The sequence below is a fragment of the Punica granatum genome, chromosome 2 (assembly GCF_007655135.1).
Source record: "Punica granatum isolate Tunisia-2019 chromosome 2, ASM765513v2, whole genome shotgun sequence".
NCBI classification, from domain to species: domain Eukaryota; kingdom Viridiplantae; phylum Streptophyta; class Magnoliopsida; order Myrtales; family Lythraceae; genus Punica; species Punica granatum.
This window is the reverse complement of record NC_045128.1, coordinates 15,092,005-15,236,183: the sequence shown is the minus strand read 5'-3', so window position 1 is coordinate 15,236,183 and position 144,179 is coordinate 15,092,005. Positions and strand designations below refer to the sequence as shown.

The window sequence follows — 144,179 nt, the reverse complement described above, 5'->3', positions numbered from 1 at the left end:
AATTGTAACACTAGAAACCAAAGAAAGGCAGCAAATAATTAATGCAACGTTAAATTCATCCAAAAAGAAGAGAAGGAAAAGAAAAAAGACAGAATAAAGCTTTAAGGTAGAGCAGGAAGGTTCCAGAGGATTCTTCTAAATGATCATTGGCTGGTGAACTAAGATGATGGGTGTTTCCCATAAACTAAAAGGAGAGCCAGGCTCTATCAAGAATGTACACGAAAGGGCAAGATAGGAGGCTGCTGCAGCACCCTGCCAAGATCTCCACCTTTAGTGTTGACGTGGGAGGTTTGAGAGTAAGAGAGTTCCGGAAAAGTGTGAGTAATTAATCATTGCTCCAGTAATTCACAGAACAGTCGAGCAACAACCCCAACTATCCAACAAAAAAAAAAAAAGCATCTACCCTACAAATATATATTCTGTCAACACGTTGATGGAGAGTTAACAAAACTTCATCTACATCAGTCATCAACAAAAATAGCGAATAGCTGGATCCTCACCTGAGTACACCCAAAAACTCTCAGTTCTCTAAGGCATGAGCAGCTATCAACAATCAAACCCAAGGCTTCATCTGCCATATTCCGGCACCAAGATAGATCGAGGCTCCGCAACTTCCTAGCTCCTTTGGCTATTGATATTGCTGTGTTAGGGCCAACCTAGAGAAATAGCAGTATACAACCCAATCAAGAAACATAGTACTCCTAGACAAACTAAGTACAGAGAGATCTAATCTTAAATGCTCTACCAAATTACCATCTCAACCTCATATAGAACTGAACTGAAATGTTTCTGAAGGCAAATGAGACATGCCATACCTTCTTAATATTATTGAGCGAAAGTTCTTGCAGATGTTCTCCAGAAGTTTCCAAGAATGCAGCAATCGCTTCATCACTTGATGAATATAAGCAAAAGAAAACGATTAGAAATAGCATGTTCAGACAGTTAGGACAGGAACTTCATGTGGTTCTGCAAAAATTACAACGATTGACTTGACCACCAAGAGCACAAACTGGACATTAACAAAGCTTTAAACAAAATCAACACAGTTATGCTGCATTTGGTTTCAAAGTAGGATTTTAAAATCAGATTTTGATTTTAAAAAAGAGTGGTATAAATGGGACCCACCCTTTTATTTTGTTTTGTTGTGGGTAGAATTAAGTTAAAGTACGATTTTAAAATCCTACTTTGAAACCAAACAAGCCATAATCCAAGAAGCAGTGGAATAAAACTACTATATTCAAGAACTAGAACTTTGTGATTGGAATAACATAGCAGAACTTCTAGCATGTCTATGCCAATCACCAATGCAGAAGCAGAAGGCAACAAGCCAATAAGAAATTAATCGAAAAACAATCAACAATCAACTTGATATTAACACGCAGAAAACTAATTCGTTCCTTTTATTTCTTTTCTATCAGCTAATCACAAATTAGAAAACAAATATATTAGCTAATTATTCTTTTGACCCTGTTATGTTTAGGGAACACAAATAAACTAATGCGACATGCTAAAGCTTCAGATCATGAAACTAAGACTTCTAAACAGATCATTCAGAGATCACAAAACTAATTTCTCATCATACTTCATATAGACAACGAAAGAAAAAATAGACAGCACAAAGAATTAGCATCCAAATCCAGAGCTAGAAAATTCTAGACTAACATATCCAAAATTCCAGTTGAAGACCATACAGAAGTATACCAGAATATAGAAGCTGCCAAATTGGCAGTGCAACAAACGCTCGGTACAATCATCAACATACCATCACACATATCATCAAACAAGGCATCCCTTGAAAGACCAAATGCTCCAAACCATGCAGGCAGGAGTATCACAAGAAGTTCCCATGCTTAAGATAGGAAAAGAACTCGAAATTCCCTTGAGAATGAATTCAACTATCAGAAACCTCACTCGTGAAGAAAGACACAGTGTGCAAAATCATATTTTGACAAGTGGACAAACAAGAGGAGCTGCCCAGACGCAGACACAACATCAGGATAAGAGTTAAGGAATCATCAGCAGCCCTGAGATTAAAAGAAAATCCTTTTAACATTCCTCTCAGATACTTCTAAAAAAATAGGTGGTTCAATTAAAGCAGAGAAGGAGAATAAGACGCCATTGTTCCCAATTCTGGTTCCTTCTTCGGATGCGATGTACAGGGGCAGCTCTTCGACACATTAGAGTGGCACCTTCGTAAACAGTCTACTAAGTATGCATCCAGGTCGGACTCAATAAGAAGACTTGAACATGGTGGGTCTTGGACCAGAAAAAGTTAAGAAACCTTTCTCTCAGTCTAATTCAGAAGAGGCCAGACAAACAAATGAAAGAGAAAGGACCAGACTCCCTCCCAAACAAAGCAGGCTTCATGAATGAGGACGGGTTGGACACAACAGACCTAGGGAAAAGGAGAGACTTGGCTTTGGAACATGTTCCAGTGCTATATGAGTTGATCATTAGATGAATGCATGCAAGTAAGGATAATTAACCTATTTAATTGGGTATTCAATTGATTTTACAACAAATAAAACGGGATGGAGAGCACAAATCATTGGACTCATAAGCAAAAGTTCAACTAGTACCTGAAGTTATTGCGGCAAAGTATCAGTTTTTCAATTGCCTGACAGCCATTGGCAAGATATCCAACAGTAGAATCTGTCAAATTGGTCAGGTTGACAAGGTTAAGAGCGAGTAACCCAGGACATGTGTCTGCGATGGCTTTCACGGAAGCATCAGTCAAGTTCCTGAACCGATACAGGTAAATAAAGAATAGTAAGATGCATAACAGAGGATATAGTACTTGTGCAATTTGTAAATAGAGAGACATGAAATGGAAGAGAAGTTTTATGAAAATCCATCACAAAAAGGAGCATTATATTTATACAGAGAAACTCACGTGCAATCACTCAAAACAAGTTCCCTGATGCCATGACCTCGTAGAGCAATGAATTCTCTGACAAAGTCATCAGAAAGAGATGAAATTCCGCCCACCGACAACACCTGCAGATGTTCAAGCTTCTTCAAAGCAGGAAGCATGAGCATTGCATCAATGCTCTGGCAGTCATTTAAATACAATTCCCTCAGAGATGATCCCAGGTGATTTGCCAAAGTTTCAATGCTGCCGTTAGTGAGAAGGGAGCACTGACTGAGATTAATGGACCTAAGTGCCGGAGCAGATGAAATAAGTGTAGTTAATCCACCATCAGTGAGACGGCAAGCCCCTGTAATTGATACGGTAGACAGGACAGGACAGCAATTGGCTGACCGAGAAATGGAAGAAGATATAATGTAGTCAGGCAGACAGCGTCCACACTGGTCAAGTTGTAGCACCTGAGGCAAAAAGAAGGAACTCAAAAAACTCAAGGATAAACAACAATGCCAGAGAAGTCCCCTGGACAAAACTTTATTGCTAGGGAGCCATTCATATTGGTAAGAAGGGAAAAAAAATAAAAAATTCAACTGACAAGATAATTACTTGCAGATTTTCGAATATTACATGATAGGCACACAGCAATCGGTGTTTAAGAACCTACAGATATCACCATCTCTTACTTGACTCATCAAGCTTGACTTGCCAAGTTGCCATCAGATGGGACAAAGCATTGGATGGAGTCCTTCATAATTAGAAGAAACAAATATTGTGAAAAAATTTAGCGCAAAAGCTATTAAGCGAGTTAAGTTCTGATGACATCCTAGATACAGGTCATTGCAGTTCAGCTTTATACTCAGATTGATAACCCCAACAAAGGAAAGCACCCAACCTCATATTTCGCGTTGAACTTTTTCGTGAACTATTATTGGCAAGCTAGAATTGTAAGATAAGATGCTCTACATGGCTTTTCCTATAGCAAGACAATAAAAAGCTCAACACTGAAACAGCACTTGTTCAGACTATGACAACACAGACTAAGAAAGAAAGTTACACGATGTATGCTGTAGCAAAATATGAAAAAATTCAATTAAACCTTTTCTACTCTGAATTCATGATCTACTAAAATAAGCAAAAGATAAATAAATATAAAAACCTACTGATAATCGAATATTAAATTATATAAAAGAATATACACATACGAGTCAAACTTGAAATAACCAGTATACCGTTAAATTAGTCGCATCACATTGCCTAAAAGAATCAGTCAGGTCTTCCTCGGTAAGCCATGAGCTATCTTTCACGCGTATCTCAGTAGGGGATCCACCAACAAGAAGGTCAAAGAATTGCTTGTTCATTTTGCGGGAATCACATAACAGCTGACTAAGTTTGTGCCTTTGCAAATCAGGCACCCCATCAAGTGAAGTGATCGCATCAGCGTTAGCTGCTAGAACCTTCAAGCATAGTTCCAGCAGAGAAGGAACAAAGCGCTTCGTTCGAGTACGCCCTTCCCCATTTGGAACCCATGTGATGGCTGATTTGCTTTTATTCAAGGTAGAGCTGCTCTGCTGAGAGGACATTTTTGCTGCTCGGTCTCTAATAATCTTCATGGCAGTGGAGAACGGACCAGGCCAATTTTCAGGCTCTGGGGTTGCTTCTCTCGGTACCTCATTCACGTTTCTTGCTGCCTCAGCCGGCAAGTCATTGGCCACCTCATCATCTGGATGAAAATGTGCAAACCTCGACGCATTTTGCCTAGCGATATCTCTGAATCTTCCCCTAATATCCACTGAACTCGACTCACCTACTTTCTCTCTAGCCCTCTTACTCCGCGTCTGAACCTGTTTTGCGGCATTATCCGTTGCACGGGTAGAATCATCAGAACGCATATTCTCCAATTCCCTACCATAACTCTCCAATTTCTGACCCAATTGCTTCAACCCCAATTCCAAATCTATAATATCAATATTATCAGATCGCATATTATCATCCTTTACCATCTTTCCTTTCCCTTTCTCTACTGCACTATACTTCACTTTACCCCTAGTGCTACCACTTTCAGCACCAGAAGCTCTGGGAACTAAATCAATAATCTTGTGTTCGTCTGCCTTACCCTTCCCTTTCTCTGCACTCCTCAAAGTCATCCTACTACCCGGCGAACCGACCAAAGGAGAACCCGAGCCTTTCTCTTTATTCTCCACTTTACTGGCGGCCTCTCCAACGACCCGACCCAACACTACAGCATCGTTTCCTCCCACTTCAAAGGCAATAACCGAACTCTCAGCGAAACCACGGGCAGCCCCGGAGTCCCCCACTCTCTTAGCATCACTCTTCCCGGACCTCAAACTCATAAGCCCAGGAGAATCAACCAAAGTAGCATCAACCCCCGGTTTCTTCTTACCTCTCCCACTGCGACCGCTCCATCCTACGCCCAGTTTCATCGCCTTCGCATCCTCAGCGGTCAACGAGCCTTCCCCTGCACCTTCGTCCTTCGACGGACAGGACCCGTAAGGAGCAGGAGGCGGCGGCAGCGGCCCCTCGAAGGCTCCTCCACTCCGCGCTCCAGAAGCGAGTCGGAGGCTCCGCCGCGGCAGTGGAAGCGAGGGGCCGGAGCGGGGGGCGCGGGCATCCGGGGAAGGCGCCAGGCTTGGAGACGGGGGAGTGCCCACCACTTCATCCGGGGCGGACGGGGGCGTGGAGGGGTCGATTTCGGCCGATCTTTTGGGTTTCTTGGGAGAGGGCTCGGCGGCCACCGGAGGTATGACTCGTGACCGGAGAACCGTCATAGTCAAGACGGCGGCAAGGAGACGAGAAAGGGAGGAGGGGAAGTTCGAAGGTTTCGGAAACGGGGGAGAGAGAGAGTGGGGAACGGGGAGTGAGGGTAGAGAGAAGGGGGGAAGATTGAGAGAGAAAATCCGTTCTGATCAGCGTCTATATTTGTGCATTTTATTATTTATATACTTATTATTAGGGTTTTTTTAATTATTAATTAATTATTTAATTGGAGGGAGTGAGGCTTCCGCTGGAAGCAGAGGGGGGCCGGGGGAAGTGGTGGGGCCTTTTGGATTTTCCCGCCAATTCGAGAAGGGCATGCTCAACGCATACCATGTAGGGGTTAGTTCTCCAAAATAAATTACTTTCCCTTCCTTTTTTTTTTTTGCCCTTTTCACCTCGAATTTAATTACTTCCCATGCTCCTAACGAATTTTTTTCTGGTCATAACGGACGTAGTATAGAGATAGGAAATACAATGACATAAAAGAGTATACGAAATCCTTATCTCTAATAATTGATATTATAACTCTTTATTCTGAGTTAGTGTTTTATGCTATTGCATTAAACTCTTCAATCATTTTCATGTTTTCTTTCGCCAACTATTAAAAAGTAATAGCTTTAAAATTTATTTGATGTTTTTTAGTGTGTACTCTTGTATTTGATAACGCACTGAGATTCAACTAATTTGGTTTGAGCTGAATCGATAAAACTTTTTCAGCTTTTCAAGATCTTAAGTAAGGGAACAATCAACGAACATTTGAATCAATCCATATTAATTTATGTATTTCGTATCTTGAATTAAATATGGATAGTTTGGAAGTTACAGGCCAAATTATTCAATGCCAATGATTACGGAAGACTTGCATGGCAACTACAGCTAGCGGTTGGCCCTCAACTGTGCGAGCGTTAGTTTAAAATGTGGATGAAAGACCACGCGTAATAGTATTTTGATTCGTACGCTGTACGGATTTCTTTTAACAATATTATTCATAATTTTTAAAGTAAATTTACTTTTCAAGTATAATAATAATTGAATGTTTTGAACTACAAACCTAATGTATTAGACTAATTTTACATAGTTTAGTGCATCTTAGCTACTTGTTCTCCAATTTAAATTGTATTGTATATTTATTTAATCATTAACATTATTCAAATTCATTACAAATATGAAGTGCAAGTGTACAAATTTGATTTTGCATTTTTTTAGAATAATAATTGTCAAACACTTTTTTCATTAATTAAATCTTTTACATTTTATGTGATCCTCATTCATAGAATTATAATGATGTGTTAATTTCTTTTGGGGATCGAGCATATAGTGAACTAAGTATTTTACTCAAAACATGTTGACTATTGTTAATATAATACAAATATATATTGAAGATATCACATTTAGATATATAAATTTATTTTGCACATTTTTTAAAATATTGTAATCAAAATCCTTATTATTACATAATAATTATTATTTCTTAATATGCTAGTAAATTTATTAATTAGTGTCCTTGTGATAATTTGTACATATGATTAACTAATTATTTTTTAATATAAAATATTCTGTATTAACTTTAATATTTATGTATTTATTAAATTATTTATTGTTCAAAAATTAAGTACAATTGTTACATTTATTGAATAAAGAAGTCAATTATATATATATGACTAGTCTTCCATCCCATGCATTGCCTAGGTTCATTATTGCATACATATTATTATTTTTATATGGGATTTATTCACATTTTTGACAAAATAATTCTTATTAATAAAAACAATGATTAATTTGAATTTAAAACAAATGATTCTCAATAATATTGACTAAATATAAATAATCCAATAATTAAAACAATATTTCTTATTATCATTTGCATGTGACTTACTCACATTTTAACAACAACATTTCTTATTAATAAAAATAATTAATTAATTTGAAACTCAAAACAATAATCTTCAACAACATTAGATTAAGCATAAATAATTCAATAATAATTTTGGAACTGATTGTCCTATTCAATATGAATCATATATTTATTTAATCATTTTATTGTACAAATATTTATCAGAATATTCAATTCTTGCATTTATTAATTTACAGATTTGTTATTGCTCTAAAATTATTGTTTTGTAAGCTTATAATTTTCAAATTTCAGCTTTATTTTTTCTTTATGAATCATAAGTTCATAAATTAGCCGGTAATGATTAATTTTAAACTTTTCAAATAATCTTAATTTCATTAAATTAATGTCTCGCAATAATCTTTTTTAATTACAGAAAATTCAATTAGACTTTTCATTTAGTGTTCTATTTGTTGCAATGAACTGGTTCATCACAAAGTTATATAATTTATTCATATTTTTTGCAAAATAAACTTGCTTAAGATTCTTTTAATTAATTAATTAATAATTATTTTGATAATTTGAACGATATTAATTTAAATTTGTTACAATTATGTAATTATGCATTTTAATTTATATAAAAAATTTAGCTGAGTTATATGTATATATTCATTTGCATATTGGACTGAATTCTATCGAGAAAGCAATTTCTACATTTATCAGTTCTTAATTAATAATTTTCTAGATTAGATTAGTATGACAATTTAAATTTGTTATACTTATGACATTATGCGTTGTCATTTATATAAAAAAATAGTTGAATTATACATATATATATATACATACATTATATTGGATTCCATCTAGAAAGCGATTTTTGCATATATTATCACTTATTGTTAACAAATTTCTAGATTTTATTAACTTGAAGGAGTTTGCTCTTATATACTTTAAATAGTGTATTTTACTATATATATAGAGTATGGATATATGCATTCGACAATTAAAATATGATTTTGTAATTATATAAATAATTTCGAATTATACTCTATTCGAACCTTTACTAAAGAAATTAAATATAGTAATAGAAATAGAAAAAAAAAATCCTTTTTGTATTTCTTTTCAAATTTTAAAATAATATAAGATACATTATTAATAGATGAAGCAAATTGAAAATTTTAGCCCTATCAACTATAACCCTATTAAATGTTCGTGGGAGTCAATTTTACTTATATATATGGATGGATATATGGATGATGATAATTATGATATATCTCTAAGTAGTATATTAATTTCAGAAATTAAAAATTATTTTTTCTATTTTTCACTTGCATTAAGTCAAGAGCATTTATTGAGTAGCATTTGTTGCTACTGAGGTAAATTTTACCTAAATATAGATAGACTAGTTGATTTTCGTGGGTTGCGCAGTAACTTTTGACTTTTATATAAAAATAGATAATAAACACCTATATCTTGCAAATGAATATAGATAAAAAAAAGGCAGTCAAATAAGTAAAATCATGATGACAATAAACAAGACATATAAAGCAAACAACATACTTATGGAGAGATCATAATTCTATATTATGTATAAGTACATATGAAAAGTGGAGATATCATGTGGAGATGTAGAAAAAAAAACATAGTGAATAGAAGGACAATGAATAAAATGAATTTTGTCAAGTATTTATAAAAAATTTAGTACACTGAACTTGAAAAATATCACGTAGTTCGAGCAATTCTTTTCCATTATTGAGGAAATTTTCAATTTTTTAATTAAATATTGCTACATGCAAATTATTTAGACATATTCTTAATATACGTTGAATATAATACCAATATATGCAAATGCATATATTTCGGTCAAAGGTGATCAGAAAAACTTATTAGATCCGCCAGCTATAGATTTTAACTTATAAAATATAATGTTTATTTAGTACGTTGAAATTGAACTTTATATATGGATTTTAAATCATATCATACGTGTATATAATAAGGCAATAATGTAATAATAGTCTCAACAAATAACTCAAACCTATTAGAAAATCACTTGAACATAATTAACCTCAATAACTACCTTCCATTCATCAAAATAGTGCAAAATCGAAAAATAAAATTATAACAATAATAATGGAACAGTACATTGTCTCCATAAAAAGCATTCGAGTTGAGCAATAGAAAAAAATAGATTTTACAATGAAACCCGAACTTGTATTCAATGATGAAATATTAATTGTAACAATTAGATCTTATCAACTTTTGATCTTATCCGTTCATTATTTATATATTTTCCCCTAGTATTTCTAGTCTTTTATATTGTCATTTCACAATTTTCGCTACATACTGTACCGGTGTTCTCGAATCTTTCCACCATCCAATCACATTCCGCCACATCACTCACCATTGCCACGTCATTGAACCAGACAATACAAATCAATTTTTAAAGACAACCAGTCTAATATAAGCCGAACACATTATTGACACTTTATCAACATGTAAACGGATTTTAATTTATATACACGTCAATAACACGCCATCGACACATAAGCAATCTTCCAATTTTATTATACTTTACATACGGCTCGATGAATTTGTAACGCCATTGAAAGATCTATGGGCCAAAATGTTGTCTTTAACATTAAAAGTACTAAAAAAAACTAGCATTCCACCATGAAACATAATTTGATGTTCCATTATAGAATTTGCCATAGAGAAATTCACAACTAACAAAATAAGGAGAACAAATCAAAAAGTCATTACCTTAAAGTTATGCAGCATTTAGTTCCCACCATATCATTTTTTATAGAAATGTTTAGTGCTATCTAACAACTATAGTCCACACTTACGAAGCCTATTTCTTTTAAGCATATCCTTCACGCTTTTTAAGTCTATAATTTAGAGAGAATCTATCATCATCTAATAGTCATAAAAAAATACACATCCTATATATATGCACATCTATCTATACATTAAGTTAAAGGAGAGTTCCAAAGGGGAGCTCTCCTTTAATCATGTGTCACTTAAAAATAATTTCTAATAAAATATAAAAACTCACACTCTTTTATTTCTTCATCACAACTAAAGATGGGTATTATATATATACAATAAAATATAGATTATGTTGTGAGGCCTTTGAGAAGGAGATGTCCTTATTCTTTACATATTTATATTATATTTGTATCAATAAATATATTATATTCACAATAATACAAATCCTTGAATATCCTTCAAGAATTTTAATACTTTTTCCATTAAAATTGAGATTTCCAAAAAATTATATATTATCATTATATATGTTTTTTAAAGATCATATATAAAAATATATAAATTAATTTTCCTAATTTATCTAGATTGTTCTTTATTTTTAATTTTCTAAACTTCAGAATCTTCCATCTTTCATAAGATCCTATTATATAGAATTATCGTAAATTTATTATATACATATTTACTAAATCAAATGCATAAACGAGTGTATATACTCTCTTTTTTATAATATGAATATATATTCTCATTAACTGCTTATTTTTTAGAGAATAACAATATATTATTAAAATTTGATGTAACTTTTTATCATATAACTGTTGGGAATTGGTGTATGCCCTAGAGGCAATCTATAATCAGTTCTGTAATATGATATATATTTCATTATATTACGAGGCATATCTGTTATTGTGTAGATTGCGCTAAATATGATTTTACACAATAATGTCCTTGGAATAGTAGGTTCAATAGGCATCAAGTGTGACTTGATTGTGAGATCCTATAATTACCGAACATTATTCCTAAATGTCCATAGTCAAAGTATTATCGTTAATTAGGACAACGATAATACGGTTAGACTAGTGTGGGTGTTGATTGATGACCAAGTCTCACAGGTCATGGATATAGAGATATCAAATCACACCACATGTATACATTAAGAGTAATGTATATTGGACTGACCCGCCATGAGATTGCTACATGGTTTGTTACGTGATTGTCATTAGCATATCTCAAAGTGACTATAGTGTAATGGTCCTTTGACTTGAGGTCACCATGGATTCCTACATGTAATGTCATATACTTTGATACTGTCAAACGCTACCGTAACAAGCTGGTTATAAACACAGTTATTGGGTATATCACAGAGCATGGAGAGGAATGTGAGTAACCAAGATAGGATTTGTCCCTCCTACGAAACGGGAGCGATATCTCATGGCCACTTGGTGGTTAAGTCTAAAAGTGTATGCATACCCAAATGAGTCGATATAGCGATATCGAACTCATTTGTTCTGATGGACTTACCCAGTAAACCAAGAAATAGAGATATTGAGCCATACAAGGATGTCATCGACCATGCCTTGGGCTCAATAGAGATATAGAGGACAATGGATTATATTACACGGTAATATAGGTCACGAGGTTTGTCGAGAAATTGACTTTCCGATTACTTGAGTAACAGTGATGCATTGCTAGATGCCGCTCACTGTTTATAATATTGAAATAGGGATTTCGATATTACTGTCAACGTAATTGGGAACCTACAGGGTCACACACTACGACTAAATTGACGAGATATTTTGAAACAATAAAATCGTCTAATTGAGATTAGATGATTTATGGTGTGACCGATTAATCAGATATTTAATGAGATTAAATTTGTCGATTAATTAGACTCGATTTTTTAGATTAAATGGACCAAATTGATACACGATTAATATGGTGACACATGGCTTTTATTTGGATGGACATGTGTATGAACACATGTCACTTGGGGACATTAATTCCCCTCATCCCACATCGGCAATTCAAAGGGAAAGCATTTCCCAAATTGCTTATAAATAGCACTAACAGGAATGCTTTATATAAATAATGTGTATGCATATATATATATGTGCAGGCTTATTTATATACATATATGATATGTGTATGCATATAAGTTTATATTAATATAATTTGGGTTGAATTGTTCAAACTCAAATTGGTCCATTAGTATAAAAATTTCGGGTGTCGCATCGGTGTTTCTTTCGAGTGTTGGCCGCTAGCACCGCCGATCTCGAAGACTCGTCGACAAAGTCGGTGTGGATACCGGTAGAGGCGTCACGCGTGGGACGCTCGGTCGACAATTTTAAATATTCCAGGTACGGTTTTATTTACTCTTATTCTTCTAGTAGGTCTTGGGATTAGTTTCACGGGTAGGAAATTTTGAATTTCTGTTTCTTTTTCGCTTCCGTTAGCCCCGTGGAACTAGCAATTGGTATCAGAGCCTAGCTAGTTAGAATCTGAGTAGATAATAGCATAAAATATGATTTTATGCTTGGTACTGGTGTGATTATGTTTGATATTTGCGGTGCATGACTGTTAGACATGGACAATGTCCTAGTTGTGTTAGTATAATAGTTATGCGTTTGGACTATTATGTAATTGTTACATAATAGTGTATGGTGAGATCGATTAAATGTTAATAAAATCCCTCAAAATATTAAGTCCATATTCTTCCACCGTGTAACGCTCGTCAAGACCAAGATCGATGAGTGTGTAGACCTTGCCTTCGCAGGATGTTCTCATCTATCCTAGTAAGACGTGGTGTTTACCAATGGGTCGGACTTAACTGAGCAAGCCTAATAGGATTAGGAGTTCAGAGGCATGTAGTTGGGCATCGATCTACAAGATAGATTTGAATAAGGAGTTATTCACCCAACTAATCAAGAGTTGCATGTGATGCAATTGGGAAAGTGAGTTCCCTACCTAAATAGCCAGTTTTGGGTGAATCAGCCCTCGCTGACTCAGAGCTTGGTGAGATATGGATCTTGAATTACTATGAGAATGATATTCTCTCAATCAATGTTCAGGGTCATTGATTTGATATAAATAGTGGGAGCAATATTTAATAAAGTCCTCATTAAATATTGTAGTGTCATAATACTTATTTTGCATATTTTTTTGTGGTAGTTACCATGGCTGGGAGCACCTCTAGTACTTTCTGTTTGCGATCCGTCCTTGATAAGGAAAAACTGTCAGGGAATAATTTCCTTGGTTGGTATCGAAACTTGAGAATTGTTCTCACCCAAGAAAAGAAACTATATGTCTTAGAGCAATCTCTTCTTGCGCCACCACCTGACGATGCCCCCCAAGCTGAGAAAGATGCTTATAGTAAGCATCATGATGATGCCGTAAACGTCGGATGTCTCATGTTAGTCACCATGGACTCGGAGCTTCAGAAGCAACACGAGAACATGAAGGCGTACGATATGATCGTGCATCTCAGGCAGCTCTATCAAGAGCAGGCCCGACATGAGATATTCGAGATCTCTAAAGCACTTTTTCAGGCAAGGTTGACTGAGGGTAGCCCGGTGGGTCTTCATGTACTCAAGATGATTGGGTACATCGAGACTCTAGGACGACTGGGATTTCCCCTGGGTCAAGAGTTGGCCACAGATTTAGTCCTACAGTCGCTGCCCAGCAGTTATAGTCAGTTCATCATGAGCTATAATATGAATGACTACAATAAACCATTGCCTGAACTGCTTAACATGTTGAGAACAGCTGAGCATGATATCAGCAAGGGGACGTCTGTTCTAATGGTCCAGGGGACCAAAAGAAAGGGCAAGAGCAAGAGTAAAGGCAAGAAGGCTAAAGGTGCATCCAAGTATGACTTGGATGCGTTGAAGCCTAAAGCCAAGGTGGCGAAGAATGATTACTGCTTCCATTGTGGCAACACTGGACATTGGAAGCGGAATTGTAAGGTATACCTGGAGGAGTTGAAGAAGAAGAAGGGAAGTGAGACTTCCACTTCATGTATCCATGTTATAGAGATCAATGTATCTACTACTTCTACATCTTGGGTATTAGATACCGGGTGTGGTGCTCATATTTGTGGAAATATGCAGGACCTAAAGGACAGTAGATCGTTGGCAAAGGGCGAAGTGGACCTACGAGTTGGAAATGGAGCAAGAGTTGCTACATTAACTGTAGGGACTTATCACCTAGTTTTGCCTACTGGGCTAGTATTAGATCTTAACGACTGTTATTATGTACCTGCTATTAGTAGAAACATAATATATGTTTCTTGTTTGGACAAGAAGGGATTTTGTTTCACTATCAAGAACAAGTGTTGTTCTATGTACATGAATGATGTATATTATGGCAGTGCATATTAAATAATGGTCTGTATGTTCTTGATCTAGATACGCCTATTTATAATGTGGAAACCAAACGGCTCAAATCTAATGATTCGAACCCGACTTACCTCTGGCATTGTCGTTTAGGCCATATTAGCGAGAATCGCATCTCTAGACTCCATAAGGATGGATTACTGGACTCGTTTGATTTAGAATCGATCGAGACATGCGAACCTTGCTTAATGGGGAAAATGACTAAGGCCCCTTTTACCGGAAAAGGTGAGCGAGCTAGTGATCATCTGGCTCTCATACATACTGATGTATGTGGACCAGTGAACAAGCTTGCTAGAGGTGGGTATCTCTACTTCATTACATTTACTGATGATTTCAGTAGATTTGGATATGTGTATTTGATGAAACACAAATCTGAATCCTTTGAAAAGTTCAAAGAATTTAAAAATGAAGTGGAGAATCAGTTGGGTAAGAGCATTAAAGTTCTTCGATCAGATCGAGGAGGTGAATATTTGAGCTATGAGTTTGCTGACTATCTTAAACAGTGTGGGATTTTATCTCAACTGACTCCACCTGGAACACCACAGTGGAATGGTGCAGCTGAGAGGAGGAATCGAACTTTATTAGATATGGTTCGATTTTTGATGAGTCATGCAAACTTACCTGACTCCTTCTAGGGATATGCTCTACAGACAGCTGCTCTCATATTAAACAATGCTCCGTCGAAATCAGTTAAAAGGACACCATATGAGATGTGGTATGGGAAGCGTCCCAAGATGTCTTTTCTAAAGATATGGGGTTGCGAAGCTTATGTGAAAAGATTGTCTTCGGATAAGCTTGGCCCTAAATCGGACAAACGTTATTTTGTGGGGTATCCTAAGGAAATTCGAGGATACTATTTCTATAATCCCATCGAGGGCAAAGTGTTTGTCGCTCGAACTGCGGTATTCCTTGAGAAAGAGTTTCTCTCCAAAGGAACTAGCGGGAGGAAATTAGAACTTGGGGAAGTTCTACCACAAAATGACATTGACCAATCGATGGGCGATGTTGCAGAACAAGTACCACAAGTTGTTGTGGCACAATCTTCTACACAGGTGACACAGGAGCCTCGTAGGTCAGTAGGATACGTCATGAGCCCGAGAGATATGGATTTCTCGTGACTCAAGACAATGACGTATTGCTCATAGATAATGATGAGCCTACAACCTATGCGGAAGCCGTAATAGGCCCTGACTTTGAAAAATGGCTGGAGGCCATGAGATCTGAGATGGAGTCCATGTACACTAACCAAGTATGGACTTTGGTTGATCCACCTGAAGGGGCAAAACCCATTGGGTGTAAGTGGGTCTTCAAGAAGAAGACTGATATGGACGGTAATGTGATTACCTTTAAGGGCCGACTTGTGGCAAAAGGTTTCAGACAAGTTCATGGTGTTGACTATGACGAAACTTTTTCCCCGGTGGCTATGCTTAAATCCATAAGGATCTTGCTTGCAATTGCAGCTTATTATGATTATGAGATCTGGCAAATGGATGTCAAAACTGCTTTCCTGAACGGGAATCTCCTCGAGGATGTGTATATGACGCAACCTAAGGGTTTTGTCGATCCACATAGTGCCGAAAAGGTTTGTAAGTTACAACGGTCTATTTATAGGCTGAAGCAAGCTTCTAGGAGCTGGAATCTTCGTTATGATGATGCAATCAAAGAGTTTGGTTTCATTAAGAATGAAGATGAACCATGTGTTTACAAGAAGGTTAGTGGGAGCGTGGTGATCTTCCTGGTGTTGTATGTAGACGACATACTTCTGATCGGGAATGACATTCCTTCCTTACAGTCTGTGAAGACTTGGTTGGGAAGGTGTTTCTCTATGAAGGACTTAGGCGAAGCTACCTATGTGCTAGGTATCAAGATCTATAGAGATAGATCCAGGAGACTGCTTGGCCTAAGTCAGAGTGCATACATAGATAAAGTGCTTCGGCGTTTTAGCATGCATGATTCTAAGAAAGGGTCGCTGCCTATGTTACATGGCATAAGCCTTTTGAAGGCTCAGAGTCCTTCTACTCGAGAGGAGAGGGACCGCATGAATAGGATTCCATATGCGTCAGCTATTGGATCCATCATGTATGCTATGTTATGCACTCGATCAGATGTCTCGTATGCTTTGAGTATGACGAGTCGATACCAATCAGATCCAGGTGAAAGACACTGGATTGTAGTAAAGAACATCCTTAAGTACTTACGAAGGACTAAGGAGATGTTTTTGGTATATGGAGGCGAAGAAGACCTCGTTGTAAGAGGTTACACCGATGCTAGCTTCCAGACCGATAAGGACGACAGTAGATCGCAGTCAGGGTATGTGTTCTGCCTGAATGAAGGTGCTGTGAGTTGGAAGAGTTCCAAACAGGAGACAGTAGCCGATTCTACCACAGAGGCCGAGTATATTGCTGCCTCTAACGCTGCAAAAGAGGCCGTTTGGATCAAGAAGTTCGTGACAGAACTTGTTGTGGTTCCTAGCATCGCAGACCCAGTGGATCTCTATTGTGACAACAATGGAGCCATTGCGCAAGCTAAGGAACCCAGGTCTCACCAGCGATCCAAACATATACTCAGGCGCTTCCATCTCATTCGCGAGATCATCGACAGAGGAGATGTGAAGATATGCAGAATACCAACAGATGAGAATCTCGCAGATCCACTTACAAAGCCTCTTGTGCAGCGCAAGCACGAGGCTCGCACTAGATCTATTGGCATTAGACAGATGCCAGATTGGCTCTAGTGCAAGTGGGAGATTGTTGGGAATTGGTGTATGCCCTAGAGGCAATCTATAATCAGTTCTGTAATATGATATCTATTTCATTATATTACAAGGCATATCTGTTATTGTGTAGATTGCGCTAAATATGATTTTACACAATAATGTCCTTGGAATAGTAGGTTCAATAGGCATCAAGTGTGACTTGATTGTGAGATCCTATAATTACCGAACATTATTCCTAAATGTCCATAGTCAAAGTATTATCGTTAATTAGGACAACGATAATACGGTTAGACTAGTGTGGGTGTTGATTGATGACCAAGTCTCACAGGTCATGAATATAGAGATATCAAATCACACCACATGTATACATTAAGAGTAATGTATATTGGACTGACCCGCCATGAGATTGCTACATGGTTTGTTACGTGATTGTCATTAGCATATCTCAAAGTGACTATAGTGTAATGGTCCTTTGACTTGAGGTCACCATGGATTCCTACATGTAATGTCATATACTTTGATACTGTCAAACGCTACCGTAACAGGCTGGTTATAAAGACAGTTATTGGGTATATCACAGAGCATGGAGAGGAATGTGAGTAACCAAGATAGGATTTGTCCCTCCTACGAAACGGGAGCGATATCTCATGGCCACTTGGTGGTTAAGTCTAAAAGTGTATGCATACCCAAATGAGTCGATATAGCGATATCGAACTCATTTGTTCTGATGGACTTACCCAGTAAACCAAGAAATAGAGATATTGAGCCATACAAGGATGTCATCGACCATGCCTTGGGCTCAATAGAGATATAGAGGACAATGGATTATATTACACGGTAATATAGGTCACGAGGTTCGTCGAGAAATTGACTTTCCGATTACTTGAGTAACAGTGATGCATTGCTAGATGCCGCTCACTGTTTATAATATTGAAATAGAGATTTCGATATTACTGTCAACGTAATTGGGAACCTATAGGGTCACACACTACGACTAAATTGACGAGATATTTTGAAACAATAAAATCGTCTAATTGAGATTAGATGATTTATGGTGTGACCGATTAATCAGATATTTAATGAGATTAAATTTGTCGATTAATTAGACTCGATTTTTTAGATTAAATGGACCAAATTGATACACGATTAATATGGTGACACATGGCTTTTATTTGGATGGACATGTGTATGAACACATGTCACTTGGGGACATTAATTCCCCTCATCCCACATCGGCAATTCAAAGGGAAAGCATTTCCCAAATTGCTTATAAATAGCACTAACAGGAATGCTTTATATATATAATGTGTATGCATATATATATATGTGCAGGCTTATTTATATACATATATGATATGTGTATGCATATAAGTTTATATTAATATAATTTGGGTTGAATTGTTCAAACTCAAATTGGTCCATTAGTATAAAAATTTCGGGTGTCGCATCGGTGTTTCTTTCGAGTGTTGGCCGCTAGCACCGCCGATCTCGAAGACTCGTCGACAAAGTCGGTGTGGATACCGGTAGAGGCGTCACGCGTGGGACGCTCGGTCGACAATTTTAAATATTCCAGGTACGCTTTTATTTACTCTTATTCTTCTAGTAGGTCTTGGGATTAGTTTCGCGGGTAGGAAATTTTGAATTTCTGTTTCTTTTTCGCTTCCGTTAGCCCCGTGGAACTAGCAATAACATGAATAAAAACAAATAAAGAAAATTATTGCTTCAAGATTTTGGACATGTGCATCGCACGAGTGAGTCAATCTAGTACATATAATTTTAGACCTTAGTGAGTTGGAGGATGTTGTATATATATGTGTTAATGTGTGCGTATTGAACTTTTGGACTTCCATATGAGTTAAGAATTTTTCGATTTTCGTGCTTTCATGACCTTTTATGACTTCTGTAATTAAGTTAAGGAACTTATGAAATTTCATGAATGACTAGTTTTCTTGACCCGTGCATTGCATGTGACTTTTATTACAAATATAATGGTATTTACCTATTCAAAATTTAATTATTTTTAGTTAAATTTCAAAAAATTAATAACGAATTATTTTTTTCTATAGTATCTAATTTTTAATAATTTTATCAAAATATCTTAAGGAATTGCGATTAATTCGTATATTAGAGAAAGAATATTGATGTAACTTTTTCAAAGATTATCATCTCTCCAATTCAAAATTAGTATGTCAAATTCTGAGGATATATTAAAATTAAATTATTTCACATCCAAACATATTTATGCATATTTTATTGGGCAAATTAAAAAAAAAACCTAAATTTTGTAAAACGTCTATGTTTTGCTCTAAATTTTACTTTGTAAAAACAAAATCACATGTTTTGATAATCGTCTCAGATTTGACCTCTATTACTATTCCGTTAATATTTCCATCTATTTTCCTACGTGGACTTTATGGAACCCACCAAATTTGCACATCATTTGATCATCTTCGCTTTTTCTTTACAAAAATAAGCTGAGTTTTCATAAAGGTTTCAGTTTTGCTCTAGATTTTGATTTGTAATTTTAAAAAATTACAAGTCAGTATCCAGTTTTGGTCCATCGGCTCTAGGAGAGAACTTCAATAGTATTCCTGACTACAACCCGGAAATTATTACAGAAGACGACCCAACAAAACCTCGGGTCACTATTCACAGCCAGGTTACTTCCCATCAATGGATGACAGAAATGACGATTTTGCCCCACATCCTTGTGATCATGCTAAGTTGATAATTTCCAATTTTCCTCGTGTTGCGATCCTCCATGCATCACTCCCGGGGCCGTCCAGTTGACATGGCTGACCCTACTGTGAATAGTAACTCAAGATTTGCTAGGTCTTCTTCTGTAATTGTTTCCAGGTAGTAGTTAGGAATGCTATTGATGTTCTCTCCTAGAGCCGGTGGACCAAAACGGAGTGCTGACGTGTATTTTTAAAAAATTACAAATCAAAATGTAAAGCAAAACTATGACTTTTATGAAAACCTAAATTATTTTTGTAAAAAAAAGAGAAGATGATCAAATGATGTGCAAATTTGGTAGGTCCCATAAAGTCCACGTAGGCAAATAGACGGAAATTTTAATGGAATAGTAACTGTACGGACCCGAATGTGCTATCGTCAGGGCCTGCATGCGCGTGACCGAATCGCCCGACTTGGGGGTATCCACCCGGGGATGCGTGACGGACACGCGTGAGAAGGAGTCGCCACTTACCATTTTTAGGACATGCTAAGTTGTTAATTTCGAATTTTCCTCGTGTTGCGATCCTCCATGCATCACTCCCGGGGCCGTCCGGTTGACATGGCTGACCCTACTGTGAATAGTAACCCAAGATTTGCTAGGTCTTCTTCTGTAATTGTTTCCGGGTAGTAGTTAGGAATGCTGTTGATGTTCTCTCCTAGAGTCGGTGAACCAAAACGGAGTGCTGACATGTATTTTTAAAAAATTACAAATCAAAATGTAAAGCAAAACTATGACTTTTATGAAAACCTAAATTATTTTTGTAAAAAAAAGAGAAGATGATCAAATGATGTGCAAATTTGGTAGGTCCCATAAAGTCCACGTAGGCAAATAGACGGAAATTTTAATGGAATAGTAACTGTACGGACCCGAATGTGCTATCGTCAGGGCCTACATGCGCATGACCGAATCGCCCGGCTTGGGGGTATCCACCTTCCTGGGGATGCGTGACGGACACGCGTGAGAAGGAGTCACCACTTACCATTTTTACGACCCGAATGTCGAGGGCTGGTAAGTTACCTGGGTCTAAGGGTAGTGATACACCTAATTATGCTAAGGTATTAGTCTGTGCGGAACCAGAAAGTCCGAATTCGAGGGTTCACGTTACGTGGGGGCCTATATCTCGTACGCCCTTTTAGTACTCTAACTTGCTAGACTTGCAATTTCATTTCATTTTCCGCGTGAATTAAGTTGCACTTGGCTTACACGTTTTGACACCGAAAATTCGGTGAACTAAACGATGTCAGTTGAGTAGCCGAGAAAGAAATAAACCCGTATGTCGGGGAATCGGTTCACTATCTTGCATTATAGTTCATCAAACCATGATGGTTGAATTCTTGCGTGAACCAGAACCACGAGAACTCGGGATTACTCTTGTTAGGGCAGACATTGGACCGATTCGATTAGTTCGACTCTCGAACCGTTCTCTCACTAATCGAAATTCTTACAAAATGAATGTACAAAGTAAAATCCTTGCAATGCTCTCTAAACAATAAATACAAATTAGAAATGATTGAATCCTAGTAAGTTAGCATTCGGTTATTATTCCACTCTGACTCGCCGTAAGTTCATGGAAAAACCAAAAACTGAAATTCAAATGCGCTTCCAGTGAATGAGGCGTTGGACCCCGTAACTGATGGTTAAGGCGTGGAACCCTAAATGCAATGTTTCCTATGGGTCGGGCTCGACTCACATGGATAAACAAGAGCAGAAAAATAACAAATAGCATGCAGATTGCAGACAATGTGTTTATTATTGCCGAGTGTACATGGATTAACAAATTATTAACCTAGGGGTATTTTTGCAAGCAAATGCCATATGTTAAACAAGCAAATGTGTGCAAAGTATTTTGCATTCAACTTTGTTTCAAGGACCTAACAGACATGATATCTGTAGTCAAGTCCTTTGTGTGTGGATTGCTTTTAAAGTTGTTCGGTATTGTAACACTGAAATTCCACTGAATTCGCCAAACTCGTATTTTGACTCTAAATTTGGAACCTAAATTTTCATCAAACCATTATCTAGTGTTTTGTTAAGTCAAGTGAGTGATTAATCAGGATATTGCATATTTTGTGACAGAGATAACCGTTCTAATTACCCGAGTCTACGATAGGATGACAAAAACTCATCAGTTGGATAAGAAATGGCTATGCAGATGAACCTGCAACTGAACAGGTAGTCTACTTTTATCCTGATACCGTAGTGTTTCTGTCAAGCTAACCCTAGGGGTGTCGCTAAATTGTGAAAAGACGATTTTACCCTTGACTTGAAAATAATTTTCAGAAAAGGGAAACAACGTAGTGCGGGCTACCTCGGCCTGTAGCAGGTGTCGACCAATTCCTTGGATATTCCAGGGTTATGCAAGAACCCCGAAAAAGCCAAAGAACATATCGATCTAACCGGAAGTGATCTAGAAAGATATTTTGTATCCTGACCTGAGTTACCTGAAATCATGTAAAAACTCAAGTTGAGACACACAAGTCTTTTCTAGACGTCCGTGCTACATTGGATTTGTGCGTTTCGGGTTTTGAAATAAATAAGTTTTGGAAAGGGCAATAACGTCATTTGACAACTCATCGACGCGAGTTATCAGTTAATTGCCAATTCTTGCAAACTTATCAGTGCTAAGTGGATTTAATCGTGTGAACGTCCTGATTAACCCCTTTTTTGAATTTATGACTTGTAAATTATTGTCAAATGCAGTGAATACAGTAAATGTGCGGGTTACAAACAATCAGACGGATTATGAATTGATCCACTGAATGAAGTCTGAATACCCAAAAAGTTTAATTTAATGAAAACAATTTATGACACGACGACCAAGACGGGTCTAGGAAGGTCGAGGATAATTTGGTCAAAATGACCAAGTACCCTCGGAACCCAAATGGCCCCGAAAGAGTCATCGATACATGAATCCATGCATTTTGTTTGGAAAACGACATTCTAAAAGGACTTTAAACGCGGGATTTGCGATGATGTTGAAATTGTGATTTGCACAAAATCCGAGAAATGGATTTCACTGAGGTAAAGAGGTCGTTCTTGACCCGAATGAGGTCAAGGAACTCTCGACTCTTTCTTCTTGGGGATAACCATGAGCTCCCTTGACTCGTTTCAGGTTTCAAGCGGTCTCTTTAATCCAATTTCGACTATGTCTCGCATGCTTAAATGTTAAACACGATGAATAACACTTATTTAACAAAACCGGTATCGTTATGATTTTGGAAAACGCATTTAAACATGTCAACATGCACAAACATGTTATTTATGGAATCGATAAAACAATACCGGCTTCATGGATGTGAGAAAAACATAAAAACTCGGGAAACAACCTAAATCGGGGCAATGAATCCATTCTTGACCCGAAAAGATTAAGAACACCCTCGGTTACCTCTCCAAGAGGTTAATCCGAGAGGTATCTCGACTTTTCCAAGTCAAGATGATTTCCTCAACTTCGATTTAAACATTTCCCGACATGCTAACACGTATTATGATGATAAACATGCATGATATAACATGGAAATGCATAAAAGATGTGATCTTGGAAGTAAATTTGTCTAGGATCGCCTAATAACCCCACAAACGCAAAGAAAATGTAAAAGTTCTAACTCCTCTAAGTCGGAAATGATTATACCTAGCCCCAGGATGCGGGATGAGATACTGGAAGTTGGGTCTGGTGGATAAGAGTCGGGTTGAGGTTGGATTTGGGCTGGTTTTGTTGTACAGATCGAATGGAGCTGGACAGACCCGACCGGGCGCTGGCAGACCCGACTGGCACCCAAGATAAAACAAGTTGGTTCGGGCGACTCGGGTGGCTTCTCGGAGAGTGCTCGGATGTTCCAGAAAACTAAGAGGATGCTTAACGTCCCTGCAATGGTTTCGGGAGGAGAGCACGTGTAGATTTTCTGAAAATCACGAGCAAAGTCGAGTTAGCAAAAAAAAACATACCGGATTGGGTCAAAACAAACCCAACTAGTAGTTAGGAAAGAAACGGCTCTCCCGGAGGCTCCAAGTGGAATTTGATGCAAGGTCGGTGGTTCCCGACTCCTAAGAGACTCCCAGAGGTGGCTGTGGTGGTCATTTGGTTCCAGAGTTGTCGGGTTGACCTGTATAACCTTGCAAAGATCACGAAAAATAGAGCACGTCGGGAACAGACCCGATTGGACAGTTCTTGGGTCGGACATCACCACGGGGGCTCCCGATGGAATTTTGATTCAAGGTCGGTGGCTCCCGACTCCTAAGAGACCCCCGTAGGTGACCGTGATGGGCGTTTGACGAAAAGAGTCTCGGATCAACCCGATTAACAAGGAAAACCATAGGTGAGACAGAAAATCCGACCCGACTAAGGCAGTCGGGCTGTTTCTTCTTGCTGGGTTAAAACCAACGGGTTTTCTTGGGATCTCTCGACTCCTAGACACCCTTAGGTCATGTGGGGAAGTGTTTGATGGGTTTTGGCAGCTCAAACCGACCCATAAGGCTAGGAAACCTGAGTTGGAAAATCTTACTCGAAATGGACTAAAACTGAGTTCAGTTCTGTACTGAGCTGATTTTATGGCTTAGAGGTTTCAAACTTAAAATATAACTTCGGAAATGGATTTAGGGTTTCGGAAACATGTGGGATATAAGGTTTGGCGAAGTTTGAATTTAAGTCGGGATGATGAACACCATGATTCCGACTTAAGTTCTTAAGGGTTTTGCTTGGTTTTTGCTTGCTGGAGCTTGCTGCGGTTTTGCTATGGTTTAGAGCATTTATTTGAGTGAGAAATGCTAAAGATATGATGCTTGAAGGTTGTCCTTAAAGTGTCTTGCAATTAGGCACTTATAGGATGCCTTAATGAGCCAAATTAGTGAATTTAAGTGCACTTAAGTGGGGACGCTTAAAGGATCCGAATTTTTAAGAGAATTAGGGTGGGGTTTTGATTGAAGAAGATAAGAAGGCATTAATGTAAAGATGTTGATGGAAGAGTGTTTGAATGGAAGACTTAAGATATTTTTGGAGGAAGACAAAGGCAAGTGGTCTTCTTGGCTTGATGAAGAAGATGACAAGCGAGGGGGTGGTTTTGGGTAAGGTGTGGCTGCCCATGACCAACCGTGAGTCCCACGGGTTGTGAGGGAGAGTCGGGATGAAGTTCGGGTCTCGATTGATCGCGTGTTCGAGGCTCGTGGCTCAAACGAATGCCGAATTGTCAATGTGCGCGCGAAAACGGTTCAAACGAACCCAAGTTTGCCCATTTTGCATAAGAAAATGTTCGGGTGATTTTGGGGCTCGAATGCTAGTTTTGCTCATTTCAAGCGATCAGAGCAAAGTTAGCTGTTTCTTAATACGTATCTTGTGTCTGCATTCCGCGTTGATCATTTTGACGTGCATTGTCAATCAGACTGAATAATTGACCAATAAGCCGGTTTTGTAAATGTGAAGCCGGAGACGTCCTAAGAGTCCGTGGCCGAATTTCTCAGATTGCTTTCTGAGTTACTTGGATGATCCGGAAATCGCTACGATTTCTGTTTGTTGAGAACATACCTCGAAGGATTGAAAAACAGCATCTAAGACCCAAATAGCATTGTTCTGGGGGCCTAGATAGATTGTGCAACTTTGTCTGAGGATTTCACACTGAGCCTTGGGATGGCTAGCACTGTGTAGGACAGTTGTCCAGCATCAAGTTTCTGCAAAAATGACCTCCGGTTATAGATTTCCCTTGAAGACGGTCTTTTCTGCTCTTCGGAGGTCATTCGGAAAACTGAAAGGGATTATGCAATCTGATTTGTCCAATTGCGTCTGTCCGCTGTAGTTTTTGGGGCAATGCATGGCTAACTTCGTTTGCCGATGTTTCTTCAAATCAGTCTCCGGTTATGCGTTTCCGATGAAAGGTACGCTTGGTCTGCCTCTCGGGAGTCATTCGAGGAGTCTGTGTGACTTCCGAGGAGCAATCTGAAGCGATGCTTGTGATTTGTAGAATTGCAGGATATGACTGTATCTGACATCGAGTATTAACTTTTATTGGATGAACCAGTGTTTTTGGACTTCCACTGAAAAGTTGTCTGTATTTAGAAAATTGCTCTGTATAGAGCATATGATCTGCAAAATTTGTTTGAAGACACTTTCTATCTGTTTGGCATCGCAAGGGATTTTTGGAGTCCAATATTGACTATCTTTTGATGGTCGAGCGAACCAGCAGAAAATAGCACTGTCGGTGCTGTATTCTGAAAATGTCGGTTTGGAAGCTGTTTGGGCTCTATGTTTGCTCTGTATGTCGTTGGATGATTCTGTAAGTTCTTCTGTCATATGGTTAAATCATCTGCTCGTCTCTGTTGACTTGAGGATAAATAGCAATTTGCTGCTCTGTCGAGCCCTCTTCTGTATCGATGCTTAAGTCATGGCCTGAATTGTTGTTGATACGTATTGCTTGAACTAGTGAGCCAAAATGGGGTGCTGAGAGTATCGAATGTCAAATCTGAGACAATTATCAAAACATGTGATTTTTTTTGTTACAAAGTAAAATTTAGGACAAAACTTAAACATTTTACTTTAGGTTTTTTTTTGTAATTTACCCTATTTTATAAAATTTATTAAGTATTTTTATTGATAAACTCTTAATTTTTATTCATTTATTATTAATTTAGTCATAATGAATCCTAATTATATATATTTCACATATATATATATATATGCAAATTTGACCACAAAACAATAAATAAGGTCATAAAGGTAAATATTGTAATACCATAGGGTTTAAAATGTAAATCTCTATCTAAACACTTGATTATGTATCTACAAAAATGGGTCAATATATCGATGAGAGATTTTACTTAATAAAATTTTATGAGGCTAATATTGATTTTTATAATTAATTAAATAAAGTTTAATATAATTTTTAATATTTCATAATTCCTTAAAATTATGAAAATTTATTCATTAATGAAATGACAATGAGTAATTGAAGCCCTTCATTAATATTTCGTTGTATATATTTTCTTTAATTACAATAATGATAATAATTTTATTATTTATTTTCTATACAACAGACTAATTTATTGAGAAATTTACAATAATGAGAATACCTTTTGAAATTTACTAATATTTCAAAGTCCTTGCAACACACGGGTTCAATAACATTGTATATTAAAATTATTATGTATTTTTATTTATAATCTCTTAACCTTTATGCAATTATTATTAGTTTAGTCATATTTAATCCTAATTATATATTTACAATTATGCAACTATTTATTACATTATATTCAACTTAATATATGTAGATATAGTTATAAAAATAGATTAACATTTCTATCCTTATGATATTACAACATTACCTTTATGAACCTATCAATTGTCTTCTAGTCAAGTTTATATACATGCTACTTATTTGCCTATGCTTTGCACTGGTTAATTAGATAAAATTTGTCATGCAAGGCCAAATTAATAGGCTTTTTACTAACACAAGTTGATTTTAAGTAATTTGGTGCTTAATCCCTTTAAGTAAGGTAGTGGATGCTAGTCTTATGATTTGCAAAAATCATGATGGAGAGAGCTTTATCATTTAGTGGGTTGATATTTTGCACACCTAAATATACTGGATATGTTGGACTTTAGGATATCAGATGTACATAACCAATAAAAATTTGTATACTTAAATTAAATAAAAGTAAAAAAAATTAAAAATTAGAAAAGATAGGGAAGGATCGGGGCCTATGAATGGGGAAAATCATTCTAGTCTTCTTCATAGACTGATGGAGTAATTTTCATTGTCCAGAGTATAACTAAAATCATGGTTGTTAGAATCGCGATTCGAATCGTAGAATCTTACGATTCTACGATTTAAGGGGTGGTTACCGATTCCAATTCCATGGCATGAATCGGGAAGGTAGAATCGTGACTGAATCACGATTCGAATCGCAGAATCGTAGAATAAGACCGATTCTACGATTCTAGTTTCAACCCAAAGTCATATGCCTCCTCCCCCCTCATTTCTCTCATTATGCAACAGTATTACTTATCGGTTCTCTTATTTTATGAAAAGTTTGAAACTTGTCTCCCGACTGTAAGTGATAGGGACTTGGAAAGTTTCTGGAATTGCTTCGAATTGAGTTCCGGCCAATTCCTAATTGCCGTATGGTTTGAGATGATTTAGACTGAAATTTTTTCGACTTTTTTAGGTGCAAAGATGACTCCAAGAAGGAATGACCAAGAAGAAGTTAGGGAGAAAAAGCAACTTCGCCTATAGAATCCGTGACCACGGTACTATATCAATTTTCATTTGAGGTTTATCACCGAAAAAAAAAATTCATTTGAGGTTGTTATAGTGAGAACGCTCTCTTGTGAAAACTAAGCACCATTTGATTTTGACGAACGAAATAGGAAGCAACAAGATTTATCATTTGATGTTTACTTCTACTATTTCTGACATGGGATTTGGTGTGTGTGTGTATATATATATGCTATTTTTTTAATTATAGGTAGAATCTTACGATTCACGATTCGATTCTACGATTCACAATTCCACGACCCTCGATCGATTCTAGGTAGAATCACGATTCTGACAACCTTGACTAAAATTAATAAAAAACTATTTATGGGTAAAAATTACGAGTTCCCCACTAATAGGAGATAATTTAGGCTTGGTTTGGGAGTGTGTTGATGATGAAGAAGTACTGAAACAAAATTATTGAAAAATAAATGTTGATTCCAGAATAAGTTAAAGTGTTTGAAATAAACTAATTTAAAATTACTGAAAGTAATAAAGACAATTATTTAATAAGCAGAAGCAAATTTCATAAGCACATATTAACCTGTTTGAAAAAAAATCACATTTGTAATAACAATTTTGACTTAAACTGTGGTTTCAAAACTCTCATCAAATACCAAATCTGCTTAAAATTATAAGGAAAAGTGATTATGCAACTTCTTATCGCACTCCTAAACGAACTCTTAGATTTTTCAAAAAATTGTTTCAATTAATTTTCATTTGCTATAAAAGCAAACATTTCTTAATTTGAACTTTTAATATTTGTTATTAGAAAATCATTATCGCAATATAATAGGCCTTAAATGGCCCACTAATTTTAGCATATGAATTTTACTTATAGTAGGGTTTGAAGTTCACTAAAAACATCTTCTCTTCATAGCCAAGTGTACCCAAGCGTGAATCGATCTCACTCTATAGAATGGTACAACCTTGTGTTTCGCCGAAAAATAAAGACATTTCTAACGTCATAAATAAGAAGAAACAACTTAAGTTGGTGACAAGTTGAAATAGGCTTTCTCCTAATGTGGGTTGGTTTATGGTAATTTGGCGCTAGATTTCTTTAAATAAGGTCTCGCGGGCTAGTTTTGTGATTATGAAAAATCACAATGGAAGTTTTATCATTTAGTGGGATGACCTCGCATGTACCTAGATTAATAAGATTTGTCCTTGGGATATTAAGTGTGCATAACCTAAAAAAGAGTTTGTACACCTTAATTAAATAAATTAGAAAAGTTAAGAGAAAAAAAGAGGAGGGTGGACCCGACGAGTGAGGAAAACCACCTACTCTCCCTCATAGAAAAAAGAAAAAGAAAGAAATGGGGGGCTCCACGAGGGGTAAAAGCACCCTATGGACCAATTTTAATTGTTTATATATATATATAATTAATATAATATAATAATTATATATTATGTAATTTTTCTGTATTAATCTCATGTGCCTTGTCTGTATCAAAAAAAGGAAGGATTAAAAAAAATAATCAATTCTATAGGAAAAAGCATAAAAAATAAAAAGCGGAAGGACCAAAAAATGAAAGTTGTCATCGTCACAGACCTATTTTAATGTTTTACTATAAATTTTCAATCGGAAACTAATTATGAAATATCATCGATCATTGATACAAACATGTACAGCAGAATAAGAAAAAGGGATAGAATCATCCGACACAAAAATTATGAAATGAATTAATTTATTTCTTTTTATATTCGAAAATAGACCGATCGTATTTATCTGAAAATACGAGGACTAGGAAAAGATATTCGATCGTTTTTTTTTTCTGGATAACTCAAGTGAATTCCATTAAGAAATGAACATTAGCTATATGGAGATCTAAAGTTCCCAAGCGGATACATATGGAGGAGGTAACAGAGAAACAAGATGAAGAGCATAATAGAACAAAAACGGGAAAAGAGATGAAAACTATATCCAAGCTATAAATTCTTGAGCTCCGCTAATTCCAGATTTAGCAAGCCAGTCCGAGGTTGAATTTCCTTCTCTAAGAGAATATTGATACCTGACGGAGCTGAAAGATGGATGTTTGTGAAAATTTCCTTGTATTTCCAAGAAAAGTCAGCGCTCTTGTTAATTCATCAAATTACATTCAGTGAATCAGAACCAAATAAATTTGAATTATCGGCAGTTAGTTGGAGAGCTTTTCTTACTGCAAGCAACTTAGCAAGATTGGACTCGATGATACATATAATGAAGAGCATATGGAGGAAGTAATAGAGAAACAAGATGAAGAGCCTAATAGAATAGAAAAGGGAAAAGAGATGAAAACTACATCCAAGCTATAAATTCTTGGGGTTCGCTGATTCAGATTTAGCAAGTCAGTCCACTGTTGAATTTCCATCTCAAGGAGAATATTGATACCTAACGAAACTGAGAGATGGATGTCTGTGAAATTTTCCTTTTATTTTCAAGAAAAGCCAGCGCTCTTGTTAATCTATCAAATTACACCCAGTGAATCATATTCAATAATTAGATTGGAACCAAATAAATTTGGATTACCGGTAGGTAGTTGGAGAGCTTTTCTTACTGCAAGCAACTCAGCAAGATTGGACTCGATGATACTAGATGGAGTAGCAAAGAGATAGATAAAGTTACCCGCTGGATCGCGAAGAAAAGTTCCCATTCTTGAGGGTCCCGGCTTCCTGAGTAATGAGCCATAGCGTTCCATTTTAGCCACCTCGAAGGAGGAGCTGTCCAAGAGATTGGGGGTCTAGATCTTCTTGAATTCGTCTATTTATGAATACCATTAGAAGAACGAAACAAATCCACTGCAGAGTACGGAAAGTCTTCATATATGGCCTTCATCCAAGTTGATAATCGAAGGAAAATGACTTCAATTAAATCATCAAGAGGGAACTTTGCCGCTGAAGATCGACTCATTTCTTGCCAACCAAATTGACCAAATTACTGCAAAGAACAAAATGTGCTAGAATTTCTTCTAAAACTTCCCTGTAACTAAAAGTGATCACTGATGAAAGAAAGCCAAGAGATCGCTCGGAACACACCAAGAACTACCCCACCAAGGCAACAACCAGCCTAATACATTCTATGAAAATTCACAGAACAAAAATAAATGATTAACATCTTCAGAAGGGTGATCGCAAAAGGAGCAACCAACCTAATCCGAGGCAAGAATACCTTTTTTCAATGAAACCTCTTTTGTGTTGATTTTCCCTTGAAAAGCCAACCACACAAAGAACTCGACTTTTGGAGGAGCTAAACCTTGCAAACAACTGAATAAGAAGCCTCAGGGCAACAACAGATGTAATATCCAAGGTTCTTCGAGCAGATTTTACAGAAAACGCCATCTGAATAGGCTTTCAGATCAGCTTGTCCGACAAAATTTCTTTGTAACTTGCTGAAAGAAAGGACAACTAATAAATTTATGAGCGAATCCTCTTCCAAGCTAGAGAGCGATCTTCTCCAATAAAAGCTCCAATTCCAGTTTATATCCTCCCAAAAACCCATCTCTCGAATGAAAGCATCCTTGTGAAGATTGTTGGAGTAGAGCCTTGGAAATTTGGAAGAGAGTGGTTCATTCCCGACCAAAATATCGTGCCAAAACCTGGTTTTAGCAGCATCCCCAGCCGAGATAAAGAAACTTGAGAGGAGAATTTTTTTACCAGACTGTCGACAAAACATACTTTGAAGTAGGGGCGGAGCCAAAATTTTCATTCAGGGAGGGCAAACTCATACTTTTGAGGCAAAATTTAAAAAATTCAAAGTTCAGGAGGGGCAAAATACTAATTTTACATAAAAGCTCATAATTGTGGGGTAAAATTTAAAAAATTCAAAGGTCAGAGGGATAATTGCCCCCCTAACAGTACATTGTCTCCGCCCCTGCTTTGAAGGTCCAGCTAATTCATTAACGCTTGCAAATAGAATCCAGGAAGAGAGAGAGAGGTTATGAATATTACAACCAACATGCTTCCACATAGAGTTTTCCTCATTTCCAAATCTCCATATCCATTTGGACAATAGAGCCTTATTTTTATTTGCAATCGAGCTGAGCCCAACACCCCCCAAATCTTTTGGGAGTTGAGTTCTATCCCATTTAATAAGGCACATTTTCCTCGTATCCAAACTGCCACTCCAAAAAAGAATCCTGAAGACACTTTCGAGTTTCTTCGGTACAGTTGATCGATGTTCTTCAGTAGGGTTAACCCGTTTGCATTTATATAATAAAGTTCAATATTAAGATAAGTTGTGGCGGTCATAAAATAAAATTTTCTTTAAAAATAATAGTATAAGATCTGCACTTAGAATCGTCTTATTAGAATTTCTTGCTGTCATCTTTCTCTTTACATGCGAATGGTTGTTCGAAGGCTCTTCGATGGGACAAACTCATCGGAATCTTTGCTCGATTGACTTGGGATTTGGTGGCAATCTTAAATAAGACAATTCCAAGACATATTCGTTTTCCACATATAAATCCGAAGAGACACAGAAGAGACATTAAACCAATTCTTCTTGATTCAATTGTTTGGCGTTTATTTTTTTTTAAATAATATTTTGAATTAAAGTATTATGAATGATGAAAATTCATACCGGAAGAGATTTATTTTTTAGTGAGTAGACTTGACTTGATTTTAAATTAATCGAGTTTGTTGAATTTTTGAACATCAGATCATGCACTTAAGGGAAAATAACACCACAAAATATGAAATTTTACTGTGTTTTACTCTGCAATGAAAAATAAAATAATTTTATGATACAACACGATTTTTTACTGCACAGTATGATGTCAATATTCCCAAAAAAATGGACGAAATATTGATATGATAACTTTTTGAGGATACTTTTACAAAAAAGGCAACTTGAGGGAACTAAAATAAATTAAATAATATAAAATTATTAACAAAAAAAAAAGGCTAGGCAAGGTTGGCTCGGGAAGGGGCTTAGGGGCCCTCCTATTGACCACCCACCCCTCGATTAGAGTTGTGTCGGCCGACCACTCCAATTAGGAGGTGGGTGGTCAATGGGGGAGCCTCCCTTTCGGAGCCAGCCTTGCCGTGCGTTTTCTTTTTTTCTTTTTAAATAAATTTATATTACTTAATTTATTTTAGGTCCATCAAGTTGCCTTTTCAGTAAAAATACTCCTGAGCCGGCATTCAATCTTTTTTTTTTATGGAATACTGACTATGTGTTATGTGATGAAAAAAATTTGATGTTGTGTTGTGTAATTATTTCATTTTATCCTATAATGTGAAATACAATAAAATTTCGTGTTGTTTGGCATTATTTTTTTTTTTTTAAAAAAACAGAGACCCGGGAGACGATGCTCTATCCAAGTCAACATTTGCGGGCTCAGCGAAAGAATGACGCCATATTATAGAAAGTGACGATGACCGCCAAAAGCATGCAGCTGCTTTCAATCTGTTTTTAGTCATCATGATGCCCAATTGATCATGCTGAACGCAACACGCACGCTAGGTCAATCACAACCGAAGACAATGTTACGATATTTAAAGTAAGATCTAATAATTATGCCGGTGACTCGGAAAACTTCGATTTCTGTGGGAACTAAATATGATTGTATACTTCACACAGATGCTGTGAAAACTTTGAATTACACTGTATCCGATAATATTATTATTAATTTTACATGGTATCGAATCGTATGTTCAAAATATGACGTACACCTTACGCCTCTCATTTTATAAATTTCATGCGACGGGCCTTTGAGATCATTTTAGTCCATGCACGATGGAGAGATACAACATCGAAAAGTTTATAAATTTTTGAATTGGATTTGAACAAATCACTTAGTGGGATCACCTTTCTCTTTCCTTTTTTTAAAATTTTTTTTTTTACAATTGCACAATTTTTATTTAATTCAAGTAGAATTATTTTATTTCGGTGTGCACCATACGATATCTGGGCATCCAATAGGTCGAATTAATCTAAATTCGAGCAAGGCGACTCATTAAGAGATAAAACTCACTCGATCGTGATTTTTTTTCAATTACAAGACATGCACTTCGGACCTTGCTTAATTGAGTAGAGATATCCAAAAGTCTAATAGGTCTAATTAGTCTAGGTTCGAGCAAGGTTAGCCCACTAAATGATAAAACTCTCCCGATCGACTTTTTTTTTTTTTTTTTTTCTATTTACAATACTCGTACTCGAGACTTTGTATAATTGGGATCAAGCGCTCATCACCTAAAATCAATCCATGTTGGTAAAAAACCAATTTCAATTTATCACTAATTTAAGTATTTTTTTTAATTGTGACGTTATATGGGTCCTTATTTTTTGGTGAAATACAATGTTATACTACCCTACACCAACCTATTGACTGAGATTGATTGTCGTTTGGATATACTTGGTTGTGACCACAAGAAACTTTTAATAAATTTTGAACCTTTGTTGTAAGTAAAATTTGTCTACTTAAAAATCAGCGGGTTATTTAAGACCTATCATAAATTTTTAATTTGAAATATTAAAAATTGAACTTAAGATTAATTTGGAGAAATATTGACTTTTATACCATATGAGAATTAATTAGTGCAATCTTTTGGAAAATTTGAACAAATAATAAATAATTTATAAATTTTATGGATGAGTGATTTTATAATTAGTTTCAGTTATATGTTGGTTATTATACAGTCTATTATGATGAATAAAAAATTTAAAGAAAATTTTTTCCAACCAGCCGCATCATGCGGGGTACACCCTAGTATATCATTAAGGCTTCGTCAGCATGACAATAATCGTAGTTCAAATTCTCCGATAAAACAACATCTTGAATAATATAACAACAAGAGAATTTATCACTATAATTGACTAAAAATAACACAATTGTAATTCTCAATGTTAAATAAGAGAATTTATTTGGATTACAAGAAATATTCATGGGCCTTGTTCAAGGAAAGTTAAACAAGAGATTTTTTGTCAGTTACAATAGAGATATATAAATTTAATATAATAAAATAGAAATTGTAATAATTGATAAAGAAGCACAAATAATCTCAAAAGTATCTAACTTAATATCCCTTAATTACGAGACAAAGCGTGCGCATTATATCCTCTTTGATTATTACTAAGTGAAATACTTATATATATATATATATATATATATATATAGTATTAGAAAAGGAGAAGGGACTCCTTTGTCTAGTTTTTTATTTCTCATTTTACTCTTATAGTTTATATTATATTATTAAGGGACCATTAAATTAAAAGACAATCGTAAATTGATACAAAAAGTTACCCACTTTTTCACTTTTGTCTTTACCTCCCTCCTCTATTATTCTATCTCCTCACCAAATGAATCAACCGTGGCTGTGGTCTATTTTTTTCATTTTAATACTAGTCATAAGTCCGCGCATTTTACAAACTTTTGCAAATTAAATTTTTGAATTTCTACATAAAATATGCTATTAGACTTTTGTCATAAAATTCCATTAAAATTATGAAAGTATCTCATAATAATTATTTTCCTTATAAATGTGATGTAATAAACGTAACTTATGCTTTAAAAACGTTCAATCATCTTTCGAGAGTGGTAGGTCCAGAAGTTTCAAATTGTGCGTGCTTTCATGTAATTCATATAAATGTTTTTCTTTTTTTGGATAGGCATGAATAATAATAATAATAATAATAATAATAATAACAATAATAATAATAGTACATATTTAATATAGAGACTCAGATGTGTTTGGTTTTAGAGTTAAGTAGAGCTGAGTTTTAATTTTAATTGGGTTGTAATGATTATGTTGTTGAATTATGAGAAAAAATATAAAAAAGTAATGAATATTCGAGAGAATTTAATATTAAAAATTGAATTGAATGATTAAAAAATTGAAAAAAAATAAAAAAATAATAATTATGTTGTTAATTTTTATTGTGTAATGAATAAAATTAGAATTAAAATTTTAAAAATTAACAAAAAAAATCAAACGCGTTGAAAAAGACTTTTAATCTTACGTTGAGGATTTTCCTAGAAGGATTATGTGGCTAATCCTCACCCTCGATTCCCCTCCATCCAAACAAAGTCGTAACCGTGTCCCGACGAATACTATGGTTTCTCTTATTAAAGTAGGCCCTTGTAAGTTACAGTTTTTCCCCAGTTGACTAATCAAACAATTTTGAATAAAAAGTGAGCACCGTGCATTGACTCGATCATCCTCCAAGATCAACCCAAACAAATCTCCCAATAAAAATAAAAAGACAAACCGGGACACAGGCAGGCAGAGGCAGTGGCACACGGAGCAATACAGATGAGCAAGTGACCAACCGACAGCAGCTGCGAAGCCAGCCATTAGCCAATCTCTCTCTCTCTCTCTCTGGGCACTCACCCCAAAACGCCGTCCTCTCAGTCATCTCTCACTGTCCCCTGCTTCCAAGTCCAATAATCTGCATCCCTCCATTCATCTCTTACCCCATCAAATCCCAATCTGACAGTGTGTGTGTGTGTGAGACACACATGGGACACCACAGCAACAGCAGCGGCAACGGCAACGGCAACGCCTCCACTGATGGGGTCGTCAACAGCCCGCGTTTCAAGGGCCCAATGACCCGCCGGGCACACTCCTTCAAGCGGGACTCAAACACTGCCACCAACGGTAATGCCGCCTCCGGCGGCTTACTGGGTACCCACCACGAGATCGATCTCCAGATCAACTCCCCGAGGTCCGAGGCCGGCCACCACGGTACTATTAGGGAGAGAGTTGGGGTGAAGGCCTTGCTGAGGAAGCCCGCGATCGGATCCGCGGTGGTGGATTTGGGGCTTGCTGGGCTCAGGGAGCGGAAGAGGCAGCTGGGTCAGTGGATGTTCTTCTTCTTCTGCGGGGTCTGCTTGTTCCTCGGCGTTCTCAAGTTCTGTGCTTATGGGTGGTTCGGATCCGCCATCGAAAGCGCTCACTCGGTTCAGGTGTGTTGTCTGCTAGTCTAGTTTGTGTCTGGTTCAAGCTCAATCCAGTTATGCTGAATGTCGATGGAGTAATGTTGGCTGATCTTGTTTTGTCTTGTCTTTATGCCGTCTTCGGTATCAACGAGTGCACCGTTTTACCTGGGATTGATCAGATTGACAATGACCTCTTGCCCACTTTCTTCTTTGGGTAGATTAGATTCTCCGGAAAAGTGACGTTGGTTGAGTTTGTATTGAACAACGGATAGCATATTCAAACTTAGGCAAGTCGGGCTTAGTACAGCGGGTTTAGTCCAGCTTGTAGAAGGCGTATGATCCGGTGCTGTTTCGTCAATTTTTATGATATTAGAAGTTCCAGCAATATCGGGTGAGATGTCGTCGCCGTGGTGTTATCAGCATTTTCGTGTTTGAAGTAGTTATCTTTGGTGCAAGATTTTGGTGTATAAAGGGATTGGAAATTTAGCATTAAGGTGGGACTCGATTCTGATGGGTCGACTTTGTGAATTTGCCCAAGATAGAAAAATCATGTTTTTTCTGTTTAGCTGTCTATTATGCTGTTGCATTATAATAATTGTAACTGAAATTATTCTGTTGTTTTCCCTCTTAGGGTCTATCAAAATCATCCCTCCATCATGTACATCAGATTGGCCAAAGCTCACGTCATGATGGGATCAGGGAAGGAGAAGACGAAGTCGAAAGGACCTTGATTATGGTATCATCAGGTGTTGTTGGTCATGAAAATAGCGTCGTTGAAGTAAGTATTTAGCTCTCTTTGCATGCTTCTTCCCAAATAATAACATCAAAAACTGAGAACGTTTCGTTACGCATATCAAGGAGAAAGTCTTTATTGTTCAACCTTGGATTCGTTTCCTGATCAAATTCAGACATGCGTGCACGTGATGATTGGATTGTTTGTTTTCTTGATGTGAAATTTACTTCATGTTCAGTATTCAGGCATCTGGTCCAAGCCGAACAGTGATAATTTCAGCCAATGCATCAATCGCCCGAGAAGTCACAAGAGTACGAGAATCCGACAGATTTAGTTGAGATTCTGTTTAGCTATGGAAAGCTGGGGAAAATGTTTTTTTGTGGTTCTCCAATTTGTCCATTTCAAGCATAGAAAATGAGATTTGAGTTTGATGGCAGAGCTTGTCAGATTTCTGTTTTCTTGTTAAAAGACGTAGAAAATAAGCAAAAACAAGTGCAATTGTAAAACTCTCCCAGTATTCCAGAAACCAAATGGACCCTTTGGTCTCCTTCTTGTGCTTGTTATATTATGATAAAGATCTCTTTCATGTCTCATGTCCTTTACCTCTTGCTTTCTTTGGCAGAGCTCGATGCCAAGACAAATGGCTACATCCTTATTAATGCAAATGGTGGCTTGAATCAGATGAGATTTGGGGTCCGACTGTCGTGTAACTCATCTTTTCTATGGGCTCTTCTCATTTTCATACCAGCAAAATCATCTGATTTTTTATACTGGTTAGAGTGCAGATCTGCGACATGGTCGCCATTGCTAAGGTCATGAAGGCAACACTAGTTCTTCCTGAGCTGGATCACACCTCTTATTGGGCCGATGATAGGTAGGTCTGCTAATCCTTTCCTTAAATCTGAAAGTTAAGGGTTCTAGGAATCTCGTAAAATGCACCATTTTGAACTTAATTTGACTCTTTCTTTTTTCTTCTTTTTGTCTGTTCTGCAGTGCCTTTAAAGATCTTTTTGATTGGCGACATTTCATCGAGGCTCTGAAGGATGACGTCCACATAGTTGAGGCTCTACCTTCTGACTTTGCTGAAATTGAACCTTTCAATAAAACGCCAATATCCTGGTCAAAGGTTAGACTGCCCTTTTTCCCCCCTTTTTCTTCTCTTTTAGTTTTAATGGATGGAGGTTTTCGCAACTAAATATGCTTCGAGTTGACTGAAGTTTTCTGTAGTTTAATTTGGAGAAAATGGTGCATTTGGGAGAGACGGATCGCACCATCTATTAAATTCTAGAACTTCATATGAAATGTTGTTCCAAAAAGAAAATCTTCATAGGAAATAGTTTAGGGTGCTTGTTATATGATTTAAAGAGAACTGTTAGTGTTCGTGGTTTAATCTGGCAAAATTAGATCAATTCTGGTCTAGTTTCATCTGGTATATCATATGCCGATTTAGTGCCAGATTGTGTTTCATGATGGCCTTTTTTTTTTCCCTTGGCATGATATGGTAATGGTAACATGTTAAAAATGTAAGGAAGTAATTGCAAGGAGGGCTAGTAATCATGAAAATATATTACATAGTACTGGGAGATTTATGCTCATTGAGGATATGATCGAGATTTATGCTAGGAGGTTTATATATCTTGATTTCGTAATCCCTTGACTCATCGCATTTTTCAGGTCAGTTACTACAAGATTGAGGTGCTGCCACTCTTAAAGCAGCATAAGGTGCTATATTTCACTCATGCTGATTCTCGGCTTGCTAATAATGGCATCCCCCCTTCTATACAAAAGTTGAGGTGTCGTGCGAATTATCAAGCACTGAGATATGCCACTCCAATTGAAGAACTGGCGAACACCTTGGTTTCTCGGATGAGGCATAATGGAAGCCCTTATCTCGCTCTCCACTTAAGGCAAGTCATATTTCCGATTTTTCATCACTTCTATAATTTGATAATTGCCCACGCTCTTTTCCTCCCTTTTCCTTGTTTCTTACATAAAATGAGGAAGAAAAATCTTCCGTATTGAGTGTGATCCATAATAAATAGTTTCGATAACCAGACTGAACTCACTGCCCACAAGTTTCGGATAAAACACTTTGACGAAGCAAATTGGTGACGAGAGGACACCAATAATGTGGAATATCCTCAAGAGTACGGAGGGAAAAACTACAGGGGACAATGACAAGGATCAACTACGTAGATAGTAGACACTGTATAGACACGTCTCTGAGTATACTGACTGTAATTTGAACACTAAACTATCTCTATAGGAACTCACATTTTGTCTCACAACCATTATCTGATTTATTAAAATCAACATGCCAAAAGAAACGTACAACCAATTGCTGAATGCTTCTGTCCTTCATACTCTGCGGAGCATAAATCTTTTCTCATAAACAAATTCCTCCCAGCCCTCACTAAATCCCACACATACACACTCTGAGGACTCTCATTCTCCCTGGTGTGGTGTTTATATAGGTTATCTGAAGCTTCTCTAGCTTTATTTAATTGAAGAATGTGCAAATTAGTAGACCCCATGCCCTGAGCCCTTATCCCCTGCCAATTTTAGTGAAGGAGATAAGGTTGACGCCGTTTTTTTCCCCATCAATCACGCAAGTGGGTGGGATTAGAGTATATGGTCTCTCGGTCTCCCATGCCAAAAATCTCGCCCCTCTGGCCACACTGGAGGAGATTCTTCACTAGCCTCCTCAACTGGAGTCAGTTACATCCTATTCTCCAATCACTGCTATTATCAGTGATATCTTCTGTGTGTTTCGTCTTCCATGGTACTTGATGTCCTCGCTCAAGTTCATTGCACACTGACTGTAGCAAAAATACCCTATATTCCTCACTCTTGTAGTCATTCTTGAAGAATTCTCTTTAACCGTGAATAGTTAAGCCTTCCCTTGCTACCCAAACTGCTTGATAACTCCCCCTACCATGAGTGGCACCCCCTGCAAAAGCAAATTAATACCCTGAAGTAGCTTATTGTCAAGATCACTTACCATAACCACATTAATAGATCCTTCAGGAATTGGCTTTCTGCCTTTAAAATGCAAATGCCTCCTCAAGAGCCTCTCATGACACTCACATCGAGTGTCACTTTCAATTTTCTATTGAAATAAACTGCAAGCAAGCCTCCATTTATAGACCACGAACAAAATCTCCTATCCATGATGCTCCACAACTTAAGCTTCCAAGCTCTGTTAATTTTCCCATTCTTTAATCAAACAATGTTTCCTTCTTGAAGCATTGCACGACTTCTATAAATAAAGGTGTTCTTGCTGTCTGCCAGTAGACCAAAACATACAGAGAACAATAAGCAGCAGCTCCATTAATGGGGTGAGAGAGTTTGTGAGAATTTATACTCCACAGAAAGTACTAAATAGTTCTGCAATGATTGAGGATATTTTTGGGGGCGTGCTGTATATTATTCACTTCGAATAATATACCAGGTCTCTAAGCAGAGCGAGTGATCAGTCCCTACCGTTCAATCACTGTTGGTCCGTAATGAGATCAGTATCTGTGTAACTATACGATTACACGGTGCCGAGTGGACCACGTTGTATTTCTCTCAGCACTCCGACGGTTTTCTGCATTAAATCTTAGTGTGTTCTCTCATAATCATTTTATTCCAGCAATATCAGGAATTCCAAGAATTCTTTTTATATGCTCTTTCCAATTCTCAACTCTTGTAATCTTGTGGGTGGTGTCTGGGGCCCAACACAGTTTTTAAAAAAGGATTGGGTACTAAATCAGTGTGATAGTTGTAGTCTGATAGGCATTCAAATTCTAGCTAGTATCACGTCAAAGCTCATGGAGAATATTTCAAACCATAAATTTGATCAAGCTTAGGAAAATTTCTAAGGTGTGAAAATCGATCTGCTGCAGAATTAGCTGGTTAAATGGGTTTCATTTGCGTATTTCTTTTCTCCAAGAACTATAGACATGTGAGACCCACTAAATTTTGACTTTGACAGTATGTTATCATTTTAATTTTAATTTTGTTGTCTTGCAGGTATGAGAAGGATATGCTCGCATTCACAGGCTGCAGTCATGGATTGTCGGCTGAGGAAGATGAAGAATTAAAAGGAATGAGGTATGAGGTAGCTCACTGGAAGGAGAAGGAGATCAATGCAACCGAGAGAAGGTTACTTGGTGGGTGCCCACTGACCCCTAGAGAGACTTCTCTTTTACTCAAAGGTCTTGGCTTCCCGTCGGACACAAAAATTTATTTAGTGGCAGGTGAAGCATATGGCAATGGAAGTATGCAATATTTGAGGGACAATTTCCCGAGCATTTTCTCTCATTCCACTCTGTCAAGTGAGGAGGAGCTCGCGCCTTTTAGGAATCACCAAAACATGCTCGCTGGTATAGACTACACTGTGGCCCTTCAAAGTACTGTCTTTCTCTACACCTATGATGGCAACATGGCAAAGGCAGTTCAGGGTCATCGGCGGTTTGAGAATTTCAAGAAAACCATCAATCCTGACAGGTATATATGTGGTTCACGCCCTTACATATTGCAGATACTTTGCATGGATTGATTTAGTTACTTAGTTGGGTCAGACAACTACACCATTGCCCGGTAAACTTACTTTAGGACAAATTGCCCCCTAAAGTGTTGATAAGCCTCGTCAGCTTCAGCACGTTTTTCTTTTTCGGTTATAATGGAGGTCCATGGGCCTAGTAGGCGACGGAGGAAAGCAAATAAAGGGGCACGGGTGTCCTACTAGCGAAGGTCAAACCTGGGACCTCTTGGTTCCAAGTTGATTACTTGTGCCACTGCACTAAGTTCTCTTCCTCCCCTATAATACCATTTTATCAATATTGATGTTCCTAAAGCCATCACTTAAATCCCCATTTACATCTTTCAGAAAATGCTCTCATCTTGACCAGATTTGCTATCTCTAATGACACGAGCAAGGTGGAGCCTAGCCTCCCAGAAGCTTTCTAATGTCCCTCTCAGGCTTGCCAAGCTGGATTTTGGCTTGTCAAGGCCAAGAATGGGACTGGCATGGCCAAGAGGGGTCTTTACAGGGCAAATCCGGCCTTGCGAGTCTGAGCTCAGCCTCATTGAGTGTAGAGATCTTTGTAGGATCGTTGTAGAGGTCCAAATCTGGTCTAGCTATGGTTGGTGTCAGGTCAGGGGTTGAGAGTAAGGATAATTCAGAAGGCATATAAGAAGTTGAAGAAATTCTTCCGGAATAACCATTAGGCCTGTTTTTTTATGAAGAAAATTAGATGGGAGGAGAGGTCATCCGTTACTGAAGTTTCGAGGATGATTTGCTTCGAACGAAAGTTTTGGAGGCAAACCATGCTGCCGACATCTAATTATTGGTTTACCTTTTAGATTTTCATATGTTAACATGTACTTTAATTTGTAATGCAGGATGAACTTTGTTAAACTTGTGGACGACTTTGATGAAGGTAAGATCTCATGGAAGAAGTTCAGTTCCAAGGTGAAGAAGCTCCACAGTGACCGAATGGGGGGGCCATACATGAGGGAGCCTGGAGAGTTTCCAAAGCTTGAGGAGAGTTTCTATGCCAATCCACTGCCAGGATGCATCTGCGAAGCAAGTAGGAGAAAATAGAGGCTGAAAAGAAAGAGCCCGAGTTCCTATTTTCTATGCGTGGCCCTGAGAGGAAAGATCAACTTGCAGCTGCAGTTGTCTTGGTTCAGTGTTCAGGCCAGGGCACATAACTAACAGCAGGAAGAAGAGTTTCCACATGGCGTGGTCGGAACATTGCAAAGTAGACGGTGATAATGGCAAGACAGTCACACAGCTTCATAAATATTCATATTGATTCGAAGACACGTGAAATGATTATTTGTTACCAAAAGAAAAGAGTTAAAATAGGGCTTCAATTATTTTGGAGGAGGGGCAATTGTACTCCATGCCCTTGGACATGGATAAAAGAATGTCATTTGTTCTGTATCAACCAATACAATGTAATGTAAACACATATTTATGTATAACAGAAGTTCGACATTTTTGATGGGATCAAAATGTTTTCTGATCTATGGAACCTTGCGATGTTTCTGGACCTACAAATACCATCTTCAAGCTCTCTCTACGCAGACTATAAAGTCTCACTTGCAGATCCAATAAGCTTCTATACCCGATATGTCCAGACAACTTCGAAGGTTGATCTTGGTGGTTAGCAGGACCCACCATCTAATACACTGATATGCAAAAATCTGACTTTAATGTCACATTAGATACGAAGAAATGAAAGCGAATTATGGGAAGTGGAAAGTATTACGCAGGATGGTTGAATTTTGCATGTCAACATAAATCAGCCTTTGGGAGTGCTGATAAGCAAGCCAAGTTGCTGCCTATTTAATAGCAAAGAAAGACGAAGTGATTCGGTTCGATTCGATTGTACACCTAGAATCTGTAAATGAAGTGCAGGAAGAACTACAATAATGAATGATATAATTCTGTGGATTTACACTTGAGTTAATCAGAAGAGCGAAACTAAATTGCACCCAGAGAAATAATTTTTATGCCCACGAAGATCAACCCCAGAAAAAAGAAAAAAAAAAAAGCAAGAAATGAGAGGAGAAGAAAGCAGAACGGGCAAACTGAAGTTCACAAAAATGGCAATCTATTATGTTCAGATCAGGAAACAAAAGGCAGAAAAGCGAAACACAAAACTATGGGAAACCGGGAATTCCCCAGAACTACAACTGCAAAATAGATTCGACGAGATCATAAAGAGGTGCTAGCTCCTCCTTGTTGATCAAACGGAATTCCTGCATAAAAATAGAATCATGGCGTGTAAGTTTTTGCTTTGGAAATCTTCCAGGAGCTCACATAAAAGACACAGATAAATGGGATAGAAGAAAGATAATAAACTGTGAAAGTACATTCTAAGAGCCCGGAAAGGGAAGCAACAAAGCTACCTCCTATTCCTATTCCATAACAAAATGTGAAGTTTCGGCATTTTTTGCTGTCTAAGAAGTTGATCATTAAAAAACTGGTTTCCAAAATCAGTATATAAAACGTCTTTAAAACTCGTCTGTAAAGTCTTTGGCGGGAGGAAGGCATTTTCTGCTCACTGGAAAAGATTTCCTGATTTTCCTTTTTTTGGGTCTTCTTGAAAGCTGGGAAAATTAGGATCAAAATGCCTTAAATATCACTTTACATGACATGTTGGATAGTGAAACTCTAGTTTAAATCTAGCATAACTTTCTTGTCATTGTGTTTCACCGTTTCTTCAAGAAAAGAAAAACGGAACAATATTTGCAGCTTATTATGTTCGACTTCTGATGGAAATTCTGGTTTTTACTTAGAAAAATGAGAGCAACGTCAAAAGTAGATGATATTCTTCTCCCCGATGAAGATCGCTCAACACTTGAAACTCAAAAGTATGACAAGAAGATTTTCTTACCCAAGTGAAGAGAACGAAATGCTTGAAGCAAGTGTTTAGATGAGCTTCCTCTTTGAGACTCACAATCTTCTGGAAATGAGAGTGATATATGTGAGCATACACTCGGAACAACCGCTTAAAGATCGTCTTCACAACATCCTTGAAATTGCTTGGGAATGGTGCTCCTGGAATTATCATGCAACATTTGATGAGTACTTGAATATTTCTCATTAGAAAAGATCAACAATGATAAATACCACTTTGAGGAATGATAATGATTTATTTTCTTTTCACCTAATTTTTGAGGGAAAACTGACTCATCATCTAGTTGTGCTTCGATCCAGTCCATCAAGTATTCGACATATTTTGGGGCAGACACCTCTATTGGTTTCTTAATTGTAACTCCATCAGCCCATCTGTACTCGTATCTGCATCGATCAATTCAGGAGTCAGTTTATGAATTCTACCTGCGATAAAGCACGTGTTTGGGTCATCAAAGATAATAGGAGGATGCAACAGCTGTGCTCCTTTTCCCCCTTAACTTCATAGTTCTCCGAGAAATGCAAAATAGAAAACTGAAACATTTTTAAGTCAAAGGTTGTATCCAATTGAAGTAAATCATGATTCTGCTGTGGGTATTTATGGCTGTACGAACGTTTAGGACCCATTTGTTTCTTTGCTCAAACATGTCTGAGCTCGATGAATCAAAGCCAAAATGGGGGTCGACAACAGGAGGAGGAAAATTTCTTACTTTGCTCCAGCGGACATCGTAGGACAATTAGTTGGGGTGCAAAATTCCGTCAGAGTTCCATACAAGATGTTGACTTGATTGAAGAAATCCACGGCTGTGACAAAAGAACATGAACAAGTAAGAAATACCTCTAAACATGAACATCATATTCCACATCTCATGCTTTTTGTGTATTAGTTCTGTTCGAGAGAGGCGCTTCATCGGGGATTTGAAGTTAATAGAGTTATGGGGAAGTGTAAAATCTCTTACTGTTTACGGCCAACCACTCATTAATATCTTCTCCCGGAGGGAGTCGTACGGCTTCTCTGAGGTTTCCGCTGCCCAGTGTGGCATCAATGTGTTTTTGAAGTTGAGCGCCCTGCAATTTTAAACGCCAATAAATAAAAATAAGATGCGAAGTTCCCCTGGGGACATATTGAGAGCCTTAGATGACAACACCGACCTTACTTCCGGAGGGAGCACTCTTTTTAGGCCGAAATGTCTTCTGGTTTCTGTAGAAGTTTCAATTGTTTGGAATGTAAGAGACAGAAATAAAGGTTTGCACTGTGGAGACATCGATAATGATCACACGAGGCAAGATTTATTCGTCTGATCACTTAATAAATCAACAAGCTTGCGACGAATTTGTGGCCAAACTGTTCGTACAACACTTTATCAAGACCATACATATGTGACAATAAGGCATTGAATTATTTCATTGGGATGCTCGACTTGACCTTATCAATATGAATTTCACATCGCGCCCAAGAGCACCTATCGTAACTTTACACGCAAGTCACCTGCATAATTTAAAATCGCGCATCCAGCTGATAGAAAGAGCTCCGTCCAATGATTCTAGCGCCACTAAAGCTCTATGGGAATCAACTGTTACTGATCAAAGTTGTCCAAACATATCAAAAGACAGGAATCTACCCCCTCGTGTATTAATAAAGCCCTGGTAGCTAGCTAGTCATTATGGTTCCGAACATAGACACGCAAAACCAAAAGCCATAACATAGAAAAGGTAAATCAATCCAGAGCTCTAACGAACGTCGACGTATAATCAAGAATCATGATTGCATACCGAAACAGAGATAACCCAGGAGAAATAAACAGGGGAATTGGAACAGAGCCGAAGAATTCGTCAGAACATACGACTGAAACAATGATCATACGAGAAACAAATGGGGGGGGCAAAAAGGGTACCTGCTTCCAAGACCGAACAGACTCATGATGGTATAGGAAGATCAGTCGGGAGGGAATGAGGGAAGGAATCTCAGAGCGCACGATATCGAAGGAGAGGAGGAAGAAGAAGAAGAAGAAAGAACAGAGAAGACCCAACAAAAAGGAAATAAAAAAACTTTTTTTTTTTTTGGGAAATGAAACCAAATTGGAATATATACCCCAAAAAGACCAGACAGAGGGAGGAAGGATTGATTCATGAATTTTCATATGACAGGCTGTCATGGCATGAGATTGAGAGTGGTCAGAGTGAGAGAGAGAGAAATCCTCTCTCTGTTTTCCCTCTTGGCCACAGCCAAGCCAGCACCACCCCCAGCTATTTTTCAATCCTTTTTCTCCTTTTATTTATTTATTTACTTATTTTTTCCCGGGTGTTAGTCCTTTTTCCCATATATAAATGAATGAACATGCACATGCATATTTTACACACACACACACACACATATATATATATATTATATATCCCTCCTACCTGCTGAACTGGCTTCATCCTGTACATCATATATAAGTTCACACCATATCAAACATATGTGTACACATATGGAATATTAAATAGGGCCTACAATTGGAAATAGGTAAGTGCCACTCTTATCCAGTTATCGCTATCGAAACCCGCACATTACGTCCCGGCGTCCTCGACAATCACGTGCTAGCTAGAACATTTAGGATCTCTTATACCCCTCATGCATTTATTCCGGCCTGATCCATTAACTCTCCCCAGCTTGCAGTAGCCAGCAAAATATCCAGTTGGGTTCTGATGTCCTCATGTCACCATTAGGTTCGCTTTGTGCTATAGTATTGCACATTACGCAAAAATAGTTCGCCGGGACACTATTAGCAGATGCAGAAATTATGCGTTCTGGGTGAAAATTGCGAAGATCAATATTGTTAGCACTGATCTGACCCATTGTATACCGAGATCTTGATGTCATGTGCAATTTTAGTATTAATGCTTTTTCAACATCCAGAAATACCTATAATTCATTCAAATTCTGTTGCATAAAATAGATCAATTCACCAATTGCACCGTCCTATAATTGCACTGTATGTTCTTTTTTCTCCTGAATCTCTCTTTTACCCCGGCCGGGATGATTCAACAATTTCTTGGGCGTGCATTGTTTCCCAAGGGACGAGTGGGCATTCCTTAGGATGATACTGGTGAAACCGATTGCAGCATCCGTGGCACGGTAGTAAACTTCAAATATCTTCTCATTTTTTGCTATAAACACTTTTCAATGTGTAATATCGGGTGTCTAGAAACTTAACTCGCCTAATATATTCTAAGATTTCGCTGTGATATCTTTCATAGCGAATTATATGGTATTTAAAAATTCGACAAGTCTCGATTAATTTAGATTCAAGTGAAATCGGCCAAATAAGCAACACACTCTTCAAATCGTGAATTTCCTCGATTCTCATTATTCCAATAAAATAAAAAAAGAAACATCGAACCCCTCAACCGGCCTGGCTTGATTTTTGATTGTGACATCGCAACTCCTATTCATTATGTTCATGCTTATGTGAAACTGATTCATGATGCCCAGAGTGGAGTCCCATGCCAAGTGGCAATGACCAAGTGGGGAGAGAGGAGGAAGGCTGGCTAGCCAGGCAAGAGTCAACAGTGAGCCAGAGGGTCTGACAGAGGGAATATAGAATTAGGAAATTTCTAGAAACAGAGGTCAACATAAAAAAAAAAAAAATATATATATATATATATATCATATAAGTTCATATAGATGAGAAATGATGAGCTGTATATTTCTTTGTCTTTGGATTTTAATCATTGGGGATTTGGGGATAAGACAAAAGAAAGTGTTGTTGGCATTGGAAAGGGGAGTTTTTACCCAAACAAGACTTAATTATTTTTCGCAATAGATTTTTTTAAAAATTATTTTTCATAATGGATTTATATTATTCTTTTAATTATTCTTCTAGTCCTACAACTTTTGATTTGTTTAATCTAAATCCATTTTAAAAAACCTATTTTATTATTATGACTCTTTCTCAAATAAATTTTTTTTTGGTAATTATTTTACAAATAATTTTTTTAATAGATTTCTCTCATCAATTTAAATTTTATAAGAAATTGCTAAAGATTTCTCTTAAAACTTTTAAGAGTTATGTTAAGCGGAGTATGTGAGCTATAAAATATATATGATTAATAGGAATATTGGAAAAATTCTAATTATAAATTCTTTAAAATGCCATTAAGATTTTCACTTAGAGAACTCAATATTTTAAAAATAATTTCAAAACTATAGGAATAAAGCAATAGAGAATAGTTTTAGTTAGTACATGCATGACTTAGAACATATTTATTGTAAATTTGGTGTATTTTTCACTATGTATAACGATTATGTGAAGATTGTACATCTCAATTATGATAATTTTATATATTGTTATGACTCTTTTTAAGGGAAGAAATTTTAATTCTGGAGCATCTCTTAGGTTTACTATAATTAGACTTCCTATCAACTACTTTGCAATTGTCAATATATATTCCCGTAAATTCAGAAAAAATATATTCTAGTAATTCATTTTACTCTACATAAAGACATTTTGACTACCTAGTTTCCTATACTTTTAATTTAATAAATCTTTAATAAAATTCTAACATGTATTTTTTAATTTCATCCATAAGCCTTTTATTTTAAGGTATTTTGAAAGTAAATCTGTAAATAATTCATTCACGATAATAATTAAATTAGGCTTTTTGTAAATGAATTTAAAAGAAACGAATCAATAAATTATAGGGACTAAAAAAATAATAAAGAAATTGATATAAATCTATTTTGAAAAATAATTTTTGAGGAAGTCTACTAATCAGCAAAAACTCTGGGAAAAAGAGATGGAGACGTATTCTTCTTCTTCTCCCTTAAGGAAATGCACAGTTGGCACCTGTGGATTGATGATAATGAAAGATAGGAGAGTCTAGAGTGTGGGCCCATATATTGCACGCATTCTGACTTCTGTAGCTGTATGTATTAATTAATCACTATAAATAAACAATTCCCTCTTTTCTCATAATATTTTATTACTATTACTTTTATGTTATACATGCTATTGCCATTCCCTCACATTTTATTTGTGATACGGTTCCCAACGCCCGGATCGGACAAGGACAAGGGTCAAAGGAAAGCTTTTAAGAGGAAAAATCCCCCTAATTTTTCCAAGGATAAAATCACATGGATCCGGTGCGCTTCGGCGCCCCAATTCACCCAAAAAAAAAAAAACAACACTAATGGATCCGGATTAAAGGTAACACTTCGGCTAAGTAGCGACCTACGATGACGAGGATTATGCAGTCCTTTTAACTGAGAAAAATTAAGGAGTCGTTTAGATTCAGAGTTCATTAATTTTAATTTTAATTTTAACTTTAACTCAATACACTACACAACAAAAATACACATTTCCCAATTCAAAAATTTTAACTTTAACTTTAACTCAACACACTACACAACAAAAATACACGTTTCCCAAGTCAAATTTATAATCACATATTATTTATCTTTTTTCACCATCAAAATTAAAATCAAAATCAAAATAACTTTAATTCTGAATCAAACGGCCCCTAAGTGATCCTACTTTGATTTTCCCACTTTTTTCTTATTTCTATTGGGGTCTAGTGATCCTCCCTACGATATATCTATATTTGAGTACTACAAAGTTGCATTTGGAATGGCGAGTTGGCATGTTGAAAACTTTTTTATTTTTTTATTTTTACTCTATCGTTAATAATTTAAAGGGTAAAATACAATCTCATCTTTTGAGGTTTTGTCTAATGATGCTTCATCCCAATCTTGATCAAAATAGATACTCTACCCCATTCTTAATACTAAAATTAATATTTCACTCATTGGCCATATTTACTTAGTGGAAAAAATTCTTTTACTCATTGATCTTTAGCTTATTTATTTATTGTTTTTTGATATTGCTTCAAGGTAACACAGTTAGTCCAACATTTAATCTTACTCTTTAAATCATCATTAAATTTGTTGACATGCATAAATTGTGTCCATGATTATTTAGTTTTACCCAAACTATTTTCCTTTTAGATCTGTCCATGAGTTAATTTCTCTGCTTTGGCAGCTATGTGATTTCGGGTTGGCTAGAAAATCAGCTGACATATCAAGGACTCCCTCGCCATGTTCCCATTTTTTCGCATCACTTGTACATTTCGGCTGGTGAAATATTTTTGAGAAAATTATATCACATAACACGATATTTTGACTTTTTTATCGCATAGCACATATCGTGATAATTTTACCACATAACACGATATTTTGAAATTTTTTCACCACACAGCACAACGTTAACTTTCCATTAAGCGATAAACACTAAGATGACGTGGCATATATTTGGGAACACTTGTGAAATATTTTTCGACTGTACATTTCAACTAGTGAAATATTTTTGGGAAAAATTATACCATACAACACGATATTTTGACATTTTCATCGCACAGCGCATATCGTGACAATTTCACCTCATAGCATGATATTTTGAAAAATTTTCACCACACGGCACAACGTTAATTTTCCATTAAGCGATAAACACTAAGCTAACGTGACTCAATTTTTTGGGTTCTCATTACACATGAGGCAATTATGGGCCCCAATTTTTATATAAAAAAGAAAAAGAGAAAAAGGAGAAAAATGAGAAGCAGAAGAAGCACGCAGGAGGCGAGGAAGGCGCCTGCGGATGCCCTGATTGTAGCTACCGTCCCGTAATCGGGATCGCTGCGACTCCAATTGTGGGGGTGGGGGCCACAATCGGGGTTGCTCTTATGCAGTCGGCGACCCTGATTTTTTTGTTGGGGGGGAGGTTGCAATTGGGACCCCCGCAGCTAGAATCGAAAGAACCCCAAATTTGAGGTTTCTTCGATTTCGGCTGAGGGGGCTCTGATTGCAGTCCCTACTCACTACAAGAATTTTGCTCATAAGAACGGGTAATAGGGAAGGAAATAAATCCTTCTACAATTACAGACGGTTTTATGAACGGTAAAGAGACATAAGTAGTTTAGATAGATTTTAAGACTGAATTTATGTCTCAAACTTTTATAGACGAAAATTTTGGACGAAAATTTATGTCTCAATGTTGGGACAAACGTTTTGTATAAAATAAAAGGCGTCCATATACAGAGAGGTGAACATTCAAGTTGAAATATTCATCTGTATAAACAGAAACGAAAATTTAAGACGGTACCGTGCGTCTAAAAAAATTGGATGGATTCATACATATATTTTCGTCCCTATCACAGCAATGGAATTGAGACGGAAACTTATATCCTTATCATAAAGACGGAATTGATATGGAAAGTTCCATCCTTATCGTAGAGACGGAAAATTCCATCCCGATTGTGTCTATACCCATTAGAGACGGATTATAGAAGAAAATTTCTGCCTCAATGGTTCAGAGACGGAGTAGAGATGGAATATTTTATCTCAATATTAGGAAACAAATTAGAGATGAAAATATCCGTTTCTATGGCTTAGACGTGGCTTGACAAACACAAGCATCTGTCTCAACTTATTAAAGTCCGATTAGAGGCGGAACTTCCAATTCTACTTTGCAGAGACAGATTTGAGACTGAATTTTCAATCTCAAAACATAGTGAAGGAATAGTCTGTCCTAATTCTATCCCTAATTAGTGACTTACTGCATATGTACAATAAATTGGACCCCGTCAGATATTATTATGGAAAAAAAAAATTTGTTGTTGATAGAGAAAGAAATTTGGATGTTAATCTAAAAATAAAATACTTCAATTTGTATTATGAATATATTTAATTGTACAAAGAAGGTAGAAGTTAGAGCATATCACAATAGTAAGGTGCGCGTGTGCCTTCCCCAAGGGGCAAGATCAAATTTTTGCTGGCCATGGCCTCCTAGAAGCTGCCCGAATTATTTATATTTTTTAAAATTTTAAAAATAATAAAAATTCTGAATTTTGAGGGATTTCAGTCTATATTTTAGAGACAAAAAATTCCGTCTTTATAGCCCTCTTGAGACAAACATGTAGACAAAAATATCAATGTCATAGAGATAGAAAATTACGTCCATATTCCACCTTAAATAGGGACGGAACAGCAAGGGTTTAATTCCATCTACTATAAACGGAAAGTTTGTTTCCAATTCCGTTTCAATGAGACCAAATAGAGATGGAAAAATTCCACCTCAACACATAAAGACAAAATTATTCGTCTTAATTAATTTACAACGCTAAAAGTACCTACGATGTAAAATTCGTCTCTATTCCATTCCTAAGCAGTAAAAAATGTCAAAATATCGTGTTATATGTGTAATTTTTCCAATATTTTTAGGGCCGCAAAAGTTTTCAGATTTTTGCTGTAATTTGCATCAACTTGTGACTGGAGTGTTTTCCTTTGTAGCTGCCGCAAACAAACAGGGGAACACCAACTCCGCCCCTATAAGTAAAATTCAGAATCAGAGAAGATATGGAAGTAGATGTGCAAATCGGTACTTCTCCGATCAACAACTTCAATTTCTTTTTCTTTTTTCTTTAAATTTCTTTACTTTATGATTTTTATATTATTTTTGTTGAAGTTGCTAAGCACCGTTTGTCGTGATATGAATAAAATGAACGGAAAATGGCACTGATGACAGATGTGGAAAGAGAATCGAATTCCATGATTTTTTTTTGTTAAAAATAAAGTTTTTGCTAAAAATGAAAAATGTGCGAAATTCATGATTTTATCCATTAGCCTAAAAAAAGATAAATAATGCTTTAACTACTCTGATCAAGATCATCAGTGACAATTACGGTCTTCGCTTACCATTACGGTATTTGCAATCAGCGTGACTCCACTTGTAACATTGATATCTTAAATTAGGATCTCTAAAATCTTAGTATTGGGTATGAAGGCTTTGTCGGCAGTCACTTCACCACCTGAGGTCATAAACTGTGAAAATGGTTGTCCATAACTTCGTGAGACTATTGGCGGCATTTACTACGCATGAGTTATCAACGATGGGCTTGATCTCTCAATGTCAAATATAGCGGTTCCGGAAATAGTTTCTAAAGCTAGACCGGACGTCGAATAAGCCAAGACTTGGGTTCACGAGTTTATGGCTTCAACTATGATTAAATGGGCTCAATCGGGCTTTTGGAAAAAAGAATTAAATACAATTTGTATATATATATATATATATATATATCCTCGTCCACCCAAAAAAATGCATTTATCTTCTAATGGAATATGAAAATGGGACATTTAAATAATCTGCATACTATGTTATGTATATTTATACATGTATGTATATATATTTATAAAATTAAAGCATATGTTTAGAGCTGGGAAACTGAACAGAAACATTTTGACCAAAAACAAAAAGAAAAAAGAAAAACTTGAATTTAAAAAAGAAGGAAAATGAATAAAGTGGCCTGTCATTTCTCTTTCTTTTTCCACTTTCCCAACAAGCCATCGTCCCTTTTCTTTCTCATTTTCTCAATTTCTTTCCCCAATCTAAGCAGAAAGCTCAAGGCAAGCTTCCCATTTCATTTCACGAATTCCTCTTTTACTAAGTCCACCTCTGCTCTTACTTCTTCAACCATTGCATACTCCAACTCAAGCTCTTGTATTTCCCCATTGACTGCATCCTCAATTTCAATCTCGAACAAAGGAAAATGAGAAAATCTGAGTGATGGTCACCCGATCTCCACCATCACTAGCCATACGAAGTTGCAAGCCGCCTAAGCCCTCACCGGGGACCGCGTCTCGAGTGAAGACAACCGGCGTTGGGGCTACTGCTGCCCCCTCGCTCTCTCTTTCTCTCTCTTCCCCTCTCTCAGTTCACGTTTTTCTTTAAAAATCAGGAACTGCCTTTTAGGACGGTTCAATTGGGTTCAATGGGTTTTTAGCAAATCGGCCAATTCTCATAGGTTTGGCCGGGTTCAACTTGGAAATGGAGTTAAATGGAGAACCAGACCGGGTGGCTGTCCAGTTCCCGGTTAAATTGGGTCGAGCAGCTGGTTTGGTCTGATTTTAAAAACTATGGTTTCGGAAATCGATCTTGAAGAGTAGATGTCTTGCCGTCACATGCCCTCACTCTAGACTTTTAAGGGCTTCAATGATTGTTGACGAGTTGTTCTCTCTTTTTTTTTTAAATGTTTTTTATTCTTAAAAATATTACACATTAATAAGTTTATCAAAAATCCAAATAGTAATACGCAAGTGAACAAATGTGTAATGCTGAAGATGAGAGAACAAAGGATCTATATATAATATATAATAGCAACAAAAAAACAAGTTTAATGAGACTGTTCCAAGTGTCATTCTAGAATTAATAAGGCGTGAGAAAACACCAATTAAAATGCATGAAATAGAAGAATTGATACTAATCACTCGGATAATTGTCATAATTATTTTTATTAAATAATTCTTATTAGTTCTTTTTCTCCACGTCAATGTGATGTAGGATCATTTTAAATTTTCTTCTATTTAATACATTAATAATTAGTGCACAAGCAAATCGATTGATTTATAGGGATAATATATTTATAAAAATTCAATTTACAAAAATTATTTCCATTTTCAATTCTTGATTTAAAAAATAAAATTATATTTACTAGAATATCTATGAATTTTCAAAAAATTTCTATACCAATATTAAATACACTTAAAAAATATAAGAAATATATATAAAAAAACATACAAGTTAATTGATCTAAGAGTTCGTACAATTAAGTAATAAATATATCTTTCAGAATTCAATTAATTAATTTTTTTTTCAATTTTCAATTCTACAAATGTTTAATTATATTCTTGAAATTGTAATAGAGTTTTTCATTTAAAAAGAGTAGGGAAATATTTTTGTAAATTTTTTCACAGAAGTAATCACTTATATAATTGAAATTGTAAGGAGGTTTGAAATATTAAAAAACTATTACAATTTGAATGTTAATATTAAATATACTTGGAAATTAAATTGATGTTAAACGAAATTATTTATTTAAAGGATCATTAAATGAATGAAATAAATTTGGTTTATCTTTTTATTAAATTTACTTAAAGATGAAACATTTAGGGCATGTTTACTTTTGTAGAATTCTTAAATTTTCTAAAAAGAGAAAACTGTAAATAATGCGTCTACTTATATTAAATTGAAATAATTTTCCAAATAAAATTTTCTTCTCCATTATTCTAAATTGTATGTAAATAAAAAGCTCTTTTTTTAGTTCTCCATTTTCATTTGTTCATTATTTCCTTTTTTTATATCCTAATTAACAGCTTTCCTTTTCTATTGAATTTTATATTTATAAATTTATTTTATATCATCTTTTTATGGTGATTACTCCAATTATTTCATATTAGAAGATTTTCTAAAAGTAAACAGGCATTTATGTTCTATGAAAATCAATTGTCTTAAAAGTGAGAATCAGTTTTCTAAAAGTAAACATGCCTTTATGTTCTATGAGTAATTTATTATTATATAAAGGATATAAATGCAAATATCTTCTACAATTTCGATATTAAAATTAAGAGTTTTTAAAAATCTAAAATGTATTAATTAATTAGTTACTTTAATTAATATAATTTTATTCATGTGATTTTACTAATATTATTTATAAAATATATAAATTAATGCTTTTTAAGTAAATAATATAGTTTTTATGTAAATAAAGTATTTAATAGAGCTAATACAATATGATGAATTTATCATTATTTGTTCTTCATTATTTTGACGATTATCAAAGTGTTAATTCTATAATTATAAACTAAAAAAATATATTTAAATACTTTGTATTATAAATTAATAAAATTTTTGCCGCGAATAACACTTCTGCGCAATGCGCGGGTGAAATGACTATTTAGGATGAAAGTGAAAAGAAAAGAAAAGTTAAGGATCAAAATAATTTTATCTTAGTAAATCAACAAGGTCAATGAGGTGGGGTTTTTTTTGGTCAAGAATATGGTAGAGTGTTATTATGCAAAATCTTAAGGGAGAGGAGTATACTTTACCCTAATTTAAATTATTATACTATATCTTTTATTCTATTTTTAATGAATTTCTATTTAGCCATGTTTCACTATGCGCAAATTAAAAAAAGGAAGAAGCATAGTAGAAGTCTTATAAGTTTGAACTCTAGTCCTATAAGTTTCATTTTGAAAATTTCAATCATAAAATGTTTGTTGCGTCAGACACCTTTGGTCCTTTCCGTAATCGGCCGTTAAGGAACTACTGATGTGGACTTTACGCTATTAGTATTGTACAAGTGGCAATTTTTTATTGGTTAGAAAATAAAATATTTTAAAATTTAAAACAAGAATTTAAATTTAGAAATAACTAATAAATAATACAATCGAAAAAAAATAAAAGCAACTTCGAGGGGTTGGATGGTCAAATGGCAATAGGGACCAGACTGGGGGGCCTCCCTTCCAACCACCCCTTCATCTTGGCAACCTCCTTAGATTTGCACTCGTCACCCTTCCCTTCTCACTTTGTCGACAAAGAGAGAGGGGAAAGGGTGACCAAATTTGGTGGGCTCCCCTATTCTGGGCTCCTTCCTCTTCTTCTCTATGTTTTAAGTTAAAACAAACAGAAAAGGAGAGTATGGGTCAGATCGAGAGGGAGGCGGGGCTACCCCTTCCGACCACACCTTCTTTTCAGAAAACCTCGCTAGGGGCTATGCGAGGTCACCGAAAAGGGGAGCCCTCCTAATCAAGCTCCCCCTCTGCTCTCTCTCAGTTTTAGGTTAAAAATAGAGAGCAAAGGGAGAGCCTGGATTAGGGGGCTCCCCCTTCGAGTCGACCCTCCCTTGCGACGAGGTAGCCGAGGCCTATGTGGGCTTCCCTTCTCCCACACTCTGTTTCAACAAAAAGAGAGGGAGATGAGAGTACTAGATAGGGCTAGGCTCCCCTCCGCCTCCCGGACCCTTCCTTGCCAATGAAGACGCCGAAGAGGAGGGGTGGTCGGGAGGGGAGCTCGGCCCCAATAGTGTTTTTCCTCTCTCTTCTTGTTTTTTATTAATTATTATGAGGGAAAATGTCAAATTTGGTCCTCAACCTTTTGCTCTTTTTCTATCTTAGTCCTAAATCTTTTCTTAGGCTGGATTTCGTCCTCAATCTTTTTCGTGCGGTATAAGTTCAGTCCTTCCGTCCATTTCCTGACATGTATATTCGTCAAATGAGAGTGTGCCATGTGCGCGATAAATCAGTGCTATTATAAACCGGTTGTTATAGAGTAAATCCGATTCTTTTTTTAATTAGATCCGTAAACTGGAATAAGATATTTTCGGTTCTTTTAGGATTCCAGCCATCGCTTCTCTTTCATCGTCTCACGCACCGACAAATGGTTGGAATCCTAAAAGAACCGAAAATATCTTAGTTCGGTTTACCGGTCTGATTAAAAAAAGAATCAGATTTGCTCTATAACAACCAGTTTAGAGTAGCAGTGATTTGTCGCGCACGTGACGCACTCTCATTTGACAAATATACAAGTCAGGAAAAATGGACGGAATTTTAGACGGAAGGATTGAATTCATACCATGCGGAAAAGATTGAGGACGAAATTCAGCCAAAGAAAAGGTTTAGGACTAAGATAAAAAAAAGAGGTAAAGGTTGAGGACCAAATTTGACCTTTTCCCTTATTTATGATGATGATGATGATTATTATTATTATTTGAATTTCTTTTTTGAATTTTCTAATTTTTAATATTCATCCAATTCAAATTTCTCAAGTGGACTAATATTTGAATTTTCTTTCTTGGATTTTCTAATGTTTTAGTTTTTAGCTAAGAAATTTGCCGCGTAGATAATTAACGGCCAGTCAGGACAAGTTTGAATGTGTGAAGTCCACGTCAACAGTAGGTTGATTATGAATAAGACGAAAATTGTTCTACGAAGCAAATGTTATAGGACTGAAGTTCTAAATCAAACTTATATGATTGAAATTTTAAAAGATTAAAATTTATTGGACTTAAGTTCCGCTTTTTCCAATTAAAAATAAATAGATTATTAAATTTCTGTAGAAGGAAAAGAATGGATGCCGCTCTTTTTTTTTCTTTTTTGTATTTTGTTAGTGAAATTTAGTTTTCATCTTAATTAATTAATTCATTAAAATCATAGTCACTAGTCTTTATGTGTATTATTTTCACAGAAGAGATTCTTTTTTTACTTTTAACATTATTTTTCATGTGTTTGATAATATTTTGCTAGTATTTTGTTAAAACATTTGTTGTCTCTTTGGTTATGAGCGAAGATGAATATATTTAGGACTTCGGTCTCATATTTCACCCAAAACAGAATCGTGTTATTTTCTTAGAGTTAATTAGATTGGGAGTTGAAATGAGTATGCTAATCGATTTGAAATATTCAACGGCTCGAAGCTGAGCGAGCTCTGAAGTTGGCCTCGATAAGAAGAAACGCAAATCAAGTCGGTACCCCAGGCTGCTGCCATCCAAACCCAAAAGAAGATATGTCCAGAAAAATAGGTTTTCTAGCAAAGCCACCCTATCCCTTGTTCTGGAGCTGAAGTATCACAAACTATCTGTTTAATTCTAAACTGTAATGTAAGATGATTTCTCTATGAATGTATATTAAGTTTCCACTATCAGCAACTCGACATGACAAAATAAATTGGATAAGAGTAGGCACGCAAACCCTCGATTGACTGTTGTTCTTTTATTTTATCTCATGGAAGTATCATTTCGAAGCTTTTACGATGTCAGCAGGCAGTGCGCCTTTTTTGATTTCATCATTGACCCATGGCTGAAGTCCTAAATATATTCATCTTCGCGCATAATTAGAAGTTCTTGATGTTAATTTTTGCACAGTGGTGAATATACAAGCACCATAATGTGCACCATAATAATATATATAGTCCGTGCATGCACGGGCCACCAACGCTAGTATGTGTGTGTATTTGCACTTGGATGAAATGGTACATGATGTGATAGTTGCAATTCGGTTAAGACAAATTTACAGGCCAAAAGATAGAAAAATAAAAAATTGGGATAATTTATATCTACAATCTCTATATGATGTAATTCAAGCTACTCCCACACGATCCTTTCATGCAACCGTTTTTTCGTAAATCTCCTAGCTCATGGTAATGCGTCCCTTCACAATCCTGCATTGAACCACATACACAAATCTCAACTAAAATTATGTTTTTCATTTTTATCTCATCTCTTTTTTCTCACATGTTTTAGTCAACTTAAATTTTATCATTTTTATTCCATTTTTTCCCTAGCAGGCATGCACAACAAGCGGGCAAAAAAGGCTAGTTATATAGTAAAACTAACTACATTCGAATTAAATGACCCTAATAAATGCTATCAATTTTCTAAAAATAAATTTTATATTAAATCTGGATTTGCAATAATAATAAAAATAATAGAGAGTATAGTTAACCTAAATATTATAAATCCTATCAAAATAGTTCAATTGAGTATTTAAATAAGATTGTCATACAAAATTATTTTTAGAAATACTAATTATTTTCATAGAGATAATCAAAATATTACGGTGCGTTTGGTTTCAGAGTTAAAGTAACTTTAATTTTGATTTTGATTTTGATTGTGGAAAATGACAAATGAGATGAGATTATAAATTTGACTTGGGAAACGTGTGTTTTGTTGTGTAGTGTGTTGAGTTAAAGTTAAAGTTAAAGTTCAAATTTTTTACTTGAGAAATGTGTGTTTTTATTGTGTAGTGTGTTGAGTTAAAGTTAAAGTTAAATTTTTTAACTCGGAATCCAAACCAGGCATTTTAAAATCTCTAACTTGATAAATTTATACTAATATAAAGAAGCAATAGGTATTTTTGGCGCAAAGATACGAGGAGTTTCTCTAATTTTTATTATTTCAAAGATACCTCCCTACCCTCGTGACTTTTTCTTGCACTTTTTCGACTCGTGACTTTTGATCGTACACTTTCTCTTACAGCTGTATATTTTGGTGTCCCTTGATTCACACTCATGTGCCAATTCACTCTTATTTAGAGAATTACAACCCCCGTTCACCTCATTCTGTCCTATTATAATTTCTAATCACATATATTTGGGTATGAGTTGTGAGAATTATGAGTCAACTGTGACTTATGAAAGAGAGCCTTTGTACCACATTGAAAATACGAAAGGTTTCGAAAAGTATACATGAAACGGACTAATAGATAATTGTTCATTACAAAAGGAGTATTAAATTGTTGTAGTTGCTTTTCGAGAGAAAATCTACAATAATCCTTAATCGCCCACATATATATAAATATTCAATATAATCATCATAGATGGGCTAAATACAAATAATTTTTTATTATTTTATTTTTATACAACATTATTTTTTCATGAAAGGATGTGTTCGTGCCCTAATGGGGCATAACCATTCGAAGAATGGTGTTTGCTCTTATTTATATATCTTGCAATTTTTCAAGAGACATGAAAATAAAAAGAAGAAAAGCAATTGAATCCCCTCCCTATCTGAAATTCTTCCCCAAAGTAGTTTTTTGAAAAATTCTCAAGAGAGATTCTCATATTTTGTAGTTGTAAAACTCAGAGGTCATATCATATCCCATATGTAATATTGTATTAGTTGATCTCTCAACGATTTTTGGTATTAGAGGGACATTAGGATAAAGAAAGTACTCTACACACCTTTGATGATAACTTCCCACAGTCGAAAAGGTGTGTCCTCTTATTTCCCTTCCCCCTTTCTTTGCTACATGGCTTGCCTGATTGCTCACTGCCCCTCAATAATTATCCTGAGTGGGCATTTGGAAGGAGCACAAGAATGGCGAAATACGACACAGAGAGTATTGTCAACATGCTTTTCCATCTCTTCCTCTATTTCTCATTCCTCAGTGGGTGTCGAGCTTTTGTCCTATTTGATCAAGTTTCCCATATCGATTAATCAACTAACAACTATCAAAATATATACATGTACTCCATTTCAATAATAGAGATGGAAAATAATTTATGAATCTTTGTTTCAGGATTTGAAACCTCGAGTGCAACATAGTCATGAAAAAAGTCAAATGAATTCTCTGTAATCAGTCCACGAAAGGGATCTCCTAAAAGTCTGCAATTTTATGCAATTTCAGAAGCAAAGTAAATTGGGAAAAGGCTTTATCATATTGTCGATCAAAGATCAACAAGAAGTTCAAATGGAAAAACCAAAGTTCCTCTTGAGTGGCCATCACCTCTAGCCTGCACCAACTCCTCTCCCTTTTTCAGCTAAGTTGATTTTCCCCATCTATATATATTTATCTTTTGTTATCAAAAATCATTTTTCTTATCTTCTATCCATAGAAAGAATTCCTCCATCTAATTTTCAGTTTCCATTTTTACCTTTGTATTTTACGTTAGAACGACCATTAGATTAAGATTATAATTGTAAACTTACAGAAAAAAACTACCCACTCTCCTACCTTTCTCCTCTCCCTCCCTCTTCTCTGTCTCTCCATAACAAATAAACCGTGGCCTTGATTATTTTATTTTATTATTATTTTATGAAGGATCGCATGATATAATTGAGATAAAGAGAATAGAAAACAAATGGGTTTTGTGATGACGAAATTGATGCTGAAAGCTAGCAAGCAAACGGATTTTATATCAACTAATTTTCATATTAGACGGGCGGTATGCACGGGTCACCGTAGGGAACAAACTTGTAAACTGGAGAATGATAGAACAAGAATAAAAGTTTAGGACAAAAATTGAAAGAAAGCCAAAGATTTGGATAAAAAAATGACTTTTCTTTATTAATATCAATCGAAAACAAATCTAAATATTTTTTGCTATTACATAAAAAATATGGTTGGGAAACTCCTCTAAATGGAAGACTTACTCTCCATCCGTACTCAGCTTTTGTGCGATTTCTCTTTTCCCCTTCTCAGTTTTCTTTTTCTCCCACACTAACTATATATATGCTCCTATTTATTTTATTAAAGCATGTACTTTGTTTATCCCTTTTTCATAATCATATTTTGTACCCTGTATTGTTATCTATGTATTTATATTTTCACTCATCTTTTTAACATAGATATCACAAAGTTGGCTTTGATTGACGTTTTTTCTGAAGCTTTGCAGAGCGTTAGGATAAATAGGTCCGGAGGAGCTTTTTTCAACTGTTTAGAAAACATTGACATAAATTTATTTTTAGGCGATGTTTTGAAAAACATTGAGCTAAAGCGTCACCATATGCTTAATTTCCCAACCTTTTCAAGAACTTCGCGCTAAAGCGTCGGGCCAATTTTTTTTTTTTATAGGAAAAAGTCGAAAAAACGTATGCCAAACTTATTTCGCCGTAGTGTCAAAATGAAAAATAGAGAAAAACTAAAAATTGCATATAATTTTAATGTAAAATAGTATTAATTTAGATTAGCATAAATTTTGGCGTTAATATAATTGTCTTAAAAGTTATTTTTTCTTTTCTCCCATTTGGCTTGACGATTTTTCAATCCTTGTACTCTTAATTATCTTGAATTTCTTTTGGCTTTTTCAGCGGCTCTATTATATTAGTTAATTTATTTCACATTTTGAAATTTTATGGCACTTTGAAGTTATACTATTTCAAACCGGTATTTCGTATGTATTTGTTATCTATGTATATTTTTTTAAATTTTTCTATGTTTCCATTCATCTATTTATCTTTATTCACAAAAACATCAAATTAACAAAATAAAAAATAATCTAAAATTGCATGTATTAACACAAAAAAGATTACCTATAATTGTTCATTAATCTTAGGATTGGTCTTTTTTTCCTACTTCTTCAGCATCTCTATTATATTAATGAATATATATATTTTTATTTTTAAGTTTTTTTGAATTTATCGCATCCATTATGTTAATTTCAATTACAAGTACTTCTCAAAAAAAAAAGAATCCCGAATACCGAGGCGCATAAAAAAAAATCTATTTGAATCGGTCACCAATTTAGGTAATCTATTCTTATTTATCACGTTATAAATGTCCTCAGTTTGCCTTAATAAAATGTAAGGTTACACCGGCCTATTTATGAGATTAATTCTCATTTGGGATTTGACTTTACCATCAACACTTAACAATTTTGAACCACTACATTCATAGATAGTATAAAACTTGTCCAATGCAAGCATGGGGCGAGTATATGGGGTTTTCCCACCCGCAAACTCCTTTTATTTTTTTATTTGTTATTTTTTTATCATTCATTTATTTATTTATTAAGTGTAAAAGTTTATTTGACCGACATTGCTCGAACTTCAATTGTCGGAGCCCATTGATCTCCCGAATACCGAGGCGCATACAAAAAAAATCTATTTGAATTGGTCACCAATTTAAGTCATCTGTTCTTATTTATCACGTAATAAATGTCCTCAGTTTGCCTTTGATAAAACGTACACTCAAAATTAGCCGTGTCACTAAGCTATTTGAAGCATACTTCAATTGATGGCCAATTTAAATAGTATCTCATTTTATTTGTAAATTTTGGTATATCTTCCTTTTTTTAAATGGTGACACGAAAGATTGTGTCAACTTATTGACTGAAACTAATCATTGTGCTTTGCCTACACTACAAATAAAGTTCGTTTACTTAAAATTGGCGGGTCACTTAAGCTCTATTATATTGCAACCATGGTAATTTAATAACTAAAAATATTGCAATCATGGTAATTTTGTTAGCTTTTAGATGGTATGACATATTAATTAACTTCGTCTTTTAGAACTTGGATCATTTACAAGCACCAAGAGTTCATTATTTACATATAAGTCATTTTATCATTAGTTTTAGTTACACTAAGGTCTTTTGATCCATAGCATCACGTGTTTTTGCCCTAGTATATAATAAAATTGACTACTTTTTCTATAAATTCTATTAATTGATACAAAAATTATTCTCAATTTGAAAATTAAAACAGCCCAACCTATTTTTTTCTTAATAATTAAATTAATCTTGTAACATGTGTTAATTATTATAAAAAAGGTAATATAAATATATGAGCACAAACCCGTGCAACCCGCATGGGATTGAACATTAGATATATATTAGATATATAGTAAAATTCACTTGACAATCAATTAATGCACAAATAAGTGCATCAAATATTAATTTTTAAACGTTATCTTGCAATTATTCTTATTTATTTTTTGTAGATAAAACTCGTCGATTGAAAGTATTGTGCGAGTATATAGGGTTTCCCCACCGGCAAACTCCTTTTTTCTAAATATTTTTTTGTCATTTATTTGTTTATTAATTAAGTACAAAAATTTAATTGACTGACATTGCTTGAACTTGATTTTTTGGAGCCTATTGATCTCTTGAATACTGAGGCGCACACAAAAGAATCTATTTGAATTGGTCACCAATTTAAGTTATGTATTCTTATTTATCACATTATAAATGTCCTCAATTCGTCTTCAATAAATGTAAGGTTACACAATTCTATTTATGAGATTAATTCTAACTCGGGATTTGACTTGACCATGAGCACTTCATAATTTTGAATCCCTGCATTGCAAGTAAAGTTCGTGTACCCAAAATTAGCAGTGCCACTAATCTATTTGTTCATATACATATAAAAAGCATATTTCAATTGATGACCAGCTTAAATATTCTCTTTTTTTATTTGTGAATTAGGTATATCCTACTTTTTTTAATGGTTAAACGCAAGGTTGCGCCAACTTATTGATTGAAACTAATTCTTGTGCTTTGCTTATACTGCAATAAAGTTCATTCACTTAAAATTAGCGGGTTACTTAAGCACTTTTATATTGCAACCATGGTAATTCGATTTACTAAAAATATTGCAATCATGGTAATTTTGGTAGCCTTTAGATGGTATGACATATTAATTAACTTCATCTTTTAAACCTCGGATTATTTACAAACAACAAGAGTTCATTATTTACGTATAAGTAATTTTATCATTATTTTTATTTACAATAAGGTCTTGATCCGTGGCATCGCATGTTTGTGACCTAGTATATAATAAAATTGACTAGTTTTTCAATAAATACTATTAATTGATACAAAAATTATTCTCGATTTGAAAATTAAATTAGCCCAACCAATTTTTTTATTAATAACTAAATTAATCTTCTAACCCGTGTTAATTATTATAAAAGGTGATATAAATATATGAGCACGAACCCATGCAACACGCATGAGATTGAACACTAGATATGTATAAAATTCACTCGACAATCAATTAATGCACAAACAAGTGCATCAAATATTAATTTTCAAATGTTATACTGGAATAATTTATAGGCTTAAAAAATAAATTTCAAATATAAATAGTTAACAACAAATAAAAAGGTAATTATTAAATATTAAAAAAAATTGTAAGGATTCAATCTGGAAATTAATTCATTATAAATAAAAATTGGAAGAAAGTTCCCTTCAAGACTTGGTCTGTTTATCGAACGACCACGATAAACTAGCCCTAAGATAAATATACCTAACAAGTAATGAAAGTACAAAAAAATTATTAATATGCAATGAAGCACATAAAAGAAGAAATTGAAATTCAAAGAAAACAAAAAAGAAAAGAGGCAGGAGTTATAGTATGTACGTATAACTGCATTAATGGCATTCTTTAGAAAAAAATTACAAACATCTAGAAAATTATATATTTGTAAAATATTTAAATATTAAGTAAAAAATTGAAATTATTTAATGATTTGCTCTTCATAATATAATTCCTAAAAATTTAAAATGTATTTTTTTTTTCTGAAAGTTAGATGAAATGCTGATTACATTGTTGACTCCACGAGAACGACTATGTGGAAAGAATGAGATATTATTATTATTATTATACTCTTAAAGTAAAGCATATTGAAGTGTAAATTGAATAAAGAGGTAAAAAGTTATATAATTTAACCATAATTTTATAAATTCAATTGATGCTCTAAAATTTAGAAATTAATTGTACCAGATAAAATGTCATGATATTTATGTTTGCATGTTGTTGGAAGTATATAAAATATGTTAGGAGACTGAAACAATATTATATATTCAGAAGGGTTAATAATAAAAAAAAAAACTTTTCACATTTTAACAATTATAGTACGAACTTTTTTTCTTAACGTAAAAATACACATACTTTCGATTTGATAATAATTCTAGCACGACGTCAAATTTTTCGTTAATTTGGACGGAATTGAGGCCATAGAGAGCACTAGTAACCCTAATCCGGGGAGGGGGATTGATGGTCGGAGTCATGACTCCATCTGTCGATTTGATAATAATTTTAGCACGACGTCAATTTTTTCGTTAATTTGGACAGAATTGAGGCCATAGAGAGCACTGGTAACCCTAATCCGGGGAGGAGGATTGATGGTCGGAGTCATGACTCCACCTGCCGAAATTGAGAGAATCCCCAATTTGAGGGTTCTCTCGATTTCCAGGGGGGTAGGGGCCTCGATTTCGGCCACCACCCTCCTGATAGGGGTTGCCGGTGCCCTCCCCCTCGATTGGGGTCGCCGGCACTCTCTATGGCCTCGATTCGGTCCAAATTAATGAAAAATTTGATGCCGTGATAGAATTGTTATCAAATAAAAAATTTTGTGCATTTTTAGATTAAGGAAAAAAGTTTGTACTAGAATTGTTAAAATATGAAGAGTTTGTGTTTTTTTTTTTGGTTATTAACCCTATTCAGAATCAATATATAACAGAACAAATTTCAATTAAAATTTTAAAATAACTTTAAAATTTAAAAAGTAAAATAACCCGTGCAAAGCACGAGTATAAAAACTAGTTTTAAATTACTATTTTGAAGTCCAAACTCTAGTTAGCGAATTAGACGTTCACAGTGGCCCATATTGCAGTAACAACTTGAGCCCAAACAGATTCAGCCCATCTCCTGGACCAGCCCAGCTTCTCTCTTTATCCAGCTCCCATGTGGTCGGGTAGCCTTGGGCCGTAAAGGAACATTCAAGCCTCATGTCATTTGCCAAAATGCAATCAAGCTGGACATATTGCCCCTTATTTTTTGGGGCGTATCATACTATTTAGAAGTTCAACGGACCTCACTAACTCATTTCGAGTAAGTTCGAGTCGGGTCGATCTACTGAGAAGTAAAACTCTCACAGCATAGTTTTTCTCTATTTACAAGACGAGAACCAGAGACTTTGTTTTAGGGGAATAAGCGTCGAACTGCTTGAACCAACTTATTTTGGTTATTGCTCCTTATTTTAGTTTTAACATGTTTCCGCCTGCACAGGCTCATTTTGCCCAAGGATCTTCGGCTAACGCAGATCAACTATGCATAGGCGATGGTACAAGTTTACCGATAACCACATTTGCATCTTCAAAAAGTCATACCCAACTTCCTTTTATTTTTTTTAAATAATTCTTTTGAACAATGTTATTTGTGCTACAATTATTTCAGAGAATCTTGTCTCTATCTCAAAATTTCCCAGAGATAATTCTTGACTCTTTGAACTTTGCCTGAACGATTTTGTTGTGAAGGATATGTGGATGCGTCAGTAACTCCTAGGAGACCAGTTAAGGCTGGACTTAACTACTGCCAATCTGAAGCTCCTCTGTCCACATCTTTGTTTAGTATTTTATGGCAACATCGTCTAAGGTAATCTGCCTTTTCTATTGTTCATCGATCATTAAGTACTATAGTTTCATTCAATAATTATCATGTTAGTCATGTTTGCATTGATCACCAGAAAGGCAAAATTCTCGGTTGTTTTTTCTTGCTATAATGAATGAAAGTGTTTCGTTTCTTTATCCCAGCTAGTGTATTCTGATATTCGGGGACATGCTCCTATCACTTTTAATATAGGGGTATTTACCTAAAATGGTCCATGATTTGCCCTTTTTGTCAAATCTATCATATGCTTTTTCTTTGTCAAATCTATCCCATTGTTTACTTTTTGTATTAAATCTATCCCGGCGTTATCTTTTCCGTCAACACCTAACGGCCGTGCTGACGTGGCGCCTACGTGGCAAGTGTGGCCCACTATCTCTTCATTTGCCATGTCAGCACGGCCGTTAGGTGTTGACGGAAAAGATAACGCCGGGATAGATTTGATGCAAAAAGTAAACCATGTGATAGATTTGACAAAAAAAAAGCATAGGATAGATTTGACAAAACGGACAAACCATAGGACATTTTAGGTAAAAACCCCTTTAATATATAGATTTTAAATTATTGTAATATTTAATGATTGGAATAAGAAATGGAAAAGAAGGCAATATTAGGAGTCATGACAATATTTATTGTGGTATTTTGTGTGAGAGACTCTTCGAAGGTTTGGTTTCTTTTTCGGGCTAGACCTTCATAGTTCGAGGGTTTCCCTCGTTTTTTGTATGCTTCGCCATCATTTAATATATAAAACCCGAGGCACGAGACATGGTCGTGCCACAAAAGCGAAAACGTAAACTTCCGGCTCCATGTTGATTGCCTTTCAATTTCGATAAATGAACCTTTAATATATTTTATTTATGACATATTCAATGTATTTTGAGTATATGTCCGTATTACTTATAAGCAATAATATATAATTATAGAGTTTTTTAAAAAATTAAAAGTTTCTCGATAATCGAAAAAAACTTCTCAAAATATGTGATATTCTTCTAAATTTTATGTTCTAAATATACTATAAATTGGAGACAAAGAAATTCATTTTTCGGTGAATTAGAAATTCATTTTGTATGTGATCATATTACACATGATAATTTTTTCCTACACTCTTAACCCATGTATATTCCATATGATATCTCCCGCTCTTTCAACCTACCTTTACGCATATATTACGTAATTCTTACCTCTTAATATATGTGTTATTTCATAAGGACTAGATTGGTATTTATTTGTGTCGTAACTTTTCATTCTTAACTCTCATTCAAATTTTATAATGTTTATATGTATGTAAAAGGTAGAATCTATAGTTTTGGTATTCTTTTAGATCTATATTCATTCGCATGCCTTTATGTTATCTATTTTCAGTCATACAAAAATTTGACAAGAACTTATCACGTAATGCGCGAGTATCAACTAGTTATTCATAAATTATATTTACCTTGTACCTATGTGAAGATGTTTATGTTCTTAAAGATATATTATATGAATTCTTTTAAATCCTATGATGGTTATACGAATTATATATGAGGAAAAACTTTAAAAGTGAATATTTTATTTTTCAAATTTACTTATTTTATAATTATTAGCACCCCGTTTTGATCCATCGGCTCTAGCAGAGGATATTGACAACATTCATCACTACAACTCCAGGGGCTTTAACAGAAGATAGCCTGGCAAACCATCAGGTTGATATTCATAGCCGGGTCAACAGAAACAACCAGATGACCTTGGGGCACAACAATAGAGAAGTCTCTAGGGTAACCCACATATCCAATAGAGCAACCGGGGAGCTCAAACAGTTCTTGATCTTTGATTAATAGAAACTGACGCTGATAGTACTATTCGCTGACGGTTTAACGGGCCATCGAAAAGTATTCAATATTGGGATCTAAAAATCTCTCAGGATGCCAAACTGAAGAAGAACATCCCCAAATACATTTCGCAAATCATTTGTTCGAGACAAAACATTCCCTAGCAATTACAGACAAATCTTCCCGCAAGACTCCCGATACACCTGCTCATCAATCAATAACTGAAGACAGAATAGCACCGTCCCAACAACCCTAGTGGCTAGATAGGTCATGGCAGATTAGATCGCACGAGTCATTCCAGGTTTCCGTAGTGACTCTTGAATAGTAGAAAAGGCCTTTCCCAACGAAAATCGCTAATCGGAGACCTGTTTGGTGAAATTTTAACACCGGAGGACTGGCCAATACAGTTCTAGTAACCTCAAGGTTAGGAAGGATATCTCAGATTGGACTGCACAAATCATTTAGGCTTCTAGAACAGTTCTATAAGGGTTTCAAATGCTGCCCGGCACACCTTCGGGACCTGTTTTCAACGAACGGAAAATACAGCGGTCTCCGGTTACCTCGAGCTACTCAGGAAACATTCAGAGAAGTCCGGATGCAGACCCCTAGGACGTATCCGTTTCCCCATTTGCGGTACAGGCTACAAAGTCAACTATTCCACTTGAATGAAAAAGTATATCAATACGGCCGATGCAGGACACAGACACATGATATGTTGTCAGAAACGGTTAATTTTGCTCTGATCACCTTAAACGAGCAAAATTAACTCATGAGCTTACGAACCATCCTGTCACCGGTTTAAGCAGAACGTGTCGATATTGGGTTCATTGGAATAGTCTCCTCGCCGACATCAACAATACGACATCCATTCAAGTCACAAAATTCGAACACGTGACCGATCGAGACCCGAACATCTCGATCTCTTCTTCCATTCAATGGGACCCACATATACTCCATCTACCTATTACATTACATCTTTTCTTCTACTATCACTTTCTCTCACTAAACCCTTAAACTCTAAAACTCTCTCAACTCTCTCTAACTTCCCAAGAACTCCAATTTTCAGAAAATCATACCAGCAGCCCGTTACAATGCCAAAACGGGCAATAAATGCCATGTTTTCAGGCGACCACCCCTCGACTTAACCCGAGCTTCAAACAAACTACTTTCGACCTCCCGAGTCTATTGGTGGTGTTAGTTTTGTCATTTAGAATCTCTAGCACCTTGTTCCAATACTGCAGATAATCGAGTTCCGCCTCTCGACTTAACCTGAGCTTCAAACAAACTACATAGCCCTTTATTTTCGACATCCCGAGTCCATTGGTGGTGTTAGTTTTTTCATTTGAAGCCTCTAGCACCTCGTTCTAGTACTGCACATAATCGGGTTCCTAAGCACTTTATCGGGTTCTAGGCGAGTTTAGCCTCCCAACTTAACCCGAGCTTCAAACGAACTACATACCTCCTGTTTTCGACCTCCCGAGTCCATTGGTGGTGTTAGTTCCATCATTTGAAGTCATCTTGGTTCCTTTCCAGCACTGTCTAGAACCGAGTTTCTCAAGTTTTCCAGTTTCCCGACAAGTTTCTTCCTTCCACGATTAAGGTGAGTCGTGCCCACACCCCTTGACGGGTCATCCACGACCATCACTCTCCCCGTGACAAGGAGGTCACAGCCCGAGAGCATATCCACCGTGCACAGCCATCTGAGCCTCCTTTCTTTCTCGGTTCATCTTGTTTCACAATTTTTCTCTCTTTTCTCTATAGGTGGGTCAGCCCTGGTTGCAGCTGCTGGTGTGCCACCCCCAGCCATCTCCAGGGACCTCCTGGCCATCAAGAACCATTGTGCCAAATCGTGGGAACCGCCCTTAGTAGACTGTCTTGCTAGCTCATTCGAGAGCTCCTTCTTAGGTCCCCTCTGATCCGCGCCTGTAATAGCCCCTTCCGAGGGTCTTTCAAGCTTATGAACCACCTCTAACATGCCTCTGTGGCATAGGTATAACTTCCCGACTCTTAGAGAAGTAGGTATCTTTAATTTTATCGCACAAATGGGGTGATAAGGCGGTGTCGAATCGATTTCATGCATGTTTTCGATTAATATACTGTTGATTCGTTTGTTTACTTACATAAGATGTATTACATGATAGCATGACAGGAAAAGGCTAAAGTCGAGGCTAGGAAAACCGTCATGGCTCTAGAAAGACAATGGGGCCTCTCGACCATACCTCTAAGGAGGTGGCCGAGAGCCTCTTGGCTCTTTTGAGCCCAAAGATGACCTCCTCCTCTTCCACTTAGTCGTTTCTCGTGTTTTTACAATTTCTCGTTTCATGTACCGGTGTTGTTTTATCGATTCCCACTAATATAATTTTTTATGCATGTTTGAGTGTTTACTTGTAAACACTTGTTATTATCGTGTTTAATGTTTGATACATGCGAGAAACGATCGAAATCTGGGCGAGGAAACCGCCTGAAACCCGAGTCAGGTCAAGTGTACCCTTGGCCATCCTCAAGGGGAAGTGGCTGAGAGCTTTTTGACACCCGTCAGGGTCAACCGATGGCATCCCTTCCTCGATTTAAACTTGTTTCTCGGATTGCATGTAATCATGTTCCCCACACCGACGCTAGTTTTATGATTAATCACTCATTAACTGCAAAAAATACGAATCATGTATGGATTCGGGTCACAAAGACCATCGTGGGCCCACAAGAGCCCAAGGGGTTCTTGGCCACCCTTGGCTGAAGCTCTTTGGCCCATGAGAACCCATCATGATCTTCGCATCATGAGTCATTTTCCATGATCGATTCTAGGATAGGAACCCGCAAATCCTAAGCATTCTGCAAACTCACTCGATTTAACAAACTCCACATACGGGACAATCGAGACATTCCAATTGGCTAATTAATCCACTTGGCTTTCTAATAAATCGCACGAACCAACCAGCAATCTATAATCGCGTCGACGGTTCATGAACTGGTGGCCATGCCCTTCTTAAATTCACATTTCAAAATAAAACACTGAGACATGTAGCATGCGTAGCATGGATATCTAGGAAATACTCGCGTGTTTTGACTAGAGTCTAGGTCCCGTTTGAGGCCTCTCGGGTCGAAATGCACGAGTGCTTCTTAGATCACTTCCGAGTTGAGCGATCGGTCTATCGGGTCCTTCAGGGTCTACACGACCTCGGCGGGTCCAAGGAATCGGTTAATACCGGGTATTGACTTTCGATAGTCTGTGTCATGTATTCTAGACTTTTTATATAGACACACACATTTTCCCGTTTCAAGAGCATGACCAGTGGTTCACGATTTGTTGACACCATAGGTGTTAGGTGGATCGAAACATGCCGAACAAGAAAAGGAGCGGGTGCTTGTCTAGGTGCGGTTATCACCCGTTTTACCCTCTCTTTCCTGTCTATATGTTTCTGTCATCCTAGTGTAGATTCGGGCGTTTAGGGAATTGGACTAGAGGCACGAGCATTGACGGCCTGCGAAAGGTTGTCCGGTCTCTCATGGGACTTGAGCAGAGATCTTGACACCCTTGTGGTGTTTCGTGCCCCCAGTTCCTAAGTTTGTGCTTAGAATGGGTTTAAACGCAAAAAACAGATTAACTTTAAACCCGACATAATCCAAACATGGGAAAATAGTTAGACAAAACATTAGGTTTTGGGTTTCAGGTAAAACACACTTCTATCATAATTTGCTTAGCCCTTAGTGTCGCTAAACAGAACAACTTAAAACAAACTTACACATTTGAGGTTTGATTACAGACATCATGTCTATTAAGTCCTTTCTATAAGCATTGCCGAATGCTACATGCCCTCCAAGGGTTGCCCTTGGCCGTTTCTCACCATGCACGTTTGCTCTTTTTTTGTATGTTTAGGATAGAAATAGGCTTGCTTATCAACCTCTGTTTATAATCTGATAAACCATGTAAATCCAACATTAACACAAAACTTATCTATTTTTATCTGTTTGCATCTGCCTTCTTGCGGGTCGAGCCCTACTCCATAGAATACGATTCACACGGGGTCCAATGCCCCAACCATTGATTACGGGGTACAACGCCCCCACATAGAACGAGCCCACGTCACATCAATTTCAATTTTGGCTTTTTTTTAAACCTCATGGCGAGCATGAGAGAAATATTAGTTAAACACGAACCAATTGGGATACTATTTGATGTATTTGTATTTATTATTGAGAGTATATTGTGAGATATTTATTTGTACATTCATTCATGTAATGATCCCGGTCGGCGAGCGAGAGGTCCGAGAGTCGAAATCGATCAAGTCGGTTTAGGGGTCCTCGAGACGAGTGGGACTACCCAAGTCACGGGCCCGGTCCACACGGTGACTTGGCTATTATCACACTATCGGATAATTGTAGAAAACAATTATCAAGTGGGTTTTCATATATATATATATATATTCGCATTAACAAAAATATATATATATATATATATATATATATTTTGTTAATGCGAATTCACATATATATAAATATATACGATAGATATTTCCGTAAGTATGCTTTTTTAATGTGAATTAACATATATATTTATTTTATATGTGCATATATATATGTATATATATTGATGTGAATTAATTATATATATACATTTACTATTACGGCACTATTTGATGCACTTGGATTCGAGTTTATATATACAAGACGAAAGCTCCGCACATGCGCGGGCTAGAGTTTTTAGCCATATGAAAAAAAAGACCATGACCACTATTGGAAGGGGCATGCAGGTATACAAAATTTTATTTGGGACTAACTTTGTCCATGAGGAAGTTAGTTTTCTTTTTATTTTTTTGATTTGCGATTCTAGTCTAGTTTCTTGTTTATCTTGTAAGGTCGAGGGTGTTTACAAAATATTTTGTCGGATAGAATACATTTTCATCACAAAATAGGCCGAGGGTACATTTTTTTATACCCCAGTAATGGGAGATGCCCGATCCATAGGATAGAATATGTTTTATATTGTTATTGTGAAGATAATGAAAACATTGTGGCGAGTTTTTCTTTTATATATACAAAAGACTCTTCGTTTTGTAACTGAAGAGACTTTTGCACTCTGTTTGGTTTCACAGTTAAAATCACAAAATTTTTAACTTTAACTTTAACTCAACACACTACACAACAAAAATACATATTTTTCAAGTTAAAAATTTTAACTTTAACTTTAACTCAACACACTACACAACAAAAACATACGTTTCCCAAGTCAAATTTATAATCTCATATAATTTGTTCTTTTCCACAATCAAAATTAAAGTTACTTTAACTCCGAAATCAAACACACCGTTGAAGTTCTATGAGTGAAGTTGCGAGATTATAACATGCCATTTGTTGTGCTATGATTGATTAGAATTTCAAAAGTCACTCAAGCATAAGTTATTTGTACCTTATGTGGCATCACCCGTTGATTTGCTTTTGCTTTTATAGTTTATATAGATAGATACTAGTATATTGATCCTGTTCGTTGTGCGGAATTTGCTAAGAAAAATTTATTTGAAGTTAAATATGAAGACAATAATTAAAATCAATATGTAGTTTATATGATTATATATAAAAAAAATTCTTTCAAATTATATAAACTTTCTATGAAAAATTTCATGCTGATGCTGATGCTGGACAATAAAAATTCAAGAGCTCATAAGTAAATAATTCATATAAAATATTACATAAATATAATTTTGATTCTCAATCTGATTTATAAATAAAATTTAACATCCTAAAAATTCAAATTTCCTAACTTTAATTAAAAAAAGAATAAAAATCATATATTCTATAAAACATGAAAAATTTTATACACAAGCAGTTAAAATCTAATCAAGAGCATGTAAATAGTGTTCCTTTTTTTTTTGGTGAATTGCACACAGTGTTCTTTGGGTAAGTTAATTAGCGCAGCAGTTTCATGTAAAGTGTGGTGAACAAGCACCTCCCATTCTTCGCAATTATAGAAACCCACAATTATTCAACATTAATTAGAGTTTATACTTGGTAACACTCTGGTCTATATAGGAAGTTCAAAAAATTTAAATATTTCTTTTATGGTGCACCAAATTCGTCCAGACTCTGACCATCTAATGGTAGTGCTAGGTATGTATATGGACCTCATGATAAGGACATTGTCGCTCCCTCAAGATGCATGGGCCATACCCCTCTTGTAATTTTTTTTTTCCTTTTAGAAACTTCCATGCCCATGTAAGGGTTTCGTGGACTTCCTCCACTGTCTTGATGCTTTCATTTTCTGCTCCTCAAGCTTGCCTGTCCAATTCTCGATCTTATTTGTCCTATTATGATATGCGCAGTGGAAGGTGCATGCCACGATCAGTGATCTATAGATTTGAGGGACCCTAGACCAAGAATCCAGCCATATTAATTATGAACTTTTAAATCAGGGAGAATATAATTTGAGAAATCCTTATCCAACGTTTGGTAGGGACTAGGACGGTAACAGTAATCGGACATAACATGATAACTCATTAACAAAATAATCCATACTTAGAGGTGTCATTGAACTGGAATAGAATACTACAATTTGCATAAGAGGATGAAACTACCCCCGCTTTCTCTTCGAATTTACAAATTGTGCCACTTGAAAATTACGGATAAGATGTAATACGAGGGAATGTGGCGCGACATTGGTCATCACCTCCCCACGAGATCGCAGGGCGGCTCAAGGGATCACTGGCGATCTATCCTGGAGTGGTGGCTGCCAGCATCAGGTCTCCACTGTCTCATATCCAGTAAGAGTGTCTATTTGACCCTAGCTACACTATAAGTTCTCCACTGTTAATTAAGTTACATTCTCGTTCTTTTTTGCTAAACATAATTTAGATATAGCTAGTCTAATATGTGGATTCTCTTAACAAATATGGTTGTCCTTTTCTTTTCCTTTTCTTTTTGGCTACGGTCGTACTTCGACCCCTATCATACTTCTACAATCTCACCGAAACGTGAGTATACAATGGACTGCACAAAAATTTTCTTCGAATTGAGGGCCCCACCAAAGCATGCCAAGCAGCACAGGGAGAGCAGGAAGGAAGGAGCATACCCCTGTTGAAAAACATTAATTGGTAATCGAGGTGGTGTGGTGGGATAAATCTGAAATGACCCCACCATGGGCTTAGTGTGGAAGGAAAAAAAGGTGTCACGAGGACCCAATTGGAGGCCAGAAAAGAGGAAATGTTTGGTGACCGTATCTGAGGAGGAAGGGAAGGGCAAAAAGGAAAAGCTGAAATTTGAATTTGTGTGTCTATTGCATGTCTTTCTCTCCCCTTGCCTTTTACTTTTTTGCAAAAAATAATTAATAATTTTATTTATTTATTTCCCACAAGACATCATATCATAACCCTCGCAATAATTTAGTCCCCCACCTTACTTACTCTCACCCGTCACCCCCCTAATATAATCATAAAAAGTAAAATTCTAAAGGCGATTGGGGAGAGGTGACTCGACCCCATTTCCATATCCCAAGAATCAAATTGCCTTTTCTCCCTTCCTCGCCGTTGACTGACCGCTTCCTCCAAAATAGCCTCTCAATTTCTATGTCTCACTTTTCAATTTGCTCCCTCAAGCTTATTGTCTCTCTCAATTGACCCCTACAATTTCGCGTTGCCTAACTCCACCTCTTGCAGTCCCATCAAGGGCCGGTTTCTTGTCCGGCTAGTCTCGATGAGGACTGCAGTTATGAGCGATCATATATATATATATATATATGTATGCCTGTTCGTCTTGTCCTCCCTTTGTCATTGCATTAGGTATACTGTAAATTTTTTGCGGTACCTGTTAGCGATTTGATCTATTTCCATTTCAAAACCTCGAATTGTTAGATTGATATTCGTTTATAATCTCATGAATTTCTAATCAACATTTAGATGTGTGGCACACCAACTTTCAACACATGTATATGCTAATCCATCTTTGTCTAGAACCCTGATCTTGCTGCAAACCCATTTTAGTGGCAAGTAACGACACATCATTCTTCATGCTGCTTTGGGTGGATTGAGAAAATTTGGAAACCCTAGGGGTTCAAGGAGGACAACTCGAACCAAAGGGTGCAAATTGCAAGAGCACGAAACTTCCAAGGGCTGGATCGAAATAAATAGAGACTTTATGAGTCATTGAAATTGAAATCTTATTTGAATTAGTTCAAGCGGTTCGACGCTTGTTTTGCTTAAATAAGATCTCGAGTTTGAGTACTTGTGAATACAAAAAAATTCATGCCCAATTACTTGTTAATGAACCCAACTGACTTGACTGGATTAATGGAGGTCCAATTAAGTTTCCGAATAGGAGAGTTCATAGAGAAAAAATTGAAATCTTATACACATATAATAGTATAAATAGGATCCTTTGACCATCATTCCGATGCTGTCTCTCACCCAAGACATGGATGGCGATCATCATGTTCACTCCCTACACTATTCTCCTTGCTCTTCTTCCTCTTCCCTAGGTTGGGATCTCCACAACCTTGGAGTTTTCAACGCAGACATTTCATTAAGTATAGGTAGTCATCCCATCGTCTCCTCCTCCACTTCCATTTCTTCTTTCTACTTTCACTGTTTTTGTCTATACATACACCACTGCATCTGTCTCCCCATGATTGAGCCATTACCCATTTCATTGTATATATAAGTCTTTCTCACACACACATTATCCCTTTCCCTTCTATATATATAATTATTAAGCCGTGCTGTGGTGTGTGCAGTCATGGAGAGCACTCCGCCATACTTTTCAACAATGGCATATGATTCTTCCAACTCCGATGACCGTTCCACGGGATATCTCCAAGATGCACTCGTTGAGTACGGAGGTCGGTCCAAGCGAAGGCGATCACTGCTTTACGGTGAAGATCTTGCTTTCAAGGTAAGAAAGAGTACGAGTCTTGAAGCTCTCTCGATCGCTTTTGACCCTTGTAGCCTTACAACAAAGACTGCTCAATTCCAACGTTTTCGACTTGGAGGAGAAAGTATACTTTCAGTCCTCGATCTTGCACTGGTTTTATGTTTTCGTCCTTATGCTTTCTCTTATCATTTCAATCTTATCCTAAATTTTGCCATCTTCCACTCCTTATACATTACTGGAGTTAATTAGTTGCTTTAGTCTTATACCAGCTTTTGCTGCTAATCTCGATAAGCTGAGTTTTCCAGTTTATTATTTAATTTTAATTTTTTTAAATATATAAATATATATTTCTTTTGGTTACATTTCAAATGTAAATTAAGATTAAACGTAGGGCGTTTTATCCCACTAAATTAAGATCACTTCCTCATTCATTAAAAAAAACTTCCTCTTGAAAATAAAGTGAAATATATATATTGTTTCGAATATATCTTAAAAATTTCGTAACATAGATCAGAGTCAGTTCCAGATGGACTAAACAGGAAAATTCGTGGAACATTGAAGACAAGATTGAATCATAAAAGAAGAATTAGGACTAAATTGAAAAGGGTGTCTAAAATTGAGGACCTAAGTAGTGCTTTCCATGTTTGTTGAATCCATTCAACTCAACCTTGGTCATTGCAACGTGAAATCTGCAACAATTGGTCAAGACTGCTTTCACTCGTACATATTCAGCAAAAAAAAAACGAAGCTTTCATTCGTACATCAATATATTTTATGTATACACTCACAGAATATATATATTTATATATGCATATATATGCATAGGATTAGGTGGTGGTGGTTATGGTGATCGTGAGAGTGGCTGACAACTATAAGACGACTTTCTTCTTTGCAGAGCTACTGGAATTCAAACTGCAGTTGGGGCTGGGGCCCGCTTGAGAACTTGAACTGTACCAGCCACATCAGTAGCAGCAATAGTGGATTATCAGGTGGGTGACTTATATGTATGTTGTGTGTACGTGCATATTATACATCAAGTGCATGTATCTATGTCGTTGCGGGAGTAGATAGGAACTAACTCGTCGATCGGAAGTGCAGACTCGAGGAGCCAAACCAGCTATGTCGAGGAGGGAAACGTATTCCCAGAGATTCAGACCCCGAAAGAAGCAACAACAATATTGCCGGGCCTTGATGAGATCCTGGACTGCTCCTCGCCTTCGTTCAAGGACTCATCCAAGAAGAGTTGCAACAAAACCAATTCTGATAAAGTTTCCATCCACTCCCTAGACACGGTCCCTTATTCATCTGGTAATTAATCACATACATGCTCGTAACTGAATGTTCGACATATATAGAATAATATTTCGTGTTTAAGCTAACTGAATTCCCTGGAATTTTCTTCTGCATATGTAGAATTTAGTGGAGATAGGATGAGAAAGAAGAGAGTCATAAAGAGACTGGTGTATCCATTTGCCCTGGTGAAGCCGGGCGGGACTGAAGGGGACGTAACTTTAAACGACATCAATGAGAGGATCCTGATGCCGCCTACAAGGCCGGTCCGCCACCCCGTTGGGGATTTCGCATGCCGGCCGACTTGCGTGTCCCCTCATGGCCCTGGCCTCTCCGGCAAGGCTGTGGTGGCCCTCACAAGAATCCATACACAGGGAAGAGGCACCATCACTATTATAAGAACCAAAGGTTGATCATACAATTTAAGGGCACGGGCGGTTTGCTATATATATATATATATAAGGTGTATAGGGAGAAAGGAAGCTGGCTACTGTTTTCTCTTTGCAATTTCATACTTGTGCATGTTATTTTTGGCATGAGTAATATATATCGTCTTGGCAGTTGCTTTATATAGTAAATCATGAATTCAAAGTTTCAAATTCGAATTTCCGCATGTGATTGTGGCACTTCATGTTGTATCTAGATTAATTTCCTCCTCTTTTTTTTTTTTTTTTCAATTGTGTCCATTAACTCGGGCCGGTTGGGGATCAGTCTCATATATAGTTTGGTACGTTCAGGGGATGCGGTGGGTGCAGTAGGGGATAGAAGAAGTGCCAAGAAGAGAAACATATAGGACCCTTTGTATGAGTGCACCACTAATTAATATCTGGAATTCTAGTGGTTCCCATCTAATCCAGGTTCGGGCTTGGTTGGTCGGCCATTAAGAGGTGAAACTCTCCTAATTGTGATCGTGAATCTTTTCTTTTTGCAAGGCTCAAACACAAGACTTTATTTTAGAGGAATAAGGGCGAAACCCTCTAAACCAATACACATTTTGGTAAAGCATGGAGAACTCTAAAACTGGAAATTCAGGTCTAGAACTTGTGGTTTCGATATAAAATAGATCAGTGTCACTAGCCTAAATCTTATTCCGTCTATAAAATAGATCAGTGTCACTAGCCTAAATCTTATTCCGTCTATCCATCTCAATTTTATGGGTTAATTACTCCAGGAGGGCACAAAGTTTATAAAGTGTAACATTTTGGGGCAAAAAGAAAAAATTGTTACAATCCGGTATACAAAGTTTTAATAATGTTTCAATCAAGGGCAATCAACTATCTCCATTTGGGGATTCTTCCCATTTCGACGGGTGGAGCCTCGATCTCTACCACACCGCCCGATTGGGATTGCTGATGCCCTTGGGGGTCACCAACGACTCCAATCGGGGTGGTGGCCCGAATCGAGACCCTCTCACCTCTTTGTCTCCCGATTTTTTTTGAACTTTTTTTTATTTTTATTTTTCTTATTTTCCAGAATAATTTTTACAAAAAAATATTTATGTAAGTCTCACTCAACCTATCATGATGAGTCACGTTGGATAAGTACTGACACATCATAAGTCACATAAGCATCGGGTTGACGGTTTGGTCTGGAGATGATGAACTGCCCTATTGAAATATTTTTGAAACCTTGTGCACCAAATTGTTACAATTTTTTCATTTTACTCCAAAGTGTTACACTTCATAAAATTTACCCCAATTTTTCCTTTGAAGCTTGAGAGTTTTCGCTAGTTTTGTTTTGTTTATCGATTAATTTATTTTGGAAATTATTTTTCTAAGGAAACTTTTTTTTTTAAAAAAATAAGACTTTTGTAAGGATACTCGGCTCTAACCAGACAGATCTACTATGTGGGACCTGAACCTAATTCCTTGATATGATAGAATTAAGAGATCTTGATGGTGTCATGATAGTATGCATGCCAATTTGAATTCAATTATTTGGGATATCTCTAAATATATATTGTAATATCTAAATGTTAGATCCATAACTATATTAAGAATTTATAATGAGGTTAATTAGACAGGAGAGATACAATAGCTGTCGGAGGACGTGAGGTTCAGTACCGATCTTGACTCCATCATATACGAAAGACCCACTGCAGGGATTATATTACTTCTTCTGTATGTTTTGTTCGTGTAACAGGTGGTCAGTAATTCCAAGCAATTAGGGTATTTTATTACCTTCCCAAAATAGCCATTTCTGACTTATTCTGACTCATAGTCGAATAAGCAGCGCACGACGATAGTGGACACTACTAATTATTCACTTCTGCACATACTGTTATTTCATAGGCCCGACATAAAAGATCCGCCTCTAACAAGTCAGGTGCGACATGTTGGTTTTCCAATGACCTATTTGTTTTGAATATATAAAAAGAACCTTCCATTTTAATTTCTTCTTTTCTTTTTTTAAGAAGATATGCCGTGATCAGGTGATCTCCAAATTTGTCTAATTTTGAATCAATATATTGGGAATATAGCAACAAATAAAATATTCCTCAGGTAGATGCATATACTATATAGATAGATAGTGGCCGATAAAAGGTACCTTAAATAAGATGTAAAAATAATAGCTAAAAGATGAGCTAGCATAGCTAAACTGCGATTACTTTTGTGTTCCCTTTATTTAGCTTTTTATTTCATTGTATAAAACTCAATGATCTTTTTTATAACCGAAAATAATATCAATTCACCTGGACCTGGAGATTAGTTGGCGAACCCGGACACCCTTGTTATAAAAAAAAAGCTTGCTTTTTTTCTTGAATTCAAAAATTTTGACATCAAAAGACTCAGTTAGACTCTAACAGAACAAACCGAGTTTTCCGCTTTAAACTATAAGAAAAAGATTCGGAAATGATTCTTGCACACAGTGGCGTGCCCGAGGAACAATTATCACGATAGTTGTGTTTACAGGCGCATTCATCTATTTAATATAAACCTATTCGAACTTTTTCAATTCATGTGTTAAAATCGGAAGAATTAACGAATTTATCGAATTCCACAATACCAAAGTAATAATATATAATGGGTAGCAAGTCTTTATGAGAATTACAATCTACAACAACGAACAAAGAGTAGATTCAAGAATATATAATCGAAGTACAGGGAGCAAATGTATAATGGGTGACGAGTTTTTATGAGAATTACAAGGTATGATTGATGGCTGACAACACAAAAAGTACAGAAGTAGCAGATAAGAATCTAAGCCCAAATGGTAGCTTATGGAAGAATAAAGAGACCAAAAGCAAAAAGTAAAAGAGAACAAAAGAAGATTAAAGCAAATAAAGAAAAGTTCGAAGTTTCTGTTCCTACTGATCTGCTACATATATGTCGAAGATGTTGGGAGACTTATTACATATACAGTGAAAATTGAGCTATTTTTCTGATTATTTTTATTTTGTTTTGTTTTAATTGGGAGGAGCAGTTTATTTACCATAATCAAATTCGAAAAATCTTGATTCAATGCAGAAAACGAATGTCATTGCATTGTGTAATCATTTATTGAGTTGTTTCGTTCATGGCATGTTAAGTGGGTCACCGAAGAAAAAGGTCCATTAGATGATTAGGTACCAAGAAATCAAATTTGATTTCAGGAAAAAGGAATCGAGAATGCATTGCATCTTTTGGACTTGAGTCAAATGTCATGCAAACAATTTATTAATATCCAACAAAATTATTTATTTTTGTCAATTTATTATACCACCGAAATCGACCGTAATCACTATTCATGACGGTGGGGACTGAGGACAATGGATGTATTTATTTATTTATATTAAAGGGGGAAAAAGTAGGGATTGGGAGAGTCATGCATTTGACTTCTGTGGGATTGGGCTCCTCCCTGATCTAAGGGAAACTCATCTTGTCGAGTAGGTGAGAGAGTCTCTTGTTCATCATCTTATTCTCTATTTTTGTCAAAACGTATATAAGAACACCTTCCCAAGAATCTCCAAGCCTTTCGATAAAAAAAATTTGATATATACTTTTAAAAAAAATTCTCAGCTTGTGACTTATTGTTTCTACACGTTCTTTACGTTACGAAATAATTGTTTTACCTCCTATCCGTTCTTGTATCTTTAGTTATTCTCTCGGTTGATCATTTGTATCATTATGTGCAATACTAATTTTCTCACGATTCCCTTTTACCTTTCTTCCATATTTTTTGCCACCAGCAATCATAGCCTTCCTTGTATATTGTGTTAATAAGGAAATACGAAATAATTGTTTTACCTCCTATCCGTTCTTGCATCTTTAATTATTCTCTCGGTTGATTATTTGTATCATTATGTGCAATAGCCCTTGATTTTCTCAGGATACCCTTTTACATTTCTTCCATATTTATCGCCATCAACAATCATAGCCTTCGTTGTATGTTGTGTTAATAAGGAAATACGAAATAACTGTTTTACCACCTTTCCTTTTGTCGATTTTACCTCCTGTCCCTTAAAAAATGACAAAATGGTCCCTGAAATATGCACCTCGTGACAAGTTCATCCCGGAAATTTAATCTCTGTACGATTTGGTCCGAACGTTGCAAACGTTTGGACGAATTGGTCCTTTCATTTGAAAAAACGCAGGTCCTTGACGGAACCCCTAGACACCGTGATGAGCTCCGTTTGCCCCCCTGCTCAACTCGATTTCCCGATCGAAATTGCCCCAAATCGATGAAACCCTAATTGAGGTGCCTTCTCTTCCGATTCAGTCGTCAAATTCCCCCACCTACATCAAGATTTCTGCAATTGAATGTGTTGTCCGTGATCCGAAGGTGAAATCATGGTTGCTGGTGGTTGTTTCCAGTGAGAAGTTGAAATTGTGGTTGCTGTTGGTGAGAAGTCACGGCTCAGAGCTCCGACAATGGCGGGCAACAATGAGTTTGATCACTTATCGGCATCGCTACTTGGTTTTCTGTTCTGTTGCCGTGTAGGGCTTAGGGTTTTGCGAACTGCTGGCTCGACGTTCTATCGGAGACAACAGCTCAGGTCGGGCAACGATGAGTTTGACCTCCGAGAAGACTCGAGGAAATCAAGAGCGAGCTCTGAGGGGGTTTCAAGATCGTTGATTTGGGATTCGGGGCAGCTCCTCTTGTGTTCCCCAGCTCAGTGATTCATCAGGTATTGCTTGTTCTGATTGACTCTGGAGATGGGTGTGAAAAGGAATGAGGTTGTTCATCAGGTACAAGCTTAGTGATCAAAATTTGATTCTTGGTTAAAAGGAAAGCATGCGGAATGAAAAGGAATTGTTGGCCTGATTGGAGTGTGCAAACATGAGTTTGTTTTCTTTCTTTCTGTGGGGTGGATTAGAAGTTAAGGGACAACCATTGTTGTTGCATAGATTTTGCAATTGTGTAGTTAATTGCTTGAAAAAGGTGTGGACTTTGGGGCTGTCAATCTTGCTTGTTCGTTTGATTTGTATGATTGAACTGTGTCTTGTTGCTTTGCTGTTGAATTGGCTGGAGCTTATGGAGGATTTGCTGCTAGGGAAGTTGCTGCTGCTGAAAATGACCATGCGTTGGATTGGTTTTGGTTTTGATTATCCTCACCTGTTCTTTCTGTACTGCATGAGCTCCATGCATCATGAGTTGGTCACATAACATAATTCTACCCAAGAAGATGATCTGAATCTTTATTGAATCATGAGTTTCTCTTTATCTCAGCAATTAATGTAAGTATCACAAATTGCTCTGAACTTGGGAGTAGCTGAATTTTGTTGTCCGTCATCAGCTTCTCATTTATGTTCTGAAATACTTACTTGGACGGTAAAAATATACTACTTTTCGATACTCGCATAGTTGTTGAGTGACAATGATCTGACCTTGGTGATACCTAGATTAATTGCTGAAAATATGTTGTTTGTTGTTGCTTTGCTGTTGAATTTACTGGAGCATATGCTGTTGGAGAATTTGTTGCTGATGATAATTTGCTGCTGATGATAATGTGCTGCTAGAATTATGGGAGGTGAGGGAAGCCAATGGAGTGGGACAAAGCAATATGTCCAAAAGTGCACAACTTCTTCACAGGTTGAGGAATCAATCAATTTGTGTGGTTGTGGAAGGAAGCTCCTGTTGCAAACATTTACCAGAAAACAAAGTTATGGTAGGCGTTTCATTGGTTGTTCATTATGGAAAAGAAGTAACCTTACCTATGGATACTTTGAATGGGTTGATAATGAGGAGCAGCTTGAAGTGCAGCAGACTGCAAGACCCCGAACTGGAGAAGATAACAAGCTCATGAAGAAGATGAAGAAGAAAATTCAATTGTATGAACATGAAAACAAAATGCTAAAGATTGCATGTGGCATTTTGATTTTCATCCTTGTTGTAGTCTTAGTTTGTGTTTGTCTTAGGATATTGTAACGTGTTTCCTCGTGTGAATGGGATACTGTAGGATTCTAATTTGTATTGAAATGACTCTGTTATTGCTAATATAATACAATGTTTGGCAGTTTTTGTGGCATTCTGTTATTGTTGCCTATTCTGAGTGTCCATTCAGTTATTGTTGTCTATTCAACAGAATACATAACATAATTTACTTTTCCAACAGAATACATAACATAATGCAATTCTTCAACATAATACATAACTGAATGAACTTTTCCAACATAATACATAACAGAATGAATGTTCTCAACAGAATACATAACATAATTCACATTTCCAACAAAATACATAATAGAATTCACTTTTCCAACATAATACATAACAAAAGAGACTTTTACAACATAATGCACTTTTCCAACAAAATACGTAACAAAATTCACTTTTCCAATAGAATACATAACATAATTCACTTTTTTAACAGAGTACATAACAAAATTCACTTTTCCAACATAATACATAACATAATGCACTTTTCCAACAGAATACATAACATAATTCACTTTTCTAACATAATACATAACAGAATGCAATTCTTCAATAGAATACATAATTGAATGAACTTTTCCAACAAAATACATAACAGAATGAACTTTCTCAACAAAATACATAACATAATTCACTTTTCCAAAAGAATACATAACAGAATTCACTTTTCCAATAGAATACATAACAAAAGAGACTTTTACATCGGAATACATAACATAATGCACTTTTCCAACATAATACATAACATAATTCACTTTTTCAACAGAATACATAACAAAAGAGACTTTTACAACGGAATACATAACATAATGCACTTTTCCAACAGAATACGTATCAGAATTCACTTTTCCAACAGAATATATAACAAAAGAGACTTTTACAACGGAATACATAACATAATGCACTTTTCCAACAGAATACGTATCAGAATTCACTTTTCCAACAGAATACATAACAGAATTCACTTTTCCAACATAATACATAACAAATTCACTTTTCCAATAGAATCATAACATAATTCACTTTTCCAACAAAATACATAATAAAAGAGAATTTTTCAACAGAATACATAACAAAATGCACTTTTTCAACAGGATACTTAACTGAATGAACTCTTTCAACAGAATACATAACGGAATGCACTTTTTCAACAAAATACATAGCAGAATGCACCTTTTCAACTAAAACTTAATAAAAGATTATCTTCCAACAGAATACATAACAAAAGAGAGTTTTCCAACAGAATACAAAACCAAATGAACTTCTTCATCAGAATACAGAACCATATACATACAACTATTGCAGGTCCTGTTGACATTTAATTCGGTGAAACTACAATCAAAACAGTAAAAATTGCTATGTCCACTAACTCCTCAAGATCTTCGACTGATAGTGTTTGATCCTTGCGATGAGCTTGAATGGGAAGTCGACGTTGAAGTTGTTGAAACTCGTGGAAGCACTCTTGGCCTTATAGGAGGGGGTCTATAAGTATGAGTACTCCAATTGCCTCTACCCATCACTGCTGCAGGTAACCTGAATGAAAATGTGCTTGGACTTGGAGATCGATTAAATGGTGTTGGAGGTCTCCAATTGGGACCTTGGTTTGTTGGTATCCCCATTCTAGAGCTAAAAGGCCTTCTTTGAACCTATAAAAACATGCTTTATATGTTAGCTTCCCTAAGTAAAAATAATTTCAATTCTCAAGTATATTCAATCAACCTGAGCAGAAGAATGTGAAGTTGAAACAGATACGCTAGACCCGAGGATGATAGAGTCTTGAGACCCTACAATGGGGCCTGGGGGGCCTAAGGGGTCTAATGGGGGTTCAACCTACCAAAAGAGCAAAAGAGCTTTTATAAGACAAAACCAATTGAATCTATCATAGTTAACATAATAAACAATTAGTATACCTGTGAATCAGATGCATTAGAACCCCTAGTTGTTCTTCTGTTTCCCCTCTTATTTGGAGCATCATTATTGGCTTCTTTCGTACATCTCCTAATGTTGTGCCCGACCTCTCCAGATCTAGAGCAATGAGTCTCACCATACTTTCTTGTTGCCTTGGATGAGTTGCTTGCCTCACCCTCAGATTGCCTTCTCCTTTGCTTAGGCCTTCCAGACGGTCTTTTAAATGCATGTGGCTCAATTGGTGGCAGTTCAATGCGGTGCCAATCATTTTCACCAGTAATTGGTTCAATGTATGAGACATAAGTGGCTCTTTATCGTTCAGTGGAATACCATGAATGAACATACTTCTCGAGCTTGAATCTTTTCAGCCATGCCCATGCATCCTCATTCATTCTCTTCATTATCATCATATTTTGATCAAACTCCACCACTGTGGTACTTCTTGCACATTTCCAGAGTTGCCTGGTTAGTTCCATGTTCTTGTACTTGCTGTAGAAGTTCCTCCATATGTACAATACACAATTCCTTTGTGTAGTACCAGGACTTAATTCCTCCAAAGCCAATTTCAAACCCTGCAAGAACATTTATTGTCAAATAAAATTCTAGTTTTAGTTAATATTAACAAATTTAGAGTTGCTTGGTTGATGGGTACCTTCTGTTGATCTGATATAAAGTTCCAACCATTGTCACTGTACTATCCAATATCCCCAAGCAAATTTGTCAAAAACCAACTCCATGTATCCCTACTTTCTTGCTCAACAACAGCTATTGCAATCACATAGAAATGTTGATTGCCATCTTGAGCAACCGCATACAGTAACTGTCCTCCGTAGTACCCCTTTAGAAAACACCCATCGAACCCAATGAGGGGTATGCATTCTGCTTTAAACCCCTGAACATTTGCATTAAATCAAATGTATAGCCTATCAAATGTTGGTGGCAACTCTAGAGTAGGTCTATTTACTTGCAAACCAAATGTAGAATTAGGATTCTGCCTCCTAAGTTTCTTACAGTAGTTCCACAATTTTTGATATTGCAACTTCTTAGATCCCTCTACAATTGTTCTGGCCAACCTCATTGCTCTGTATAACATGTGTTCATCTACATGAATACCTCTATACCTTTTGAACCACTCAAAAGCATCATGTGCTGACATTGTCGGGTATGATCTTAATTCATCAACAAGCTGAGTAGCCAACCACTTTCTTATTAGCTTGCTTGTTTTTGAACCCCCTAGCACAAGTATGTGGCTCCACGAACTTCTTTACTTTGAAAGTTTTCACCTCATTATTCCAAGAATAGAAGATCTCTCATTTGCACCCTTCCGATCTACACTTTGTCCTAACCCTTTCGTTGTCATTCTTCACAAACTTGAATACCCTTCCTACTGCTATATTATAATCTGTCACAGTTTTCTTGAACATAATTAAGTTCGGGAATAATATGTGTAACTGTAATTGAACCTCCCCAAATGTGGCCTTCTCATCAAACTCGGGGTACTTTCTGAACTCCTCTTCACTCTTCTCATCATCAGAGATACACTTGTCCACTAACTCTTCTGAAATATAGCCTTCATCTTCATCACTAGAGATGACCATATCCGCTGTTGTTGGTGATAATCTCACAACTATATGCTCTCCATTTTCGGGATCTGATCCATCACCAATATGCTCCTCTTCTTCATCCAAATGACCCTCAGCATCCTCATTGAATATATATTCCGAATCCCAATAAACCTCTGAATCAACATGCTCAGTATCTTCATGCTGAAAATGATCCTCCTGCCCATTTACATCATATCCTTCAATATTTTCTTCCTCACTAACCTCATCATCACTCGTTCATAAAACCAATTAAAAAATCCATCACCTCATGCCAAACACAAAGCATAATTTCATTGCAAATGCTAAACCACGCATTCATAATTGGCAAGCGGCATAAAAGGGCAAGATCTCTTAGCAAACAATCATATAATTGACCTGGAAGTCACGCGCAATGCAAATCAACAATCGCACCCGCTGGGACTCTCGGATCCTCTTGGGGTTATTCCCCTTCTCCTACTTGAAAATATTTTATAGAGGTGATCTCAATTATCAATACTATTTATAAGAAAATAATTATAAAATCTAAAAGATACAAAATTACTAATTTTAGTTAACGAATTAATAATCATAAAAAGTTCACAACCGTAAGCACACCATCACAAAAAAGTGCCATAGGAAACTAAGGATATTATAATATCAACTGCTAGGGAGTGAATTACTTTTGACAATGGTTTTATCATACATGAAAAGTAAATGATTTCAACTTGTAGTAAATTCACTCAATACCAAATTATTACATATATATATATATTGTTGGTAAGTATATCACATATTTTTAAGCAAAATACCTGGGAGTATATTACCTTGACTTTTATTAGTTAGTTTTTCCAAATTTGGAAGAGCTTTGCAAAAAATTTTGGCAATATATTCGATTGTGCCACCCCATCACTTTTATTTATCATACAAGAATTTTTCCTGCCGAAGTTAACAGCTAGCAGTTCACAACACGCTAGAATCTTCTATAGTCGAGTTAGCAATTACAGACTTAGATGCCCCTGTCGACCATTGATAGGATATCAGTTGTAGGAGAGCACAAAGGCATTTACAAAGCTATGAGACTTGACTAAACTGAAAATATGACAACTAACTATTTACAAAGAATAACATGTAAGTCTTCTAAATTGGGCAGACCAAACTGATAGATTGCCTCATCGCACACCCCAATGTAAAGTTGTTTCCTTTTGCTTTCTGCAACTGTTTCTATGAGCTTGTGCTTAGCTGCGATGTTTTTTTATATGTATGAGGGCGATGAATGGACTTTCTTAGCTTATTTCAAAAGTAATTATTCAGATCTTGTTAAACATTTTATCCACTCTATCTGAATGATTGGCGCGGAACTAGGATATTCGAAGTCATTGTTTTACTAAAAATTACTGCCCTTAAAATTTTGTCTCTTTGTCCAAAAATTGTATTCTTGAAGAAAGTTCCAATTTCAAGTTAATAAAGACAGAATAGAAAATTACATGTTAGAAAATGTTTTATGTTAGACAAAATTACATGTCTCGTCCTTCAAAGTATATAGCCCATCAAGAAATAAACAAAGTTAAAATTTTTACCACTTACTTAATTGCAAACCAGAAGTAAAACAAGAAATCTCTAGCTTAGCTTCCAACATGCACGGTAACGATGATATCACATAATACTCATTGTAGACCATGCAACAACGCCAAATCCCACTCATCATTTCCTACTCATTCATCAAGTACTCATCATACCTCCTTCAATGAAGATCGATAAATAATAGAACAGTGTGAAATCGTGTCCAAGAGCTCACAATTCTGAGCTGAAGAAATCGACAATGTTGAACTCGAGACACACACGAACTGAACTCCAACGAACTGAAATGAAATCGACAATGAGCTCCAACAGTGCCACAGTTCGCTCCAACGGTGCAACAATGAACTCAACTGACCCGACAAATATGACAGACAAAATTGAGCTACGATAATAGCCAAATAATTGCAGGATGTAAAGATTTGACAGCAACAGCAAGGTCAACTAAACTTAATATTGAACTTCTTTCTAATTTGTGCTCGGAAGAAACCAAAATATGTCACGAGATATAGTAAAAGGAGCTGCCAAGTACAAGAAATAGTGCCGCCTGGCTACAGCAAATGCGACTCCATTGACAAAAGCACACAAAAGAAGAAATAAATGAAATCCCCCTGAAAATTTCAAGTTAGAATTTCAATTTAGCATGCAGCAGGAAAAAACCCAATATTAATGAACTCAACTGACTCGACAATGCAGAAGGTTCCTTTCGTAGGATCTCTAGCTCGAGATGAGCTCAAATGAGCTCCAACGGTGCCAAACACGAACTGAACTGAGCTTACAATGCAGAAGCACTCCTTGCGCAGGATCTCCAGCTCGAGATGAGCTGAAATCAGCTCAACGTTGCCAAAAACGAACCGAACTGACCTCATTGCGCAGCTTCTCGAACTCACCGACGACACTATCAATTGTAGAAGGAAGCTTGATCGAATTTCAGACTTTGTCCAGAATTTGAAGAATAGGGTTTGATCGCATTTTGGGGAAGAAGGCAGAGAAGAGAAGCTCCAATCTGGGGCAACTAGGGCGGGAAGAAATTCGCAGGGGAAGGGGGTTGGGGGTTGATAGCAAGGGACGGCAAATTCGGCCGTGAGAGGTAATCTGTCAGGGACCTCTCCTATTTTCGGACGGAAGGACCAAATTGTCCAAACGTTTGCAACGTCCGGATCAATTTGTCCACAGATTAAATTTCCAGGATGAACTTGTCCTGATGTGCATATTTCAGGGACCATTTTGTCCATTTTGTCCTTAAAAACATTTGTACCGACAATTTCCTGTTTCTATTTATTTGGATAAACATGTTACATCCCTATTTATAAAAAGACTGATTTTGGGTAATAGTTTGACTATGATAAGGCCTTCATAAGCATCCAAATATCTTACTTTAATATGAAATGAGGGTATAGCGTAGTAGTGTACATCATCGCTTGTTGACCTAGAGGTCTCACGTTCGATACCTAGTGGAATTATCCGAGCCCATTTATTAGTTATTTAAGATTTATCTTTCATTGCACTAGGCTATGAGTCTCTTTTGTAATTGAAAAAAAATATCTTACTTTAGCTATCATATGCAAATCATTAGGTCATAAATTTGCCATTTCTTTCCGCTAAAATGATATTCTTATCTGTATAACCTAAGATATTCAAGCAATAAAATCCGGACTAGCTTAGGCAATTGATTAATTGCGTTACATACTGCCCTCCTGTAAAATGATGGAAAAACCCTCATTCTTTTACAACCATTTTTTTTTTCTGAGAGGTGAAATTAAAGGTTGCTCTCAACCTTAGAAATCTGTATCGAATAGGTTTGTTCACTTGTTCCCCTTCTGTAGTACATCATTTCAAATAAAAGAAGTCTTAACACATTTTTTATTGGTGTGCTAATTGTTTTAATTGTTCATGTGTTATCGCACAAAATATGCCGGGGAATTCATTTTTTATCATCACAGAAGGTCAAATATGTATCCCCTCTTTGATATTATTTTGCCACGAATGGTCAGAAGTTTTATGTGTGAACCTTGATATCAGGAAGCTCAATTGGGTCCCGACTAATCCAGTCGAATCGGGTTGGCCCACTAAAGAGTAAAACTCTTATCGCATGATTTTCTGCATTCACTAACGATCAAAAGTTCTTTTGGCGTTTTCAGTTTTTTTCCCCAAAAAACAATTGACTTATATAGGTTTAGGAAAGGCTAAATTCACAAACTAGCATGTCCATTGCAGTTCCTTTGTAAATTTAAAGGATTACTATTAAATATTTAATTTAATATATATTGTTTACATGATATTTTTATAGCGTGTAAGTTTATTTATAATTCATTTAATATTTTTAAATTTAGTAGCATCTTTGTGTGTTTTAATATTTTTAGAATTGACAGAATAAATAAAGTCAAATATCTTCATTCATTTTAATATTCTGAAATTTTTATAAATTATTTTCAGTTAAAAAATGAAAAAAATAGTCAATTTGGTAGTTGAACCAGTTAAACCATGACTTGTTGAGATTTTGGTTCGAAAAGCTGTCGAACTTCATTTCTCGGTTTCTCCTTGGAATCAAACTGCAGACCTTTTGTTCGAACTAACTTATAAATTCCAAGAGCACCATTTACCCCTAGTTCTGTTAGCGCGGGACAACACCTCTTCGATGGGGCCATTTTGAATAATAATCTTGATCTGAACATTGTCAGTTTATCCTCACCATTTTTGCTAAAGTGATTTTCGGAAATGGAGGCAGAGATTTAATTTTGTTCCTCCTAACCACGAGGTGCAGAGCGTTACTTGTGGATGGACTTTAGTTGCAGTATAGAGGTCCGAAACCTACTAGAAATATCTCATGGCTAGGACCTAACTAAAATCAGATCGAGAATTACCCTTAGCCAAGAGGTTGGGGAGATTTCGTGATCTCATTCAGGAAAAAAATAAAAATTTCATCTATTTGTTAAGGTTAATTCATTTGCAACTAATATGGCAGGTTAATTAACTTGAACTTTGAATTTGGTCGAAGCAGGTTTATTCAGAAGATTAAAACATGAGATTAGTCAGGAAAGTTTTAGCAAGTATTCTTGTTTTGGCGATTATTGTTCGACCTGAAACTACGAAGTGTGTGGAGGCATCACTTGACATAGGAGTTAATTATGGAATGCTAGGCGACAACCTTCCTTCGCCATCCGATGTCATCCAGCTCTTCAAGAAGTACAACATTGGAAAGATACGGTTGTTCGAACCTGTCCCTGAAGTCCTACAAGCCTTGAGGGGTAGCGGCATTGAGGTGACCATTGGTGTGCGCGATCAGGATATCCCCGCCCTAGCTGCAAGTCCAGATGCGACGAAGCAGTGGTTTGACACGTACGTTCAACCCTATGCTGACACACTGACTTCCCATACATTGTAGTTGGGAATGAGATCATCCCGGGAGAGTTCGACCAATACTTCGTACCAGCCATGAAAAACTTTCAGAATGTTCTAAATGGTTACGGCTATGCAGGTGACATGACGAAAACAACCTATTTATGATTTTGTCAATTTGAGATAGAGATAGCATCACTGACCTTATTTTATGCACATAAAAATCGTATTGCAAATCGAGCAAGAAGTAAAAAGATTACTGAAAACTGGTTCAGCTAATTATATTATGGAGAGAGATTAGCCGGACTAAATGTATAAATCTATGAAAACGTGTTCTGTCAGGTATTAAAGTAACTACTGCCATTGCTACGACTACCTTGGCAGTTGGCTACCCACCATCGGCCGGTGCATTCATGGATTCTGCGAGGGCGACGTTAGCTGGCATTCTTGATTTCTTGTCAAGTACAAGCTCACCATTGTTGGCCAATGTGTATCCTTACTATGCATATGTAGAAGATCCTGTAAACGTGCGGTTGGACTATGCACTGTTCACTGCTTCAGGCCCCGTGGTTCAGGATGGCAGCTTGAGCTACTCGAATCTACTGGATGCACAACTGGATGCAATTTATTCTGCGATGGAGAAACTAGGAGTGAGTGGCGTCGACCTTGTGGTGTCCGAGAGCGGTTGGCCCTCAGCTGGGAATGGGGATATCGCGACTCCAGAGTTGGCTGGGACTTATAATCGGAATTTTCTGAAGAAATTTCTCGCAATGGAAGGAACACCGAAACGACCCAATACATATCTGGAAGGTTTTATCTTTGCCATGTTCAATGAGGATCAGAAACCGGCCGGTATCGAGCAACACTTTGGGTTATTCAATCCCGATGGCACTCCTGTGCACCCCGTATTTTCTTAGGTTATTTTCTTCTCTTCAAAATAGAAACAAGCTATTATAATGCAATTACCAAATAAAATTAAATGTCCGCGATGACTAGCAAAACATTTATTCGTGGAGCGAACTCTAGGGTTATCAGAACGGGTAGATCTCGAGTGTATTTACGATCTCATGAGAGCACTTCCTGTTGTGGCTTCAAAACAAGAATAAGACCTAGTAAAGGGTCTTGCAAAACTTATTATGCCATCTCCATTGGGTATGTCTTTTCACTTGTCTCTGAACTGGACTCTGCACTACCATATCGACTTCACGTTAGACAGAGATAAACTCCAAGAAAAAGAGAGATATCTACTCCAGTCATGTATCTAATTCGGCCCACATACTTATTATATTAATTAAATGAATATAACTACAATTATATATATTTAATATATATTCTTAATAGTTTTAATTAATTGAATTAATTAAACATAATTAAAAAATAAAAAAGAAATAAAAATATTTATTTAAATTAATAATAAAAAATATGTTAATTAATTAAAATTCATTAAAGTAAATTAATATCACATAATGTCAAAAAAATACACGCCATAATAAGAAAAACACATCCATTAAAAAAATTACATGACGAACAATAATTTTAAAAATGAATACATCTCGTTGTGGCTATGCCGTAGTTGCCATATATGTTCTACCAAGTCGGCCAGCCTGTAGTTAACGATGTATCTATCCCGAATCTTGATATTATTATGGAACGATTGCTGTAATGAAGCAAAATTTTGCAGTTCTAGCTTTGGTAGCGGTAAGTCGCCGTTGAGGGGCTTATAATACAAGGTTGTCAGATCGACGTTCACATCATACGTTTCTCGTCATCCTCAATGATCATATTATGCAATATGATGCAAGCTCTCATAATCACTCCAAACTTCTCCTAGGATCACAATCGAGTAGGACCACGTAAAGCGATCCTTCAACACTCCAAATGCACGCTCCGCATCTTTTCGTGTTGATTCTTGTGCTTTGGCAAAGAACTTGCTCTTCTCTGACTGTGATCCGAGGATCATTGTGACAAATGTTTCCCATTAATGGTATATACCATCCGCTAAATAATATCACATGCTATAATAATTGCCATTGATAGTGAAATTTGCTTCGGGAGCACGACCTTGTAGCAAATCATCATAGGATGACCGGTCTAAAACGTTGATGTCATTGTTGAACCTGGCTCCTCCAAAAACAACATGCCATATCCAAAGGTCAGGTCCCTCCATTGCTTCAAGTATTAAGCTTGGATCACCATGAAAACCACTTCGATACATACCATGCCCAGTTTTTGGGCGATGTCTCCACGGCCAGTGCGTGCAGTCAATGTTGGCCATTATACCAAGGACGTTGCTGGCCTCCGTGGCTTGTAGTTGGCATTGGACATCGGCTGCATTAAGCCTTTGCAAGTATTTACCCCCGAAAACCATGACGACGTCGAAGATGAACCTTTTCCAAGGATTTGGTTGCAGTACTCTTGGCCATCCAGATATACTCATCAGATGTGTCAACTCCAACTCCATACTCCATAATATGCATGGCAACTGTGCACTTCTGCAATAGGGAAAAGCCTTGGTTGCATACCTCATCGGACCTCTACTGGAAATATGGATCATGATTTGAGAGGCCCTCGACAATGGGAAGGAATAAAGGCCGTCCCATTCGAAATCTTCACTAGAATTACTCAATGTACACCAGCTTCTAGCGAAGTAGTCATTCACAAGTTGATTGTGACCTGCAATGTGGCTTATGTTTACTTTCTTCTTTTTTGGTCTTGAGGAAGAGCTTGCCCCATATTCTCCTCGCTAGATCATCTTCGATAGTTCAAGTCATTGCTCTTCTGTATCATCGAAGAGCACCTCTTCCATCAAAACCTAGCAATCCATAAAGAATAAATGTTCGAGAAGTGATTTCAGAGAACTTGATTGAATAGAAATGAGAGTAAGTGGATGAATATGATATTAGATTGAAAGAATTTTACAGAGAGGAAGTGATTGAAACGGCTTGTTTTCAAGACTAATTTCTAATGGCTAGTTTACAACAGCTAGTTTTTTTAGATTTAGATTAATTAGTAATTTTCAATAAGACATATTATTAGTGAAATTTAAATTTAATTAAATAGATGAGGTTACAACAGTACACCATTCAATTAATCTAGAAATTACAAATTCGATTGAAATGGAAATTACGACTATATAGCTAATTAGAGGGGTACAACTGTTCTTGAGTGGCGCGTGCGTGTGGAGGCATGATAGACTTGTCTACACAAATGAGATGCGACAACAATTTCATATCCTCCAATTGAGCACGCCTTTTCTTTACCTCAATTTCTTCCCTCTTTAGCTTGGCTTCCACTTCTTGGCCTCTAACTCCTTCTTTCTCATCTCAAACTCCCCTGCCCTAGGCTTCCTCATGTTCTCATACCTAGATGCTGTCGAATCACATCGGGTTAAGATAACTTTTTTGCCTCAACATCAGAAATAACCTTTCTACCTTTACCATTTTTCTTTCTCTTTGCTGCGTCTCTGCCTTCTGGATGAGGTAGAAGGCTAGCATCCTCATCGGGTTGGACGATGTCGTGTACCTGTCGGAAGCATTTGTTTTAGTTCTCTTCGAACTATTAGTTGGATGCCAAAGTGCTCTCCATTTCGGCTCCTTTCGAAGTATGTTCCAATGTCTTAACATACCAAAATTTGATTTTATTGTGCTTACCTTTATAAAGCTGGTTTGCCACCTCCTTGACATCATCTTCATTTGCTCCGCTTTGATGACGATACTTAGCAGTCTCGTAGCAGCCTAGGAAGCTCTCTTATAATTGGTGTATCTTATACTACCGTTGCTTCAAGGCATTATTTGTTTTCTTCGAGAAGATGACATTGTTGTTTTGGTAGCAACGATCATTCATTTTGTCCCAAAATTGCTCGGCGATTTAATCGTTGTCGATCATGGAATCTTTCCCACGTAATAGCCGGCTCTCCATAGCAGCTCATCTTGTTCTCACTCCCAATTTTTTGAAGTGTGACCGACCATTTCTTCAGCTTCAGGAACCTCAACATCATCATCGTGAATGTCGATACCCTCTAGGCCGTCAGTTGGCAATTGAGTGAATGGTGAACCCCCGGTGTCGAATGAGGGGATTGATCGGATCCAACAACACTTCTAGATGTGGACCCAGTGGAACCCATAAATTGGGAGGGTGAACCTCCATTTCCATAATATGGAGAAGGATATGGATGATGATAATACGAATGATGATATAGATGATGATAATTTGGAGGGGATAATTCGGATTTGAATGGGAATTGGGAATGTGAAAATTTGAATTTTGGGGGAAATTCGAATTTGACATGTAAAACCTGGGAGCATTTGAATTTTGTAGAAATTGATTTGGATCTGCCGTTTTTTTTTTGGCTCGTAGACGAAGAAGAAGGTATAGAGTAATTTGGAAAGAAATTATAGCGGGGTTTATGTGGTTATTTATAGGAAAAATTTTGAGAGACAACAAATTTTAAAAATGTTGCATTTGGCCTTTCGGCTACTTTATTTTAAAAAAATTAATAATAAAAATAAAAATGAAAATTGTCTGCCGTGTGGGGCAGGGCTGCCACGCGGCAGCCAATCATTGGCGGCCTTGGTGTCTGGCAGAGACGCACAGCTTCTCTCCACCCGCGCGCGTCTCTGCCTGCGCATCTCTTCATTGCCACGTGGGCAATGGAGACGTGCTCTCCATGCCCGCTGGAGACAGCCGTATTATAAGTATAGGCTAGCACACCCAAAATGATTTTTTTCTTTTTCTTTTTTTCTTTTCCAATTTGAAAGAGCTTATGGAAATGACGACGCTCATGAAAGTAACAGGCCACTTCCGATCCGTGTAGGTACACCCTGGTGTCTACATCTCGCTTAATTCTTGATTTCTTCCATGTCGTAATTCAGAACTTCCCATTTTTGCTTTTATTGGAAGTGTTTTCTTCCATTGCCGATATAATAAAGAGTCATGTACCAAGAATAAGGGATCCAAAGGAGGACGGAGCATGAAAAAAGATGCCACATATGAATATTAATAAACTTATAACTTGTTAAAATCAAAGAGGATGTTACCTAATAGTGCACATATTTACTTGATGATCAAAAAATTTCTGATTCGATATTCGTAATAGGACTATCTGTATTATTTTATTAGCTATTGAAATTTTTATGTGATTTTATTAGTCCCATAAATCTCTTTTGTATCATGGGAAGAGCAAAAAAAAACCTTATAACCTAATAATACCAAATGGCGGTAGAAAAAATCGAAATGGGGGTAGAATGTTGTTGTACTAAATTCCAAGTTTCTCTGGAATAATAAAATATTAAGTTAGTTAGCTTGAAATATTTTACGTCTTCAAATTTTGCTCAGTAAAGTTGGATAATTGTCTTGTGGCAAACGATAACCATTTGTGTTTCAGGTACTGCTTTTTGGCACGTGTCATTGTAGAGGTTGGCTTATATTAAATTTATATGCCTCTATCGTAAATAATCGAGCAAAAAAATAAAATATAAATAAATTATTTTCTTGCTCGATTATTTACGATAGAGGCATATAAATTTAATATAATAAAATAAAATTATCTAAATAAATTAATAGGTAAATTGTCTAGTACAACCTAAGTAAGATGGTCCTAATTTAGTACAATGAATTAAAATTAATTATTTGCCCACACAGGTTGATTAAATGAAATTTGTTTTATAAGCCAAATGTTAAAAGTTAATTTATATTCTTTTTTGTTCTTTTCGATAAGCTTCTTTTTTCGTTTTTTAAATAAATAAAACAAGAATGTGATTATTATACACGACTTTCTGAAGTTTTTAGCTATTAAAAGTTAGAAGGAAATAATGTATGATATGTTTGGATTCAAAATTAATTAATAATAATATCGTTTGCTTAGTAAGTTAACTAATATCTTACAAGTATTAAAAAATTGGAAACGGTAACTTAGTCTAGCTAGCTATGATCATTATTGTTTATTGTTGTAAAATTAAAAAACATATTTATCATTAAAAATTAATTAACTCAGAAAGAAGATAGTTGAAATTAAATAAAAATATAAAGGATATAATAAAATAAGAAAAAGAGGACATAATAATTTTAGCAGCAATTTTAGGATCTCTATCTCTATTATGACGGGAGAGTTGGTCACCTCGTATAAATCACTGCATAACTTTTAAAAAATAAAATAAAAAATATCTCTCACTAACCTTATTTATCCTTACTTAAATATTTCTTGGCATATATGAAATTGTTCATATAATGCATGAATAGTGCATGGAATACAACTTTATATATAAATATATATAGATGTAATTGATTGGTATTCAATATACAATAGTGTATACAACTTAATTAAGTTTGTGTACATGTAATTCTTAACACAAATTTCAATATACAGGCATGGAATTCCACTGATAGGAATGTTATAATTGATTAAATTAATTTTTGTTTAAATTATTTTGATTACAAGAATTTATTCTTTTAATTTAATTAAGTTTATATATATACATATATATGTAACACATGGCAACACGTGGTTTGTCAAACCCATATGGGAACTTGCACACAGGGCAACGCTTGACGACATATAATAGAAGTTAGAGAGGCCAATGATTACATGTGACAAAAGCTTGTAAACTTTTCCAGCCAAATCTTTTGAAAAAATTTTCCCATTTAATCTTATGTATATTCGATAAATAGTTTTTCATTCGATTAAAGCAATTGTTTTAGCGCGGTATACAACACTGCAATTCTCCCCAATCGAATGTTTAATTCGATAAAAATAATTATCTATCAATATAAATTTTTCCTATTTAATTTTGTATGAATTTATACGCAAGTAAAATTCTACCAATTCGGTTAAATTACTTTTTTCGTTTAGATAAGTTTGTATTTTTTGCCAAATGTATTTTTCATATTGAAATTAAAGCAATTGCTTCGGCCCGGTAATTCTACCAATTCGAATTTTAAATTCGATTGAAATATTTTTTTTTCCATTTAATTAAATTTATACATATATACTCGCATTAAAATTAAAGCAATTGTTATGGTGCTGCAATTATACCAACTCGAAAGCTAACTTCAATTGAAATTATTTTTTATTGAAATATTTTTTTTCCTGTTAATCTTAAATAACTTTGCCACGTGTATTTTTTTCGGATTAAAATTACTGCAATTCTACCAATCCAATAGTTAAATTCTGTTGAAAATATTTTTTTATAATAATTTCTTGGTTTAATCTTATATATAAATTCGATTAAATAATTTTTAGTCTTGTAATTGAGGAGGCACTTGAACACATGGCAACACACAGTTGGTTGAACCCACATGGAAACTTGCCAACGCAGCCACATGTGGCAGATGTTAGAGAGGTAAAACATTACACCTAGCGTAACCTGGTTAACTGTTTCAGGCATTATATATTATATATTGATTCGAATGTTAAATTCGATTGAAAGAAATATTTTCATTTAATTAAAGTTATACATATATATTCATATTAAAATTTGAAAAATTATTTTGGTGTTGCAATTATACTAATTAGACAGTTAAATTTGGTTGAAATTATCTTTTCTTGAAATATTTTTTCCGTTTAATCTTATACAACTTTGTCACTTGTATTTTTTTAAATTAAAATTACAACAATTCTACCAATTCAAAAGTCAAACTCAATTGAAATTATTTTTTATTAAAATAATTATTCAATCTAATCTTATATGTAGATTTGATTAAATAATTTTTAACCTTGTAATTAAGGAGACACTTGAATACATGGCAACACATGGTTAGTAGAATCCACATGGAAACTTGCTCACGTGACGATACATAGCGGAATCTGGAGAGGCAAAACACTACACATGGCGTAACCTGATTAACTGTCCATACATTATATACTACATATTGATTCAAAAGTTAAATTCGGTTGAAGTTATATTTTATTCAAATTATTTTTTTGGTTTAATCTAATATATTGATTCAATTAAATAATATTTTATCTAGTAATTGAGGAGGCTCTAGAACACACGGCAACACACAATTGGTGGAACCCACATGAAAACTTGTCCACGAAGCGATGCAAAGCGGAAGTTGGAGAGGCAAATCATCACTTGTGGCATAATCTGTTTAACTGTTCCAGACATAAAATATTATAAATCGATTCCAAAGTTAAATATGATTGAAATTATTTTTTATTGAAATATTTTTTCCCCTTTAATCCCATATAACTTCGACTCATGTAATTTTTTATATTAAAATTACTACAATTACACCAATTCAAAAGTTAAATTTGATTGAAATTATTTTCTTAAAAATAATTTTATCGATTTAATCTTATATATGGATCAGATTGAATAATTTTTAATCTTGTAATTAAGGGGGCACTCCTACATGGCAACACGCGGTTGGTGGAACCCACATGGAAACTTGCCCTCGTAGCCACATATAGCAGAAGCTAGAGAGGCAAAGCATCGCACATGCCGTAACCAATTTAACTGTTCCAAGAAGTATATATTATAAATGGATTCTACTAACTCAAAAGTTAAATTTGATTGAAATTATTTTCATTAAAATATTTTAATCGGTTTAATTTATATGAAGATTTGATTAAATAATTTTTAATCTTGTAATTGAGGAGGCACTTGAACACATGATAACACGTGGTTGGTGGAACCCACATGGAAACTTGACCATATGGCTACACAAGGCCGAAGCCAGAGAGGCAAAACATCACACGTGGTGTAACATGGTTAGTTGCTCCAACCATTATACAATATGTATTGATTTGAAAGTTAAGAGCTTGTTTGGTTTTAGGATAATATTTTAAAATCACAATTCTAACTTAACTCTACCCACTACAAAACAAAATAACTCATACAAAGTCAAAAAGTGGGCCCCATTTATACCACTTTTTTCCACAACAAAACAATATAACTCATATAAAGTCAAAGGGTGAGTCCCATTTATTCCACTCAAAATCAAAATCAAAATCTAATTTTAAAATCCTACTATGAAACCAAACGCAACCTAAATTACTACAATTCAACCTGTTCAAAAGTTAAATTCGGTTGAAATTATTTTTTATTAAAATTATTTTTTTGGTCCAATCCTATATATTGATTCGATTAAATAATTTCTAATGTTGTAATTGAGGAGGCATTTGAACACATGGTAACATGCGGTTGATGGAACCCACATGAAAACTTGCCCATCCAGCCACACAAGGCAAAAACTGAAGAGGCAAAACATTACACGCGGCATAACCTGATTAATCGTTAATTGCATTATATATTATATATTGATTCAAAAGTTAAATGCTTTTGAAAGTATTTTTTATTCATATAACTTTTTTAGTTTAATCTAATACATATTCGATTAAATAATTTTTAATATAATAATTGAAGAGGCACTTGAACATTTAGCAACACGCGGTTGGGGAAACCCACATGGAAACTTGCATATGTGGCGACACATGACGGAAGCTGGAGAGGCAAAACATCACAGGTGTCTTAACCTGGTTAATTATTCCAAGCATTAAATATTATAAATCGATTCGAAAGTTAAATTCGGTTAAAATTATTTTTTATTGAAATGTTTTTTTTTTCCGTTTAATCATATATAACTTTGCCATATGTATTTTTGTATTAAAATTACTACAATTCTACCAATACAGAAGTTACATTTGGCATTGTTATCAAGCCCGGATCGGACCGGTCGATTCGACCAGTCAAATCGGGAACCGGCACAATGTCTGGTCTGGTTTGCCTGAAATCCCAAATTGCATATGTGAACTGCCAGACCCATTAAACCAGCCGATTTTAAGCAAAATTTCATTGAACCGGCCGGTTTATGGGTTTTTTATTAGTGTAAAAATTGCTTGGTTGTGTAAGAATTTGAACTCATGATCTCTTACTTCCCATACTAGCATAGTACCAACCAAACTACCACTACTTTTTTGTTCTTTAAACTATACTTTTAAGTATTTATGAAAATCCGATATTTATTTTGGAGGAAGAAATATTAAATATAGATATTTTTTTAACTATTCTTCTATTTCTTTGAAATTATCATACTTCTATCTTAATTATCATAACTTTTTTAATAAATATTTATTTTATTTTAATTAAACGTGCGGTCTGACCCATCAAACATTTAGTTGGACCTATAAACCCATGAACCCATACCCCTTCCGGCTCATCATCCGATTCGGTTCTGATAACACTGAAATTTGGTAGAAATTATTTTTCATTAAAATATTTTTGTCAGTTTAACCTTATATTTAGATGTGATTAAATAAGTTTTAATCATGTAATTGAGGAGGTACTTGAACACATACCAACACACAGTTGGGGGAACCCACATGTAAACTTGCCCACGTGGCGACACATAATGGAAGTTGGAGAGGCAACACATCACACGTGGCGTAACCTGGTTAACTGTTTCATACATTATATATTATATATAGATTCGAAAGTTAAATTTGATTGAAAGTACTTTTTATTGAAATATTTTTTTCCGATTAACCTTATGTAACTTTGCCACATGTATTTTTCGTATTAAAATAACTACAATTCTACCAATTCAAAAGTTAAATTCGGTTGAAATTATTTTTCATTATTTTTGTCGAATTAATCTTACATATAGATTCAATTATATAATTTTTAATCTTGTAATAGAGGAGGCACTTAAACACATGGGAACACCCGGTTGGTGGAACCCACGTGAAAACTTGCCCACATGGTGACACATGGCGGAAGTTGGAGAGGCAGGACATCACATATAGAGGAACCTGATTAATTGTTCCTAGCATTATATATTGTATATCATATATTATATATTGATTCCACCAATTCAAATGTTAAGTTTGGTTGAAATTATTTTTCATCAAAATATTTTTATCGATTTAATCTTATATACATATTCAATTAAATAATTTTTAATATGGTAATTGAGGGGGTACTTGAACACATGGCAACACGCAGTTGGCGGAACCCATTTGGAAACTTGCCCACGTGGCTTCACATGGCGGAAGCTGTAATGCCAAAACATCACACGTTACGTAACCTGGATGATGGCTTCAGGCATTATATATTATATATTGATTCGAAAATTAAATTAATACAATTCAACCAATTCAAAAGTTTAATTCGATTGAACTTATTTTTTATTAAAATAATTTTTTTGATTTAATCTTTATAGATTGATTCGATTAAATAATTTTTACTATTGTAATTGATGAGGCACTTGAACACATGGCGATATGTGGTCGGTGGAGTCCATATAGAAACTTGCCCATCTGGCGACACATGGCAGAAGCTGGAGAAGTAAAACATTACACGTGGCGTAACCCGATTTATTGTTCCATGGATTGTATATTATATAATGATTCAAAAGTTAAATTCATAAGAAATTATTTTGTATTCAAATAATTTTTGTTTAAATTTAATATATAGATTCAATTAAATAATTTTTAATCTAGTAATTGAGGAGACACTGGAACACGTGGCCACACGCGATTAGTGGAACCCACATGGGAACTTGTCCACATGGCAGCACATGGCGGAAGCCACAGAGGCAAACATTGTGCGTGGCTTAACTTGGTTAATTGTTCCATGCATTATATATTATGAATTCATACGAATGTTAAATTTGATTGAAAGTATTTTTTTCATTTAATAAAGATTATACATATATATTCGTATTAAAATTAAAGCAATTCTTTTGGTGTTGCAATTGTCTCAATCCGAATGCTACATTTGATTGAAATTATTTTTCATTGATATATTTTTCTTCGTTTAATCTTTCATAACTTTGCCACATGTATTTTTTCGTATAAAAGTTTCTACAATTCTACCAATTCAAAAGTTAAATTCGGCTGAAAGTATTTTTCATTAAAATATTGTTTTCGGTTTAGTCTTATATATAGATTTGATTAAATAATTTTTAATCTTGTTATTGATGAGGCACCTAAGCTCATGGCAACACGCGGTTGGTAGAGCCCACTTGGAAACTTGCCCACGTGCCGACACATGGTGGAAGCCGGAGAGGCAAAAAAAATCACTCCTGGCATAACCGAATTAACTGTTTCAGGCATTATTTATTATAAATCGATTTGAAAGTAAAACCTAATTGAAATTTTCTATTGATATATTTTTTTCGATTAATCTTATGGAACTTTGTCACGTGTATTTTTTCGTATTAAAATTTCTACAATTCTACAAATTCAAAAGCTAAATTTGATTGAAATTATTTTTCATTAAAATATTTGGGTCAGTTTAATCTTATGTATTGACTCCATTAAATAATGTTTAATCTTGTAATAGAGGAGGCACTTCAACACATGGTGACACCCGGTTGGTGTAACCCACACGAAAATTTGCCCACGTGACGATACATGGCAGATGCTGGAGAGGCAATGCACCACACATGACATAACCTTATTAATTGTTTCCATGCATTATATATTATATATTGATTCTACAAATTCAAAAGTTAAATTTGGTTGAAATTATTTTCCATAATAATATTTTTTTCGATTTAATCTTATATGTAGATTTCGTTAGATAATTTTTAATCATGTAATTGAGGAAGCATTTGAACACCTGGCAATACGTGATTGGTGGAACCTACATGGAAACTTGTCCACATGGCTACACATGGTGGAAGCTGCAGAGGGAAAACATCATACATGGCAGTACGTGGTTAACTATTTCAAGCATTATATATTATATATTGATTCGAAAGTTAAATCACTAAAATTCTACCAATTCAAAAGATAAATTTGATTGAAATTATTTTGTGTTTAAATAATTTTTTCGGTTTAATTTTATATATAGATTCGATTAAATAATTTTTAATCTCATAATTGAGGAGTTCCTTGAACACTTGGCAACACGCAGTTGGTGGAATCCACATAAAAACTTGCCCACATGGCAACATATGACGGAAGCTAGAGAGGCAAAACACTCTAGGTGGTGTAACCTGATTAACTGCTCCACGCATTATATATTATATATTGATACAAAAGTTAAATTTTGTTGAAATTATTTCTTATTCAAATAATTTTTCGGTTTAATCTATTATATAGATTCGATTAAATAATTTTTTGTCTAATAATTGAGGAGGCACTTAAATACATGGAAACTTGACCACGAGGCTAGCCAAGGCGGAAGCTGGAGAGGCAAAATGTCACACGTGGCGTATCTTGGTTAAATGTTCCAAGCATTATATATTATATGGTAAATTGTATTATATATCTCAACCTTCACATGTCTTTGTTTTATCCCAACGTCGATTTTTTTTCCTGATATATTCTAACGTTAATAGTTTGATGTTAAATTTATCCCGCTGTAAATATTTCGTCCATTTTTTACAGAATTGATGACGGCATTCCCGATATAAGGGAAAAATTACACTATATATCCTAACTTTTTTGTTGTTTCTCAGTTTATCCCGACCTTTAAATTTTTGCTCAATTTTATCCCAACCTTTTTGTTTTTTTTCTCAATTTTATCCCAGTCTTTTCAGGATTTCTAAAATTTATCCCAATAGGTTGGGATAATATTAAGAAAACAGTAAAGATTGGGATAAAACTGAAAAATTACCAAAATGTTAAGATAAAATTGAGAAAGCATCAAAAGGTTAGAATAAAATTGAGAAACAACAAAAAAGTTGGGATATACGATGTAATTTTTCCCTTATATCAGGAATTCTATCATCAATTCCGTCAAAAATAGACGGAATTTTTACGGCGAGATAGATCTGAAATCAAACCATTAACGTGGTGATACCTCTGAATAAAAATCGACATTGGGATAAAATAAAATAATATGTAAATGTTGGGATACATAACGCTATTTTCCCTATATTATATATTCATTAGAAAGTTAAATTACTACAATTCAACCAATTCAAAAGTTAAACTTGGTTGAAATAATTTTTTATTAAAATAATTTTTTCAGCTTAATCTTATGTATTGATTTGATTAAATAATTTTTAATCTTGAAATTGATGAGTCACTTGAACACATGGCAACACCCCGTTGGTGGAACCACATGAAAACTTCTTCACGTGGTGACACACAGCGAAGTTAGAGAGGAAAACATTACACGTGGTGTAACCTGATTAATCGTTCCATGCATTATATATTTTATATTGATTCAAAAGTTAAAATTCGGTTGAAAGTATTTTTTATTCAAATAATTTTTTTAGATTAATCTAATATATAGATTAGATTAAATAATTTCTAGTTTACTAATTGAGAAGGCACTTGAACACATGGCAACACACAGTTAGGGGAATCCACATGGAAACTTGCCACGTTGCCACACATAACGGAAACTGGAGAGGCGAAACATCACACGTGGCGTAATCTAATTAACTATTCCAAGCATTAAATATTATAAATCAATTCGAAAGTTAAATTTGAATGAAATTATCTTTTTATTGAAATATCGTTTCATCTTATATCCTTTGCCACGTATATTACTACAATTATGCCATTTTAAAAGTTTTATTTGGCTAAAATTATTTTTTATTAAAATTTTTTTGTTAGTTTTATCTACTATTTAGATTCGATTAAATAATTTTTAATCTTGTAATTGAGGAGGCACTTGAACACGTGACAACACGCAGTTGGTGGAACCCACGTGGAAACTTGCCCATGTGGCGATACATGGCAAAAGCTGGAGAGGCAAAACATCACCCTTGGCATAACCCAGTTAAGTTTTCCAAGTATTATAAATTATATATAGATTCTGCCAATTCAAAAGTTTAATTTGATTGAAATAATTTTTCATTAAAATATTTTTGTTGGTTTAATCTTATATATAAATAATTATTAATCTTCTAATTGTGGAGGAACTTGAACACATGCCAACACACAGTTGGTGGAACCCATATGGAAACTTGCCCACGTGGTGACACATGTCGAAAACAGGAGAAGCAAAGCACATACATGGCGTAACCTAGTTAATTGTTCCACGCATTACATATTATTTATTGATTCAAAAGCTACATTCGGTAGAAATTTATTTTTTATTCAAATAATTTTTTCGGTTTCATCTATTGGTGCTGCAATTATGCAAATTCGAAAGTTAAATTTGGTTGATGTTATTTTTTATTGAAATATTTTTTTTGTTTAATCTTATATAACTTTTCCACATGTATTTTTTGTATAGAAGTTACTGCAGTTCTATCAATTCAAAAGTTAAATCCGATTGAAATTATTTTTCATTAAAATTTTTTGTCGGTTTAATCTTATATATATATATATATAGACATACCATTATATAATTTTTAATATTGTAATTGAGGAGACATTTAAATACATGGCAACACGCGATTGGTGGAATCCACATGGAATCTTGTCCACGTGGAGGCACATGGCGGAAGCTGGAGAGGCAGAACGCCACACGTGGCATAACCTAGTTAACTCTTCCAAGCATTATATTTTTTAAATTGATTCGAAAGTTAAATTTGCTTGAAATATTTTTTTTCTATTTAATACTATATCACTTTGCCACGTGTATATATATATATATATATTGTATTATAATTACTACAACTCTACCATTCCACTTATCGAAATCCTGCATATCGATCTTCCACCATCACTTACCTGAACCTTAGCGAGGACCCAGTCATCACTCGAGAAGGCGGATGCATTACTTCTCATATGTGCAAACAGTTGCCCCTCGTGACAATGGATTGATTCAGGCCGGGAAAAATCATCACCCAGGACGAAGGAGTTCTCCGACATCCATTGAATTCCTTCCTGAAACGGAAGCTGCCTACAATCCAGGAAGCCTAGATTCATGAACCCATCTATCAAATAAATGTTGATCCTGGTCTCATCTGCCACTGCATCTGCGATCATGTAGGCCAATGTAAAGGGTACGTTGTCAAGGATAACCTTCTTCACCCTGTGGTCAAGAAAACTTAAGATGAACTGCTCGTTGATAATGCAGACTGCTAACACACAGTTGATCCCGCTGAACCATTGTAGCTTATTTATAACTCCAAGCTCGGAAATTCCTCCTAGACGCCATTTCAACTTGCCAGTTACTGGATCCCACACCGCAATTTCTTTGTCCATTCCAGTTTCGTTCGATGCACAGCTCGAGAATACCTCATTATTCGAGTTCATACACAAAGCCTTGAAGTAGACAGGCAAATCAAATGAGATTTCCTTTGAAAACCAGCAGCTCAGTGTTGGGAAATTATGGCATTGTTGAATGAAAATTTGTATCTCATTAATGAAATGAATGTATTGAATGGTGGTTCGTGGAATTTGAAAGGACACCATCAATCCTTGAAATTGAAAGGACACCATCAATCGTTATGAATTGAACGACACCATCAATTGCAAGGAATTGAAAGGACACCATCAATTCTATAATTATCATCAATAGCGTGTTTTCATTAAAACGATTGTCTATAAATTGAAAAACATCCCCTCATTTTTTGGATAAGAAGAAATTAGAGAAGACAATTGCATAGTTAAGTGAGAGTGTTCAACTTCGTTTTCTGGTTCGCTGGGGTGCGGATAGCTCGTGCTGCTAGCTACACTTGATGCCGTTTTATCCTGGGAAACAGACGCCCACGTGACCTCAAGCCGCCCTGAGGGGACGTATCTATTTTAAGGGGTTTGTGTGAAACACAAGACTCGGCTTTCTCGTGTCTTTTGATCTTCCGGTTTTGTCTTTGTATCGTTTTGAATTTCCAAATTCTCATATTAGTGAAATTCATTTAATTTTATAGCATTCTATTTATCTATCTCGCTATTCGAATTTATTGTTCAATTATGTTACTTATTACGAATAATTACTAATTTGTTACAATCTTGAAACAGATCTTTTCTATTTTGAACGATTCGAATGGCGTCGGGGAACGATGGGGATGCGACCAACGGAAGCCAGACTACTGGCTTTGGCCCTGCTCCTATGTTGCCTAACCATTTGGTTAGCCAAAACGTGGCTGCTCCCTTGATGGTTCCTGTGAACCATGTTGAGAAGCCCCAGAAGTTCAATCGGTTGAACTTCAAGAGGAGGCAGCAAAAGATGTTATTCTACCTCACAACTTTGAACCTTGCAAGTTTCTTGACTGAAAATTCTCCAACCCTTTCTGTGGGGGAGTCGGATATGTAGGCTCTCAGTGTGGTTAACGCTTGGAAGCACTCCGACTATCTTTGCCGGAATTATATCATGAATAGTCTTCATGATTCCCTATATAGTGTCTATCAAGGGTTTAAGACAGCAAAGGAGCTATGGGAATCCTTAGACCGTAAATATAAATCAGAGGATGCCGGTGCAAAGGAATTTCTCGTCAGACGGTTCCTTGATTTTAAAATGGTCTATTCAAGGACCGTAATGAGTCAAGTGCAAGAATTTCAAGTGCTCTTGCATGAGATTCAGGCTGAGGGGATGGCTCTAAATGAATCCTTCCAAGTGGCAGTTGTCATTGAGAAGCGGCCTTCTGGTTGAAAGGATTTCAAGAATTATCTAAAGCATAAACAAAAAAGGATGACATACTCATTGTTGGTAGTGATGATAGAATGATCAATTCTACAGAGAATATGCTGAATTCGAGATTTAACATGAAAGATATGAGACTCGCTGATGTGATTTCAGGAATTAAAATCATGAGAATATCATATAGACTAATTTTGAGTCAGTTACACTACATAGATAAAATTTTGGAAAAATTTACCAAAAATGATTGTGCAATTTCAAAAACTCCAATAAACAATAATCTTCATCTATTAAAGAATAGAGGAGAGAGTAACTCTCAGTTAGAATACTCGCGGGTCATTGGAAGTCTAATGTATCTGATGAGTTGTACTAGGCCGGATATTGCATACTCGGTTAGTGGACTCAGCAGACATACGAGTAATCCAAGTGGGGGCCATTGGAAGGCAATTGTCAGGGTACTCAGATACCTTTGATACACTCGAGATTACGAGCTGCACTACACTAGATATCTAGCTGTCCTAGAGGGGTACAGTGATGCAAACTGGATATATGATATAACGGATTCGAAATCTACTAATGGATATGTGTTCACACTAGCAGGTACAGCAGTGTCATGGAAGCCCTCGAAACAAACTGTTTTCGCTAAGTCCACAATGAAATCTGAGTTTATTGCTTTGGATAAATATGGAGAAGAATCTGAATGGATGCGCCATTTTCTAGAGGATATTCCTAAATGGAAAAAAAAAACTTGTATTATCAATTTATATCCACTGTAATAGTCAAACGGCAATTAGAAGGGCATAGAGTAATATGTATTGACTACTAATACCATTAGTAGTCATATATGTCGTAGACATAATACCATTAGACAACTAATCTCAACTGGAATTATCTCTATTGACTACGTGCAGTAAACGGATAATATAGCGGATCCGCTAACCAAAGGGTTAAGTAAAGAGCGGTTTAAAAAGTTGTCAAAGGGAATGGGTTTGAAGTCCATTAGAGGAAAGGTTTTATAGCGAACACCCAACCTAGCTGACTAGAGATCCCAAGATCTAGGTTCAATGGGACAACCAAGTTATAGAACCGAATTAAATCACTATGGGGGAGAAAATCCTAGGACCATTCCTTGATGAAACAGTGACAAACGGATACGGCTAGCACTTTAATTTGCTTTAATGATATGTGAAATCACATATGTGAAAGAGAAGTGAAGCCGCTTCAGAGGAGAATTTCTATGGACTTAATTTTTCAGAAACTCTCATAGAACCATGATAGTGTTCCATGGCCAAAATGGACACAACAATGAGACCTGAAAGGAAGTTAGTTGATTCCTGTGTGAGGTGTGCGTCATCTTTACACAAAATAGCATGACAGTTTAAAGACATCATGTCTACTGGACAACTAGTAAAGTACATGCATTTCATAAGGGAGGGTTCAAGGGTGGTGACACCTACCTATCCTATGCAGGGTTCAACTATTGAATACTCTCAGTAAGTTAAAATAAAAATAAATTTTCATTCATGTGGGGGATTGTTGGGAAATTATGGCATTGGTGAATGAAAAATTATTTCTCATTAATGAAATGAATGTATTGAATGGTGGTTCGTGGAATTTGAAAGGACATCATCAATCCTTGAAATTGAAAGGACACCATCAATCATTATGAATTGAACGGTACTGTCAACACCCCATTTTGGCTCACCAATTTAAGCAATGCACATCAGCAATGATTCAGGCCATGACTTGAGCATCAATACGAAAGAAGGCTCGACAGAGCAGCAAATTGCTATTCATTCTCAAGTCAACAGAGATAGGCAAATAATTCAAGCACATGACAGAAGAACATACAGAATCATCCAGCAACATACAGAGCAAATAGAGAGCCCAAACAACATATAAACCAGTGTTTTCAAAATATATCGCCGACAATGCTATTTTTTGCTGGTTCGCTCGACCATCAGAAAATATCCAATATTGGACTCCAAAAATCCCTCGCAATGCCAAACAGATGAAAAGTGTCTTCAAACACATTTCGCAAATCATCTGCTCTATACAGAGCAATCTTCTGAATACAGATAACTTTTCAGTTGGAGTCTTAAAACGCCGGTTCACCAGAGAAAAGTTAATGCCTGGTGTTAGATGTAGCCACATCCAGCAATTACACGGAGCACGAGCATTGCTTCAGATCGTCTCTCGGAAGTCACACAAACTCCTCGAATGACTCCCGAGCGGTAGAACAAGCATAACTTTCAACGGAAAACCATATCCGAAGACTAGTCTAACAGAATATTGGCAAACCAAGTTAGCTATGCATTGCCCCGAAAACTACAACAGACATACGCAATTGGGTAAATCAGACTGCAATATCCCATTTAGTTTCCCAAATGACCTCCGAATGACAAAAAAGACCGTTTTTAACGGAAATTCATAACCATAGGTCATTTTCGCGGAAACTTGACGTCGGATGATTGGCCAACCCAGTGCTACTTATTCCAAGGCTCAATGTAAAATCCTCAGACGGAACTGCACAATTCATCTAGGCCTCCTGAACAGTGCTTTTAGGGTCCCATATGCATTTTTCTAATCCTTTGAGGTCTGTTCTCAACGAACAGAGATCATAGCGATCTTCGGATCATTCAAGTAACTCAGAAAGCATTCTGAGAAATCCGACTGTGGACTCTTAAAATGTCTCCGACTTCACATTTGCAATACCGATTTAAGGGTCAACTATTCAGTCCGAATGACAATGCATGTCAAAACGACCAACGCGGAATGTAGATGCAATATATGCATTCAAAAACGACCAACTTTGTTCTGATTGCTTGAAACAAGCAAAATTGGCTTACGAGCCCAAAAACCACCCGAACATTTTTTTCATGCAAAATGGGCAACCTTAAACTCGTTTGAACCGTTTTCGTGCACATATTGACAATTCGACGCTTATTTGAGCCACAAACCTCGAACGCGCGATCAATCGAGATCCGAACCTTCGTCCCGACTCTCCCTCACGACCCGTGGGACCCACGCATCAGCCCTAGCATTTTCTTTCCCTCCATGGCCGACTTCTCCAAGAAGCAAATCAATTTGCATTTGTCTTCCCCATCAAATCAAGTTGCACAACTTGTCTTACTCTTAAAAATATCTTTCAATCAGCCAAGATAACACTTCATCCTCATTAATGACTTCCTATCTTCTTCCAATCAAAACCCCACCCTAATTCTCTTAAATATTCGGATCCCTTAAGCATTCCCCCTTAAGTGCACTTAAATTCACTAATTGGGCTGATTAACGCATCCTATAAGTGCCTAATTCCAAGACACTTTAATGACACCCTCTTCCATGCCATCTCTCTAGCATTTCTCACTCTTCAAATACTCTCCAAGACTTGAAGAAACCACAGCAAGCTTCAGCTCAAGCTAAAGCCAAGCAAAACCCTCAAAGACTTAAGTTGGAATCATGGTATTCATCATTTCGGCTTAAATCCAAACTTCACCAAACTTCATATCCCACATGTTTTTGACCCCCTCTATCCATTTACGAGCTTAGATTTTAAGTTTGAAGCCTCCAACCCATCGGAACAAGCAACCACAGAATCGGGACAGTTTTGGTCCTTCTCGGGTCAAAAATACTCACCCGGGTTTCAAGCCTTTCTGGATCGGTTTCAATTGTCAAAACCCATCAAACACCTCTCCACACAACCCTAGGGTGTCAAGGAGTCGAGAAATCCAAGAAAAACCCGTTGGTTTTAGCCCAGCAAGGAGAAACTACCCCACTGCCCAGTCGGGTTGAAATTTCTGACTGTTCTTGCAGTTTTCTTGCAGATTGGGTCGATCCGAGGCTCTTTTCGCAAAACAACCATTGTAGCCACCTCCGGGGGTCAGTTAGGAGTCCAGAGCCATTGATCTTGCATTAAAATTCCATCGGGAGCCACCGTGGTGACGTTCGACCTGAAAACTGCTCAGTCGGGTCTGTTTCTAGGACGTACTATGTTTTTCGTGATTTTTGCAGGGCTATACGGGTCAACCCGATAACTCTGGAACCAAAGACCACCACAAGCACCTCCGGGGGTCTCTAAGGAGTCGGGAGCCACCGACCTTGCATCAAAATTCCATCGAGAACCACCTGGGGGACATCCGACCCGAAACTTGCCCAGTCGGGTTTGTCCCTGGGCGTGCTCTGTTTTGTTTGATCTTTGCAGGGCTATACGGGTCGACCCGAGTGTCTTTTTGCCAAACGACCACCACAGTTAACTCCGGAGGTCATTTAGGAGTCGGGAGCCACTGACCTTGCCTCAAAATTCTATCGAGAGCCACTGTGGTGACGTTCGACCCGAAACTTGCGCAGTTGGGTCAGAAATTTTCAGCCAGGTTTGTCTGTGCTATTCGGGTCTGGTCAAGCCAAAACAACCCAAATTTGACCCACCAACGGTCCAGCCCGACTTTTTACAATTCCATCCCGCATCCCGGGACTAGGTATAACCATTCCCGACTTAAAGGAGTTAGGACTTTTACATTTTTGTTGTGCTTATGGAGTTACAAGTGGTTTTAGGCATGTTTTCCTTCCAAGATTTAAGCTGCGTTTGGTTTCAAAGTAGGATTTTAAAATCAGATTTTAATTTTGAAAAATGGTGGTATAAATGGGGCACACCTTTTGACTTTGTATGAGTTATTTTGTTTTGTTGTGAAAAAAAAGTAGAATAAATAGGGCCCACTCATTGACTTTGCATGAGTTATTTTATTTTGTTGTGGGTATAATTAGGTTAAAGTTGTGATTTTAAAATCACATTTGCAAACCAAACAAGCCATTAAATTTTATGCAACTTCCATGTTATATCATGCATGTTTGTCATCGTTTAACGTGCTAGCATGCCGAAAAATGTTTAAATCGAAGTCGAGGAAACCATATGACCCGAAAAAGCCGAGATACTTCTCGGATTAAACTCTTGGAGAGGTAACCGAGGGTATTCTTGACCTTTTCGGGTCAAGACCGATTTCCTTGCCCCGATTTGAATTGTTTCCCGAATCGCTATGTTTTCCCGCATTCATTGAGCCGGCATCGTTTTATCGATCCCATAAATAACGTGTTTGTGCATGTTTGTATGTTTAAATGCATTTTTCAAACTCATGGCGATATCGACTTTGTTAAATACGTGTCATTTATCGTGTTTAACATTTGAGCATGCGGGAAATAATTGAAATTGGGTTAAAGAGAACGTTTGAAACTCGAAATGGGTCAAGGAAACCCACGGCTATTCCCAAGAGGAAAGAGCCGCAGGTTCCTCGACCTTATTCGGGTCAAGAACGGTCTCTTTACCTCGATGAAATCCATTTCTCGGATTTTGTGTAAATTGCAAATTTCAATATCGTCGCAAATCCCGCATGCTAACAACTTTAAAACATTGTTTTTAAAGCAAAAATGCATGGATTCATATATCGGTGACTCTTTCGGGGCCATTTGGGTTCCGAGGGTATTTTGGTCATTTTGACCAAATTATCCTCGACCTTCCTGGACCTATCTTGGTCATCGTATCATGAATTGTTTTCATTAAATTAAGATTTTTGTGTATTCAGACTTCATTCAATGGATCGATCCATGATCTGTCTGATTGTCTGTAACCCGCACATTTACTGCATTCGGCATTTGATTTTAAGTTATAAATCCACCAACGGGTTAATCGGAACTTTCACACGATTAAATCCACTTGGCACTGATAAGTTTACATGAATAGGTAATTAACTGATAACTCGCGTCGATGAGTTATCAAATGACGTTAATGTCCTTTTTCAAAATTTGTCTTTTTCAAAACCTGAAACGCGCAGTCCGATGTAGCACGGATGTCTAGAAAGGACTTGTGTGTCTCAACTTAAGTTTTTACTTGATTTCAGCTAACTCAGGTCATGATACAAAAGATCTTTTTAGTTCACTCCCGGCTAGATCGACCAGTTCTTTGACTTTTTTGGGGTTCTTGCATAACCCTTGACGATCCAGGGAATTGGTCGACACCGACTACAGGCTGAGGTGGCTCGCACTGCGATGTTTTCCCTTTTCTGAAAATAATTTTCAAATAAAGGGCAAAATCGCATTTTCACAATTTAGCGACACCCCTAGGATTAGCTTGATATAAACACTATAATATTAGAATAAGAATAGGCTACATGTTCAGGTGCAGGTTCATCTGCAAAGCCTTTTCTTATCCACTGATGAGTTTTTGTCATCCTATCGTAGACTTGGGTAACTAGAACGATTATCTCTATCACAAAACATGCAAAATACTGATTACCCTTTCACTTGACCTAACCAAACATTAGATAATGGTTAGGTGGAATTCTAGATTCCAAATCTAGAGTCAAAACACGAGTTTGGCTAATTCAGTGGTATTTCAGTGTCACAATACAGAACAATCTAAAAGCAATCCACACACAAAGGACTTGACAACAGGCATCATGTCTATCAAGTCCTTGAAACAAAGTCGAATGCAAAATATTTTACACACGTTTGTCTGTTTAGCATATGACATTTGCTTGCAAAATACCCATGGGTTAATAACTTGTTAATCCACGTAAACTCGGCAATAACAAACACATTGTCTGCAATCTGCATGTTGTTTGTTAATTTTCTACTCTTGTTTGTCCATGCGAGTCGAGCCCGACCCATAGGACGTATTGCACTTAGGATTCAACGCTCTAACCATCGATCACGGCGTCCAATGTCCTATTCACCGAGAGTGCTTGAATTTCAGTTTTTCGATGTTTCCTCGAACTCATGGCGAGTCAGAGCGAAATAATAACCGAAAGCGAACTGATTGGGATTCAATCATTTACAATTTGTATTTATTGTTTTTTTGAGATCATTGTAAGGATTTACTTTGTACATTCATTCTGTAAGAATCCCAGTCGGTGAGCGAATGGTCCGAGAGTCGAACTAATTGAATCGGTCCAATGCTTGCCCAGACAAGAGTAATCCTAAGATTTCGAGGTTCCAGTTCACGTAGGAATTCAAACATCATAGTTTGATGAGCTGTAACGCAAGATTGTGAACCAATTCCCTGACACGCGGGTTTACTTATCTCTCGGCTTCTCAACCGACATCGTTTAGTTCACCGAATTTCCGGTGTCAAAACGTTCAAGTCGAGTACAACTTAATTCACGCTGTAAATAATTAAAACATACAAGTTTAGCAAGCTAGAATACCGAAAGGGCATGCGGGATATAGGCCTACATGTAACATGAACCCCCGAACTCGGACTTTCCGGTTCCACATGACCAATGCCTTATCGGCCCTCGACCTTCGGTTTGTAAAATGATAAGTGGCGACTCCTTTTCACTCGTGTCCGTCACGCATCCCAAGGAAGATGGACACTCCCAAGCCGTGCGATCCAAAAGCGCGCATGCGGGCCACGACGAGAGTCTACATTCGGGTCCGTACAGGCACCATCAATTGCAAGAAATTGAAAGGACACCATCAATTCTATAACTATCATCAATAGCATGTATTCATTAAAACGATTGTTTATAAATTGAAAAACCTCCACTCATTTTTTGGATAAGAAGAAATTAGAGAAGACAATTGCAAAGTTAAGTGAGAGTGTTCAACTTCGTTTTCTGGTTCGCTGGGGTGCGGATAGCTCGTGCCACTAGCTACACTTGATGCCGTTTTATATTGGGAAACAGACGCCCATGTGACCTCAAGCACGCCCTGAGGGGACGAATATGTTTCAAGGGGTTTGTGTGAAACACAGGACTCGACTTTCTCGTGTCTTCTGATCTTCCGGTTTCGTCTTTATATCGGTTTGAATTTTCAAATTCTCATATTAGTGAAATTCATTTAATTTTATATCATTATATTTATCCATCTTGCTATTCGAATTTATCGTTCAATTCTACTTATTACGAATAATTACTAAATGGGGGTGATCGGTTCCGGATACCTTGTTTTTTCACGATACCCGAACCCTACCCTGTAAGGGATCGGTTCCAAGATTTTGGAGCCGAACCCTACCCTGTTGAATCCTGGAATCCGAACTTACCCGGAACCTGTATTATACCACAGGTTCCAAGTACCATGTTGGAACCTGTAAATTTTTTATATCGCTAAATAAAACCGAAAAATATCCTACCCATAATAAGTAATCACCGCAAATTATTTGAATCAACAATGTGTGACCCCCCTACGGAATTGTTTTTCGATATTTAAAGAAGATAAAACCATAATCATTACCTATTTTCCACAAACCAGCTCAGGAACATTCAAGGAATCAACTGCAGAAAAAAGCTACCTGTCATCGTACTTCTCATTACAAATTCGAGCAATTAACTGTGTTATTTTACTGGCAAAGGACCAAGATCGCGAAGTCCAGCAAGATCGAGACAAATTTGAGATCCCAATACCACAAATTAAATCAGAAGCGAGATTAAGGCACAAGCAAGGACCGAGACGGGAGTGGAGGTAAGGGGGCAGTAGAAACCCAACGAGATTTGGTTCCATCACCGTTAGAGGGGACAATTAATCGAAAATCAACCAAGCCAGAGGAAGTCGACAAAATTAGGAAACCCTAGAAATGAAAACTCTCACCACTTTCAATTTAGCTGGGCAATGTGGAGCGGATGCGGTAAGAGGTTGCGGTTGCAGAGATCGGATGTCAACAATAATGAGAGGAGGGATGGCAGAGAGCGGAAGAAAGGGAAAGGGAGGCAGGCAGCCGCGAAAGCGATGAGGGCAGGATGAGCTTCGCACCCGCTGAACAACGTACCAGGACGTGAACCGAGGCGAGAAGAACGATAACGGAGGGAAGCTGGAGTGGAGAGTACTCAGAGTAGGAGACGAGAGGCGACCGACGAAGACAAGAGGAGGTGGAGTCGAAGACGAAAGGCGATTTAGGATTCTTCCTATCTTGTGTCTTCAATCTTCCCGACTCTGTTAAGACTAACAGAGAATGAGACTAACTTTACCTTTTCTTTTTCTTTTTTTTTTTTAAGTAATTACCATCCGGTTCCGATTCCGGTTCTGGGTACCTTGTAGGTTGGAACCGGAACCGGAGTGGGATTTCACCGGAACCGAAGGCGGATTTCACCGGTTCCTTATTTTGATACCCGGACCCTACCCTATTTTCAATACGAACTACCCAGACCCTACCCTACAGGGTAGGTTCCGACCGGTTCCGAGCATACCCGGTATCCGTGCACACCCCTAATTTGTTACACTCAGTTCCCCTGTCGCCATGGGCAATGTAGAAGCCTCCATTCGGGGCTAGCACGAATCACTGTTCCCTCTTTCAAGGCAGTAGGGATGTCACCATGTGCGAGAGCCGCAACATATCATCCTTCAAATTCCTTCTTACTGCTGTCTGGATGTGGTCCTGGAGGCCATAATATAAAGCTTATGTGTAGAAAAATCCTTCGGTATGCTTCCGGGGATGCGAAGTTCTCTGATGCGGAGGAGATCCAGGAAGGCACCAAAGCACTCGGGTTTCCGGTCAATGAATATCTCATCAATGCCGGTGTCGTACTGTTGGATATTCCACTTATCTTTGAACAAGGCGGAAAAGAACGAGCTGGACGTGGCTTTGGCCAACATGGTCTTGGTCGTCTCGAATATTCTGCCACCCAGGGGCGAAGCAAGGATTTTTATCCAAGGAAGGCAAAAATGTTACTTGATATAAATAATACATAAATATTTTTTTAGGATGGGCAAAATACTAATTTTACATAGAAAAACTCATAAATAAACATACTTTTGGTGCAAAATTTTTAAAAATTCAAAGTTCAGGAGGGCTATTGTCTCCAGCCAATACATTGGCTTCGCCCCTGCTACAACCTACATTGGATTTTAACCGATCTTGTGCTACAATGCAATATCAGATGGAAGAGATTCTAAGAGTATTATATATATATATATAGGTGTTTGGGTCCGAATACCTTTTTTTTTTTTTATGATACTCGGATCCTACCCTGTAAAGAACATGTTCTAAGATTTTAGAATCAGACCCTATTGAGTCCTAGAACCAGAACCTACCCGGAACCTGTATTATACCACAGGTTCTAGATATCTTGTTGGAATCTGTAAAAAATTTTTGTCTCGTTAAATAAAACCGAAAATATTTCATCCATAATTAGTAATCATACAAAACAGAATGTCGACATAAATTTCGATTAATCCACAATACATCTACAACAAAAACTAATATGTCTCATCGATTCATCCACAAGACTAAACATTCGTAATACGATCAAGCTTCACCGAGGACACCCCGAGATTGTCGAACCAAAGCTACTAACGATAAGAAATGCAAGGCTTCCACTGAGTGACAAACAGACAGAGAGGGGAACATGGTAAAGTAAAAGAGAGAAATATGTTTGAATATAACTAGGGAAAATTATTATCGAGTCCGGATATCGGTACCGATTTTGGTTTTGGATACCCTATACGCAGAAATCGAAACCTGTTTTCACCGGTTCCTTATTTTAATACTTGGACCCTACCATATTTTCAATGCGAGTTACCCTGATCCTACCCTAACGGTTAGGTTCTGACCGGTTCCGGGTATACCTGGTATCCGTGCATACCCCTATATATACACATACATATACAAGTAAACAAACCGACTGGATACGAATCACATTGTTAGAGATAATAATCTCAAAATGTTCAAATCTAAATCATACCAAAGGTATACCCGAAGTCACAACAACTAACTATTTTATCAAGAAAGATCTATTCTTTTAAAAAAAAGAAGGTTAAACCATGTGCGAGATAGTTGGAGAACATGAAAGTTAAAACTTAGAGTGGGTTTGTTTCAACTTAATTAAATAAGTGCTTATAAGTTAATTGCAGTTAGTTATATGAGAAAATGAATATAAGAAAGACGGAAAGATGAGAGATAAAGCTATAAACTACTTAATTATTAAGCAAAAAAACACTTAATGAAATAGGTAAAAAAATTTAATTTAACTAAAGAAGTCATTCTTCATTTATTGGTAATTTTTTATCTCTCGCAAGACTTTTTTCATCCTTTCAACCTATACATTTATTTCCTTAACTAATTAAGTGCTTAATTTTTAAGCATGTAATTTATCAAATATCCCCTTATTAACATAGAGTGATCCACCTATTAACTTCAAGTAAAGTTGCCTTAAAATCCTTGTAATTTACTAATGATGTAAATAAAAACTCTTTGATATTCGTGCAATTTACCATCAAATATAAGTAATTTTACCTCAATTAATTTCTCAAAATATGTGTAATTTATGCACAATTGATCTATTTTCCTACGATTTTAATAAATTACTTACATGTACGTTGTAACCATTTGTAAAGTGATTGCACTTCAGCCCTTCCTATTAATGCACTTACTTATCAATTCCGAAAAAAATATTATTCAAAGGATTTACTAGGCTTTTTCTTTCTGATGGTATAGGAAGATTGTTTAAAGCTTGTCAATACCACGGTCTCATTAAAAGAACAAGAAATATATAATAGCAAAAAAGAACCCCTTTTTTTTGGCCAAAAATAACCTTAATCGGGTCCTACTCCGCTTTGATGAAATCCGATCTGCTCCTCTCTGTCTTTGTTTGCAGGAGCTTCCTGCGACATCCTGTGACATGTCCTGCAATCTACTCTGCAGAACTCCCCCGATCAAAGCTCTGTAAAATTCTGTCCTTTATTGGATCAAGCTTGGAAATTCATCCAAGACCTTGAACGAAGGGCAAGAACAATCCTCAGTAACCCGGAAGAAAGTGAGAGCTGCCAACGGATGCATGGAGGACGTGGAGATGGTCATTAATGTGGCACTGGCCAGCGTGGTCATGGTCCTCTCGAATGTCCAGGGCCTTTCCCTTGCAGCTAACCTGAACATTAGGAGATTGATTGTTGAAATGGATGCCAAATTGATTATTGAATGGGTAGTGGGAGCTGATTCTCCCAATCTGGTTCTTAAAGACCTCATTGCTGAATGCAGGACCATGTGTAGGCTGTTCGAAGAGATCGCCCCACGCCATATATATCGGGAAGCAAATTGTGCAGCACCCGACTGGAAGGAGATCATCAAGATCGTCTAGTTATCTTTTAATTCTGTTCCATCTGTTCTGAACTCGTTACTTTTTGAGGATGTAATGGGAGTTTCTTTACCAAGAGTGATTGCAGTTCCTGCTTAATTTTGCAATGAATCTCTAGTTTACCCCAAAAAAAAAAGAATTTTATTCCATCTTGGCTGTTCCCATGGCTTGAAGATGTTTCCAGGAGAAGAACGATCGAGTACTTGCTAAAATATAATATAAGAGATGGAAGAGCGTCAGTTTCTAAGATGATTACTTGTATACATTTATATATTTATAATAATAATAATAAAATTCCGTTGTTTAGACTTAGAGATATATAAAATCTCTGGTACGTTAGGATAATAATCTCATAATATTCAGATCCAAATAAAATAACATAATAATACTCTAAATCGCAGCTGCCTATTTTATCAAATGATAGATATTTCTGAAATCAACTATATATTTCGTTAATGGAGAAATTACACTCATGCAGGCATCTCAGTCTTTTTAAATATAATTTCCTAATAATACATTATTTGAATAACGGAAGATCCAACACATGGATACTCAAAGGGGTGGATATAATTTCTATTACAGGATATAATATGATTATATGTTTAGCTTCAACAGCTTTGTCATTTTTGTTCTAATCTTTTTTTAAATTTTGCTACTCCCGTCCTCAACCTTTCAATTTTTCCGTCTTAGTCCTGAAATTGAATTCCCGTCGATGGTACTAATGTGTATGTTAATTTTGATTTAATAAACTTTAAAATAGATATTACTTTTTAGAGATTTAAAAATTTAGAAAAAAGAAAAATAAAGGCTCCATAACGGGAAAGTGAAGGCTTGTTGCCAAAGAGGGAAGGAGGGAGGGCGTGGGGGGCGTTGGCCAGCGGCCCTTCGAGGTTGCTGACGTACTTAGGGGACACAAATGGTCTGAAAGGGAGGTGGTGCCCACCAGCCGACTCCTCAGAGGCCGAATCGACTGAGATCTTGAAGTTCAAATCTCCGAGAGCAACCTCAGTGGGGGGTGAAGACCGCAGGCTAACTCCCCCACCCCTCGAATCAACTGAGATCTCAACTTCGAGATCTAGGCTGATAGCACACTGCGAAAGTCGATTGGTTGGCACCATCCCTCCTCCAAGGTCGCTAATGTCCTTTTAGTATGCCAGTGACCTCAGGGACGGCCAGCCCCTCCCTAGCCCTCTGGCTTTCCATTTCTAATTTAATTGAGCCGGATTGACACACTATGAGAGTAAAGCTCTCTCAATGTGGATTTTCTACATTCACGATAAGTCGAATTTTACTTAAGTGAAACAAGCGTCGAACCGCGCAAACTGACCCACTTTGGTTCACAAGAGGAGTCCAAATTACATAAATCAATGGATATATATATATATATATGTCGGTTTTTTTTTTGGAAAGGAATTGGTGTAAATCCTCAATTTTTAGCATAGTTCTATTCTTCGTCCTAAATATTTTTGGTTCTCAAGCATTTATGGTTTGTCTATTTGTTGTCCTGGGGTTATATTTCCATAAAAAAATGCTAACGGGTATTGATTTATTGAAATAAAAAATACATTAAAAAAAAAGTGGCCGGAAGAAAGAAAGAACCAGAGAGATCTCAGTTTGGATTTGAGATCTCTCGATTAAAAGGGCTGCTGCCATCGAGACCCCGGTCCTCCAAATACACACTTCCCCTTACTCTGCCAATTTCTGATTTCTCTTTTCCTTTTTCTGTTTGGAATTCTGCAATATGAGTATTCAATTCATTTTACAAGAATTGAATTGAATTAGAATTTAGCAAGAATTCAATTCATTTGGAATTATCAATCTTAATTTAGAGTCCTTTATTTAAAGAAGTGCATTCCAAAAAAGATTACTCAATTAATTTCAGTTAGATTCCATTGTGCAGCAAGTTAGGTACAGAATCGTTACTGTATCCAAGTTTAGAAAGAAGATTGAAACATGCGCTTTCTCTGATGTTTTGAGGTTAGAAGAGTTACTGTAGGCAGGTAATTTATGTAAGCTTACAGAACAGTATGCTTTGTACATATATTTGATGGAACAAGATTCATTAATTCTAAAAAAACTAAAAAATTCCTAGGTTTTCCAAACAACATAATCCATTTATAATTGAATTGAATCGAATCGAACCGAATGAACTGAATTGAAATCATTTCTTGTAAGAATTGTTTTCGAATGAAGTAAACTTTGTGGTCTTTCGTATTTCAAAATATTTTATTTTAAATAAAATATATCTTGTCACTATTTCTGAAAGGAAAAATATACATCGTTTTGACCAATAGTGAACCAATGAACAAGTTTAGCCAAAAAAAAAAATTCGTGATGAAATGGAAAAATCGCTAAAACATTAAAATTAAAATTAACCTTCTTTTTTTTTTCTGTCTTTTCATGAAGTTACATGTTGTCTCTGAAACTAATGCGAATCTTTAATGATATATAGTTTAAAATTAGGATAAATTGCACTGGTGGTCCAAAATGTTTTACAAATGTTTCCTTATGGTCCAAAAAGTTTTTTTTTGCTACATGATGGTACAAAATGTTTCAAAGTTGTTTCATGATGGTACAAACCGTCAACTTGAGCTTAATGCCGTCAAGCCAACGCTGACGTGGCTACTACGTGTCACCTTCTTGCTGACGTGGCAGAAAAATTTAAAATAATTCTAAAAATTTTAAAACTTTTAAAACTTTTAAAACTTTTTAAAATAATTTTAAAATTTTAAAACTTTTAAAAATAATTTTTATTATTTTAAATTTAAATAATTTTAATATTAAAATTTAATTATTTTATAAAATTAAAATTTTTTTAAAATTATTTAAAAATTCTTTAAAATTTTTTAAAAATTTTAAAAAGTTATTTTAAAAAAATTTAAAATTTAAAATTTTTAAAAATAATTTTAAAATATTCAAAATTTAAAAATTTTTATTTTTTTTTTTCTAAATTTTTACTCTTTTTTGTATTTTTAATATTTTTTGTATTTTTAAAAAAATTTAAAAAAATGTAAAATTTTTTAAAAATAATTTTAAAATTTTCAAAATTTTAAAATATATTTTTTTTTTTTTTCAAAATTTTACTCTTTATTTGTATTTTTAATTTTTTTTGTATTTTTTTGGACTTTTAAAAATTTTATTTTCTCTTAAATGACGTGGCGCATTATGATTGGTTCCACGTAACAAAAGTGACACATAGGACGCTCCACGTCAGCAAAATGTTAACGGCGTTAGGGCCAATTGACGGTTTGTACCATCATGAAACAACTTTGAAACATTTTGTACTATCATGTAACGAAAAAAACTTTTTGGACCATAATGAAACATTTGTAAAACATTTTGGACTACCAGTGCAATTTACCCTTAAAATTAAACAGTTCCACTTCAACTTTCCCACATATACCAATAAAAGAGAAATTAAAGAGATTGGGACAAATTCATTAAAATAGATACTAATGAAAGAAATAGTGGTTAAATTCATTTAATGAAATTGATAGTCTTCCCCATTACGTTAGGAATAAATTTGGTGCAAATCTATATATAGTTTAAAACTAAAAGAGTTCCAATTCAACTTTCCACATAGACCAGTAAAAGAGAAATTAAAAAGACTGGGACAATTTCATTAAAATAGATACTAATGAAAGAAATGGTGGTTAAATTAATTTAATGAAATTGATAGTCTTCCCACATAACGTTAGTAATAAATTTGGTGCAAATTACTCCTCTTATTGCCAGTTCTCAAAGAAGCAAACTTAATTTTGTGAGTCTCTTCAGATCTCTCCTTGTCACATGAAAGGCTGACAAGAAGAAGATCTCTTTTATATCGCTCTTCCAGGTAATTACTAAGAAATTTTAAAAGAATTATTTTGAAAATCGTTTGTAAATGTTTTAAGTGAGGGATGGTCTTCATTTATGATTTTATGACTAAGGAAATCCATTTGGAGCTAACCATATAAAATAGCATATTAGCATGTGCATGTAAAAGAATCCATTTAGAGCTGAACATATATGTTATCTTTGATTTATGATTGCTTCTTGTTTAGTTCTTGATTTTGTTTTCAAGGACTCACTCTTATTTCTCGCAAAACAAGTTTGCTCGATAGTGGTGTTGAATCTCGAGCTTAGAGATAAAAGTTATCAACATTCTCTTGCGTTTTATCCCTGATGGAGATACTTTTTGCATGTTTAAAACAGTCAGGTTTCCTTGACCAGAAAGATGGCATTCATCCAAGGGGTTATCATTATGCTCGTTTTAGCATCTGCTCATAATGGGATAAGTATCGTAGAAGCACAACTCGATCCAGGAGTTTGTTACGGGAGGCAGGGAAGTAATCTTCCTCCGGCTTCTAAGGTTGTGGCAATGTACAAGCAATATGGTATTAGAAACATGAGGCTCTTTGATCCAGACCTAGATGTTCTCACAGCACTCAAGGGACAGCAGATACAAGTCACTCTAGGCGTGCACAACCAAGATCTACCGAAGTTGGTGGTGATTGATGCAGCAAAGTCATGGTACGGTAGTATTCGTTTGATAGAATCGATTTCTTATTATTTCAATACGATTATACCTGTGACAGATTCTAGATTACATTTATTGACTAAAAAGAAAAATTCATTTGATACAGGTACAACACATACGTACAAAACTTTCCGGATGTTCCTATCAGGCTTATAGCTGTTGGCAACGAAGTCATCCCGGGAGAGTTCTCTCAGTATGTCTTACCAGTGATGCAAAACTTCCAGACCATCATCAGCAGCTCCAACGGGACGGTGATTGGAGTCACAACTGTAGTCTCCATGGACACCATGAGTGCCACTTACCCGCCTTCAAGCGGTGCATTCAAGGCTGAGGCATCCAGTGTAATGACCGGTCTGCTCTCGTTTTTGGCTAGCCATAATTATCCCCTATTGCTAAACGCGTATCCCTACTTTCCATATGCTGCAAACCCCGGAGACGTGTCACTGGCCTACGCACAGTTCACTGCACCAGGTCCAGTGGTGCACGATGGTGGACTAGACTACTGGAACCTTCTCGATGCTATGGTCGACTCTGTCTACGCAGCAATGGAGAAAGTCGGCATGCCTAATGTGGCCATCTTAATTTCAGAGTCCGGTTGGCCTTCTGCTGGAAATGGGGACTTCACAACCGCTGGTCTTGCCGCCACTTACAATCAGAATCTCTTGAAGAAATTCAGCAGCCAAACCGGGACTCCAAGAAGACCCTCCAATAAGCTGACTGGGTACATTTTTGCAATGTTCAATGAGGACCTTAAACCTACTGGTATAGAACAGCACTGGGGTTGTTCTATCCCGATGGCACACCCGTTTATCGTGTTTTCGGCTAGTAATTATTGATATATAAGTAGAGAGCAAAAGCTCAATTGCTTTCTCATTCCATGATCCTTTCATGTAACGTGAGTTCTCTAAATAACCCGTATGTATTACATTGAAAAGGCTGCCTTTAGCCTATATCCTAATGGAAGTACTGCTTCTTTTTGCCGTGTTCGTCGGGGATCTAAAAGCAGCTCCTGACAAGCAAAAATTCGAGTAATTTTATCAGGATTCTATCCCATGTCTGTTTGTCAGAAGAACAGATAGTTGCTACACCATATAAAGGACGTCCAAGAGACTTGATTGCCTTTATTAAAATTTAATACGGGGCATTTTATTTATTTAATAAGATTAATTTTAATTAATATAAATATTTTATTTTCTGTATTTTATATGTTGAGTTGCTAATTAAATTTTTATACTTGAGTTATTCTAGTATTATTTTGAATTGATTACCAAAAGAGATTGTTTCAGGAAAGCGTTTCAATGTAATCTTTTTATCTAAAATATTTTTAATAAAAAATAGAATGATTTTGTTAGAAAAGATAGTAAAAAGTATTAAAAAAAAATACAACAGCACTTGCAACTTGCTCTATATAAGAGAATTGAACTGCTCAACCATCAAAAAAATAAAAACGGAGATGGAACTGGGAAAAAATACAAAATTAAAGAGGGTTCTTGGCAGGAAAAAAAAATACTTTTGTGGAGATAATTCATTATAGAGAAAAAATAGTTGATGGAGGAGAAAAATAAGGGGAAAGTTGAATTAAATTGGAATAGTAAATAGGAAGTATATTATTAAAGAGCGGTAAAGCAGTGTCACACATTTTCGCTTTTTTCGATGTGACACCTGGTATTCGAAAATCCAATTGGGTCTTGACGAATTTAGTCCAATCGGGTCGGCTCACAAAGGATTAAAGATCTCACAGTATAGATTTTTTGCATTCACAATGACTCCAACTCGAGACCTTATTTAAATGGAACAAGTGCCGAATCACTTGAACCAACTTACTTTGGTTGTAACACACAATTTACATATCGATTTTTTGTGAAGATTTTTTCTTTTTCAAGAAAATATTTAATCTTTTATCCATGAATCAGATAAATTTCTTATATTTCAAGAATTATTTTTAAATGTCTTTTCTTGATTTTTGATGTAATAATCTAGAGTCATAATTCTTATAAAAATGAAATAATCAAAAAATTGAAAGAATAGAAAGTATCTTTCTAATAAACTTCTATTGTCCGTCCACAAATAGAAAAAAAATTAGGGTCTATTAGTGTTTTTTAATAATATAATTAATCATTACAGAAAGAACATCTTTACCAATCTATTCCAATCTATAAAGAGCATAGAGCAAGACGTGAGAGCTCTATTCCCCAACTGTCAGTGCGTGGTCCAGTACGAGCTAATATTTCATCAATTTTTTAAATCTAAATGAAGATAATCAACATATATAATGCAAATAAAATATATATATATAATACCCAATAGATTTATCACTATAAATTATGAGCTAAAGATGATGAATAAAAGTACTTATTATATTCTTGTAAAAATAATAACATCATATACATAAATAAAAATACGAATAGATTTATCACTATAAATCATGAGCGATTGAAAGATGATGATAATTAATTATTATACTGTTATAAAAATACTAACGACATATACATATATATAAATCAACCTTAGAGAGTCTCGGTAAGGATAGAAGATATGGGTAAAATGAATTTTTTATGTCCATAATATATAAGACGTTGAATTTGGAAAAATATCTTTTATCTCGATGAGTTATTGTAAATAGTCGAGAAGATTTTTAATTTCTCAAGAAGATATAATTATATATCTACACATACAGATAATATGGATATATATCCAAAGTTCGTTGAATATTATATAAGAAAAAAAGGAAAAAATCATTGAATCAGAATTGAAAAATCGAATATACGGATCTCTCAACTAAAATCTAATTATCTGATATTGTTGATTAATCATGAGCTAAGAGTTAGAAAATGGAGTTTCCACGAAATTGTTGTTCAGCTTGTATATTTATTATAATGACATAAATATAGATACTTAGTATTCGTATTTTTTGAGCCTTGATTTTCAATTTATTTGAAAAATGAAAATAGATGTACATATATATAGATACCATGAGTGACGCAACGCGACCGTCATATTTCTTCTCCTTCTCTTTAAAACACCCTCAAGCCCGTAAAACCAGGTTCTCTTTAAAATACCCTCTCTAAACCCTCTCTTCTCCTTTCCGCTGCTGCTGTTGCTGTTGGTATTAGGACCGCTGGGAGTGAGGCTGTCTGTCCTTCCCTACCCTTCATTGCTTCCGCTGTCTTTTCTCTTCCGCTTCAGAAGGGTTTCTGCCATTCACCAGAGTGAAAGAGGCAAGTGACGGATTCTTTGGTGGGGTTCTCTGAATTTGTGATTGTTTTCATTGCAAGAACCCCCAAAGTCTCAGCGGGGTCAACGTGCCCCCTTTGCCCCAATTTCATCTCCGCCCTCGGGAGGCTACAGAGGGTTCCTGTTAAGCTTCGATTTGGCGCCGACAGATTGAGATTTCTCTTTCTAACTTCTCGTTCTGCCCCTGTTTGTAAAACCCCACCTTTGCTTCTCTTCAAAAGAAGCCTTTTTGGCATTGAATTTCACCTTTGTGATAGATATGAGTTAATTCTGCTTATTGGATTTGGTTTTAGTTGTTTACTCATTGTTGGTTGTGATTCGCACATAGCTGCAAACATGCTTCACTGAGTCGAATTTCGTGTTGCAGGATGGCTACGAGTCTCGGAACGAATACGGATATATCAAGAAGTCTAGCAGCTACAGTTAAACCATCTTTTGGAAAGCCCCGAACCCGCCAACTCTGTCAATTCGGCGCATCAGTTGGTTCTGTTAGTAGGAAGTGTCAGCTTCTGTCTGTCAATAGTGGAGCAGCACAAGCTAGAACGCGTGCTAGGAGCCTATCTAAGGATTCAAGTGTCATCACCGCTGTAATGGATGGTGAGAATCTCAGCTACAAAAAAGCTGGGGTGGATATTGATGCGGGGTCGGAGCTTGTCCGGAGAATAGCAAAGATGGCTCCTGGGATTGGAGGCTTCGGAGGTCTTTTCCCTTTCGGTATGTTTCTACTGCATGTTCTTCAACTGCCTACAATCAATAGTCAGTGCGCTCAGTTTGTTATCCTCGTAGCTTGAGGAAAAATTGCAATTAGGATGCGTGAATTGTTGCTGTCTGGTCTCAATGCTGAGCATATCAGATATGATTGCTGATAATGCCTTTTTCGTACTGTGTTCAGCAGTTCATTATCAGCTCTTGTTGTAATGAGACCCCATCCCTCAGAAGTTTCTTGTTTTATCTGAAAACTAGTGGCAGTTAGATTAGTTTTCAATCACCTTTGGAGTATGATAATATGCAGGAATGGTCAATTGCAGACGATTCTGTCACCTCCTAATCTTCTTTCCGGTACAAGTGGGGTTTGCTTATGGAGGTTTGATTTGCTGATGAAGTTTTCCATGAACAGGGGATTCTTACCTTGTTGCTGGAACGGATGGAGTGGGAACTAAACTCAAACTTGCATTTGAAACGGGACTCCATGAAACTATTGGAATTGATCTGGTAAGAAAAGAAGCCTATGTGTCATGCCTTATTGGTTAAAATTATTTGTTTCTAACTTGTTTTATTTGTAGGTTGCTATGAGTGTGAATGACATAGTTACTTCTGGCGCGAAACCTTTGTTTTTCCTTGATTATTTCGCGACGAGCAGTCTTGATGTCGACCTCGCTGAGAAGGTATGGGATATTTGGTAATAGTTTTTCATAGTTTTGGGTTCTTTAAAAGTGAACAATTTCTCATACATTTTTTCCAACAAAATGGATGGATATTGTAGCAAAATTATCTTTCCCCATCTTCCGGTTTTCTCAATAAAGTAATGATAAAGGTTTGGAGACGGATCTGTGCCATAAAATGCATAATTTTGTTTAGAAATTTGTTTTATTTTATTATTTTTATTTTTTGTGCAGGTCATAAAAGGTATTGTGGATGGGTGTGAACAATCAGGATGTGTTCTGTTGGGGGGAGAGGTATCTTAGTCCCTTTCTTATACTGCTTTTGTGCTCCTAATGCTGACTTGTTGAGGTCTGACTTAAAAAATAAAGATCAATACCATTTATGCCTGGAAGGCCATATTATTACATGCAGCACAATAATTGTTGCAATATACTGCCATTAATGGTAATCCAAAGTCTAGTTTGGGGTCTTTGGAGACGGGCCCCAAGTACAAATGGTGACAAATTCAGAAATGCTGTAATAATTGCAATAAGAAGAGCATTGATCGGATCTTTCTCTTACAGTGCAGTTTTGAGTGAGTGGTTAAAAGGGTCCTTTTTTCTTTTTTTGGCAGACAGCAGAAATGCCTGACTTCTACAAAGAGGGTGAATATGATCTCAGTGGATTTGCCGTAGGCAGTGTGGACAAGGGTTCAGTCATAGATGGAAGAGACATTGTGGCGGGTGACGTCCTCATTGGTTTGCCATCAAGTGGGGTTCATTCCAACGGTTTCTCACTTGTCAGAAGGTACCCAACTATTCGTATGTCAGAAACCCAAATATTATATAAGCAGATATGTTGTACCCTTTCCCCCCAAAAAAATTACATGCTTAACAAAAGGATACTCTCGTTACAGAGTTGTGGCCAGAAGTGGTCTCTCATTAAAGGACCTGCTTCCCGGTGGAGATGTTACATTAGGAGAAGCTCTCATGGCTCCAACTGTTATATATGTGAAGCAGGTTATTACTTTTCCCTCTTTTCTGTAATTTCATGGACTTTACTGCATCAAACAGTGATCTCATTGCGTGCTGCTGCGGGAAAATCAGGTTCTTGACCTTATCAGCCGAGGAGGTGTGAAAGGGATCGCGCACATAACTGGTGGCGGTTTCACCGACAATATACCTCGAGTTTTTCCCAAAGGTCTTGGTGCTGTTATAAATAAGAATTCTTGGCCTGTCCCTCAACTCTTCAAGTGGATGCAAGAGGTAAGGAACGCATTTCACATTTATTGCCTTTGAAAAATTCCACAGCCATTGAGGAAAACTGTTGATGTCAGGAAATAGAGATAGAGTCAATGAGGCAATAGTCTTACTGGGGATGAATCCAATCCAATTGATCTTATTAATATTTATTCATTAACATATAATAGACTGTCAGCTCCCGGTTGAAATGTATGAAATCACGTTCTACATTTCACAACATGACATCTTGGTTTAGACATGTCATCTTGGGTGAACTGGAGAACTTATCCCAGTACATGATGGTTCAAATGTGTTCTAGACCATTGCCAGGAAATGGGCCAGGCAGTTGGACAATTGATAATGACTTTCGGTTACGCAGCTCTGTGCTTTTCCTTTTTCCCATGTTTTATTGACATTGAGTAACTGACACTTCATGCTGCCATACTTAAGGTGGGAAACATCGAAGATTCTGAGATGAGGCGGACATTTAACATGGGCATCGGGATGGTCCTGGTGGTTAGCGCTAAGGCAGCCCAAGGGATACTCGTTGACGAAAAAATGGTTGCTTACCGGATCGGAGAAGTTGTTAGTGGAGGAGGAGTAAACTATTGCTAGCAGGTTCGCACAATGCCTTCCAGTCCATTATATTACATTTTTTTTCGTTGTGGCGGCATGACAACATGGGGGATGAGATATATCTTGCAGCCCCTTGTAGTCCTTGGTCATTCATAACATTGATTTTTTTACACCCCTAAGAACATGAGTAACCTTGTATTTGGTTTCGGTTGAGCCTCTATTATAAAATGACAATAAATCAAGTCCAGGTGACTCGAACAGATGGCTCGTGAAATGTTCTGTAAAATAAAGGAAGCAACATCTCTGGGGTGGGGTTTGTACGAAAGCAAGCATGATAATTCGCCAACAATTGGTTACGATTTTGGCTTTTGCGGTAGATGAAATGCTTGTATTATGATGAAAAGCTAAATTCTCAGTGTCTTTAATTAGTTGTGCACAAATTCGAACTCTTATTTTCCTTTCTCCCGTAATAAATTTAAGGTAGATGTCACCATCAAATTCCAATACGAACCCCCGGCCGGACAGATCCAGTATTCCACGGCTCTCTAGTCATTTATCCATATCGGTCGGCATCAAATGAGCTGCCGCAGCTTTATACAGTCCTCTTGGAAGTAAATCCTGCATGCCTTCCAAGACAAGGTTGAAAAGGAAAAGAAAAATGACCGTTTTTATTTAGTTGATTGATTGATAAATGGGGATCATGATGAATGAACGGCTAAATTTATCCGCTATCAAAGCCGCCCCATTGCTTCTCGAGAAGGCCTAGGTGCCTGCTTAAAGATCATGAACCAAGTTGGTGGCTGATACTTCCCCAGTTCTAACCGACAATCAAAACTTGCTAGTTGAATCCTAGATAATTTCATCGTCGGTTGCTGAGAAACGATTTACTGCAGTTGATTTCTGATATATAAACTTGTATTGAGTCTTGTACTGCAGTTACATATATTTCTTAACTGAAATGAGAAAGATGGGCAATCAGAACTTTTCTGCTCAGGAATCTTACCACGCTTCCTTTCTTGATTATATGATTCGGTCATTTCAACTTGAAACCAAGGATATAGCCCATTGAGATTTTCAGCTTTAGGGACTTCCCTACCCCAACCTGCAGTGTAGAAAGAGTTTGTTCAATCTTTGAAACGGTTCAAAGCTATGTTTTATCACTGAGAATTGAAACCGAGTCTAAGTGAGGACTCATAGGACTCACTGTTTCCTCCATTAGAGAATTCTGCTTCGAACAAACGTCCTTCTTGGTGCAGCGGTAAAATGTGCTCAAATGTGCTTTAAAATTCCGAAAAAGGTGAAAATGCAATGTTTTGAAAGTTTTAGGGCAGATATGTAAATTTCACCCGACCAAACCAGTTTAGTTCAATTGGTTCAAATCAGCTCCCAACGACGTGGAATTTTAGGGTGCGGTTAGTTCCCGCATCACTGTACGAACGAACGCGCGGGTACTTCGTGCCCGCAGGCCGGCTGTCCCAACTATGTATGAGACGTCATAAACGGCTTCTTCCCTCTTGGGCGATAAAAATCCGTTGTTGTTTGGTTGTGCAGTGTTGAATGGGTAATCAATTTCAAATGCCCTTTGATCAAATATAACACCACCTAAGGTCGAAATCCCTTCCAACTGGAATTGGACAAAGTAGTCGGGCAAAATAGAGTAGCAGCCTATAAAAATTTTCCATTCTCTACCCAACCATAATCTGCCATCCCGGTTTTCCGTCCGCAGAGTCCAAATGTCGACGTTTGAGACCCTGAGAGTCACCGACTCCTTCAGATGCAATGCATACTTGAGGATGAAATGCTGCGGGATTTCTCACAGGGACGGTTGCAGATTGTTTACTTAATCAACGACCAGAAACAAAAAAGAGATGCACTAAAAAAAATCAAGTGAATCATTAGTTTACACACCGAACACACTTTATCTTGAGCTCCTTCCACGTTGAAAGTACTAAACGGCAACACATTACCCATCAAATGTTCGAGCAAAATCAAGCGTTCGCTTATTGTCGCTACCGACTTTGAAGTGTTTTGTTAGTACACGTAAAACTATTTTCAAAAATTCAAAAATAGAACAAAATTGAGGCGGGGTTTGTCGAGGCATTCAAAAAAAATGAGTTCACCGATGACTCTTATCTTTGATCTTTTTATTTGAAGGAATTCGATGCAATGATATTCATTCTCAATTTAGATTAGTCAAAATGTATGGTAGTCTTTCTCAATTTAGAGCGGTCAAGATGTTTTGGACCTCCTTTACAATAATTTAAAAAAAAAAACCTTTATGACTTATCACAATGTACAATTTAATGTAAATAATTTCCTTCCCATATAATAAAAACTTTGGAAAAATAATCTAATACAAGTTCCCAAAACAAGAGTTAGAAAATGTACAATTTAATGTAAATAATTTCCTTCCCATATAATAAAAACTTTGGAAAAATAATCTAAGACAAGTTCCCAAAACAAGAGTTAGAAAATTGTTCAATTTCCTTTTTGATATAGAAGGACAACAAATCTACAACCCCGAACTGATGCCACCTGCCTATCAAAGAAAGAGAAAAATGGGGAGGGGGAAGAATAAAAATGGAAAAACAGCTTGTGCCATTTTTTTTTATAGGTACTTCTGAACATGACCTTACAAGTTACAACGTACATATTTATTTGTATATGAAAAAGAAGTCGAAAGCGGCTCCAATTCATTGTCAATTCAGTTTGTAACTTTCTCCTTTTTTATCTTTATACGAAAGCCCATAGATGACATTCCTCGGGCCACTCACATTCTGATCACCTTAGGCTCCGTTCAGAGTCAAGTCGGGGCAGCTATCAAGCTACAAATCTAGTAGGGAGTATGCTTTGGTTGGAAGGGTAATAACTTGCCGCATGTATATGAAGTCGTAGCTCTCTACCAAAACTACAGTATCGGGAACATGAGCTCTCTGAGCCAAACATAGGACATTCTCACTGCACCCAAGGGGACTAACTTACAAGTGAGTCTCGGTGTGCTGAATCAAGTTCCCCCTAGCTTGGCGGAAATTGAATGGTACTCTTTGAATTTCGATTACACGTTGTTACGGTTGATATAAGCCTAACTGATATTATAACTCACGGTATTAATGTACCGAACCATTTGGCCTATGTGACATGCTACAGTGTGGCTTGCAGGGCTAGTAAGCCTGCTAAGGATCTGGATTGACTCAATGTTTTCAAATCCGGGCCAGGATGAGGCTAGTAAGCCATCGAACTGAGACTCTTCATTGACTCGCGTATGTACTAGTTCAACTGGTTTAATCACCGGTTTTACTATTTTTTTTATTTTCAATAAATTATAAAATTTAGGATTATTGAAACAAACATAAAGAATAAATATGGAAAAAAAATTAAAATTGATGAACTCTGCCATAAAAATACTTTTATAACTCTCTTGAATTTTTTAAAATTACAATTTAAAAAAAAGTGCCACAAGCGATAAATAAGATTGAGATTCACTGTACGAATATTCAGAGATATTAATTTATAAAATTACTTTTACACGACAATGACTGTGAAGTAAACCTAAAATTTGAAAAAAAAAAAAAAAGCATCTTGCAATTGTATATGTCCTATTTTTACACGATACCATATTCGACAAATTCTCTTCTAGTTTTTCTAGTAATAGAATGGGAAATGTAATGGGAGGCTCATTGGGTCAATGGGTCAATCAAATTTACAGATTTGGTCAAGTTTTCTAATTGGGTTTTTGTTAAACCCGCTCTAGACAAGGCAGCTAGTCACATGATGACCGGTTGGGTGGGCGGAGTTTAAAAACAGTACTAGATTGGTGGTCTGGCTCAACCAATAGAATTACGCATACACGATGTGAAATTGAATATGAATTTATGGCCCGTTTGGTAATGCAAAATGAGTTTTTACAGCACCGGGCCTGTTAAGAAGACTCCTCTTAAAGGGCCTAAAGGGATCTCGGATTGCTTCCTCTTCGATCCTTAGAACTTGACGCAATGGTTCCCAAGTTAACCGAAACAGAGCAATGTCAAAACCAAGCTACCAAACTAAGTGTGTGCTCGATAACTCAAATTAAATTATAAAAATTAATTTTCAACACTTAAATTTATTCAGCTTGTTTGATGAATATAACAAAAAAAATGACTTAATTTAATAGACTTAAGTAAAAAAAAAAGGCTTTTAATGATTAGTAACGAGGACCTACTTAATGATTAAGCACTTAATGGCTGAATCAGTCAGGTGGGATCATTTTCTCATATTTGCAGCGGTTCCCCTAAGTTTTCCGTAATCGCAATTTGATCCCATTTTCTGATTTTATCGCAAAAGGTTAGAGAAAGAGATGGAGGGAGGGGGTATGGCAATTTAAGGGAAGGGGCAGTGGTGGCTCCGATCTGGCAACAATCGCCCAGGATAAGACCTCGCCTGGGCAGTGGTGGCTACGATCGAAATCACCACCATCTGAAATCTCTCTCTCTCTCTCTCTCTCTTCAAAATCGAAGAAAAAGAGGGACTCGGAATTAGAGCTGTGGGGACTCCAAAACATGCTTCCTCAGCACCAAATGAGATCGTTGATGCCCTCTGACTCAATCCTCGATTCCCAAGCAGTGGTAGCTCTAATCTCGACCACTGTTGCTCAAGCGAGGTTGCTGGCGACTGCTGGTGTGGCTAGCAACCTCACCTAGGACGATGGTGGGCAACACTGTCCCCTCCGTTCTTGATCCAAACCTTAATTCCTTTTTTATTTTACAACTTTATTGTTATATTTTCAATATTCTGTTATTTTTAAAATTTTATAATAAGATGTGGGCCAAAAGTGAAAAAATTTAAAGTATTGGGTAACTATATAAATATAATTTCAGCACTTATAATATTTACTCAACCAACATGTTTTATTTAATCAATTAAGCACTTTCGTGTTAAGATCTTAAATTTTTAACACCTAAAATTAATTTCAAACAAACATATGCTAATCTTTATCATTCTTTAACCAGTTTATTATTTACCAGTTCATTTTCTTGCGAATTCCATTCCGCTTCAATTTGGTTCTACACTACCAGAAATAGTCACGTTTGGTAGGCGGGAATAGAATGGTATTGTATGGAATGAAATGCTCATTTGTTCATTTCACTTCATTTTCTTATATAGTGTCACTTGTGATAGTTGGAAAGGGCATTCCCTTATGATCATATTTTTCCATCATTTTGATGGAATGAGCATTCTCTTTAAAAAGAAATTCCCTCATTTCATGCTATTTGTTGTGAAGTATCATATATGTTCTTTTAATTTATATATCTAAAAATATCTATAATTTGATATCTTGGTAAATAAGTTTAATATTATAATTATATTCCTTCATTTGATAATGATTATTAAAAAAATCATAAATTTTCACTCGGTATCATTACATTTCCCAATATAAAATCCATTCATTTCTATTTCATTCCATTCTCACGCATCAAACGAGACCTTATACTATCAAGAAATCAATTCCACCAATGCAGCTTGTAGATGGTTTTCTTTAACAGTTGCAAGTCATGCAGACCATCATTTGTTTGTTGTTTTGATTTATGTAACACATTATGAGAGCTTGCAAATCTCTTCCTCCTTTCTATCTAGGTCAATCTGGAAGTAGGAGACAGGAGGGGCATCATGGATCTTCTTTAAGTCTCTTTTGTAGCACTTGGAGGAGTGACTGCATCTCATGATGGTGTATGTCAACCTTGGTATCAAGCTAGTTGACCCTAGTTGTAAGTAGGTCCACTTTAATTCCAATGGAAGAGAGGAAAAGGTTTTGAGATATGGCATTCTCTAACTTCTAGTTGAGGACAGCCTCCCTGGAGGTAACTGATTTGGTTCTTTCTTATTTGTGACAACCGGTTAGATTAGGAACTTTGAAGGTATGGGTATGCCTCCCTTCACCGTTTGTAAAATTTCCCAATTGTGGGAACTGCTCTTCATAGTTTGGCCAGGTTGGGGGGAACATACAGGCAAGAGTTGCTTGTGGAATAGCAACTATTTCGCCTTTCTGCTCCATCTTGTAGACAAGCCTTTCAGTGAGTGAGGTTGGCACCATACCTTTGAGATAGTCCCGAATTTCTTCGGAATTCTCCCACTTCTACTTTCTTACCCACTTGAGAATGAACTTGTAGCAGGGTAGCACATTCATTTTCTTGAAGGTAGATAAACTTGCATCTGCATCCCTGTTTGGCCTGGGATCTATATTCTTCTTAGCCTCCTCAAAACAAGAAGGTTCTTTTCGCTTCTTCCTGTAGCAGATATCAAAGTCGCCACAATTACAGGCATCCCAATAGCAGTGTTTCCCCCGTGGTTCTCGGAAGAAGTACACCAGCATCACATTACTCATAAATGAGTGAATGGGTGGCATCTGCTTCTGCACCATTGGGTTGTCACACAGCCCTTCATCTTCTGGCTGCATCATCATCATGATTTAGAACATAGGAGGGGCGAATGGCTCTGGGTTTTGGACATGGCGGTGGTCGAAGGTGATTACGACTTTTCCGTCAGGCTTTTGTCCAAACTTTGGCTTCGAGGACTGGATACGCTAAGCGTTCTGGTGAAGATGCTTGTAGTTTATAACCCAGTTCTTAGGGAGTAGTTTCACAAGGTCAACTCTGGAGATCTGTCTGGGGACATGGATGCAAGGGGGAGCATTCATGGAGTCCACCAAGATGATGAGGGCCTCTTCAGACCCTGAAAGAGAGAGATCCAAAGTGTGGTTCTGGACCCGATAGGCCATCTAGTAATGAAGGGTGGCCACCACAGAATCTTGAACCTGTGGGGCTCTAGTGATATGGAGCTGGACCTTGAGGGTTGTCAAAAACTGCGGATTTGAGAGAGCCATATTGAAGTTGGGGAAAATGGTGACAAAGACTGTCCCCACGATGAGGGTAGTCTCTATCGTCCATGTACAGGTATGTTGGTACTCCAAAAATCTAGTGTCCAGCAAAGCCATGCATGCCACAACGGGCAAACCTTTCCTGCCATGTAATTGAGGGCAAGTCAGATTGCACTGAAGTGCATATGAGTATACCTCTGAGAGATCCACTGTCATGAAAACTCTAAAGGGATTTGGAGAGTCACAAATTGCTCAACTTCAGAGGCCTGAATACGATGTTGGTCAAACCTGGTTGACTGAACGTATCCCTTGACCTGGTGAGGGGACTAACAGATGAGCTGTCGGATGCTTTTGATAGGAGAGAAAGTGGGTTGGTTAAAGAAGGCTATGTATGGATTGATGATAGGGAGGTCGGTAGAGAAGATCTTATCGTCCTCACTGAGGTAAGATACCTTATAGAGGGGGTCTAGTTTACTTCCGAAAGACTTCCGGTGAAGAGTCTCTACAGAAAGGGTAACGTCTATAGTTGAAGGAGTAGTGGCTAGAGATGTAGTCATGGTGAGTGAACTCTAGGTTTCATGGTAAGAGTTCTTCAGTAATTCAACAAATACATGCTTTGATACCAATTCTAGGTGAGACTAGAAAAATGCAATAGGATTAATGACATAGGCCTAGAGGCATCAGTGACCATGCGCCTAATCGAGCTTTAACACCTCTCCTGGGCAAAGCACGCACTCCGTCACAGACTCATAGGACCTAAGCCGTTAATACTACTAATTCCCTAAAATTACCTCGGATCGCATATCTGAGCGACATTATTTCTGATGTGCAAGATCCTCATACGAGGCAAACACAGAGCATACTTGAAGTCAGTTCCTGGTATTAAAGAACTACATCGAACCCTAAAACCCTTAGCCCAAAAGAGAGCAATTTAGTATAACATGGAGAGTATTTGCTGAAGAGAGATTTTGTTGAGCTTGTTCTGATCCAATTACAACTGAGAAGGCAGCTCGCATTTTATAGGCGAAGCTCAGAGATTACAGACAAACATAGTAACTATATATTTTCTAGTAGCCGGCAGGATTGGTCGATAATCATGGGCTGATTACAACTGACACATAAAGACAATGGCTCGTGGTCGCTTAAAGCTAATATCTTTTAATAAAGCATACAAGAAAAATACTATTATGGTGACAAGCCAGATTTTGTTTGTTGTTGTCGCTACTATAGTCGCTTCCTAGTGCTCTTTTCCATTTCCATCGATCTATCTTGTATAGTGCCCAGATGATGTCGTATTCTGTTAGATCACCCTAAAAATCAATGTCGTGTAAAGGTGTAGGTAGAACGGGTTGAGGCTAGCTGTCTAGGTCCTGCAAGTTAGCATGTGAACTGGGGCCTGCTTG

The 144,179-nt window shown here is 36.4% G+C and overlaps 7 protein-coding genes across 8 annotated transcripts in view; 5 read left to right on the top strand and 2 right to left on the bottom strand.

Annotated features, from left to right (window-relative positions):
* The window catches only part of LOC116196301 (F-box/LRR-repeat protein 4), a 6,907-nt gene extending 1,125 nt beyond the window's left edge, over positions 1–5,782 (bottom strand). The window contains exons 1-5 of the mRNA XM_031525957.1: positions 4,096–5,782; positions 2,894–3,327; positions 2,580–2,741; positions 816–891; positions 501–656 (exon numbers count right to left, since the gene is read on the bottom strand). Coding sequence (XP_031381817.1) covers positions 501–656; positions 816–891; positions 2,580–2,741; positions 2,894–3,327; positions 4,096–5,652 — 2,385 coding nt within the window. The 5' untranslated portion in view covers positions 5,653–5,782. The remainder of the gene's footprint in view (positions 1–500; positions 657–815; positions 892–2,579; positions 2,742–2,893; positions 3,328–4,095) is intronic.
* A 30,674-nt stretch (positions 5,783–36,456) lies between these two features.
* Positions 36,457–43,926, top strand: LOC116195564 (O-fucosyltransferase 35). Its single transcript, XM_031524824.1, has 9 exons — positions 36,457–37,201; positions 37,806–37,952; positions 38,146–38,218; positions 38,530–38,600; positions 38,693–38,781; positions 38,901–39,033; positions 39,582–39,814; positions 41,922–42,398; positions 43,296–43,926. Exons 1-9 carry the CDS (start codon positions 36,755–36,757, stop codon positions 43,495–43,497), a joined length of 1,872 nt encoding a protein of 623 aa, XP_031380684.1. The 5' UTR covers positions 36,457–36,754; the 3' UTR covers positions 43,498–43,926.
* A 377-nt stretch (positions 43,927–44,303) lies between these two features.
* LOC116195565 (MOB kinase activator-like 1A) lies at positions 44,304–47,557 on the bottom strand. 2 transcript variants are annotated; one of them, XM_031524826.1, is made up of 7 exons: positions 47,217–47,557; positions 46,474–46,522; positions 46,281–46,389; positions 46,032–46,125; positions 45,575–45,708; positions 45,302–45,465; positions 44,304–44,663 (listed from the first exon to the last, which is right to left on the bottom strand). In XM_031524826.1, exons 1-7 carry the CDS (start codon positions 47,240–47,242, stop codon positions 44,592–44,594), a joined length of 648 nt encoding a protein of 215 aa, XP_031380686.1. In that variant the 5' UTR covers positions 47,243–47,557; the 3' UTR covers positions 44,304–44,591. The 2 variants fall into 2 exon arrangements, with proteins under 2 accessions (XP_031380686.1, XP_031380685.1); XM_031524825.1 differs by lacking the exon at positions 47,217–47,557 and adding an exon at positions 47,095–47,210.
* Positions 47,558–78,977: 31,420 nt separating this feature from the next.
* LOC116194656 lies at positions 78,978–81,357 on the top strand. The gene is made up of 5 exons (XM_031523521.1): positions 78,978–79,116; positions 79,318–79,475; positions 80,350–80,443; positions 80,553–80,762; positions 80,868–81,357. The coding sequence occupies exons 1-5, from the start codon at positions 78,978–78,980 to the stop codon at positions 81,155–81,157; spliced, it is 891 nt and encodes a 296-aa protein (XP_031379381.1). The 3' UTR covers positions 81,158–81,357.
* A 13,832-nt stretch (positions 81,358–95,189) lies between these two features.
* LOC116193711 (probable glucan endo-1,3-beta-glucosidase BG4) lies at positions 95,190–96,423 on the top strand. The gene is given in 3 exon segments (XM_031522460.1): positions 95,190–95,528; positions 95,531–95,645; positions 95,849–96,423. Coding segments are annotated over 3 exon segments (1,029 nt in total).
* Positions 96,424–128,732: 32,309 nt separating this feature from the next.
* Positions 128,733–130,484, top strand: LOC116197380 (glucan endo-1,3-beta-glucosidase-like). The gene is made up of 3 exons (XM_031527516.1): positions 128,733–128,826; positions 129,186–129,503; positions 129,617–130,484. Exons 2-3 carry the CDS (start codon positions 129,208–129,210, stop codon positions 130,344–130,346), a joined length of 1,026 nt encoding a protein of 341 aa, XP_031383376.1. The 5' UTR covers positions 128,733–128,826; positions 129,186–129,207; the 3' UTR covers positions 130,347–130,484.
* Positions 130,485–132,553: 2,069 nt separating this feature from the next.
* LOC116197681 (phosphoribosylformylglycinamidine cyclo-ligase, chloroplastic-like) lies at positions 132,554–136,348 on the top strand. The gene is made up of 9 exons (XM_031527881.1): positions 132,554–132,728; positions 133,112–133,458; positions 133,862–133,956; positions 134,028–134,129; positions 134,361–134,420; positions 134,741–134,913; positions 135,023–135,125; positions 135,213–135,371; positions 135,798–136,348. The coding sequence occupies exons 2-9, from the start codon at positions 133,113–133,115 to the stop codon at positions 135,960–135,962; spliced, it is 1,203 nt and encodes a 400-aa protein (XP_031383741.1). The 5' UTR covers positions 132,554–132,728; position 133,112; the 3' UTR covers positions 135,963–136,348.
* The last annotated feature ends 7,831 nt before the right edge of the window (positions 136,349–144,179 follow it).

What these genes read in the sequence shown, in the direction of transcription:
- LOC116195565 (XM_031524825.1), bottom strand. Translation starts at nt 47,183, where the DNA reads ATGATCATTGTTTCAGTCGTATGTTCTGACGAATTCTTCGGCTCTGTT. An exon ending in ACGATGTCCGCTGGAGCAAA is followed by an intron (nt 45,709 to 46,031) that starts GTAAGAAATTTT and finishes TGATCGATGCAG; the next exon opens with ATACGAGTACAGATGGGCTG. An exon ending in ATTTCGTTCTCTTCACTTGG is followed by an intron (nt 44,664 to 45,301) that starts GTAAGAAAATCT and finishes ATTTTTATGCAG; the next exon opens with GAATTCCGTTTGATCAACAA.
- LOC116194656 (XM_031523521.1), top strand. Translation starts at nt 78,978, where the DNA reads ATGCTGTCTCTCACCCAAGACATGGATGGCGATCATCATGTTCACTCC. An exon ending in CAGCAATAGTGGATTATCAG is followed by an intron (nt 80,444 to 80,552) that starts GTGGGTGACTTA and finishes TCGGAAGTGCAG; the next exon opens with ACTCGAGGAGCCAAACCAGC. An exon ending in CACGGTCCCTTATTCATCTG is followed by an intron (nt 80,763 to 80,867) that starts GTAATTAATCAC and finishes CTGCATATGTAG; the next exon opens with AATTTAGTGGAGATAGGATG.
- LOC116197681 (XM_031527881.1), top strand. Translation starts at nt 133,113, where the DNA reads ATGGCTACGAGTCTCGGAACGAATACGGATATATCAAGAAGTCTAGCA. An exon ending in CGGAGGTCTTTTCCCTTTCG is followed by an intron (nt 133,459 to 133,861) that starts GTATGTTTCTAC and finishes TTCCATGAACAG; the next exon opens with GGGATTCTTACCTTGTTGCT. An exon ending in GTGTTCTGTTGGGGGGAGAG is followed by an intron (nt 134,421 to 134,740) that starts GTATCTTAGTCC and finishes TTTTTTTGGCAG; the next exon opens with ACAGCAGAAATGCCTGACTT.
- LOC116195564 (XM_031524824.1), top strand. Translation starts at nt 36,755, where the DNA reads ATGGGACACCACAGCAACAGCAGCGGCAACGGCAACGGCAACGCCTCC. An exon ending in TCGCCCGAGAAGTCACAAGA is followed by an intron (nt 38,219 to 38,529) that starts GTACGAGAATCC and finishes TTTCTTTGGCAG; the next exon opens with AGCTCGATGCCAAGACAAAT. An exon ending in CGCCAATATCCTGGTCAAAG is followed by an intron (nt 39,034 to 39,581) that starts GTTAGACTGCCC and finishes CGCATTTTTCAG; the next exon opens with GTCAGTTACTACAAGATTGA.
- LOC116197380 (XM_031527516.1), top strand. Translation starts at nt 129,208, where the DNA reads ATGGCATTCATCCAAGGGGTTATCATTATGCTCGTTTTAGCATCTGCT. An exon ending in ATTGATGCAGCAAAGTCATG is followed by an intron (nt 129,504 to 129,616) that starts GTACGGTAGTAT and finishes CATTTGATACAG; the next exon opens with GTACAACACATACGTACAAA.